General features: G+C 25.6%; 2 protein-coding genes across 5 annotated transcripts; both read left to right on the top strand.

Annotated features, from left to right (window-relative positions):
• The first annotated feature begins 33,859 nt into the window (after nucleotides 1-33,859).
• LOC145836084 (band 3 anion transport protein-like) lies at nucleotides 33,860-87,869 on the top strand. 4 transcript variants are annotated; one of them, XM_082943885.1, is made up of 34 exons: nucleotides 41,715-41,800; nucleotides 45,871-45,988; nucleotides 50,406-50,570; nucleotides 55,280-55,443; nucleotides 55,968-56,079; nucleotides 56,417-56,560; nucleotides 56,876-57,004; nucleotides 59,654-59,721; nucleotides 60,434-60,519; nucleotides 60,742-60,756; nucleotides 61,802-61,853; nucleotides 62,839-62,883; nucleotides 63,690-63,750; nucleotides 64,117-64,251; nucleotides 64,772-64,882; nucleotides 65,245-65,363; nucleotides 65,789-65,957; nucleotides 66,514-66,652; nucleotides 67,214-67,570; nucleotides 68,337-68,509; nucleotides 69,034-69,218; nucleotides 73,883-74,066; nucleotides 74,560-74,704; nucleotides 74,968-75,083; nucleotides 75,983-76,131; nucleotides 76,548-76,742; nucleotides 77,169-77,350; nucleotides 77,942-78,056; nucleotides 78,270-78,427; nucleotides 78,540-78,634; nucleotides 78,896-79,048; nucleotides 79,659-79,828; nucleotides 86,503-86,676; nucleotides 87,362-87,869. In XM_082943885.1, exons 2-34 carry the CDS (start codon nucleotides 45,964-45,966, stop codon nucleotides 87,368-87,370), a joined length of 4,299 nt encoding a protein of 1,432 aa, XP_082800011.1. In that variant the 5' UTR covers nucleotides 41,715-41,800; nucleotides 45,871-45,963; the 3' UTR covers nucleotides 87,371-87,869. The 4 variants fall into 4 exon arrangements, with proteins under 4 accessions (XP_082800010.1, XP_082800011.1, XP_082800009.1 ...); XM_082943884.1 differs by lacking the exons at nucleotides 41,715-41,800; nucleotides 60,742-60,756 and adding an exon at nucleotides 33,860-34,017 and having other exon boundaries at nucleotides 60,434-60,534; XM_082943883.1 differs by lacking the exon at nucleotides 60,742-60,756 and having other exon boundaries at nucleotides 60,434-60,534.
• A 20,153-nt stretch (nucleotides 87,870-108,022) lies between these two features.
• On the top strand, nucleotides 108,023-112,960 carry LOC145835512 (uncharacterized). The gene is made up of 3 exons (XM_082943154.1): nucleotides 108,023-108,286; nucleotides 110,708-110,845; nucleotides 112,283-112,960. Exons 1-3 carry the CDS (start codon nucleotides 108,095-108,097, stop codon nucleotides 112,907-112,909), a joined length of 957 nt encoding a protein of 318 aa, XP_082799280.1. The 5' UTR covers nucleotides 108,023-108,094; the 3' UTR covers nucleotides 112,910-112,960.
• The last annotated feature ends 24,546 nt before the right edge of the window (nucleotides 112,961-137,506 follow it).

Raw genomic sequence — 137,506 nt, 5'->3', positions numbered from 1 at the left:
CAAAAGGACAAATTGAGTATTAAAGAAGAAAATAAAATAAAGAACAATAACCACAAATTTAGAGAAATATCCAATTAGCTAAAGTTTTACAAAAATTTAAAATAAGCCTAGTAAATCAGAGTTTTTGAAAAAGAAGTCAATCCAGCCTGAGTTTAACTAGCTTAAGTTATCCTGGGTGTGTACTGTAAAAAATAAATAACCAAACCATTAAAAAAATATATATGACAATACTAATATCTGCAAAATTATTTTCAGCAAGAAACTTTGTATTTATTTTTGTAATATACAATACTAGATCATAATTCTATTTGAATAAGGCAGGTGTTATTTATAAGTGAAATAGAATTATTAAATGAATTTGGGTTAGAGAATTACTTTGTTATATTTAAAAAAATGATTAAGAATTTGACTTGAGTGCAGAAAGAGTCTATGATAAATTTTAAAAAATGATTGACTCCTTGCAGCATTCATTAGACTTTTTGTATTCAAAATTTGTTGATACGCAAACAGAGAATAAAAAAAATCAAAGAGGATGTTAAAACTGTGAAATTGGAAAGTGAGAGGTTGACTAAAAAGATGTTTGATATAGAGGAAAATGCTGAGCAAGCAAACATTTAGCTGAATTAAATGAAAACTTGATGAAAGGCAACAATATTGAAATGCAAGGTGTACCTGCTTGTGAAAATGTTGAGATTGTTTCAATAAAGGTTTTAAAGAAAGTAGATCCAAGATGAGAGAGGCAACAGGTAGGAATATTTGGCGCTTAAGAATCATAGATGTTGGAAGAACCAAGAGAAGAAGGAATGTAAGATAATGTATAATCCTATATTAGTTAAGTTCAAATCTTGAGACCAAAAAATTAAAGTAATGAAAGAGAAAAAGAAGTTACTTAATTGAATGACGTAAAGGCAGAGAGGGTTGTCTAAATCAAAATTTGTCAAAAACCATCTTTATCTTGCTAGAAGGTTTCAAAAAGATAAATGTAGGAAATATGCATGTTCCTCAAGTGGCACAATTTTGTAAAGAAAGGATGAAAAGTCAAATTTGAATATCATCATTACACATCAAAAAACTGCAAAATCAACAATAATTTACTTGTTTATGTTTTAAATATTAAAAAAAAAATCTCTTGCTTGACCTTCAGAAAACGCTTATTGTTGCAGAGGGGAGAGTGAGTTTTGATGTTTATTTACCTTAAAAAAATGAACGCAGTGGTTGGCACATATACAAAAATAAACAATCAAAGTTTAAATTTTCTTTCTTGGGTCATAGCACATAATCTATTATAACAAACAGTTATTTAAAATTATGCATAATGAAAACACTATCATAGAAACTTAGGAATGCTTTATAACTAATAAAATAAAAACTATATTAGACAAAATCTTTTAATCAATTATATTGATTGCTTAATATTTTAAATGAATAATCTGAAACAATGCCTTCATTACTTAAATGGTGAATTCAACTTAATTTAATTGTCACAGTTTATCAATGTTTTTTCTTTATATTGTCAACATTTGATCATTTTAAAATACAATTTTACTTTTTTTTTTAATCTAATTCTCATTGCAATTTCACAACAAATTGAAAACTTAAGCAGTAACATTTGATATTTTAATTTTGCACATGACAAGCCAAAAGCATAAAGTGTTTTTTCATAAAATAAAAATTATCAGGGACTAGTTTCTTCAGATCATTTAGAAAGAAAGAAAGAAAAAAGTGAACGCTCACAACTATGGTCAATGGATTGGTGTGGAGAAAGATCTTTCGGTCATCGAGCCTCACACCATATATGTATAAATAACTTTGATAAGTTTTATTTAAAACTTTGATAAAATCTAATTTAAAGTTAAATATGATTTTTTTTTTAAACTTAAACTAATTAAAGAAATTAATTATTATAGGAATAAAAAAATGGTATGCACTCTTTTTTAAACCCATTACTGCCAATATTAACCATGAAAACCATAGTCTACCATGGGCACCACACCGTCTCCTCCCAAAGATTTCAATTTTTATGATCATGTACGTTCACATTTTTCTTGTTGCCCTCTCTACAAGAGCAACCCTGAAAAATGCAAAAAAAAGGTCAATAATAGAACAAAAGGGAGAAGTTGTGAAAATGCTATAACTAACATATTTTCTTTTTCTAAAACTAAATGTGTTTAAAAAAGAAAACAAAAATAAGAAAAAAGACTTAACAACTACTTAAGTAAAAAAAAAAAAAATTAATTTAAATCTCACTTAGAAATAAAAATAAACAAGGTAAGTTTCAACTATACCTGTTCAAAAACCCTGTTACTCTAAAACAAACTCAACAATTATTTTTAAAAATTTAAAACAATAATAATAACTAAATAAAAAAATAATAATTCTTAATTATAAACTCACATAAAAAAAAAATTAAGTTAGTAAATAAAAACTGCTTGTTCAAAAACTATACCCAAGACCAAATCAACTCTGCTCATACCCAGCCAACACAGCTGCCATTGATTTTTTTCAAAAAAAAATAAAAAATAAATAGAGAGTAAAACCTAATAACTAAGAAATCATTTTATGAGATACTATTTAAAACTGAAAATTAAGATTGACTTTTGTCTGATTGATTTCTGAGCAATACATTTTTCAGTCCAGATTGAAATGCTATAAGATAGTTTTGTTCTTTTAAGCTTTTTGGAATTTCCTCCCATATCTTACATCCAAGATATGACAAGGACTTAGAACCGTAAAGACTATTTACTCGAGGAAAAAAGTAATTTGTCTCTGAAAATCTCGTTGAATGGTTGTGAATCTTGTTTATACTTGTAAAGTAAGGATTGAAATTAACAGGCAACATACTTTTTCTACTAGAGCACAACTGTCAGACGTGTCAGACCTCTATGATATAATCGCCAAAAACTAAACAAAAACAATCAAAATTACATATCGTGTTTAGCTAAAGAAACAAAAAAAATTCTCTTTAGATTATTTGCTTAAATTGGCTTGTGTGATTATACTGGTATTCATTTAATTTTTATAAAACTAAGTAATTAAAAAAGTTACAAAATTTATTTGATTTTTTTTTTTGTTGGTAACTTGTTGAAAGATACTTAAAGATATTAAAAAACTGTTTTATAAGAACAAACTGTACAATAAAATTTTATAATAATACCATAAGAACTTTTTTTCATCGATAAAGACAGAAAAACAAGAATGTTTAAGTGCAACTTAGTTATCCTTTTTTTAATTAGTTTAATGAAAACTAGTCTTTGAATTTAAATCATGTAAACAGATTTATTTTAACATATTAAGAAAAAATATTGTCATATTTTATTTTTACACAAACTTTTTGGTAGTTAATATAAAAGTTCGAAAAATTTGTTTTTAAATAAACTTTTAAATAAGTATAAGGATAATAATTCTTTATTTTAATTAAAATATTATAAATACGTCTATGAATATTAACTTATAAAAGTTTTTTCATAACTGGTACAATAGCTAAATTATTTAAAAAAACTTTGCGATGCATTTTTACTTCATGCTTAAAACAATAACTTTAGAATTATAAAAACATTTTAATAATAACAACTTCAAAGAGTACTCCTTCTTAATTACACTAACACATGTTTCTGTGTGTTAACAAGATAAGACTTTTCAACGGAGCTTTGTAAGAAAAAAAATAGTAAGGAAAGAGTAAAAGCTTAAGTAGGTGTTTAAGTAAAGCATATGATAGTGTGGATAAAAATATTTTACTAAGAACATTGGAATAATATGGTGTCAGAGGAAATGAGCATCTACTAATCAGTTCATATCTAGATAGAAGGAAACAGTTCGTTAGCTTTGGAAAATATGAGTCAACCTGTGAAAAAAGTGAAGTTGGAGTACCACAAAGCTCAGTATAAGGATTTAGGACCGTTGTTATTCCTAATCCATAAAAGTGACTTGCAGAATAATACTAGTCATAACGTCCTCAACTTTGCAGGTGATACAATGTTATACAAATACCTAAATGACAGTAAAATTTTAACACGGAACTAAAAAAGGTAACAGATTGGCTTATCGGAAACAAACTTAAACTAAAACCAGAAGCATAATTCTAAATCAATTAAAAGATAGTTTTTGGAAAAATATAGATTTTAGTATAGAAATAGGTAAAACAGTTATAAAAACACAAAAAGTTATATATATTTCAGCATAATTATAGACTGAAGTATTAAATGGTCGGATCAGAACACATAGAAACTATAAAACAAAACTACAAAAAACATTGGGTGTATTATATAAAACCTGACACTTCTTAACTGAAAAAGCAATATATTTGATCTTTAATTCTTTGCTTATGAGCAATGTTAGAAACGGCTTGTTGTGCTGGGGAAAAGCAAATAAAGAATGTATAAATGTTATCATAAACTGAGAACTTAGATTCGTACATTATAAGAAACTGAATGATAGTGTAAGAGAACTAAAAACTCAGAAAAAATATTAGATGCCAAAATTCTGTATCTATATGAAATAGGTCTGTTTATTTTTAATAACAATTAATTACCAGCTAACTTTAAATTACTTTAAAAAAGTAAAAATTGTCAATAGTTGTTATATGAGGACTTCAGAAACAAATTTTTCAACAGCAAAATAGGTCATAAATCGGTATCTTACCAAAAAAGTAATTTATGGATTAAGCTACCATTATGTTTAGAAAATATAAGTCATTTTGGAAAGTTCCAGGATGAACTTTTAAATTATCTATTGAATAGTGATTATCAAGGTCAATAGTGATCATTTCTACTAGTCTATTTACTTTTGTTTAAGGAGTTATTAGTATTTGTAATTTAATACCCGAATTATTTTAGTTATTTTGTGCTTTTTTTTTGGTCAAAAGTTGATTTGTTTGGTTAAAATAACAGTGGTTTAGTCTAGATTGCAGCATTTTCTATCTGGTTATTCTTTAGATTATTTTTTAAGATTACTATTTTGAACTAAATTCAGAATACTTACAAACTTTTTTTTTTTCATTTTTAGCATGTCAATGTAAAAAAAATATATGTATATACTTATAAGAAAATTAGGTATTTAAATAGTAAGCTGAGATAACTGTTTCAAGTAAACATATGTTTGAAATCTCTTTTTCTGAGAATATCAAGGGAAAAAAAAACTTCATTAATATGAATATTGTTTGCTATCTATTATTACAATTTTAAACTTTGAAAAATATTTAAAAAAAATACCTTTGAAATAGAATGAGATTTTTTGTTGTTAACATTATTATTGTTTTTTTCTTTCCTTTTAAAAGCATACATTTTACACTACTTATCATTATATTTTCATTTATAAAAGTTAAGTTCAATTATGGTAGAACTTACTTCTTTAAAATAATTAAAAAAATATATAATAGTTTATGTGTGTGTTCAAATGTAAAATTGTTTTCACTGTTCAATTAAAATTATTAAATAAAATTCAAACTTTTAGCACAAAATACTGATAAAATTTAACGTAAAAATATTTCAGCCTATTACAATTTACTTTCTTCAATGAGGTTGTAATGTAACCTATTATTAAACTTTTCAAATGCTTGCTATTAGTATAGTTTATCACTTTTTATAAGATAATTTAAAGTTATATATATATATTATAGTTCTTATGTTACAAAAAAAAATCAAGTACATTTTATTTCGCTTTATTGATTGTTTTATTACTAAAAATGTAAAAATTTAAATGATAAAAAAAACTATGTGTAATACTTCGTAAGAAACTTTATAAGCATGTGGTGTACGACTCGATAACCAAAAGGTTCCTTTGTTCACCAGGTCCTTAGACCAAATTTTTTGAGCGCGCTTTTTTTATTGTTCAATAAACAATACTAATAAATAGCTGTATAAAGAACAAAATAAAAACACTTAGTATTTTTCCTTTTGACCGAATTTTAAATCAAACATTTCATTGACAAGCTATCACAGTTTTAAGTGTTAAAAAACAAACTAATAAACAAAACATCTTATACAAGTTGATTTTTTGATTTGTTTACTTTTTGCAGCAGCTATGAGACTACAAGAAAGTATAAACAAAACTTGTGGTGTACGACTCTATGACCGAAAGGTTCCTTTGAGCAATAAAGGAACCACCGGGGGCCATGATAGTTTTACTGAAGGGGGCCATAGCTTTATTAAAGGGGGTTATCTGAGAAAAAGTTTGGTAAACCCTAGTATATAATATTAAAAAATCCCTGGCAGTAGGGTCTAAACTATTATTTTAAATCCTGCTGACAGGACTTTTCAATTTTGTCTGATTCTTGCCAAGCATGTTTTGAAGTTAGCTAAGATACAAAACAAACAGATGACGTTTTAGGTCTCTTTAATTGTTTAGTTTAATTGTTTGGTTATTAGCCGTTCTGTAGTTTAGTTAAAAAGTTGTTATTTATAATATAAAACTTCAATTTTGGTAAGGTACAAAGTCTGAACTGAACTAACCAATTTTTAAAATTCAGTTTTTGGTTGTTCACAATTAGTATACCATCTCGGAACTTTTTAAACTTTGAAATATTTAAATAAAAACAGGAACCGCTCAGTCTTAACCTGAGCACAACTCCCACCCAATAAAATCCGAGAACCGCCAAAGAGTAAGGGGTATTAGTGGTAGTAAAAATAAATTAATAAAAACAAAAAGAAATAAAAAAGAAAACTGGTGGGAATTTACCCTAAAAATAGTATGTATAGAAGATTAATTTATTTTTGTAAGGGTAACTTTTTAAAATTGAGCTTTCTGGAGATTTACTAGTAAAAAATAATATAATTCTCACAATCTAACTGGGTAAAATGTTTTTGAAAATGTATTAAGACAGACCTTGTAAAATAATATATCAAACTCTTTTAAATTTATTAGAATTATTATGTTACGGATGAGAAATTTAAAACTTCGTAGAACTGTGGTGCTAGAATAAGTTTTAAATGATAAACAATTCAAAACTTCGTAGAACTGTGTTGTTAGAACAAGTTCAAATGATCAGCAATTTAAAACTTCGTAGAACTGTGTTGTCAGAGTAAGTTCAAATGATAAGAAATTTAAAACTCCGTAGAACTGTGTTGTCAGAATAAGTTCAAATGATAAGCAATTTAAAACTCCGTAGAACTGTGTTGTCAGAATAAGTTCAAATTATAAGCAATTTAAAACTCCGTAGAACTGTGTTGTTAGAATAAGTTCAAATGATAAGCAATTTAAAACTCCGTAGAACTGTGTTGTCAGAATAAGTTCAAATGATAAGAAATTCAAAACTCCGTAGAACTGTGTTGTTAGAACAAGTTCAAATGATAAGAAATTTAAAACTCCGTAGAACTGTGTTGTTAGAACAAGTTCAAATGATAAGCAATTTAAAACTCCGTAGAACTGTGTTGTTAGAATAAGTTCAAATGATAAGAAATTTAAAACTCCGTAGAACTGTGTTGTTAGAATAAGTTCAAATGATAAGAAATTTAAAACTCCGTAGAACTGTGTTGTTAGAATAAGTTCAAATGATAAGAAATTTAAAACTCCGTAGAACTGTGTTGTTAGAATAAGTTCAAATGATAAGAAATTTAAAACTCCGTAGAACTGTGTTGTTAGAATAAGTTCAAATGATAAGAAATTTAAAACTCCGTAGAACTGTGTTGTCAGAATAAGTTCAAATGATAAGCAAATCAAAACTTCGTAGAACTGTGTTGTCAGAATAAATTCAAGTGATAAGCAATTTAAAACTCCGTAGAACTGTGTTGTTACAATAAGTTCAAATGATAAGAAATTTAAAACTCCGTAGAACTGTGTTGTTAGAATAAGTTCAAATGATAAGAAATTAAAAACTCCGTAGAACTGTGTTGTTAGAATAAGTTCAAATGATAAGAAATTAAAAACTCCGTAGAACTGTGTTGTTAGAATAAGTTCAAATGACAAGAAATTTAAAACTCCGTGGAACTGTGTTGTCAGAATAAGTTCAAATGATCAGAAATTTAAAACTCCGTAGAACTGTGTTGTTAAAATAAGTTCAAATGATAAGAAATTTAAAACTCCGTAGAACTGTGTTGTTAGAACAAGTTCAAATGATAAGCAATTCAAAACTCCGTAGAACTGTGTTGTCAGAATAAATTCAAGTGATAAGCAATTTAAAACTCCGTAGAACTGTGTTGTTACAATAAGTTCAAATGATAAGAAATTTAAAACTCCGTAGAACTGTGTTGTTAGAATAAGTTCAAATGATAGAAATTTAAAACTCCGTAGAACTGTGTTGTTAGAATAAGTTCAAATGATAAGAAATTTAAAACTCCGTAGAACTGTGTTGTTAGAATAAGTTCAAATGATAAGAAATTTAAAACTCCGTGGAACTGTGTTGTCAGAATAAGTTCAAATGATCGACATTTAAAACTCCGTAGAACTGTGTTGTTAGAATAAGTTCAAATGATAAGAAATTTAAAACTCCGTAGAACTGTGTTGTCAGAATAAGTTCAAATGATCAGAAATTTAAAACTCCGTAGAACTGTGTTGTTAGTATAAGTTCAAATGATAAGAAATTTAAAACTCCGTAGAACTGTGTTGTTATAATAAGTTCAAATAATAAGCAATCCAAAACTCCGTAGAACTGTGTTGTTAGAATAAGTTCAAATGATAAGAAATTTAAAACTCCGTAGAACTGTGTTGTTAGAATAAGTTCAAATGATAAGAAATTTAAAACTCCGTAGAACTGTGTTGTTATAGTAAGTTCAAATGATAAGAAATTTAAAACTCCGTGGAACTGTGTTGTTAGAATAAGTTCAAATGATAAGAAATTTAAAACTCCGTAGAACTGTGTTGTTAGAATAAGTTCAAATGATAAGCAATTTAAAACTCCGTAGAACTGCGTTGTCAGAATAAGTTCAAATAATAAGAAATTTAAAACTCCGTAGAACTGTGTTGTTAGAATAAGTTCAAATGATAAGAAATTTAAAACTCCGTAGAACTGTGTTGTCAGAATAAGTTCAAATGATAAGCAAATCAAAACTTCGTAGAACTGTGTTGTTAGAATAAGTTCAAATGATAAGAAATTTAAAACTCCGTAGAACTGTGTTGTTAGAATAAGTTCAAATGATAAGAAATTTAAAACTCCGTAGAACTGTGTTGTTAGAACAAGTTCAAATGATCAGCAATTTAAAACTCCGTAGAACTGTGTTGTTAGAATAAGTTCAAATGGTAAGCAATTTAAAACTCCGTAGAACTGTGTTGTTATTAAAGCACAAACTTTTCCTTGAAAGAAAAACTTTCTCTCATCCTAAAATTTTGAATTTTCTAGATTGTTTAAAGCACATGTTTTTCGATTGGACAAATTTCATCTTCCTTAAGTTCAAGCTTTTTACTTTAATTGACAAGTTAATAGTTTTCTATATAATTGACTTTTAATTGAAGTAAAAAAATCATTAAAAGAAAAAAATATTTAGGTATTTTCATAAAAGCCAGTGGAACTTAAACTAACCGAAAAAAAAGTTTCAGATTACTCTTTGCAGGTCCGAGCAAATTTTGGTTCGGACTTCAAAGCACACCGACTAGGTTTTGAAAGCAAGTTAACAATCTTTAATATTCTCAGTTATAAAACAAACTTCCCAGCCAGCTACCAAAGGAAAAAAAATTGAAACAAAATACTTTTGTTGTCCAATGAAAAATATGTTATTAGTCAATTCCAGCTGACAACAATAAATTTAAGCAAAGGTTCAACTAATAAATCAAAAAACTCTGGTTGAAGGAAACTTTATAAAAAGATTGTTAGAAGTGAAAGCAGATATTGGCAAAATTTTTAAATTATATGGACATAATCTTCTAGATGTGGCTGTTAGTTGTCAATGTATAAAAGGTAAAATCTTTCAGGATAAAACCAAGCTTCAACTAAAAAGAGTCCTCAATTAGTCTTTTCAAAGGAGAAATTAATAATAATTTAAATGAATCTGAGTCATTATCAAAGTATATTAAAATCGAGAATAAACCCTAGAAATGAAAAAACGCCGCTTGACTAATTAACAGAGGAAGTAAATATTGCTGTAAGCAGAGGAAAACTTAAAAGAGAGATAATGACTCCAAAAAAACTCGCTCGATTCTAAACAGAAGACAACATCTAACTATGATGTGCTAAATAAAAAGCTGCAACTTCCAAAAAAACTATGACACCATACATCATGTTAACAAATCTACTCAGCTTCCACGCATTTTTCTATCGAACAAAATCTTTCTAAGAAGATACAAATCAAAATAAAAATCAGATTGTAGTAAAGGCAAGATATCAGTTTACCTACTACCATAGTGATAAATTTGTGTTGTATCGTTACAACGACTAGTGTATGCCTTCGGAACACAATAAGACAAACTTTGCAAAAGTGAATTAAATGTGGAAAATGAAAAAGCCTGAGAGTGTAGTAGATAGCAATGATGAAATGTGTGAGGATTTCCAAACACAAGTGAACAGATTCATTGTTTGAAAATACTTAACGACCAACTAAAAAAAGGAAACGATAATATTTTTTTTGCTGAGTTGCAAGTACAGCTGAAAAAAATCCAACGAAACTCTCTCTCCTCAAGGAGACATATGAACTGTCGCAGTGATAAACTTTTGTCGTATCGTAAGAACGACGGGTATACGCTTTCAGTACACAATAAAACAAACATTGCAAAAAAAATGAATGAGAGTGTGCTTGATAGTGATGATGAGTGGTGAAATAAGTGAGGATTTCCAAGTGAACAGATTAAATGTTTTGAAAGTGTGGTGTGCGACTCGATAACCGAAAGGTTCCTTTGTACACCTTGGACCAAACTTTTTTTATCGTTCAATAAACAAAATACCTGTAACTTATAAGTATCAATCAACTTATAAGAAAATTGTTGCTGAGCCGCAAATGCTGAAAAAAAAATTCCAACGAAGTTCTCTTTTCAAAGAGACATCTGAAAATGATAGAATTGGAAATTTTCATTTACCTGGCTGATATGGAAGCTCATGCTTCAAAGGTTAAATTTTAAAAGAAGGAATATAAATATCCTCTTTTGTACCCGAAAAAAGTTATTCAGCTTATAAGGAAGAAAATGAAAGTATGGACGTTTTAATGAAGGAGATGAAAAAATCATAAACGAAAATAATGACTTCTTTAAAATATAATGACAGAGTGCTTTTGCTGAATGGTAAGCTTTTAACTTGGACCTTCTGATTTTAAACAAATATGAAATTTTTTTCAGCGTTGTACCCAGTGAGACGTTGAAGACTTACGAAATGGTCAAACAGATAGAAACAATTCAATCTGTCAAAAGCTTATGCAGGAATAATTTCCCCAAACAAATAGTTACATTTGCTGTAAAAGTTATAAAAAAGTATAATAAACCTGAGAAAAAATAGAATGGTTGACGTGAAAAAGCTAAGATGATCTTCCACCATAGAAGAACATTTAAAGCTACATAAAAAACAAGAAGAAGGGGGTAACGAAATTGTTGCTTTTTTATTTTATTTCAGACAATTAGAATAAGTAAAATTTAATTTTCTATCATATTCGATCAACAAACTAATAGGTAGCTCTGAGGCAAAAAAACTTTCAATGTGACGGAATATTAAGACGAACTCAAAATGAATATTTTATAATTCCTATGCAAGTACAAGATTGTTGCTAGTACAGTGTACTGCATAAAATTATGAAAAAAATATCAACTTGGTTGATACTCAATCGTAAGTATAGCCACGGAGATGCTTTTTAGTTGAAGATTCCATTCAAAACTTTATTATAATCAAGAACTTAATTGTTAGACTTGTTTTCTGTCAAATTAAAGTCTTTTTGAGAAGTTTCAATACTTTAAGAAAAGGTTGAAATACTTGCTAGTATTTTGTTATAAAGTTTGATTTAGAACAAACATTTGAACACAGCTTCATATAAAACAAACTTTTCAAGATAGAGAAAGTAAACTGTTTCAAGAAGCATGATTTGAACTAGCAATGTTTGTAACTGCATGAAAGAAAAATGAGAAATATAGTTTAAACCTACAAGAAAATATATAAAACTTTAAAAACTAAATTAATAAAAAGTGTGCAGATTTATTCCAAACAAAAAAATTTTTGTATAAGTATTTTTATAAAAAAGCAAGCAGTTTATAAATACAGTTCAAGTTAACAGACTGTTTATTGTGCCTAAGAAAAAAACTTCCAAAATAAGGTAAGGAGACATCAATAAAATACTTACTTTTTTGCGTTTTCTTCGGACGATTTGAATAAGTAAGATAAAGTTTATGCTCACACATGGTTAACTCCAAACTTTAAAAAAATGTCTGGTCTAAAGACATAAGAATGATAACACTGAGATGAAAAAGAAGTATCTAAGATCGGAAACTAAAAGTGATCTGATATTAATATGTTGATAAAAAAGAAAGTTTTTGTAGACAGTAATTAAGTCAGAACATTCATAAAAGCAGAGTTTCAAAAATGTAGCTATTAATTGCAAACAACACTGTCAACAGTGTAAATTCACAAAATATAAACTATACTTTATTCAACCATATATTAAAAGTTTTACGGCAAAAAGTAAAAATTTTCACAAGAGAACAACTAAATTCTAAGTAAATCTATTTATTCTCTTCTTCATTTACTCAGACAATCAGAATAAGTAAACTTAAAAGAGACTAAAATTATTGGAAACAAAAAAATATGTTCTTCAAATAAAAATCTTTGTATCAGAAAACTCAGAAAAAGACATACCTTAATTTAGATTGGTTATAAATGAAAGTATAAAAGATTATTGCTAGAAAAGTGTTCTGCATAAAAGTTATACAGAATATATTTTTATTTGACACATAAAGAAAACAACTTAAAATTGGGTTTACTTAAATAGAAAATAATAATGAACAACTTTACAAACAAAGCTTTCAAATTAAACTGATATGTAAAAATTGTGAAGACCAAAACAACTTTACCTTTATTACGTCACTATATTTTTCAGCAAAAATAAAATTTTCAACGTTTGTATTGTACTTTGTATACAATAACTTGGTCGTTTTTATCCTAGGCTTTGGTTTAACATTTTAAAAACTAGAATCTACTGTAGCTTTAAATTGAAACTAAATCTTTTTTTTTTGAAACGTGTAATCAAGTGAAACATTGTACTTCAGTTAAACTTTAAGAAAGGAATTCACTATATCAAATATTTTCACTTTTTGTACTAACTTAAAAATGCTCTGTTCTTAACATTAATATTTACTTGAAAATGATTAATTATAATCGAAACTAGTCGTAGAAGTAAGCAAATAAAAGTATTGCAGATTTAATTTGTAATTTTTGAAGTGTAATTTAACAAAATAATTTAATACGACGAAGTAAAAAAAATCCAATACAAAAAGGAATAGATTTAAGGTAATTTACATCATTTTGTATTCTGTAAATTGAAACTAAATGTTTTGCAAAACAAAAGAGTCCATGATTGTAAAATAGTTTTACATTCATCATAAATCTATGTTTTACGAATATAAACTCGCAAAATTTATCTGAAGCATGGAAATTATGATAAAAAAAAAACAGTTTCAAAAGTTTGTTTGTTTACAAATTTTACAAGCCTATAAATTGTAAATTTTATTATTCAACTGAGGATCTTGTTTGAAATATTTTAAACGAGTGAAATATTGTTTTGACAATAAAACTTAATAACTGATTTGATTTTTTTCCTTAATATTAAGTCGAGAACTTTGATTGTGATCATTAAAGTAAAAAGTACACGAATAAAACATCGACAATTAAAGATCAAGAAATTCTGTTGTAGTTTTTTTATAACATTTTTGAATATATTCATAAGTTTCAGTACAATAATTTTTTTTATAAGTAAAGTTGCTTGATAATCTCAGGGCGCGGCCACAATAAAAATTTCTAGCTTGCGTTTTAGAAAACATAAAAAAGCAAGTTGAAGCTTTTTATAATAAATAAGAACATTTTATTTTGCGCTATTTTATGCTGTTGCATATTTTACGTTTATACTTCATTGCAAATTTAATCTTGCAAGTAAAATATTTTATGAACAACTTATTGAAAATTGTATTCTGCAATTTTTTAATAGCCAAATTTTATAGTCAAAAACTTATTTACGCTTTGATGTAGAACGATCAATCATAAAGCATTTAAATAAATTTACTAACAACAAAAAGAAAAACCTAAAGCCCCAAGCAGATAAAAAATAGACTGGCAAGATGAATAATCATTTAAGGTATTGAAACAAGACTGATCATTAATGATCAATAGAGGAAAGGCGCTGCTTTATATATTGAGTTATGGACTAAGTTGAATCTCAAAATTAAATCAACTTTAAACATATAAAACATTGACAAAAATTACTTTTTAAAATCACTAACAAACTTTTATCTAAATCAAACTTTTTCAACTTAAATCGAAATCCTCACATTTTTTGCAAGAAACTAATTCATTTGGAAGTTTGGTCCATATTTGAACTGACCGAAAAAAAATAATGCCAAGCCTCATTATTGAAATGATATTTGCATGTAAACTTTTTGCTATTTCCTCTTAATAAGTAATTAGTTCTATAAGGTTCATAAACTGATCGTATATTAGTTGTAGTTTCACCGTTAACTAGTTTAAATAAATTAATGAGGTCAAATTCAAGTCTCCTGTATTCTAAAGATTTAATTTTAAGTTATGTCAGTCTATTAAGGTAAGACGTATAAGAAATATTGCAGCGGTTGAAGATTAATCTGGTATATTTTCAATGTGCAGATTATATATAATTAGTAAATTTTTTAAGTATGGAGTCCAGATAGTATTATAATTATTAAAAACGGAAAGCAATATAAAAGTTAATAGAATTGTGTTATTACTTGGTTAGAATTTTTTGAAAAAGTCAAATGCCTTCTTTTAGAAACTTAGTTGGCATTTTATTTTAACTTTTTCATTTAATTGGTTTACTGATAATCGTAACAGTTTTCTATCTTTACAAGTTTAGTTAATTAAAAAAACAACTAATCATTAAAAGAAACAACTTTTAAGCTGTGTTCTACTTGTTGAGTTACTGTTGTTTAAAAATAGTTGGTTTTAGAAAGTTTTTATACTGACTAGGTTTAACTGAAAGTACTTAAAATAACCTGTTTTTAAGCTTTTTTAAAAATAATTTACACGGAAAAATTGTTTATCTTTTAACTGATGCGTTGATAAAATTTCTTGAAAAAGGTTTTTAATTGATAATCTGAAATCTTGTTTCATATATATAATGCAAAAATAATGAGCGTAACAACCATTTTAACATAAAGTTGTAGATAGGAAGTTTACAAAAATATCTAGTTGCTAAAACATTATTTCCTCCTATCTCATTAAAATTAATTGGTATAAAAAGTTAAAATATGAAGAGACCAAAAAAAAAAGACTGAAAATTTTCCAGGAAAATAAGAATATTTATGTCTATATTCAGTTCAAAAAGCTTTATCGTTATTAAAAGCATAAATAAGTGAATAAAGAAGATATATTGTGTTACTAATTTACACAGTTAGCTTATTAAATAAACGAAATTGAAAGTCTAGTCTAAATCAAATATTCTTAGCTTAGATGTTGCTTTCAGTTAGCATTAAAAAAAAGTAAATTTTCAAGAAAGGTTCATCATATTTGATAAAAAATTAGCCTTACTCAAATAATTTTGCACAAAAAGAAAGGCCATAAACCCACATTAAAATGAAACTGATTCATTATAAAAAAGTAGAATAGATCCACAATTAAATTGCATAAGTTTGTCGGTCGAAAAACTTTAAAGTTAGTTATACTTAAAAAACATTTAAAAACTCTTAAATTAAACTGTAAAAGGAAGTATTAAAAAAATACTTAACTTTATAAGGTTAAGTAACAAAGAAAATTTTGTAATGTTAAGTGTAGCAAAGAAACTTTCTAAAAGTTTATAATACTTTGTTCTTTCCAAGTAGTAAAGGCGAGAATAGGTTTTCTCAATTATTTTAAAGAAGTTAGCCATCCTTTTGGGTAAACTGTTTCAATTTTTTTTTAACCAACAATTTTATATAATCATATACTAGGCAGTCTTGCTTAGTTGTCAGAATAGCTTCAAATGATAAGAAATTTAAAACGCCGTAGAATTGTGTTGTTAGAATAAGTTAACATGATAAGCAATTCAAAACTCCGTAGAACTGTGTTGTTAATCAAAGCACAATCTGTTCGTTTAAAAAGCAAACATTCTCTCATCCAATCATTAGGTTGTTCATTATCTTCCTGACGTTCAAGTACGAGCTTTTTACTTTAATTGAAAAGCTAATAGTTTTCTATAGAATTGACTTTTAGTTGAAGTAAAAAAATCATAAAAAAACACACTTATCTAGGTATTTTCATAAAAGGCAGTAAAAGTTAAAAAAATCAAGAAAAATATTTCAGATTACCGTTTGCAGGTCTGAGCAGTTTTTGCTTCGGACTTAAAAGCACACCCACTAGGTTTTGAAAGCAAGTTAGCAATCTTTAATATTCTCAGTTTAAAAAAAACTTGCCAACCAGACACCAAAAGAAAAAATTCAAGCAAAATACTTTTGTTGTCCAAATAAAAAATATGTTATTGGTCACTTCCAACAAAAAAATTTAAGCAAAGATTCAACAAACAAATCAAAAAACTCTGGTTTGAAGGAAGCTTTATAAAAAGAATGAAAGCAGGTATTGGCCAAATTTAGAAATATATGGACATAATCTTTTAGATGTGGCTGTTAGTTGCCAATTTAAAAAACATTTCAGGATAAAAACAAGCATTAATTTAAAAAGAGTCCTGAATTAGTCATTTTAAAGAAAAAAAAATCAAATGAATCTGAGTCATCATCAAAGTATATTAAAATCGAGAATAAACCTTAAAAATAAATAAACTCGTCGCTTGACATATTAAAAGAGGAAAACTTAAAAGAGAGTAACGAATCAAAAAAGAAATGAGTAAGTTATCTAACTATGATGTACTAAATAAAAAGCAACAGCTTCCAAAAAAACTATGACACCATAGAATTATGGTAACTAAACAACTCAGCTTCTATCAGAATTTTTGAAAAACAAAATCTTTTTGAGAAGATACAAATCAAAAGTATTATAAGATTGCATTAAAGGCAAGACATCAGTTTACCTACTACCATAGTGATAAATTTGTGTCGTATCGTTACAACGACGTGTGTATGCCTTCGGAACACAATAAGACAAACTTTGCAAAAATTAATGAGAGTGTAGTAGATAGCAATGATGAAATGTGTGAGGATTTCAAACACAAGTGAACAGATTTGTTGTTTGAAAATAGTTAACGACCAACTAAAAAAAGGAAAAGATAATATTTTTGTTGCTGAGTCGCAAGTACAGCTGAAAAAAATCCAACGAAACTCTCTCTCTTCAAGGAGACATATGAATTGTGGCAGTGATAAATTTGTGTTGTATCGTTACAATGACGAGTGTACACTTCCGGGACACAATAAAACAAACTTTACAAAAATGAATGAGAGTGTGCTTGATAGCGATGATGAGTGGTAAAGTGTGTGAGGATTTCCAAGTGAACAGATTAAGTGTTTCGAAAGTACGGTGTGCGACTCGATAACCTAAAGGTTCCTCTGTACATCAGGTCCTTGGACCAAACTTTTTGAGCGCTTTTTTTATCGCACAATAAACAGTATACATGTTTGAAAACAGATAACGACCAACTTAAAAGAAAATTGTTGCTCAGCCGCAAATACAATTGAAAAAAATTCCAACGAGACTCTGGCTTTAAGGAGATATCTGAAAATGATCAGAAAACGAAAAATAAAGCAAAAAATGAAAACGCCTTAGAGTGTGGTGAATAGCGATGATGAGTGGTGAAGTTACAATACTTGCTAATAAAAAAGATAAATAAAATTTTCACCACTACGGAAAGTTCGATCTTCTGACCATTGACTGCAAGCTTTAAAGAAACAACAATAAGGTTTTCAATTTAATAGTAGATGATATACGTGTACCAATAAACTTTCTTCTTCAATAAAAATGCAAAGATTTTGTCGATACTTTTTATCTGAATTTTGTACCCCAAAAATGTTATTTAGCTCATAAGGAAGAAAATGAAAGTATGGACGTTTCAATGAAGGAGATGAAAAAATCATAAGTATCAAAAGTTGAATGAAAATTTCTTTAAAAGATAATGACAGAGTGCTTTTGCTGAATGGTAAGCTTTTAATTTGGACGTTCTGATTTTAAACAAATATGAAATTTTTTTCAGCGTTGTACCCAGTGAGACGTTGAAAGTTTACGAAATGGTCAAACAGATAGAAACAATTCAATCTGTCAAAAGAAAAGCTTGTGCAATAACAGTTTTCCCGGATAAATACTTATTTCCGCTGTGGGAGTTATAAAAAAGAAGTGTTGTAAACCTGAGAAAAAACATAATGGTTGACGTGATACAGCTAATATGATCTTCCACCGTAGAAGAACATTTAAAGCTACATTAAAAAACGAGAAGAAGGGGGTAACGAAATTGTTGCTTTTTTCTTTATTTCAGACAACTAGAATAAGTAAAATTTTATTTTCTATCATGTTTGATCAACAAATTAGTAGGTAGCTCTGAGTCAAAAAATCTTTCAATGTTAAATTTACTCTAATTGATCATCAACCTTTTACAAATCCTATGCAAGTACAAGATTGTTGCTAGTACATAAAATTATGAAAAAAATATCAACTTGGTTGATACTAAATCGTAAGTATAGCAACGGAGATGCTTTTTAGTTGAAGATTTTATTGAACCTCTATTATAATCAAGAACTTAATTGTTAGACTTGTTGTCTGTCAAATTAAAACCTTTTTGAGAAGGTTTAATATTTAAAGAAAAGGGTTGAAATACTTGCTAGTATTTTATCAAAACGTTTGATTCAAAACATTTGAACACAACTTTGTATAAAACAAACTTTTCAAGATAGTTAGAGTATACTATTTTGAAAAGCATGATTTAAACTTGAAACGTTTATAACTGCATGAAAGAATATTCTAGTATAAACCTACTAGAAACGATATAAAAGTTATGAAGTTATCAGATGGTTTAAGTAAACGATTATGAAGTTTTTAAAACTAAATTAATAAAAAGTGTGCAGATTTATTCTAAACACAAGAAATAAATCGTATAAGGATAGAGTGTATTTTTACAAGAAGAAATAAAAATATAGTCCAAGTCTAAGCAGACTGTTCATGGTGCCTAAGAAAAAAACTTCCAAAATAAGGTAGGGAGGCATATTAAAAGTTTTACTTTTTTATACATTTTCTTCAGACGATTTGAATAAGTAAGAGAAAGTTTATGCCTTCACTTGGTAAACTCTGAATATAAATAAAAGTCTGGTCCAAAGACATTATATTAATAACACTGAAATAGAAGTATCTAATATCGGAAACTAAAAGTTATCTGATAGAAATATGTCTGTAGAAAAAGTTTTTGATAAAAAGGAAAAAAAAACAAGAAAGTTATAGACTCAAAACTTTTAAGAAAGCAGAGTTTCACAAATGTAACTATTAATTGGTTAACTGCAAAATAGCTTAACTATCGGAAAAATTACGACTTGAAAGAGAAAAAATGCAAACAGATTAAAAGGTTACTGCTTAGTAATCTCTTAAGTTTTTTTCTTATTTACTATTTCTTTTATAAATGCTACTTCAACTTGTTTATTCAGTAAAAAATAACTCTCCAAAATATTTTTTTAAAAATGATAGAAAGTCTTTTTTAACCCTCCAAAAAATATTTTTCAAAAGTGATAGAAAGTCTAATTTTTATTTCCAAAAATGACATAAAGTCTTTTTCAACTCTCCAAATGAAGCAGAAAGTTAAAAATTCTTGCAAGAGAACAACTAAATGCTAATCGGAAGTTTTACTATCTTTTTTATTTACTTCAGACAATCAGAATAAGTAAATTTTAAAGAGTCTTTGACTAATTGGAGTAAAAAGTATTGATCTACAATGAAAAATCTCTGTATCATAAAGCTGAGAATAAGGCAAGCTTTAGCGTAAAGTGGTTATAAATGATATGCAAGTATAAAATATTTTTGCTAGACAAGGTTTATATACTGAATATAATGCTTATATGTTGTGCATTAAAAGTTTGTAGATTTTTCAAAGCAACCATTCAATTTTTTTCAAGATGTTTGCTAGAAAAACGTTCTGCATAAAAGTTATAAATGATTTTTTTTGTCCCAAATAAAGAAACTGACTTTAAATTGGGTCTACTTAATAAGAAAACAACGATAAACAACTTTACAAACAAAGCTATCAAAATAAACTAATGTGTAAAAATTGTGAAGACCAAAACATCTTTACAATTATTACGTCACTATGTTTTTCAGCAAAAATATAACCTTCAATGTTTGTATTGTACTTTGTATACAATAACTTAACCGTTTTTATCCAAAGCTTTGTTTTAACGTTTTAAATACTAGAATCTACTGTAGCATTAAATTGAAACTAAATCATTTTTTTTTGAAACGTGTAATTAAGAGAAACATTTTATGTACTTCAATCAAACTTCAAGAAAGGAATTAACTATATCAAATGTTTTCATTTTTTGTACTAACTTAAAAGTGCTCTGTTCTTAACAATAATAACTACTTGAATATGATTAACTATAATCGAAACTAGTCGTAGAAGTAATCAAATAAAAGTATTGCAGACTTCAATTGTTATTTTTGAAATGTAACTTCACAAAAAATTTAATACGACGAAGTAAAAGAAATCTTATACAAAAAGGAATAGATTTAAAAAAACTTTCACATCATTTTGTATTCTGTAAATTGAAACTAAATGTTTTGCAATACAAAAGAGTCAATCAATGTAATAAAGTAAACCATCTTAAATCTATGTATTACTAATAGAAACTCGCAAAATTTATCTAAGGCATGGAAATGATTATCGAAAGAAAATAGTTTCAAAAGTTTTGTTTGTTTACAAATTTTACAAGCCTTCAAATTTTATTATTCAACTGAGGATCTCGTTTGAACTGTTTCAAACGAGTGAATTATTGTTTTGACAAAAAACTTAATAACTAGATTTGATTATTTTCATTATTATTAAGTCGAAAACTTTCATTGTGATTACTAAAGTAAAAAGTACACGAATAAAACATCGACCTTTAAAGATCAAGAAATGCTGTTGAAGTTGTTTTATAACGTTTTTGAGAATTATTCATAACTTCATTACAATAAAATATTTTGACAAGATCTTGTCTAGATGATCCAGACTATAAATCTCCAGAATAAACACATGTCAAAAGAAATTGCATTTTACATTAAACTTAAAGAGCTTAATACATTTTTGCAACCAACTGCTTAGTTGCATGAAGGTGTTTTAGTTCTGTTAGTTTAAAGTTCACTGAAGAAGGTCTGTTGTCCGAAATCGATTTGTATGCAATAAACTTGTAGATTTTTTAAACCATCGTTTGATTTTTTGCAATTAAAATTTTTTATAAGTAAAGTTGCTTGATGATCTCAAAAAGTCGCAGAACTTAAACTAAAGAATCAATTTCTTTACAAATTTCTTGAAAATCAAGCTTTGTCCATAATTTTTGTTGGGTAAATAACAAATAAAAAAACTTAAAAGGCAGCTAAGTAGTATAAAAAACTTTTATTATAAAATAAGTTAGCAGATGCCAATTACAGTAAAACTTTTGTCACATGATCCAGATCAGTAGATAGTTCTGTTATATTAAAAAAAAATGTTTTAATCATGACAAAACAAATGAGAAGCATGAAAAGAATACTAACTTTTAATTACAAGTAGATTAGGTAAATTAACTGCCAAAACTCAAGTTCATAATCTTTCTAGCTGCACCCCAAGTGAAGATAAAAACTTTTTTTTAACAGGGTTTGATATTTTGTGTTTATTAGTAACTAATTAACAAAAAATATTTTTGCTAGCAGAAAGAAAAATCAAGAACACGAAAGAAAGAGAAACTGAAGAGGCTGACAAGAGGAAGCAAACAAACTGTTGAACTCTGGAAAAAATTATTTGACCAGTGTTTGGCAGATGTTGAATCCTACTGGAAAGCGGTTTTCCAAATACTTACTTTTTGTTCCATAGTTTTTGATGCTAAAGAACTTAAAACAGCATTATTATCATATGGACAGAAAAAATTAAATGAGAAATAAAAGTTTTCACATAGTAAAAAGTATACTTTACTCAACCGCCAATTAAAGGAGGTAATAGTAAGACAATGCTTTTTTTGTTTACATTTTGTATTTACGTCAGACAATCAGAACAAGTTGATTATTTTAACGAACTAAACTTTTGTTAAGATCATAAATGAATATGGCAGAAAGCTGAGATTAAGAAAAACCTTTGTTTAGACTGGTTTTAAACAATATGCAAGTATAAAAGGTTTTTGCTAGAAAAGTTTTCTGCATAAGAGTTATAAATAACATCTTTTTTTTGGTCCAGATAAAGAAAAACACTTATAACAGAGTTAACTTTACAAAAGGTAAAAACAAAGAACTTTAGAAACTAAGTTTTCAAAATAAACTGGTGAGTAAAAATTTCGAAGACAAAAACAGCTTTACTATTATTACGTCACTATATTTTTCAGCAAAAATAAAACTTGAAATCATCTAATGAAATTAAGCTATTACATTAAATCTTATTGTACATACTTGAGCTGTTTTTAATGGGTTTTAGTAACTTTTGATTTTAAAACACAGCATTCTTTTAGCAAACTTAAAATGAATAGCATCAATTTGAAATAAAAGCTACATTTATATCGACTTTTAGTTTTTTGCGCAAATAATATAAATAGATCATTTTGGAATTAGCTCATATAAAATTTTAGACAACGTTCTAAGGATTTTGACTATAATGAACAAAAATTTAATTCAATTTCTACTTAATAGGAGACCTGATTAGAAAATTAGCAATTAAGATCAAAGATGCGAATTAAAATATATTGTTACAGTAACAGGTTTGTGAGAACTGTTATATTTTTATTACTTTTGTACTATAGATAAAATAACGTTAGTTAAGAAAGACTTTTAAAATTTATAGTAAGTAGGTTGAAAAATTCAGCGGTCTTAACATTTAATTACCTGGGGACACTTCTGATTGCAATAATGATGTTTATAAAATAAATGTATATTGTAGGAATTACTACTTGATTAACAGTCATATATAATTAAGGCACATTTAATAAAGCATTTAATTAAAGCAGTTGAAGTTTAATGAAAACTTTCGTAGATTTTAAACAGTTCAAGTTTCTATTCATGGTTTTTTTAATCTATTTCATAAATACTGCTTATTTCATATATTCAATCAAATTAAATCGGATAAAATATTTCTGATATACTTAATAAAGATGTGCGAATTTAAAATGATATACTTACTGCCAAACATAAATTGGAGAATTCCTAGTGCGAACTTTAACGAATCTCATGAGTTTTGTCTTGATTTCTGCTCAGTAATTTTTTAACTCAAGTAGTCGAAAAACCAACTCACAAAAATGGAAACATACCTACTATTATTTTACAACCATTCTGGTTCAGATAAAATAACATCTCTATTAAATAATTTTCCATTAACAACCACGTGTGACCACAACTTGATCTCATTTAACATTGAAACTGAAAGTCAAAAAATTCCTAATTCTAAAGTAGTTTCATATAATTTTAAAAAGGCTGGTTTTAAAAATGTTAACAAACACTTGTCAAACATAGATTGGACTTCATAATTTAATAAATCAAAAAATCTCCAACACTTTTATGACCAATTTATCGACTTAAATCAAACTTCAATTAAAATCTTTATTCCAACTTATGCTAAAAATAACAAATGCAACAAATATCCATCTAACATTAAAAAATTATTAGAAGAAAAACTAATCCTTTACAAAAATTGTAAGAAAAATAAATCATTCTTAAAAGATAAAACTAAATCAAAAGAATATGAATTAGCTGTTAAAAAAAAATTTAAAATATGAAAAATACTTCTGCACTAACCCAAATTTTAAAAAGTTTTATAGCTACGTTAAATCTAAAATTAAATTATTCATTGCCTCCCTTATTTGATCACCATAAAGACAAAACAGTAATTTCAGATTTTGAAAGAGCCACACTTTATAATAAAATTTTTTTAAATTTATTTAAAGAAGATCAAAATCATCAAAGTTTTAATCAACCCCAAAAAATGCAATAAAATGAAAAGTTTTTTTTGTAAATTATAAAGATATTAACACATCGACTAAGCACCTTAAAGATAAAATCATCAGAACGCCAGAAAAAACTCAACCTTATCTTATTAGGCATGCTATTTCATCATTAGTTTTTCCTTTGTTATTAATTTTTAATTGCTTCCTAGCATTATCAGCAGTACCAAAACAATGGAAAACATCTTATGTAATTCCAGTATATAATAAAGGTAAAAAACACGACCCATTAAGTTATAGGCCAATATCCCTAACTAGTACGTTTTCCCGAATTTTTGAACACATTATTTCTCAAAAAATATTTAATCACCTTTTCGAGTTCAATTTATTAACACCAAAACAATTTGACTTTGTTCCCCACCTATCATCAGAAATTTACTATTGACATGTTTACATACTTGGTTAATAACTTACTTAAACAATGAATCAGTCACATTGGTCTATACTGACATCAAAAAAGCTTTTAACATTATGTCACACAAAAGATTATTAAAAATGTTGACTCATAATGGTTTTGATGATAACTTAATGAATTAGTTAAACAAGTTTTTAAAAAATAGGTGACAAAGTGTACTTAATAATAACACATTATCAGATCATATGAAAATTCACAGTAGAGTTCCACAAGGTGGAGTCATTGGTCCTATTCTTTTTTTTAATTTACATCAACGATATTACTTTAAATGCTCACATTCAAAGCGAAATAAGTCTCTTCGCATATGACGCAAAAGTATTTATTAAGTCAGAAACTTCTTTACGATTAACATTAGATAATACTCACGAATGGCTAAAAACAAGAAAATTTGATCTAAATCCAAAAAAATGCCAAGTTCTAACCATCAATAAAAATAAACCCTTCCCTATTAATCTGTTAATTTATAAAACTGAAATATCAGCAGTAAAATTTTTTAAAGACTTAGGAATATATATCTGAAAATCTAAAATGGAACGAACATGTAAATTATTTTTACAAAGTTTCTCAAAATTAATCTTATCAAATACTTAAACGTTAAAGGACCAGTTCTGCTAGTATTCTTACTAAATTATTTAAAATCTACGTTCGCCATAAACTCGAATACAATACCCTAATATGGTCCCCCTATTAAAAAAGACATTATTAAGATTGAGTCTGTGCAGAGAAATTTTACCCGTTTTGTTTGCAACATATCAAATATCTCATACAAAGGTAGATTGGTGAGGCTCGGATTGGAGTCTCTAGAATATAGAAGATGGCAGTTTAATTTGATAACATTTTTTAAAATTATTAAAGGTAATATAATAAATTTTTCAAAAAGTTTTTTGCTTTTTCTCAGACCAATTATAACTTGAGAGGAAATGATAAGAAAATAAAATGTAAATATACTTTTAATAACAGTCAGTGGCAAATTTTTTTTTTCTGCAGAACAATAAATATGTGGGATAAGTTACCGCAGGATGTAGTTTCGTGTGGGAGGGTGGAAAATTTTTGATTAAGACAAAAAAAAAAAGATTTAAATAATATAAACACCAGTAAAATACAGTGATTATCGATTAAAAATTCATTATAATGATGGTTTGAAGTAATGTTTATTTACTTATTTTAGATCATTAGAATCACTAAGAATAATTTTTCTTCCCTACGCCTTCCCCCTACAGATTATAAATTGTTAATGTAGTTTTTGTAAACGTGTTATCTTTTATAGTCAATACATAAGTTTATATATGGAAATTTAATTTGTTTTGTTTTTTGTGCATACTAAGTTATATTTGATCATACAGAACTATTTGTTTGTAATTCTTTTTTTTTACAATGTTATGTTTAGTTTTTTAATTCTCATTGAATGTAATTTATTTGTTTCTTTTTTTGTGCGTATTGTATAAGCGGCTCAGGTTTTAATGCCCGAGTCCATCTTCGCACAATAAACTCCAATAATAATAATAATAATAATAGTGATAATAATATAAACTTTCAACAACTCCTGCCTTTAATTTACCTCGATAGAAGCTAAACTTATCATACCTTTTTTTTAATGTCTTAGTTTAATTTTTATTTTTATACTTGGTACTGAATATAAAATGTTTTTAAAAACAAAATTTGTGATCAAATATGAATTTTTATAGTCATTTGTGAAAAACATGTGTATGAAATGAAGTAAATCAATTTAAAATAACACGTATATCAAACAAGCTAGCAAAAGATTTTAATACTATTTTAAAATTAGTAACAATACTTTTAATATTGTAATTGAAAAAATAAAGGAAAACTTAACAACGACATTTATCAAAAAATTTGCATGTATGGTAACTTATGTAAAGAAAAAACTTAAAACTTAATTAGTTACTACCTTCAAATAAGTTTTTTGAGTACAAATTGATATATTTATTAATAAAATTTTTTTACTGTAAATTTATTAATCAAGTAACTGTTTTAGATTGATAACTGACAAGTTGAAATGGTTAGAAGGTAGAAAACTCCGGGTCCGACAAACTGTCGTTTATCACCAAAACTGATGAGCTAAAGTGTCAATCCTGGACAAGACGTTAAAAGGTATCCGTGGTGTGAGACTCGATAACCGAAAGGTTCTTTGTGCACCAGGTCCTAGGACCAAATATTTTGAGCGTTTTTTTTTTTGTCGTTCAATAAACTCTAATAATCCCTCATACGATTAAAAACAAAACCAACGTGAATATCGAATTGAAGCTGGCGAAGATTTTCCAATGAACGAATTTAACTAGTGATTTAAATTTACAGGTACGAGAAACTATCTGATTGAGTAAATAATGTATTTTTTAGTGGAATGAAACGATTCTTTTGTTTTGACTAACAATACAAAGATGATACGTTCGTTTCTAATTTACTCTAGGCTAATTTTGTTCATGCAGATTGCTCAAACATGAGTCCCTTTGAGTCAAACAGCCAGTTTGGAATTCCCTTGAAAAAATTCAATAAAGTCTTCGATGAAATGACAAATGACTAAAGTGCCTCGATTAGACTTTAAATTACCAGGGACCAGCGGTTTTGTCTGTATCGTAGGAAGCAAAAATATCTCGTAGATTACAATCACTACTGCCGACAATTAAGTCTCTTTCCGTGACCGATGAGTCATCGGCGATGACCTCTTTTTTTAGGTCAAATTGTATTTATGCTTAAAGCAGAGCCATTGTAAATGAGGCTTTTGCAATTCTAAACTTAATTTTTCTAAACTTAGTTCACAAATATTAGAAGCATGACAGTTTAAGATTAAGAAACCAGAGCATCTAAAACTGCGAAAATAAAAAAAGTCAAATTATGGAATCTCTGCCTACCTTTAACTGTCCGATAATGAAGTTGATGTTCATTTTAAAGTTTTCAACTACTAAGCCGGCACATTTCAGAAAGAAGGTTAAGATAAGTACAAATAAAATTTGAGTGGCGAAATACAAAGTTGTAAATCTTGAATACTTGGATATCACGTGAGTCCTCAAAGAAGATTTAAAAATATTTGCAGCTTTTTTTGAATGTAGTTTGATATCTATTACTGAATACTAGTCTTTCACCGTTTAAGTTATCTGAATGTGCTTACTTTTTCTATAAAGTAGTTGTAATAGTTGTTTTAAAACACGTGATAAGAATTTACTTTCGAGTTGTATGAACCGGTAGAAATTTTTTGTTTCTTAAATTAGTTAGTTTAGTTAATTTTTTTTGAGAGCTTTTATAAAATTGAGTTGCATTGTATAACAAAATATATTTTAACATTAAGCAACAGATTGTTATTTTAAATTGAGTTCAAGCTTTAAATTGATTTAAAATAATGTAAATTTATTTAAATTCAAAAGAAGACAGTTTCTCTTTTAAAAGAAACCAAGAAAAAACTTATTTGTTTTGAAAATATTTTTAGTTAATGTTTTTAAAATTGAGGCAAGAATATTAAAAAAACTAAAACTAATTTAAATCAGCTAAAAACAAAAGACTGTTTGATAAGTAACAAAAAACAAATTCACTAATGATGTCACATTTTGAAATCGGATTTGGTTCATTCATTTTTTAAAACTTCAACATCCTGGGAAGTTTATTTTTTGTAGATTTTAAAAGCGATGTAAAGTTCACAATAAAAGCTTCGAGAGAATCTTGGAAATCTTTGTGAAATAAAGGTGTCAATAAATAATAAATCTTAAGCTGTCTGTAGAATCAAGCTGTATGAAATCAAATCATTACTAAAAAGTAGGTGCAAATGCTTTAGAATTTCTTTCTACCAAAATATTTTCATAAATAATTTTTCTAACTAGCTAGATTTTCACATTGGCTTAAGATGCAAAGATTCAGTAGACTCCTGCCAAAACCTGAAGGTTTTGCATTAAATTTGTTATTTTCGAAAAATTAAGTAATAAAATCAAAAGCAATGTTTTACTATTTAAAACCTAACTATCTTGTTATTTGAAATAAAAAAAATAGTCAAGCTGTAAGTCGCAAAATCAGAAATAAATCTTTACTATGGTTGGATTTATTTAACTAACTAAATTTAAAACTTTGATAAAATCTCAAACAAACCTCCGCTTTTTGAAGAAGTTATAGAGAACCGTTAATTAATCTTACTCGAAACAGCTTTTATCACGATTTTACGGCGTAAAGCTTTTTTTTTTTGCAATAAAGTTAATTCTTAATAAAAAATATTTTATTTATTCGGTTTGCATAGAATTAAAAAAAAATTGTTAATAATCTGAACTCGTTTATACGTTATATAATATAAAAATAAAACAAACTTTTTTTTAGAACAGCTGTAGTGTAAGTTTATACTGTAATTTTTTTATTTATTTAAATTTTTTTATTTTTGCTACGTTACTTTAGCTTTTCAGAGTATTAAAAAAAATAAATAGAGATATCCCTTCAAACGTTTTGGGATTAAGGTTGATTTGTTGACTAAAAATATAAAGACAAGGGTCAGTCAAGGGTAGTGCTATTTTCATAAATAAATACCGTGTCAAAACAAAAAAATCTAAATTTGAACAAGAGCTCTAAAAACATTTAGTCTTAGGACCTGGTGCACAAAAAAGTCTTTATAGGTTACTCGTACACTACTTGGATAAAGTTAAACATCTTGTCCAGGAGGACAATACAAACTTCAAGATCCTAAGAAAAGTGGTTAAGGTAAAGTTTATAGCTAAGAATCAATGGTAATCTATAAAGAAAAAAAATATATTAAAAGCACAAGTAGCCCAAAACAGAAAAATATATTTTTTGATATTTTATTAACTTATTTTTTTTTAACTATAGTTTGCTTTTTATAACCTTGTGTAGTTACTGCATAACCTATTTGAATTTCAAAAATCTTTAAATTAAATTAATACTTTGTATAAAGTTTGAGAAAAAAATTATCTAAATTAGAATGATTATAAGCATTAAAATCTTCTTTCTTAATGAATAGTATAGTATTTTAAAGTTCCAAACTGTTGTGATTGTGAATTTCAATTCAAACTGCAATCACTGTTTGGTTTAATAGTGAATGTTAACCATCTCTAAAGTTTGCAAGCTAAAAAGTTTGCAAAAGAAAAAAGAAAAGAAAAACAAACAATAATTTACTTGAAAGTGAGAGTGTAATAACATTTACCTACATTATTAAGACCACAACTATATGGGTATGACCTTTTCTTTGAAAATGTTTCGATGTTTAATTTATAGTATGTAATATTCACTAAAACTTGAATATACTTAATTTTATACTAAGATGATACCTTTGTTTGACTTAAAATAAATAAAAATTTAAAAGTGAAATTAGACTGGTCATTTATTACAAATAAATTAAATTTCTTAAATAGTTTGTTGGTAAATAACATTTGCATAAATTTACATACAAGATTGGACATTATTTGCATATTACTAACTTAACTACATATTAAACATTGTGGGTTTTTTATTAATATTACTTTTTAAACAATGTTGATAATTTTATAGTTTTAAAATAAAGGAAATAGGTAATTGTTTTTCTATATTTGAGCAGTGATGAATATCATCTGTTATAAATTCAATTAAGAGCAAATTTCAATTAAAAGCTTAACTGGTTTCAAAATCTAAAGAGTTTTAAATACCAGTTTACTGTAAAGTCATAATATTACGCAACTCTTTTGACAACTTACAGGTTTAGCTATCATTAAGGCTAAATTCAAGGTTTAAATTAGAGAATTAGTTTTATTATGAAAGTAGTAGTTAAAACCTATACTTTATTTGGAAAATTTATAGTTAAATTATTATGTTAAAACAAGGTTGCCACACATTCATGCTCCTTTCATTTATGTTTTATATCCTGTTTGTGCTTTGAGATTGTTTTTATAAGTTAAACATTTTAAGTATAGGGTGACAATTAGTTTTTTTCTAAGCTACACTGGGGTCTCAAAAACCTAACTAATGGTAGATTAAAGCTTTTAAAAAACTCAGGCTTGTTAGATTTTTTTGGAAAATCTTAGGTATGTTTGTTGACTTTTAATCTTTTTTAAAATTGTGTTTTTCTTAAGTCTATTTGATATTACTATGGAAATATTTGGAATTAGAGTTTGATAGTTTTAATTTTAGTTTTTGACTCCTAATTAGATTTTTTTTGCATAAACTCAGGTCAACTCAGGCTAGTTTTTGTCTTATTTGCCTCAAAGGCAAATATTAGTTTTATAATTAGTTAATAGAGGTTTTAAATCCTGTTTAAAAATAAATTTGCAGAAACTTAAATTGTTATTTTTAACTTTCTTTATCATATCAAAGCAAAAATTTTTACAATTCATGCACATACTTTAATATGCATTTATTTACATAATCTAAGCAAATGTTAACAAACTTAGTCTTTTGAAGAAACTGATTTTCATTGCTAGAAAAAAAAATAGTAGTTTTCAAATGTAAACTACTAGTAATTAAGTGCTGTGCTTTATCTGTTATTAAAAATAAGTTATTCTAAAATTCCAAAAGAAAAATATTTTAAGCTAAAAAAGCACTTGGTAGGACATTTTTAGTTTATACTAAAAGTTACTTATGATATTAGTTTAAAGTATTATAACTTTTTAAGCTTGAGAAGGTTAAGAGTATTGTGAATCTTCAAACCTAGAAAGGGATGGTTAACATAATTTTAAGACGCTTTGAAACAAACAGCTTGAAACCAGTTTTCTGTTGCTTATTTTCAATGCAACCTTCTAAAATCTTTCAAAATAGTTTCCTAAACTGAGTACTCTTGTTCAAAATATAGTTTTCAAAAACATTATTTTCTAAATGTTGTTTCAAACTTTATTATTAGTTAAAACAATTATTTTAATAAAAATTTGGGTTCAGGGTATTGTTTTACAGCATAGTTAATGCCTTGGAGATAGGTTGATAAGCACTTAAATTTTATTTATGTTGATAAGTAAGCTACTTGATAATGATTTTTACTGATTTTGTAACTTTTGAAGACAAGCAGTCAAAGTTTGTATATAGGATTATAACAACAAACAACTAAAACAACTAAAAAGCATATCATACTTGAAATTTATTTTCTTATGCAATTTTTCAGCAGTTTGTTTTAAACTTTCTCAGTCTAACATTTGGAAAATAAAGTTAAAATATACTGTAAGGGATTTTTAATTTTTAACTAAAATTAGTTACTTTAAAAATACAAAAACAAAAAAAATCTTATTACTTTTTAGTCATAAGTCAAAAGTTTAAGAACAAAAATCACTAAATAACCTGGAAAAAACTGTAATTTTAAACAGTTTTTACATGTTAATTAGTTAAAATCTTAATTTGACACAAAAATTCTATCAAAATAGATAAAAGTTTTGTTGTCATCAAAATTTTTTTAAATTAAAAAACACATTTAAAGTAGCTTTACATTATCTTTTCAATGTTGTTACTTAACACCGTTTTTAACCTTAAGCTTAACTTTTAACTTAAAATAGACCTAAAAACATGTACTTTTAAAAACCTAGAAGAGATTTAGAAAATATGGAAAAAATTTCTCAAAATCCAGTGACCACCCTGTATTTTAAAACAAGAATTGGAATATTAAATTAAAGAAAGGTATAAAGTATGATAACAATTTATATAGTTACATTAAAGTGATACATTTTTAGTAATGATTATATATTTGATTGAATAGTATACTTACCAAAGTTTAAAATATTGATTTCACCAGAAGTTTATAAAAGTATTTTTTGCATTCAGCATTTCAAGTTTTGCTGATTTCATTACAGATTTGCTATTTACAACAAGGTTTTGTTGAACCCAATTTATTGAAATGATAATATAATTAATAATAGTAGTTTAATAAGCACAAAATATGAGGGCTTGTAAACATAGTCAATATATGTGATGTGTGGAAAAAGACCTTTTGGTCATCACGCTACACATAAGTGGTACACACTATTCAGTAATACAATATGTATTTCATAAAAGAACATCTTGCAATTGTGTTCAAACATTTACCATTAAAAAATTTACAGTTAAACCTGGTAATACTTCAACAATTTTTTGCTTAATTTTTGAATTGAAATAAGTTTATAGGTATTTACTAAGATTTTTTGTTTATGGGACATATATATTGTTATGATACATGAAAACTTTGTATCCACCATGACTTTAGTAAACCTTAAGTTTATTCAGATATAATTTTGAATATCATCAGTATGATATTTCATCGAAACTGATATTTGTTTCTTTGTTTTTTCAATAACTACAACAATAACTTACTGAGTAAATATTTAATTTAAATACTTGCACACTGTAATGTCATCACAGAGAGTTAAATAAATATTTTGTGGTATATTTTATGTTCTGTAAAACTTTTTATTAAATTTTTGTTGTTATTACAGAGAATTAAATAAATGTTTCATGGTATATATGATATATATATATATATTTTTCAAACACTATAACAGTAAGTATGTTTAGTTTTAAATACTCACACACATAATAACAGAAAATTAATTAAACATTTCATGGTACGGAAATATACCAAGTAGAACTCATAAAGTTTATAAAGGTTTTTATATAAGCTATTAGTATGAACACAGAGAATTAGATAATAGATTAATACTAAGTAGAACTCATTAAGTTTGTGTAGTTTTTTCTACAAGTTACTAATATAATGACAGAGAATTAAATAAATATTTCATGGTATGTGTTATGTTTCGTAAAACTTTTCATTAAATTTATATTATTATCACAGAGAATTAAATAAATATTTTTTGGTATGGTATTTTATGTTAGCTATGATGTGTTTTTTTTTCAAAAACTATAACAGTAAGCATATTTAATTTTAAGTACTTAGACAATTTGATATAATCACAGAGAATTAAATAAATATTTCATGGTATGTTTTATGCTTCATAAAACTTTTTATTAAAATTTTATTATTATCACAGAGAATTAAATAAATGTTTCATGGTATCTATGATATATGTATTTATTTTTTCAAACACTATAACAGTAAGTATGTTTAGTTTTAAATACTCACACAGATAATTACAGAGAATTAAATAAATATTTCATGGTATGGAAATATACCAAGTAGAACTCATAAAGTTTATGAAAATTTTTATATAAGCTATTAGTATAATGACAAAGAATTGAATTAATATATCTTGGTATAGATTATTACTAAGTAGAACTCATTAAGTTTGTGTAGTTTTTTTATACAAGTCACTAATATAATAAACTTTTAATTAAATTTTAATATAATGACAGAATTAAATAAATATTTCATGATATGTGTTATGTTTTGTAAAACTTTTTATTAAATTTTAATATAATGACAGAGAATTAAATAAATATTTCATGGTATGGAAACTGTTTGTCAGTTTTAACGCCACTCAAACATTTGCTCTCACCTAATTTCAATAAAATAGATTTATCGTTGATGCATCTGAAAGAAGACTATATTGTGCATCACTTCAAGTACTTACTTTATCTAACTCAAGGTTGGTTTATAATTATTTATCAAAAAACTGAGTATTAACAAGTTAATAGTTTTTTGTTTTGCATCACTTCAAGCACTTACTTTATCTTACTCAAGGTTGGTTTTATTATCAAGTTAATTAGTATAAAACGTAAGTGTATGGTCTATACTAGTGTTAATGTAAGTGAAGTGTTTTGTGCATAACGTAAAGTATTTATTTAATCTTACTTAGAATAAGTTTTGTTATAAAACTGTAGAAAAAAGTGAATATAATGCTATGTGTTAGTTTTTATACATTTTTCATAACTAAAAGTTTTTAACACCAAGTCATAAATTTTCTTTAATTAAGGCCATAGGGGGGGGTAAACCATGTTTTTTACAAGTTGATCTTATTTTATAGAGTTTATTTTAAGCTTCAAGATGGTTTTTATCGTTTTAAAAAGTTTGAATTATATTTTGAGATATGACCAGTCAAAGTTGGGCCGCATAATAGGTTCCCTATGGGAAGGAAAAACTGAAACAGCATAAAAAGACTATTTCATTAAAAATCTATCTCCTCCTACACTTTTCTAGCAATCTTCTTCAAACTTTCACTGTCTAATCTTTATACAATAACAAAAAAAAAAATATTACTTTGGAATTAAAAAAAAAAATAGTAAAAATATATTTTTTTTGTAAAAAAACACTTTTTTTTTAATTTTTGTGATAAAATTTTTATTTTTTTAAATTACTAAAATTCCAAAGTTAAGTTTTTCCTTTTAACAATATAAGGTATTATAAGGAACATTTCCTGAAAGTATGAAATAGATTGCTTGAAAAATGAAGTAGGAGATAGATTTTTAGTAAATTTTAAAATTTCCAAGAAAATTGACCCCAAAAATTTGTGGTCCATACGTTAATATCAGAAAATTTTTACAAAAAATTAAATATCTCAAAAGTTAAATTATATTTTTGAATTCTATAAAAACTGGCTTGTAGTTTGTACTTAAAGCTTTCATAGAAAAGCTAAAGTTTGTTTTTGTAAAAAAATGTTGAACCCCCCTATGGCCTTAATTTATTATATAAATGAAGAAAATTATCGATATTTAGTTAGTTTTTAGTTATTATATGTTGTGCAGAACATTTGTTACACTTTTAACAGATATAATAGTTTTTTTATTAATACTTGTAATAATTTTATATTTATTTTAGTTGTACTTTGGAACTTATTTTGAGTTGATTTTTTTTTGGGAAAATCATTTTATAAACTCATCATCTAACTCTAGGTTTGTGTATGTCTTTAATACGTTTATTTATCATAAAATATTAATTTGTAGTTATTGAAATAGATAACAACACACAATCCACAAAATAGAATACTTATATGCTTCTACTGTGCATGATAAGCATTTACTTTGTTAAGGTTTATTTATGTTGCTATAAAGATTGTGTTTTTATTCATGGTGTATTTTAGTAACTTTTTTAAAATATTTATAGATTAATTTCTAAACATAACTTTCAACATCAACTTATCTAAATTAGTATTATTGTTATTAAAAGGATAATAAGTACTGGAACTCTTTAAGATATGTTTTTGAATTTCAAAGTTGTAAAACAAATGTTTCTTGTTTCATTATAACAAACATCATTTTAAGTATTGATATCATATAACTCAAATGTAAATATAACTTTAGAAAACTATTTAACCATTATTTAAATTAAAGTAAGACAAATACTGAGTAAGTGTTTTTGAGAACATAAATGGGTCCAAAATTTTGAAATAACGGTTTTCAAACAATTTTTCACTATATATATATTTTTTGTACATTAGGGTACTAGTTTACTTTTTTACATAAAGATTAAATTGGTGTATACGTTTAATTTTTCAGTTTTAAAAATAATTGTAGGCTAATTTTTAATGCAAAGTTTGAAGAAAACTTATGTAATCATTTTGACTACGTTGATAACTATTTTAATTGAATAAACAATTTGTTACATGATTCATCAGTAATTAAATTATCAACACAAACATTTTGTTTAATAGTTATATAACAGTTATGTACAACAGCTATGAATCATTGCACTATTTTTAATGCTTGATTAAATATTTATAAGTTAAACTAGTTGTAATTCTCTTCCAAGTTTTTTATATATCTGTAAATGAAATTTAAATTTAAACTAGAAGTATCAAATGTATGATGTGTATAAAAAATTTAATTTTTTTTTCATTGAAAAGCTAAACATAACAACATAACTTTAAAATATTTACCCTTGAAAAGTAGAAGATAAATAATGGAACTTATGGCAATTAATTGTAGGCTTTCCTTTATTACATTTTATCACAAAACACGTGAGTCTTTGTCAATTGGAATTTGTGTTTTTTTAAACAGGAAGCAATTATTTAAATAAACATCATTAAAATTCTTTCAAAAGGTAATTTAGTACATCAGCCACAAAAAATAAAAGCATAAGGTTGGTGTTCTAAAAAGCAAAAGAGTAATTTATTTTATTGCAATTTAGTTAAAAGGAGTGTTTTTTCGGGAAGTCATTAAACTGTAAAGATTTTTCACACACCACAAACTCTTAATTTTCATTGGCCATCAGATTTTGTAAGCGCTTTCTGATTGGCTTAAAAGTTTTGAGGTGTGTCAATTGTGCGGCCCCTTTTGTTTTCCTTTCGACTTTTCGAGTTTGTTTCACTTGAGAACTGTTTTGTTTTTAATTTAAACCACATTCTTTCACAGTTGGTTTATTTTTTGCTCACACAGCTTAATTATAAAATGCTTTCCACAAAAAAAAGTTGGTTTATTTTAAGTTGTTAATTGCATAAGATAATTTTGCCATGCAGTTCAAATTTTTACAAACTGTTATGGTTGAAGTTAAATTTGTAATAAAAGTTTGAAATATAAAAAATATTCCAATTTAAAAAAATCTGGTTTTAAAATATTACAGCAAAGTTAATTTTTAAATTAAGTAAATAATATGACATTGTGATAATTGTTTACAACACATTAGTTCTTTTAAAAGTCAACTTGCTTCAAAATACTTACAAATTTTTTTACATACTTATATAATTAAATTAAATGGTTGAATGTTACTCTAACAAATACACAAGTTTAATCAATTAAACAAAAGCTCACCATGATTGACATAAATGTATTTTTTTGATGATAAAAAATGGAAAATAACCAAATAGGGTTAGAAACAAATACTTGATTTTGAAAAAAGTATTGGTCCTATAATCAGTTTAAAAAATAAAATTTTTAGGATCTTATATATTCAATATGTCAAACAACTTCATCTAGACAGTGATCTTTTTAAACTACATTTACCGTTTATGAAAAAAAGCTTTGATTTTGTATTTCTCTAACAACAACACAAAATTAAGAATGTTTATTTTACATCTCATATATTCAAAATGTCAACTATTCATACCACAAAGTGGTCCTTTCAACTAAAATTTATATTCAAAAGTGTATTGATTGCATACACTTTTAACAAAGGCATATATGTTTATAAAGAAATTATTTCAACATACGCCTATCTAAACATAGCTAATCCTCATGAATTTACAAACAATTTCTACAAACAATGCCGTATGGATTTACTTGTTTGTTTAGGGATGAACACTTAACCACAGCTTAATATACTATTTTCAATGACTACCCTTTTTATTTTTCATCATCAATTTTACAGTGTTTGATAATTTTTCTATCAAACTTACTTATATTTTCATTTTTTGAAGACATTTCTGAGTTTGATAAAAATATTGTGTTACAACAATAACATATCAAATAGCTGTAATGTAAACTTATCTTTGCATACAAAACACTATTGTATTTATGATACAAAACAAGAACTAGTTAAATCTGTTTCTCATAATGGGTATGTAATTTGGCACAGCTTTAGTATATATATTTATAAAGTAATATGATATAAACATATTTAAATTAAGCTTTATAATGCACTGTACATTTCAAAACTTGTGTTTCTTTAAAACAACACAGCTTAGATAAGTATTCTTAGTTGAGTATATGTTTACAACTATACTTTTATGTTATAACTATATTTATTTCAAAAATAATCTAATCATCTAGTCATCAAAATGTCTCCATCACTAATTTGAAATGCCAAAATAAAGTTTTCATTGTAAAAATTAATCGTCATAAATAAAAGAAAATTGTAGTCAATTAAATATAAAATAAAGTTTTATACCATGGTGAAGTATACATTTTTTGAATAACTCTTTCTAAAAGAGCTTTATAATTATAATGCTACCATTATTCGCCAATGTCTTATTTAAACAAACATTTAAAAATACAAACAAACACGGGGATTTGTGTATATGTATTGAGATTAAATGTCAACCGCAAAACACACTTCGTATAGGCGGCCAAGGTCTAAAAATAAATGTAGTTAAATTTATTTTTTATTAGCTTAAAGTTTTGTAAGTTCTAGTAATAGCTTTTGACTTAATGATGTTTTCGATTTCAATTCCAAATTTTCGTAGCTTATGTATTATACAGATTCCTACCTTTATTTTGTGGCCTTAAATAGTATTTCCCAGCCAAAAATGTTGTAATGCTTATTCTTGTCATACACCCTGATATAAAACGGTTATCAATATATGATGATATATCAAACAAAAACTTTAAAGTAGCTTGTAAGTTTTTTAGCCTTAAACTTTAAACAAGTCAAGTATTGCCAGGAAAACAAGTTCAATAACATTTTTGTTGAGTTTCTGCACCTTTCAATAGTTTTCAAAAAAGCAACTCTATCTAACGAATGCATTGCATCTTTATAATTTTGTATGTTTTTAGTTAAAAGCATACTTTTGGAAGTTGGACTCTGTAGAGCTGTTTATTTTTTATGAGCAGCAAAACGTCGGAAGTATTTTTGTACAAAAACAGTTGTTTTGATTTTCTAGTTAGTTCTGCTTGTTTGGATCACTAGGATTTAAAGCCTTACTTTATATTTTGTATATGTTTGTACAATATATATAAGCTTAATTCAAAAACAAATTTTTAAGTTAAGCTAAGCTGATGTAAAAAAATAGTTGTTTCATTTAAGTACTATGCTTTTTTGTTATAATTTCTTAAACAGACCATGTTGTCTATTAAAGCTACTAATTATAAAACATGCTATAGTGTGTTAAGTACATATTTTATTGCTTACAATAATATTAAACAGAACCATATTAATAAGCTTATATACAAGTCCAATTATCAATAGCTGCAATATCTAGCTAGTTAAAAGTTAATTCTTGTAAATACTTTAAGTATATCATAAAACTAATTATTTAAATACACATTTCATTGTTTGAAATTACCATAAGATACAGTTTTTTGTAAAGTTTGAAATAGCAAATTCAGAATGTACGTATTGACATTAAATGCAATAAATTAATTTACTAACTCCTACTTACTATAAAGTTTATTGTTGTAAATATTGCCGTGTACCGCTAATTAATCTACCGCCATTGTAGTATGTCATTATATTATGAAAATTTCTTATGGTTTTATTGTTTGCAATTGTTTAATTAAAAAGTTTAAATACAAAGTTTAAAATGCGCAAACTAACATTAACTGCAGTTAATTTAAAGTTTATTCTTGTAAATAGTGTTAAGTACATATTTCATTGTTTTCAAATACCATCGAATAGAACTACACTGAGTTTCAAATATCAAGTTCAGAATGTACATATTAACTGCAATCGAATTGGCAATTAATATAAAGTTTATTCTTGTAAATAACTGCCGTGCACCGCTAATTAATCTGTGGTTTACTACATGATTAACTGAAACGAAAAATTCCCAGCGGGGTGATTAGGTTTAGGTAATTTGCTATTTAAAAAAGTGAGCCTTGCATATTTAGTTTTGTTGTCTGAAACTGTCATTAGATTAGCCAGTTTCAATACAGCTTAGATAATTTATCAATTGTTGAAACTTTTTTTTGTATTTAGTTTTTAGCTGCAAGCATTTTAAATGAGATAGAGCTTAGTTGCTGAATTAGCTAGCCCTGGTTTGAGTTCAATTTAAGTTGTTGTTTTCATAGACTTTTTATTCTTAATATTTTAATCTTACTGATAAATTGAAGCATCATTAAAAACTTAATTTTTACATTAGCTAGCCCTTATTAAAATATAAGTTATTTACTTTAAAGATTATATAGATTATTATTTTTTGACATATGCCTATTTTAAATAAGTATAAGGCGTAAATTAGGGCTTAGTTGTAAGTTTATCTAGCCGGTATTTGAATTTGCGTTTTTGATTCGACTATTCCTATTTAAAAGATTATAAAGTTGGTTAGTTTTATTTACAACTTCTAATACATGTATGTAATTGGTTAGTACAAAGTTTAGCTGGAGCGAGATACATAGTTTAGTTATGTGTGAAATTAATCTTGTTTTGAGTTGTTTAGTGTTTACTCATTGTTAATTGTTATATTGTGCTAATAATATTCTTTAAACACTATTTTTAATTATAAGAATTATTGATATTGTAGTAAATGTTCTGCTAATTTCGTTTGGTAGAAAAGTATGTGCGAGTTTTCTAAGACTAAATTATATGGATATAAATCGTTTTCAAAATCAAAGTGTGTTTAGTTAATCATGTCTACTACATTTTTTTACTACTGATGCTGTGTAAAACAACTTTAATTCAGTTATAGTATATATAAGACAAAGTTATGTAGGTATAGATCGTTTTTTAAATCAAAGTGTATATATATAGTCATGTCTACAGCTGCTTATTACCACTGAAGCTGTATTAACAACTTTAATTAGTTAGAGCATGTGTCGAAACACATTCAAACTAATTTATACACTCAGTTTTATGCACTAAGTTTGATAACATTTTGTATAAAGTTCCATTTAGATTAGCCTTACAAAAGTTTAGGAAAGTGCAAAACAACAGCTTGTATTTTAAATTTATATTTAGCAAGTTTGTTACACAACAATCAATTTTGACTGTTGGTTAAGTGGCTGCATCAAAAGTTTTTGCTTACTCTATTAATTTGATAAAACACATTACTTCACTTATTTAAAAAATGCTGAAATTATGTTTTACTTGCTGCATTAGTCACTTCTCCGTCTGACATTTAAAATTCATTTTATTCCGGTTTATAAAATTAAGCTAAAGAAAAAGTTGTTACATTTTTAAATACAACTTTTTACTAGATGTTAATTTAGATAGTTTTAGTTTGTGTTGTGTGTCAAGATAGGGTTATTTAATATAGTGGAGTATTATTATTTATCAATTAATTAGCTAAAAAGCAAGGAGGTTCATATTTTCAAATAAGTTTGTAAAATTTATTTTATTCAAGTCGGTTTTGATCTGAACAAAACTGCCTTGAAACAATTAAAAAAAATTTCAATTACTTTTTTTTCACTTGAAGATACAGAGAATTTAGTTAATGAGCTTTGGGTTCACTCGAACTAAAAAGTTTTTGCCTCCTTTTCAATTTCTAAAACACCAAGAAAGTTTGTTGTATTAGAGACAATTAAAATTGTTGCTTTTTTTTATTTATAGTGATTTTTTTGTCAATGAGCTTTGGGTTCACACAAACTAAAAAAAAATTACCTCCTTAATTTCACAAGAAAGCTTGTTGTGTTTGTAAATTTTTACGATCACTTTCAAATTTCATTAATTTAACGACCTAGGCATATCCCGTGGTGTTTTTTAGTAAATATTTAACTGAAATTTTACTAGAAAAGATAACAAATGTTGCAACAACTTTTCAGTGTGGTAATGCTTTAAACACTTTATTATTTATGATTCACCGTAGATGCTAACGGACTCTTTGGTACAGTTTTACGTTTTACAAGGTAATACTTTATTGTGATAAGAAACTGTAAAAATTCACTTCTTCTCACACTTTTTAAGTTATCTCATTTTTAACAATTTCGAAGTTTTTATTTTAAAAAATATGTAAGTTAAGCTTTGTGTTAATTAAATTGAAAAGTTTGAATTAATTTAGATATACTTAACTAAGTTTTTTAATAGTTAACTTCTAAAACATTGTATATTTGTCAAGTAGCAGTTTGTTTTTTAATATTATTTATTATGCTAATGGTTATAGTTGTAAAAGAGTAGTTGTTTATAAATATTAGTAAAACAAAATAAAGTAAGATAAATATATTTTTTGTCAATAATTATTATAAATAACTTTTTATATTGATTAATTTTATTTATAAATTGAACGATAACTAAAATAGTTATTGTTTTATTTTACGAAACAGTAGTATTTGTTTTAAAAATTCAGTTGTATTCTATTCCTCATAAAACATGTATGTGTTTTTCAAACTTTAAGAATAAATCTTTAAATGGTTTTCTGTTAATTTTTGCTGCAGTTTTAAGCTTTATTAAGTAGAATATATTCTTAAACCTTCTCCTCATAAATAAAATATTTTTATAAAAGGTGAATTATAAGAGTAGATTAAAACAGTAGCAACAGTATATAATAAAAGTTAAAAAACTAGCAGTAAATTAGTAGATATCAATAAATAAAAGATTGTTAATGTGAAGTCTGTGAAGTTTTGTTGTTTAAATTTTAATTGTTGTTTGTAGTTTTGATGAATTTAAAGTTTTTGTCAGTGAATATCAAACAATGTGTACGTGACTAAAAATACCAAGTGTTTGAAAAAAAAAAGTTTAATCACACAGAGGCAAAGTTTAAGCAATTAAAACTGACCCACAATCAATATTGATTATTAGTTTTTGAAGCAACTGAAAAGTTTTAGACTAAAAACGAAATTTGTTGCAAGTATCAATAAATGTAATATATATAAGTTATACGAAACAGAATTTGTAACATATATTAGTTATTATTTGATATACTGGTGAAAAAGTTTTAATAACTTTCTTAATAACTAATTAAAATAATTTAATTTAAATAAGTATTAAGCTACTATTAAAAGTGTTTTTAAATATTTAAAAATAAATTGTGAAGTACAACTATTAAACTAAAGTTAAGTATTTTTTTACATAATCATATGTTTACAAGTAATAAGGTTTTAATAACTTAATTTATAAGCAATCAAACTGTTTTCCTAAAATTAATTTTGTGTCAATATTATAACTTTTTTTAAATGTAGCAAAGTATGTTGTAAAATGCTACTATAAAATAGGTTGTTTAAATATTTATTTATCAATATATCATTAAATATATTGGTAATAAATTTTAATTAAGTTTACCAGCTATTGAAATGATTTCAAGTGTGTTGCAAAATATATTGTGAAATACAAACTAGCTTAGAAAGAAATAAACAGATAGTTTTGGTATTTATACAAATCATATGCAATGTCTGTAATTAAGTTTTATAAACATGTTTTACAAGCAATTAAACTTATTTACTTTAAATTAACATCAAGTCGATATTAAGAATATTGTTAAATATTGCAAAATATGTTTTAAAATATAAATTAGCTTAAGCACACAGCATTAAACGGAAAGTTTAAATATTTATTCAATATCATATGATATACCGGCATTTTACAAATAACAATAGTTTTCTCTCTTATTTGTTTACTATAGACCGCGTGATCTATTTTTAATATCGATTTAATGAGATAGTAGCTAGCTTAATTAAAATAAATTCAAATTGACATTATATAGTGTATGATGAATCATTTTGATCAAAAGAATATCTAAAAAAAAAACAAATGAACTTATTTTAATTCGCTATTCGTATTAAAATTAATTTGTTTAGAATCTTTCTTTCATTTACTATTTTAAGCGTACTGAAAATATTGATTTGATAAAAGAATGGTTAAATATAATTTTATAAGATAATTTAAGTTCAAAATTTACTTCGATTTAAGATAAAACAAGACCAGAACCATGTAAAACCAAGAAATTTTAAATCAAAATTTGAAAAGTTTATCTTTAAATTATTAGCTATAGCTAAAAAACTTTGTTAGTTTTAACTGCGTTGTTTCTGTAGTAATATGTTTATAGTTAAAATTAGCGCCTATCAATTAATTAGTTTATTTTATTTTTTAACAGCTTATCAAAATTTTTTGTTCATTTCTCTTTAACTTGTTTATTTTTCGCTTTTCATGTGATGTATTGAAAATATTGATTTAGTAGTTTATTCTTAACTAAGTTCAACTTGAATATTGATTTAATGATATATTCTCAACCAAATTTAACTAACAATAATATTGATTTAATGATTTATCATTAACTAGGTCAGCCTATGTTTAATAACTTTCACTATATTGTTATGAAGTTTTTTTAACTGAAAAACATGTTTTTAAGTCAAAAACAAAAATTTTTAAACATATTTTGAATTCACTATGCATTAAAATAACCACTAAATAAAATATACTTGCGATAAGTGTATTTAAACCTTATAAAATGCAGTATGTCACATTGGAATTTGCAAGTGCCTATACTATTATGGTTTTTAAAGAAAACATATTTATTTGAGTTGTTTGTACTACTTAACACATGTTTTTAGTACACATATGATAATAAAGCTTTCTGTAGTATTTTGAAAATCTGGGAAAAATAGTGCTTCCATTTGAAAAGTTTTCAGTACTTCATGACATTGTTTTAACAAAATTGATTTATCAATCAAGTTTGTAAACTTGTTATTCACTGATCAAAAGTTTGGTTTTACCACGAAAATAGATTATGTTTAACTGTTCACTCTTGAGAATTTTTTGTTGTTCAAGATTCAAGTGCTTTTCCTTTAACTGCTACTTTAACAACACGTGCTGGCATTTGATTAAACAATATTATTGATTCAACTTAATTAAGTTGCCTTCAAGTTTATGTAGTAATTTAAGTTGTTTTCTTATTGCTTAAGACTCAAGTTGTTTTTCTTGAAATTGGCAATTCAAAATAATTTGTGTTTTTCTCATATGTTGTATGTTTATTGAATAATTTATATTAATGAACTTAATCTTTCTTAAATATTTTTGACAATTTTACAGTCCTTTTATTCAACTTTAGTTGTTTTGTTGTTGCTTAAGACTCAAGTAGTTTTCTTAAAATTAGCACTTTAAAATGATGTGTTTTTCACATGTTTTGAGCTTAATGTTTATTGAATAATTCCACTTAATGAACTTGGTCTTTCTAAATGTATATGAAAAATTCACACTCGTTTTCTGAAAATTTAATTGATTTATTGTTGCTCAAGACTCAAGTAGTTTTTCTTAAAATTAACTCAACCATACTTATTATCATTTTATATCGCAGTATTTTCCTAATTTTATAGGTTCAATCGATTAAATTTATAGAAATGATCAAATTATTTCACTTAAGTTAGTTGTGTCTTGTTGAAATCTTTATGACAAATTAGTTGTTGTTTCAAATTATTTTAAGCGAAAATTATTTCGCCAAATAATGTATGCCTGTTTAAAAAAATTACATTTCTTAGTTGTTATATAGCTCAAATAAAACTGTACAAGTTAAAATTTATTTAAACCAACCTCTATGGCCTGGCCCTAAATATACAATTTAATAAAAATTATAAAATATTATTGTACAAACTTTCGTTATTTGTTACTTACGTTCAAGATCAATTTAAACTAAATTGAGTGGCCATAAATATGCAATTTATTAATGAGTTTTTAGAATATTATATAAAAAACTTTTGTTGATTCGTTTTAAAATGCAAATTTCCCAAGCTACATCCAACTGCATTAAAAAAAATATTTTTTTATAAACTATAGATAAATAATAGTTTTTATTTTTCAGTTAAACTGCACTTCGCATCAATCATATTTAACTGCAACTAAATAAACCTACTAGTATATAATATAACAAACAATATTCGTATATTCATATATTTATATTATTTTTTTTTCAGTTAAATTGCAGTTCGCATCTACTATTTTCAACTGCAACTAAATGATATAATATATTTATATTAATTATTTTTTACAGTTAAATTGCAGTTCGCATCGAGTATTTTCAACTGCAACTACCTATCAAGCATTCAAGGAGGACTATATTCACATTATTTCATTAAAATAGAGAATGGCTAACTCAAGTGGTATTGACGGTTTGTTTATTTTATGTATTTATAAATATATAAAATATTTTAAGAATATTTGATTTGACTTTTTTAGAGTATATGTATATAAATAAGCAATAGTTAAGTTCTTTCAAATAAGCTAAGTTAAAATTGGTTTATAATTTGTACTAAAGCATTTGATATAACTTTTTTAGGGTTACTGGAGCTAGTAAGCAATAGTTAAGTATTTTTTAAGTTAATAAGTTATGTTAATAAGGTAATTTATACTAAACTCAAAGGTTAAAAAATTAGTTAATACTTAAAAAACCGTTTTTAGTAACCGTTTTAATTTATAAATATTAGTGAGGCTATATTTTGCCATATATAGTTTAATATTATACCTTAAATATTTCTGGACACTTCAGAATATTTTCTCAAACTTTACAAACTCTCAAACAAAACTTAAAAAAAAATCAAGTTTGAAACCATGTTAGCTTCATTTAAGTTATCCTTTGTAAAATTATTGCACAATGATTGGGAAATATATTTAAAAGCAAGTCAATTAGCAGGTATTGATTGATTGCTATAATTTCTGTAGAAATCTCTTTTAAAGTGTATTAGCTTTACATAAAAAATCTTGGTACAAACTAAATGAAATGATTAGGCATTACATAGAAAAAACAAGTCAATTAGTAAGTATTGATTGATTGGTTTAATTTATGTTTAAATACCTTTTTAAAAAGAGTTTGCTTTACATATAATGTTTTTTGTTCTGATTATGCAACTTCACGAAGCTAATTACGTTAACAATCCATCAAAAAATAAATGCTAAATTAAAGCAAATAAATAGAATAAAAAGTTCTTTGTTGAAAGTTTGATTTCTGATTATACACTTCGAAAATAACAAGCTAATTTTACAATCCATCATTTAAAAATGCTAACTAACTGCAAAATCATTGTTTGCTTTAGAATTACCCAGAAGCCACTCTAATTATATTTTTCTTTTAAAACACATGTTATTCGTATAAAAACAATTAAACAACACCTTTACAATGCCTTTACAACTTAAGTAATTAAGCAAACACCTTTGAAATGTTGTTAATGCTTAAGTAATTAGGCAAACACCTTGAAAAACAAAGTACTGGAAAAAACAACTCAAAAACGCCTCAAAAAAATCTTGAAAGAAAAATAATCGAATGCAAGGCGTTTGAACTGGTAAAAGAAAAACAATTCAAGAAAACTCCTTCAAACAATGCTAGCAAATAAGAAAATTTAAACATTACTGTTGTCCACACCCTATATAACAAACGTAATAATATTATTTGTTTTAAAAGTTCAAAGCAAAACAATTAAAAGGCAAATAACACATTTTCTTTGTTCAACCGCCTTTTCAACAATTAATTTCTACTACGTCATAATTGAAACTTTATTGTTACGTCACACAACACGCATTGTCCGTAACAAGCGCTTTCTTACAACTCTTGTTTGCATGTTACTTAATTCTTTTCAAGTTCAACAATAGAGCAGGGTTTTGTGAATATCAAATACGGTAGCTGATGTTTGATTTCTTAGAAATTTCTGTTCAATGTGTTTGAAGGTTAACAGGTCAAAAAATAGTATAATGTTTGTTTATGCCAAATTGTACAACTGTTTTCCCCAGATTTAAAATATCATTCTACAAAATGAAAACATTATGTATAGGTACAATGTTTGAAATATTTATAAGAGACACTTGTATCAAGTACAACAGTTGTTAAAGTTTTAATTCTCACAAGATTTTCATTCAGTGTGTTACCAAGGTTGATAGGTGAAATCGAAATCAGGGATTACGCAATTAATTGAACGGATTTCGAAAGTCTTTCAAGTTTTAACACCTTTATACGAAAGGTTTTGACCTAAGTGTATGAAACTGTATGAACTATAGGTTATATATACCTGTGTGATAATATTTAGACTATATGAGCCGCTTTTGTTTAAGCTAAATGAGTTTGTTAACCTGAAATTAGAGCAGTTAAACCTTTATCATTTGTGACTATCTAAAGGTAATCTTTTATAAGTAAACTCTGTAGTAATGTAATATATAAAATATTTTGTTTCATATTAAATGATTTTCAAACAATAACTATGTTTACCAATAACTCAACTTTAACTTTATGAAACTGTATGAATTATATGCTACTTGTGTGATAATATTTAGACTGTGCGAGTTGCTTTTATTTAAGTTAAATGGGTTTTTAACTTTTCCTGTTATGAAATAATAACTTAATTTATCTAAATAGTTTAACTTTAAAAACAGCTGTGAGGTATTCAGTTTTGTTTATTTAAACGGCTTTTGAACTGTACTGTATGAAACTGTTTGAACTGTAGGCTATAGATACCTGTGTAATAATAAATGCTATTAAATGTAAATACGATTTAAGTTTAGTGTTTATTTTTATGAAACACAAATTAATTTTTTTAGTTAATAGTAGTAACTTGTTTAAGAATAGCGAGAACATAAAGTATATATTTTTATTTAAGTTAAGGCCATAGGGGGGGGGTCCACTTTGTTTTTTACAACTTGATCTTATTTTGTAGAATTTAATCTGAGCTATCAGACACTTTTAACCGCTTAAAAAAACTCAAAATAACTTTTGAGATATAAGCGATCAAAGAAAGGGCATTCAATAGGTTCCTTATGGAAGGCAAAAACTAAAAATGCGAAAAAAGACTATTTCACTAAAAATCTATCTCCTCCTTCAATTTTTGAGTAATCTTTCTCAAATTTTTACAGAATGTGTATCATTAAACTTTAAAGAGATCTATTGTAGGAATTTTTTTAATTTTGAGTAAAAAAAAAATTATTGTCAAAAAACTACCCTTTTTTTTAGTTTTTTGTGGATAAAATTTTTATTTTTCAAAATTTCAAAAATTCCAACATTCAGATTCTTCAAAATATTAAAAGGAAAATTTCCTGAAAATTTGAAGTCTCTTGGTCAAAAAATGAAGGAGGAGATAGGTTTTTAGTGCGTTTTAAAATTTCCGAGAAAAGTGACCCCGGAAAATTTGCGGTCCATACGTTTATATTGAAAAATTTTTACAAAAAATTAAATATCTCAAAAGTTAAATGATATTTTTGAATTCTATAAAAACTGGTTGGTAGTTTGTACTTAAAGCTTTCATATAAAAGCCTAAGTTAATTTTCGTAAAAAAAAATGTTGGACCCCCCCTATGGCCTTAATTGCTCTCAAACGTTAATTTCACATGAAATAGGTACTAAATTTATTAATAGTTTATTAAATTCACGGTATATATGCTAATGATTGTCTTCATTAATTAAAAAACATCCATTCAAAGCCTTGTAAAACAAACAAGAAAATAGAATTCTCATCAAAGGTAGTTCTCATAAATGCTGAACATATAGAAATCGTTCAATATTAGTACAATAACTATTTACAAGTTATTTAATTAAACTTATAACTTGTGTCCAAACCTTGACATAATTATTTGGAAACAGTTCATCAGTTATTAAAAAGCTGGAGTTTTTCAATTATTTTATAATCTTCTTGAAATTCTCACCTAATTCAATAAATTATTTTTTAACCAATGTTACTAAACCTGCAATTTAAATTGGAATACTCCTTACAGACAGAGTTGTTTAAGTGTTTTCACTTAATGAAATTTTATTAGAAGCTTTGGAGGTGTTGCCAAATTTCACTTTAAAATTAGTTTAATTTTGGTGATATAACAAATTTGTTAACCATAAATTTGTTAATGAACTTGAAAATAAAAGTTTTGCCAATTTTAATTTCGGTAGTATAGACTTTGTCAATACATTAGCTCGTTGAAATTGAGTGCTGACTATTTGTATTCTGAATATTGAAATTTTATTAATTTTAAGTTTTTGTTAATTTTATTTTAATGTCAACATAATTTATTTCATAGTTATTAATCTATAACTAATAAAAAGCCTGGAATAACTTAAACTAAAATCAATTACTACTAGTCTAAAAGTTCTTATACTTTATAAGTGCTTACGTTTAAAATACCAGTATCAGTAAAATGTTCACAAGTTGAATGCATTCACATATAAACATGTTTTGTTGTATGTGAATTACTTATCTGTGAAATATGTAAATGTCAGTTACTACATTAAACAAGACTATAAGATTTATTATATTATAAATTATAAATTAGTTTATGTTTTGTATTAGACGTAAATTTTCTTATAATCTCTCGTTTGAATTTAACTTCACTAAAATTCTTACATTTTAATTATTGTTGTTGTTAAAAAACAATACTTGAAAATTTAAGTCAACTTTATTTGTTGTTAAAAACATGAAATTACAAGTTGACTACATTCACGTATATATATATATATATATATATATATATTTTGATATTTACATGAAATAAAACATATTACTAAAATAGTTTATGTTTTGTATTAGATATAAATTTTTATTATCTGGTTTGTTTTCTTTAGGGCCAGGAGGTACGGACAACTCTGCAGTTCGATCCGGATTGGTCACACATGACGAATTAAAACTCAACCTTGACGTAACAAGTAATGATTATGACGTAACAACGGTAAACAGTGAGGTGCCGAAGTTTTACATCACTCCTCCGCAAGACACCGACTTGCACCATGGTTTGTTTGAATTAAAAAAAAGTGATATTTAAAAAGTATGTAATAATTCTTAACTTTAGAAGATAATATAATTTTCTATCTTATATCCAATTGTAATTTTTTGAGATGTTTTAATTATTTAGTCATTAATAGTGTTTAATAGCAAGTGTTATTTAAAAAGCATGTAATAAACAAGCTTTTTAACTTTTATATATGATTTAGTTTTCTATTTTATATCTAATTGTAATTTTGTTGAGATATTTTAAGTGTTTAATCATTAATAGTGTTAGATAGAAAGTTTTATTAGTTGTTGTAATTGCTTATAATTAAATTTATTTGGATTGTTATAAAGTTGGTATTAAATTATCTAAATATAAGTAGTTCTTCAATTATTTACTTGTTTATATATATTTAACTTGTTGAGCAAATACTTTTTTTTATTGATACATGTGTGATAAGTTGGCCATTTATGTTTTTTTTTATTGAGAAAGGTGTAAAAAATAGCATTAAGTACACTGAAGGTCAAAGTTAACTATTTTGATAGATTGAGTAGAACATTTAGATTTTAGTTCATTAAGGTGTGAACCAACCGACATTCAATCAATATACAAGACTTTTATTTTAAATCAAGTCATTGTTTTAGTAAATGAAGTTATAAATAGTTTAAATTGATTAGGGTGTGAGAAAATTGACATTTAATACACAAAAGTTTTGAATTAAGACAATCATTTTAATTGATTAGGTAATCGTTTAAATCTATTAAGGTGTAAATTGTCTTTTTATTTTTATTAAGTTAATTTCTATTGTGTAATTTTTTCAAATATACATTATTAAACATAAAGTATAAGTGTAAAAAAGTCACTATAGTTTTCATGTGAGTTTTCAATTGACATTAGAAGTAAAAATAGACATTTTGTACAGTAAAGTTCCAAGTTAAGTATATAGAGTAATGAGTTCTAATTCATTAAGGTGTGAAAGAACCGACATTCAATCTATGTAAAAAACTTCAAAATCAAGTCATTGTTTTAGTAGATGAACTTATAATATTTAATTGATTAGGGTGTGAGAATATTGACATTTAACGCACAATATATTTTAATTAAAACAATTGTTGTAATTGACTAGGTGAAGCATTTAAATTGATTAGGGTGTGAATAGTCTCAAATTTAAATAATTTTTTTATCTGACGTTGTGTAACTTTTCCAAATATAATTTATTATGTATAGCTCAAAGTATACAAAGGTAATCAGGTTTTAGGGCAACAACTTTTTGGTTTCATTCCAATAATAAAGTGCAGTGGAATATTTTTAAAACTAATTGATTGCAACAAACGGGTGTCTTTCTAAACATGAACTGTTAATTAACCAAACTAGTATGCACTGTGCCTATATGAATATAATTGATAAGTTTATGCGCCTCTTTCGGGACAACAGTTTTATTTTGTAAAAGACAGATATTGAAAAGTGCAGCCTTAATTCAGATATTATTCGGATACTCTATTAAATACTTAATTAAAAAATTACTATGATTTCATCCTATAAAAATTATAATTGACAACTGGTGTATAACCTGACATAAGCACACAAAAGTTCCAAGTTAACTAATTATTTTGGTAAGGATTAGTAAGTTATAATTCACTAAGGTGTGAACCAACCAACATCCAATCAATATAAAAAACTTAAAAATTTAAAGTATTTTCTGTGTTGTTTTAATAGATGAAGTTATAATATTATATGATTAGTGTGTGTAAGTAATGTCATTTAACTCACAAAAGTTTTGAAATAAGACAATTGTTTTAATTGACGTTAAAATTTATTAAGGTGTGAAATTAGTCTCAAGTTAAAATAGTTTGTATAACCTAATTGCCATTGTGTAATATTTAATTTATTATGTGGAACTTACGGTATGCAAAAGTCAAAAGGTTTTTTTGCAACAATTTTTAATTCGTGCCAATAATAAAGTGCAGTGAAATATCTTCAAAACTCGATTCAATTAATGATAGCAATTAGTGTGTTTTTGTAAGTATGAACTTTTTAATTATTCGAACTTAAATAAACTATGCTTTTATTATAAGGCAATTTAATAAGTACATTAAACTAGTTTTAAATGATAGTATTGTTACAGTGGCTTTAGTTTAACAAATAAAAGTAATTTTCTAGGATTTTATTTTTAAGTTTTTAAAGAATAGTTGATATAACAAAAATTATGTTTGGTATTTAGCTTAACTTCTAAACTAATGTTGAAATTAAAATGTTTTACAAAGGTTATTTTTTATAATCTTATCAATTTGCATATGTATAAATTAAATCAGTAGTTTTATTTAGCAATATGTTATGCAATATTTCTAATAATTTAGTTGATCAAAATAAGGCAAGACTTAAATTTTTATATGAAGTAATAACATCAGTTTTAGAATGTTATCTTATCTTTGATGATGAAATAAAGTACTTGAACTTATTTAAAGGACAAAAGTTTATGTATATTTGTAACATTAATTATCATCAAGATTAAATTTTTCAAAACATAATAACTAAACTTTTATATAATATGAATAAACTTTCTGTTTTTTTAACCGTTAAGAAAATTAAGGCCTTAATTTTTTAATGTCAAGTAAAACAAAAAATTTTAAAATAAATTAAAAATAAAGATTAAAATAAATATATTTGTGCTTAAGTGTAGTAAAGTCGTTTTGAATATCGTAGAAAACAAAACTAGTATTATTGTCTCTGCTCCGATTAAAAATCTTGTATTTTCAGTTTTAATGAGAAACTACAAAAAAATATTTCTAAAAATAAGTATGTTTATGCATCTATTAAATTTTAATTTCCCATAAATTTTGGAGAAAATAAAGTGTATTGCCATGGTAAATGAACTGTGAAAATTTCAATAAATGAAAAAAAAAACATATTATGCTTCATTTGATGTGTCAATCTTATGTTTGATCTAATTTTAATTTAGTATTAGTATATTAATAGTTCTTTGATGTATTAATAGTATGTAAAAAATGTTTACAATAGATTTAACGTATTTCTGTATATTTTGTTCCTTAAATTGCTTTTAACGAGTTTTAAATTGTTTAAAACTTCAAAAAAAAAATTTAAGATGTTTTAAAGTTACAAAGTAAAATGAATTAATTAACACACCACAATGGGTCAAGTTACTGTATTTATATTAAAATTTACTTATAATAAAGTATAATTCACTACTGACAACTTGGCTTTTAATTTTAATTAAAGGAAATATTATACTGTTTCAGTAAAGAGTAAAGTTTTAATTAATATTTAGTTACATCTTCAAAGGCTTTAGTATATATTAAGATATTTTTATATTGGGTTTGATTACTAATAATCCACCATTAAATTCTTTACTATTTTATTTATATTTAAAATTATAAGCTATAGTTTCTAATAATTATCAATAATTTATCAATTACTGGTTGTGCTCTCAAATATGAAAAATAATATATTGCAAACAAATGTTTGAGTTATACTAATTAGTTATTACTAATTAAAACTTAATTTATTTAAGTGATAATTGATCTGTACTTTATACATTTACGACTCAACATTTATAGATAGTTTAACAACAAAAAGTTTGTAAAAAAATTATTATCGAATTTTTTACTCACAGCACCTGCACTGTATAGTGACGTAAGATATAAATCAACAATAATTTTATTACTTTATTTTTTGCTGATAATAAGTTGTTGCTGTTATAAAAATACACGCTTTAAATGTTCCTGACATTGTTTATAGTCATTACAATAGTGATATACCATAAAAATAAATTTTAAACTAATAATGTTAACTTGACATAAAGCTCGTAATTGTAAATATTTAAATTATAAAAGTATGAATATCACTTTATGTATAGACTTACAGTTAATTTTTTTTTACAGTTCGCTAACATGATCTGTAATTAAGAAACATTTTTTAAGTGTTTGTTAAAATTTTTTTTACTATTAATTTGTTTTTAAAACACTCCCTAATACAGAATAATCAACGGCCTGGAGTTAATATATTGTTTTACAATTTTTTTAATCATTACAACTAAGCTGTTATAAGATGTTAGTTGGTTTACCAGTAAACAAGATATAAAAGTTTGTATTCTAATTTTTAAAAATAGTTAAATTTATGAAATGCTGAGATACCATTATTAGACTACTGGTAAGGTTACTATTTTGTTAACATAAAAAACTCCATTGAGAAAAGTAAACAAATTATAACTTAAATAAAAATGAAAAGCATTTATTTTTTTTCCAATAAAAAAGTAGTGCATAAGGGTGTTAGAATAAAGCTCCCCAGTAGTAGTCGAAAAAGTATACACTTAGCATGACTAGTGTAAATTTAACTTAATTATCTTGAATATCCTTTTTTTGACTAATAATAAATAACAAAAACATATTAAAAATAACTAGTAAATACAGTAAGGTTCTCCTTTTTTCTTTGGTAGCTAAGAAAAAAATCTATTATTGTAGAATCATAAAATAGTTTATATAAATCTAGATTACTCTAAAAATACCCTTTTTTACCAACAAAGTTTAATAATGAGAAGTAAATTGATTTAAAATAAACTTTTCTATTGTAGAACCATCAAATTACAGTTTCTTCATCAACATTAATAAAAACGAAAAAATTTTTTTTATCTAAACTACTCATGTTTTTGAAAAAATATTTAAACTGTATATTTTAATAGAATTCTCTCATTATAACAAAAATCCTTTATTACAGAACCATCAAACGCATCAACGGTTGCCAGCAGCGACTCAGGGGCGTCTTCAAGCGGAAATTCTCCGCGGAAACAAAAACTTAAGTCGGGGGGGATCCACCTGGATTTCAACAAATTACTCACGCGTGACGCGAAAGGAGAATGTAAACCCGCGTCCGATATCCGGGTTTGATTATTCGAAACTTATTATATTAAAAATAACATTACACTCATCGCTCTGTATACTTTTGTTTTCAGCTTTTTTAGCGTCTGATGAACTGCTCTGCAGGAAAACGGCGTAACGCAATAAAAGTTTAACAATAAATTTATATAAAAATAACATTAAACATAAAACTGATATATTATTGAAAGTATTTACAGAGAACTTTTTTTTTACAAAAGTTTTTAAATCTACGCTTATCTGTAATACTGGTTACAAAGTAAGTAAATTTGCAGTAGATGCTTTTGATTTAGTACTTTTAAATGCTATAAAAACTTTGATGATTGAGTGTGAGTTACTTAAGACTGATAGTTAACTTTATGTACACTTGTTAGTAAAAGAAATATTGAACTTTGCTTTAAAGCTTTCTTGAGCAGCCAATAGTTTTTTAAGTATATAGTAATTAAAAAACATATTAAGAATATTCAGTATTAATTAATATCAAATACAATTAAAACATTGGTACTTATTTTAAACAATACTAACCCCAGGAAATGCCGGGGTCAGCTTCCATGGTAAATATGTCGTCACAGTTCCCAACTTCGCCAAGTTTTCATGCTTCAGTGGACACCAGCGATATTTTTACTGAAGACCTGCAACAAAGTTTTTAGTTATTCCATATAAAATTATTATTTAGAATGATTAGATAATTGTAATTAAAATATAATTCTTTAACCTTAAAAATTAAATGGTTCGTATAGCATGGGGCTACAAATTATTTTCATAAAATAGCTTTCGCTGTTGTATAAGTTATTTAAACAATAAGAAGACACTTAAATAAATTAATGTGTACTATTATTAAATTCTTAAAATAAATATTTCGAAACAGACGATCACCATTTAAACTTCAGTCAATTGTACAACAACATTAATTTTAAATATAAAATTGTAGTGTATGATTTTTAACTTCAACCTTACCAAACTATTACTTTTAATACAGATGACCATCACTTAAATTTCAGTCAGTTGTACAACAACAGCCAGCCAGAAGTTGCAGTTATTTCAAATGCTTCAAAATCTCCAGAAATATCAAATAAATTTCAGCCGTATGCAGCCCAGCAGTATGACGATTTCGATTATCAGTGTTTGTTTTTCATAGTTAATTTGTTTTTATATATATAACAATTTAAATTATATATTTAGTTTTAAAAATAATCGAATTCTAACTTAAACATTGCCAATCAAGTTTAAAAAGTAGTGTGCTCAAATGAATGATTTCAAAGAGTCAAATGATATTATAATACAGAATATCTAAATAACTGTAGTTTGGTTTAAAACTAATGATTTGTTTTTTAAATTTTACAGCTAAAACTTTTTTATTAAGCATCATTCAATCCTTTACTAATTAAATTTTCTATATCAATTGATATCTGCCTAACAAATACTTCCCTAACAACAGCGCACAGACAGGACCACGTTCACATGGCAACCCCCATGACAACCAGGATTTCCAACAACGATTTCAAAACCATCCAATCAGCTTCAAACTTCAAAATGATGCATCAACAAGCTTTCAGTAGCAGTATTGGTTAGTTGCTAATTTATTGATTTTAGCTTACTAATTGTTAGTTTGGATTATTTAACGGGTAGTAGTTGTAGTAGTACACATGCTTTTACAATATAAAAAAATTATGGTAACCAGTAATGATTTAATACTATCCTTTTAATTTTTTTTTCATCAGTGAGCTTCGGTTAGGTACTGAGTATTACTATCAATTTTATGTTGATTTTGACCACATTTGCTTGGCAATTTAGACCAAATTTATTAGTTAATGTACTACACATTTATGTATATTTAAATTAAAAATATTGTTTAGTTAGTTCACAGTGCATCTAAAACTACGTATCATTTAATATTGTTAAAAAAATTAAAACATCATTTTTATTGAAATAACATGAAAATAAAACCGAAGTAAAAAGCATTGCAAAGTCTAGCTTTAATTTATTTTACTAAATGTTTGTAATAATTAGTTTGATTAACATTGAAATGTTGTTTCCAAGTTATGTGGTAAGAAGTTATAACATTTGTAAGTAAAGCATAGGCATTAATACGTTTTTAAATATAAATATATTTACACCCTTGTAAATTGTTCATCTCTATTAGTTTTATGCTGTTTATTTGAAAAAAAAAGTAGGTTGTATATTTACAATAAATCTGTTTTGTAATATGTATATAGCAGTTGTATGTAAATAATCTGGGTTTGTAACTTTTTAGGTAATTATATATCGAATTGAATGTTATAAGGATCAGTTTAAATGTTTAACAATAGTTAAAGACCGAGTTAGTATATTGTAATCATGACTGTAAGGTATTTAGTTATAAAAAAACTAGTATATTAAAACTATTATTGTTAAATTAAATATAAAACACTTTCTTAAAAAAATAGTATATCATAACCATGATTGTTATATTAAATATAAAATACTTTGTTATAAAAAAAAAACTAATATATTAAAACCATGATTGTTATATTAAATATAAAATACTTTGTTATAAAAAAAAACTAATATATTAAAACTATGATTGTTATATTAAATTTAAAATACTTTGTTATAAAAAAAAAACTAATATATTAAAACCATAATTGTTATATTAAATGTAAAATACTTTGTTATAAAAAAACTAATATATTAAAACCATGATTGTTTAATTAAATATGAAACTTGTTACAAAATAACTGCTGTAAACAAGAAGCCGCTTAAAATCACAATTTATCGATTGTGACGCAACTCAGCTTATTTGTGGTGTTAATAAAACATAGTAAAAATAAAATTATGCATGTAAAGCTGTAAATCAAATCACGGTTTTAATTTTATTTACACAACAAAATAAATTTGTTGTGTTTAAAATTGTCATTTGATTTACAATTCTTACATGGAAATTTTAAAGTAAACCTACAAAGTTATTTTGATTTTATATTTGCTAACCTTATATGAAATAAAAATCGAGCTAATAAAATGTAATAAAAAACAAATCAGTTGCCACCTTAGCTGGAAAAACCTGGAGTTTTAAAAAATTTTTACATGTAAGTAGAAAATTTTTGATTTGACACAAAAATTTACCATATAGATTAAAAAATTTTGTCATCATCAACAATTTTTTTCGTTAAAAAACACATTTGAAGCAGCTTTACAGTGTCTTTTCAATTTTTTTATGCTATTTAACACAGTTTCTTACCTTAAACTTTAAACTAAAAATAGACCCAAAAACATTCACTATCAAAAACCTGGAAGAATTTCTTAAAAACCAGTGGCAACCCTGTTTACTGTTTTAATTTAATTAGCATCACAAAAAGAATTTGAGTTCTATTTAATTTTATAGCTTGATTTACAACTCCCACAACTTATTGATTGTGACACAACTTAGCTTTTTGTGCTAAATTAAATAAACTTAGCTAATAAAAAGTAACAAAAAGTTGCAGTTTTAAATTGATTTACAACACAAAAAATAACTGAGTTAAGTTTAAAATTGTAATTTGATTTATAACCTTACACGCTTATACTTTTTTTTACACTTTAAAATAATTTTAACGGTTTTTTCTGCTAGCCGTTATAAAAATCAAAAACAGAATATTTTTATATGTTGACCTTTTTATTATGTTGTTTTTAATTGTTAATTGATTTATGACTTTTACGAGCATTTTAACATATTTATAACTTGTTTTGTGTTTTTATTTCGTAAAAGGTAAATATTTTAAATACAGTTTTAACAGTTTTTTATCTCAGATCTAAAAGCTTTAAAAAACTTAACTGAATCAATTTTTTATTATATTTTTATAAACTAAAACCTTTTTATTTCTTACTTTTTTATTGTATTGTTTTCAAATTAAAGATGAAAATATTTTTTTTCTAATAATAAATATATACAGAAGTACAAAAATTACTTGAAAATGGTAAGTTTCACTGAGAGAAAGTTTAAAGATTATGCTAATGATTATATATCAAAAAATTTAAAATGTTACGTTATCTGCTTCTTAAAAGCTGTAAAACAATTATGTAGTTCTTTTAACAATCTTTGATTTATTACAATAAATCTATAAAAATGACAAGTTGTAATGTGTTGACCTTTTTGTTATGTTGTTTACTGTTTAATTAATTTTTTTAATGACTTTTTACGATGTACTTTTACATGTATATTGCTCGTTATTTATTATTTTAAATATTTTAACTAATTTAGATGAAAATAAAGAAAAGAAAAAACGAAGAAAGAAAAAAAGTCATGAAGAAAAGAAAAAGAAAGATAAGGTTTTTAGTCAATTATTTAATATTGCAAATATAGTTACAAGAATTAAATAACTATAGGATGGAATTAATTTGTGTAAAGAAGTTAAACGCTAAAAGAAATTTTTAAGAAAAATAAGCTTATTAACTTAAAAGTAGATAAAGATAATTTTAAATTCGAAGTTTGCAATAAAGGTTTTGTGAATAAACTTTATAGTCCTGCTTGGTTTCACTAAACTTTTTGTAATTATCTATCTTTCATCACATTACTTGGAATAGTCTCATGCGTTGCTCTTTGATCTTGATAAAAATATTTCCTTACTGTTATATTACAACATTTTTACCTTCAAAAACATGATTATATGTAATCAATGTAACTAACATACAGCAGTTTGACATGTTAAAATTTTAAACTTTTACTTTAACGTTATGATAAAAAGTTTAATATAACAATATCCTTTATTAAAGCTAATTAGTTTGATAAGTAAGAAATATTTTCCAAACTTATTTAAAGTCAATAAAACCAATACGCAAAACTTACCAAAGCAAGAATTCAACTTGAGTCTATACAGTTAATACATACTTGGTAATCGAAAGTACTAGACGGGGCAAAAAACAATAGCTACAAATAGATACACTTAGCTAAAATGTTTACTATCTGGAGTAGCTAAAAATTTTGTTTAAGTAGTTTGCTATAAAAAAGTAAATATAAAGTAATATATTTTGTACATTACAGACAATCAAAAAACGTAGAAAACAATCACTCACTGGGGAAGTTCAGAGCAGAACAATTTCAATTCCAGAAGAAGATGAAAGCGAAGACTTACATGACTATACGTTAGTTTTTAAAATAAAATAAAATAAATAAATAGTAAACATGATGAAAATAAAAATTAATAATATAATAAATAAAAAAAGTAATTAATTTGATACCTGAAGATGATGAGAGTGAAGATCTTCATGATTATACGTTAGTTTTTAAAATAAAATAAAATAAATAAAAAAAGTAATTATTTTGATACCTGAAGAAGGTGAGAGTGAAGATCTTCATGATTATACGTTAGTTTTAAGTATATTAGAATAATAAACAAATAATGAAAAAAAGGAAAACATATATAGCTCTATTTAAACAAAAAATTAAAACTATTTTCACGCCAAATTATTTTTTTAAGTTTTTTGTATAAGTATAGCCATATGTAATGATTTTACAAGTTTAATGTAACTGACGACCAATGATAGTATTACTATTGTGAAAATATAGTTTGCAATAAACTTAAAATCACCAAATCGTTTATAATAAAGTTTTAAATAAAAATAAATAAAATGAAGTCGTTTATTTTTTGCAACTGATTGGTTAGTAAATATGCCTAATTTATTTATTTTTGAATTATAAAATTCCATATATTTTGAATGTTAATTTTCAGTTGATGCATTTGATATAACACATGCTAATGGTGGTATTATAATTTGAAGATTTAATATTACACAAAATATATTAACAAAGCAAAGTTTGAACGTTTTTAAATTTGAAATCGACTAAAAACTATTATTGAGTTTAGTTCACTTTTATTTCACAGTTTCTTAACTTAAAGCAATATATTTTTTTATCGATTCGTTCAAAAGCACTGAATAAATTATAATTTGAAAAGAAAATCTCATTAGCTTAAAATATTTACACGTCTGTTGACTAAAGTAAGACCTTTATTACGCGGTTGAATTATTTATGAAATAATTTTGTATATTGAAATTGAAAATTAATAATTTAACTTATCTATTTAGATTCAGAAAAAATTTTACTATAGCAATTTGGTATCAAAACAATATTTTCAAACTTAATATTATTTTAAAGCATACATATAAACTTATATGAAAACATTAAAATGAAATGTTTTAAAGAGTTTCATGTTGAATTACTGCTTAATATTTAAGTGACAAATTATAGCTATTCTAGATACTTTATTTGTACGCTAAAATTTTTTCTACATGTAACATTAAGTAAAGTTATTATAATTCAAGTTAGAAAGTTGTATCTTTAGCAAGATAGTTATTTTATTAATAGTTAGATTGTTATTATTTATACTTAGAAAACAATTGTGTTTTTTAGAATATCAGCAGATGAAAAAAGTGATGCAATTCAAGTGTTTCTGGAAGATGAGGTTTTTTTATTTTGTATTAAATGTTAAATAAGTAAATTTTAAAGACTTTTGAAGTAGTGTAAAAATTTTAGACGTACTTAAAATTAAAATAATTTTATATGTTAAGCATAGAGTTCAAAGAATAATTCACAAAAAATTAATTACAATCTCAAAAGTTTAAAAATAAAATTTAAGTTAATTTTATATTTTTTACTAAATAAGAAAAATTTTTGAGTCTTGAAGTGTTATAAACAACTTAAATATACATATATACATATTACACTTGGATAACATAATAATATTTTTAAGTGTTAAATAAGTAAAATGTCAGGAATGTTAGTATACAAAAAACTGTTTACAATTTTAAATGTTCACTGATTAAAGTATATATTATAATAAATTAAAGAAAAAAATTTGCAAATATTGATTAAAAGTTTTAGAGGTTATTGCTTCAAGTCGACATTTTGTAATGATTAAATGTGTTACTTAAGTTATAATTAAAAAGGATTCAGTAATTTAACATTGGAATGATTTAGTTAACCAAGCGGATAATAAAGAAGTACAAACATTAAATTAGATCTGTAATTAAAAACGAAGTTTTAGTTTGTAATTTAATCATGGTGCCCTTTATGTAAAAGCGTTTGTTTATATATGTATATATATATACGCACCCATTTGTTTATAAAAATAGAAAAACTTTGTTTTACAATTTCTTAGATTTGAAGAAAATAAAAAGTAAAATCACGTATTTTTATTTGTATTCTATACAGTATTTACGTCTCCGATTTAAATTTTATAATATATCATGACTGCGTAAGTATATTTTATAAATATATGTTTTATACGCACTTTGCACATTTCTCCCTAAGTATTTTTGACAAAATATTTTTTATTATTTGTTGAATTCACAAACTATTGCACAACTGAAATGATGTTAAATTATTTATTACGCAACAAAGATTAGCATAAAACAAGATTTTTCTAATTTATTTTTCATTTTTGTTAGACTGCAACAGAAAATGCACCCTTGATAGTGGAAGACTCGAAAATGGTTTGTTTTTTTAAACTTACAAAACTTATTATGAGAAGTAATTTCATAAACTAAATCTTTGTTTAATTATTTTTGAGTTTTCTTAAAGAAGTATGTAAAACTTTTGTATCTAGTTATTTTAGTTTAAATAAATTAAGTTTTTTCAATTTTATGATTACAACTTATTCATATCACTAGTTCAAAAATAGTTTGAATTTTATTACTTTGTGTTTTGCTTCATGTTTAAGCAATCATTTCATTTTAGAAGTCTTATGAATAAGCTATTAGGCAAAACCTTATTAATAATTTCTAACTTTTAAGTGATTTAGTTTGATTTTAAAATTAGTTTTGAAGTAAATTTAAACAGTAATTACGATAAGTAGCTATGCATTATTAATTAAAAAAGGCATTTAAAACGTAAAACTTCATCAAATACTGCTAAAATCTGTTTAGGTTTTCATTAGTTCTAATGTATTTTGTTAAAATTTTTTCTATGAAACTCACAAAGTTTTCTATATAAAACTATTAGCTTCTGTTAACTATAATATAAATGTTAATTACTTTCCACTAGTAGTAAAGTTTTTATATACAAATAAAATGATAATAAATAGTTATAATAGTAGAAATAAATCATACTAAAAATTATTTAGGTTTTCATTAGTTCTTAGGTATTTTGTTATGAAACTCACAAAATTTTCCATATACAACTATTAGTTTTTGATAACTATAGTATAAATGTTAGTTGCTTTTTACTAACAGTAAACTTTTTTACCTATGAATGAAATCAAATTGTAATTAAAATAAATAATAAAAAAAAAATATAACAGGTAACTTTCAATGTTGGCGATTGTGGAGATAATGAAAATTTAGTTATGCAAAAGTCACCAAGTTTGTTTTTTTTTTATCATTTTAATTTTGTTTTTTATTAAATTGTTACAACATTTAACAATTTAATAAATAGTTTAGTTCCGTGTAAAAGTAACTTTGAAAATAAAATTTTGTCTTACAAATAAAATTATAGTTTTTTTAAATAAAAAGTTTCTTAAAAAATTAAATTTATCATAGTTTTGATAGACAATAAGCTAAATTCAAATTTAATTTCAGATATTTTTTATTATATGCAAAATAAATCAAAAATTATAAGTTTAAGCAGCTGGCGGTTTACTAAAATTAAAAAATATATGTTTATTTTTACTAACCATAACCGAAGATTATATTAAAACTAGCTGTTAAAAAGAACTGCAATTTAAACAGCAGATGATTCAATTAAAATGCAAGGCGAGGGAATCAAGTATGAAAAGAAGAAAAAACACCACAAACACCATCATGATAAGAAACATCATAGTAGGTACAAGAAACATGAAGACGTTCTTCAGAGAAAAATGTCTGGTATGAAAAATTATTAATACATTGTTATAGTTATTAAGTATGTTAATAAATTAACTTTTTAATTCAACACAATTTTTGTGAAATTTTTTAATTTTGTCAACGAAAAATATTTGGTTGGTAATGTTATATAAACTATTAATAGAGCGTTGTATACAAACTGTGTGATAAATGAAATGTGGTTCAAATAAGTTTATTTATTTATATAAGATTAATATTTATAATATATTTATATGAAGGATCACATTTACAAATAGCTTTAAATTTGAAGAAGTTAAAAAATTCTATTTTTATAAGTTTAAAGATTATTTAGAGCAAATAAAACTTTGACTATGTAAGGTCACGAATCTATCAAAATTAATATAAAATAAAACAATCTTATCATAAATTCCCAAAGTTAATGTTATTATAAAGCGTGTGTTATGAAATTGTAAAGCTAGTTTAATAAATTTTAAAGTTGATTAATTGAACAAATAATAACTTTGCAGTTTAATAAAATGTCTTTATATAAACAATTTTTTAGGTAAACTAAAGAAAGAATTGGAAGCAACTAGCCCTGGAAGTCCAACTGATATCAATAGTTTTAATGATGAAAACGAATTATTGGATGAAAACTACATCAACGAGATTAAAAGTATGTTTTGAATTATACTTGTAAATCTATTAAATTATATAATGTGTAATTAAAGTCAAAAGTTGAAAGAAATTAAATATACACTTATAATAAGATATGTATTATAAAATTTATGTAATTATTTAAAATACTTATCAAAATACTTTAAACAAAATTTTTTGCTGTAATATTAAACAGAAAGTCCATTTTAAAATCTCGATTGTAATTATTATATTTGTTATGTTTACTAAAAAGCTAGTAAAGTAAGTGTATTAAATTTATATATTGAAATAATCAAGATATGAAGACCTGGTTGGTATCAGAAACAAACTTTAATACTAACAAAATTAATACTAATAAATAAAATTGGATTTAATTTTCAGGTCACAGATATGAAGACAGGGTTGGAATTAGAAATCATCTTTTACACAGACCTGTAAGACACAAAAAGAAACAAAGACATATTATAAAAAAAGAAATCATTGATCGAAATCCGCATGAGGTTTGTGTAGTGTTTTTAATTGTAGTGTTTAAAATACTTAGTTGTAGTGTTTTTAATTGTTATTATTTTGCTATTTAATCTAATTGCTTTAAAGTAATTAAAATAGAATATGTTTTTTTCATTAGCTTTATTTCTTAATATTTCAACATATAAAATTTTGAAACATTAGATTGGATAATGTTTTTTTTTCAAGTTTGGTGTGTTTTACACGTTTTTTAACGATCAAACAAAACAGTGATTATGACGTCACAACATATGTTTTTAGCGGCGTAAACGTTGTTTAAAATCAAAACAAATTTGTTGACTTACAATTTGAAATTTTATTAATTTCAGCTCGCAGAATTATGACGTCACTTACTTATAAATAAGATCTATGTCTGCTCCTATAACAAATATGATAACAAACATCAATTGTTACGTCACAGATGTACGTTGAGTTGGACGAACTTCGCGGTGAAGATTTATGTTGGACGGAAGTTGCCAGGTGGATAAAGTTCGAAGAAGACGTCGAAGAAAACTTGGTTTGGGGTAAACCCCATGCTGCTTCGTTGAGTTTTCACTCTCTACACGATCTCAGAAAGCTGCTTCAAAACGGTAAGATGTACTTTATGTTGTTTATTTAGCTCATACACAAATGATTTATTCGTTTTGGGTAAACCACATGTCTGTCATTTTATTCTTTGCACGATTTGAGGAAACTGTTTCAAAATGGCAAGATGTAGTTTATGTTACTATATATATATGTTAATATATATATGTTAATTATACACTTGGTTCGGGGTAAAGCTCTCAGTCTGTCATTTCATACACTCCATGATCCAGGAAAATTATTGCAGAATGGTGAATAAAGACACAATTATGTTGTTATATATTTTATAATGTGTTAAGTACTACAATATTTTTTCTACCAACTAACACTCTTGTCCCCAAATTAAGTTATACTAAAGATATTTAATACTACGCTACCTTTTTTGTAAACTTACATTCTTGTTTTTGACTTATTATACATTTTATAAGCTTGTCTTTAAAACTGCCATGATAAAGCCAGTTAGGTTTGTTTTTTTACATTTTGATTTTTTACGTATAACCAACTATACTGTAACTAGTAAGGAATTACATGTTAAAACTCTAAAATAAAATATTTCTATAGGATCAATAATACTGGATATGAAAGCGGACAGTTTGGAGGAGATAGCGCGCCATGTAGTGGATAATTTAAAATTAAATAAAAAAATAGATGGTGAAAATGAAGAGTTGATTGTTTACCAGATGATTATGAGAAAACACAAGTTTGTTTTTGATAGATAAGTTGATTAATTTTGAATTAAATTGAGATATTTTATACTAATATTGATATGTACGAGTAAAAACTTGTTAGTTAAAGACTGATAGTTAGTAATATTTTCTTAAAAAATATATTTACTTTGAAACATCCATACTTAGCTTATATTTCAAACCATGTTTTTAGTTCCTTAACTAATTAATAGTTTTAACTCAATATATCGAGTTATAGTATTTATATGATTGACTTAAAGATTTTATTTATCATATTCGCTAATTAAAGTCTCCTTTTTTTATACATCTTATTTCGAAAACTAATCAAAAATCTGTTACTTATTTTAAATTTTCAAAATTTTTAAAGCTCTTAAATTTTTTTTTAAATTCTAATAGCTCTTTTTTTTCTCCCTACTTTCTTCTTGTTAAATCTCCCTTATATCATATTTTATATTAATTGAATATTTATATCAATATGTTTAACTTTTCTCTTTAACTAATTATTTTTTTTCTCTTTAACTTATAAACTATCTACTCTAAATAATTCTTTTTTTTCTATTTTTTCTTCCCAACAGCCACATCAGTCACGTACCTCCAACACCACTGACATCACCTAAGTCCTTTCTGTCTCCGTTTTCTCCCATGCTGTCGCCAAGATCCCCGTTTTCTTCCAAGCCATCGCAAAACCACTTCAAATTTCCATCTTCACCAAATTTCAATCTCAAACAATCTTCACCCAACCTATCCCAACAAAAATCCCCTAACATGCAACAAACTCCTTTTTCTCCCAAATTAAATTTGTCCTCTCCCAAACTGACCCCAAGCTCCCCCGACTTCAACCTCCCAAACCCGTGGTCGTCAAGGCAACCTGAAATGACGTCGGTGACAATTGAACCTCCCACACCCACTGATGACGTGACAGAAGAACAGAGGTTTTATGACGTCACAAGCTCGTTTTGTGCTTCTGCTTACTTCAAAGTATATTTTTGTTTCCACAAGTTTTATACAGTTGCTGCTATTTTTATCACACGTATTATACATACATATATATGCTATATTGCTAACTTTTGTTTTTGCTTTTTTTATATGCTTACTAAAAATAAGTATTTTGTTGCTTTTATGTGTTATATATATTAACCTCGGATTATTTTACTCAATTCAGTTTATGCATGAAAACCTTTATCTTTGTTTATTACAAAAAACTTTATAATAAATTTAAGAAACTTTTTTTTTAAAGCTGTATAAATTTTATTTTATGTTTTGCTTTTATTTACACTTCTATTTTATTTTGCTATTCACAGGTTTAGTTTATGCTTTTTGATATCGCTGCACATTTTGTTTTGCTTAAGTTTTTTGTTTGTGTATATAACTTTTTTTCTTGATATTCAGAACAGTGTTGATAGTTTTTCATTGAAAAATATGTCCTCAATGTTTTAGAATGTTTTACAACTTGTTTAACTTTTTGATAAACTTATTTCTTTTCTTTCAACAGTTTTAGTTTGTAGCTGCTGTTTTTTAATTTAAAAAATAATTATTGTGATTTAACATAATTTTGAGCTAAATTCTTGCTATTTGAAACTTATTATTATCTCAAACTACAGTCTTGTTAAAACAGAATCTTATGGGATTATGACACAAAAAAATAATTGAATCCATATGACCATTTTAGTTTTAGTATACTTTTATTGTTTATTTCAGACACATCCCGGGTAGAACGACCCTCATTTCCAAGATCTCGCAGCCGATATTGCGTCACAAGAGCAGCGATGACGTCACAGTCAAGGAAGAGAGCCACCACGTGGTGAACGTCGAAAACATGAAGCTGATGAGAAAGATACCCGAGGGGTGCGAAAGTGCCGGTGTTTTTGTCGGTAAGGAAATATTTTTATTGTTTGTATTTTTAATAATAAATTTATTCTTTTAAGAATTTATTTTACAAACCAAGTTTCGGACACAAGTTTCGGTAGTTGAGATCTCTTTATTTGTTTTCGTAAAACCAAAACATATAGTATTTTTGATAAATATTAAATTAAAAATACCTGAAGGGTGTGAAAATGCAGAAGTTTTTGTTGGTTAATTTTTTTCCTTGCAAATTTAAACTAACATACTTTGTAGAAGTTATTTTGCTGGGGTTTTTGTTGCCAGGTAAATGTAGTAAAGTTAAAAATCTGATAAAAACACATTGAAGAAGGGTTTTGATCTTTATAATAACAAAACGTCTAAAATAAAAACGAGAATATGAAAAGTTACTTATTCGATCTCTAGTCGTAACAATAAGTCTATTTTGGATTGTTAAAAAAGTATTAGCACTATGACACTTATAAATATTTTCACAGACTAAACAAGTAGTTTACTTAAATAAACATTTATTGCCAACTTGTTGTATATATTCCAGGTGTCACTGAAGAATTGTCCCAACAAGTGTCGGTGTTGGTCAGGTTGAGCGAGGGACGGCTGATTGACGACCTGGTTTCTTTGCCCATAGCAACAAGGTTCGTCTACCTGCTTCTGGGGCCCAAGCAACCCGATTTTGACCATCACGAGATTGGTAGGGCCATGTCCACGTTGCTTAGCGACGAGGTTTGTCAATTTGATATTTTTTTATTAATGAAGGTGTATCTTATTAGTGTAAAAAATTTTACAATTTTCATGAAAACCTTCTACTTTAGTAACATTAAAAAACCACAAACGTTCAATTACAACAGTTTGAATATATAAATCTGGATAAAATAATCTTGTATTAAAATCTTCTTTGAAATTCCAATTTGAAAACCCGGTAATAACCTGGGTATTTTAATTTCCATCAACTACCCGTTTTCCAAAGTATGTTTTCACAAACTGCTTTTTGACATAAATTTAAAATAAAATTCTGCTTTTATATAAACTATTTAATTTTTAGCACCACTTTATTCCGATTCAAATTTTACAAAAGTGTACAATATTGAAAATACACCATTTAATTTTCGCAACCTTTTATTCTGATTCAAATTTTATTACGTAATGAAATACCGAAAAGCAAGTTAAAATCAGACAATAGTTAGCAAAAAATTAAAATTTTCATGACTGCTTTAAGATTAAAAATCGCTTTTACCTTCTAATAGGGGTGATATTTCTAGTTTATACCCCCGAACTTACTAAAATAGCCCTAATAGGGGTGATATCGCTCATAAAAAACTTTTCTAATAACTATATAAAATTACTAATAGTTTTTTGAAACGCTATGTCTACGTTGCTTATTTGTTTATCAATTAGTTAATATTAAAATACCTTGGTGTATGCAACTAGATAGAATGTAGTTGTCGAAAAATTTAATTTAAACAGTAATAAGTTGAGTATTTGGTGCTGTTAGTTAGCTCCGGATAAAATTCAGGCGTTATAAAAGTAAAATGGTTAAAAATTAGTATTTAAATTTAAATTAAAAATGTACATTTTCTGCACTTTTCTAGTGTTGAAACCATCAGTTTACTATTTTTGAAAATTTGCACGAAAACCTTCTACTTGAGTAACATTAAAAAAACCACAAACATACGATTACAACAATTTGATTTTAAACAGACTCACAGTTCAGAAGTTACCATTTAAACTATCATTTGTAATTTGAAAACCCAGCACAAGCTTGGGTAGCCTTTAATCAGACACCTTAAAACATTTGCTTGTTGCCAGAAATTTAAAACGATTTCTGTTTTTTAGTGGGTAAACAACAATTTACTGTTTCAAAACGCCTTTTTGACAGAAGTTTTTAATTTCAGCCTTAGTTAGTATTACACCATTTACTTTTCAAAACCTTTTATTCTGATTTAATTTTTATTACATAATAAAATACCGAAAAAAAGTTAAAATTTGACGACAGTAAGCAAAAAATTAAAATTTTCATGACTGCTTCAAGATTAAAAATCGCTTATTTCTAGTTTATACCCCCTGACTTGCTTTAATTGCCCAAATAGGGGTTTTATGGCTTATAAAAAACTTTTCTTATAAGTACTACAAAACTTCTAATAACTTTTGGGAAACTCCATGTCTACGTTGTTTAGTTATTTATTATTTAATTAATATTAAAATACTTTGATGTATGCAATAAAATAAAATGAGTTGTAGAAAAACTTACTTTAGACAATGTAAGAGTATTTGGTGCTATTAGTTACTTCAAGATAAAATTCTGCTTTTGTAAATTCAAAATGATTTAAAGTTAATACTTAAATTCAAAATAATGATGAATGTTTTCTGCATTTTTCCAGTTTTTAAAATCATCAGTGCAATACTTGATGCATGCAATTAAAAAAAGGCATTGTAAAAAAACTTACTTCAAACAATAAAAAGTTGAGTATTTAGTGGTATTAACTCCGGATAAAAATTAAGCTTCAAAAATAAAAAAAACCACAAACATTCGAATACAACAATTTGGATTTATAAAACTCACATTGTCACGAATTGTTTTTAATCTCTTCTTACAATTGTAATTTTTAAACCCAGTATAACCCTGGGTACTTTAATTTCCATCAACAATTTTCCCAAGTATGTTTTCACAAACGCCATTTTAACAGTTAATAATTTCCTACTCTATTAGTATTATACACCATTTACTTTTCGATTTATTCTGATTAAAGTTTTTTAACATAATAAAAAGTTAAAAAGCAAGTTAAAATCAGACAATAATAAGCAAAAACTAAAATTTTCATGACTGCTTCAAGATTAAAAATCGCTTTACCCCCGGAAATATTAAAATAGCCCTAATAGGGGTGATATGGCATGTAAAAAAAAATTCTAATAAGTATTACAAAATTCTAACAATTTTTGAAATGCCATGTCTACGTTGCTTAGTTGTTTATCAATTAGTTAATATCTAAATATTTTGATGTATGCAAATAGATAAAATGTAGTTGTAAAAAACCTTGCTCCGAACAATAATAAATAAAGTATGTAGTGCTATTAGTCAACTCCGGATAAAATTCAGGCTTCATAAAAATAAAATGATGTAAACTTAATACTTGAATATAAAATAGTGATGTATATTTTCTGCATTTTTCTAGTGTTTAAATTTATCAAATTAATACCTTTGTAATTTTGCACGAAAACCTTTTACTTGAATAGCATTAAATAAACCACAAACATACGAATACAACAATTTGAATTTATAAAACTCTCATTATCCTGAACGCGTACAATCTGTAGTTACAATTAGAATTTGAAACCCAGTTTAATTCTGGGTACTTTGATTTCCATCAACAATTTTTCCAAGTATATTTTCACAAACGCCATTTTAACAGATTATAATTTCCTACTCTATTAGTATTATACACCATTTACTTTTCGATTTAATCTGATTAAATTTTTTAACATAATAAAAAGTTGAAAAGCAAGTTAAAATCAGACAATAATAAGCAAAAACTAAAATTTTCATGACTGCTTCAAGATTAAAAATCGCTTTACCCCCGGAAATATTAAAATAGCCCTAATAGGGGTGATACGGCTTGTAAAAAACTTTTCTAATAAGTATTACAAAATTCTAATAGTTTTTTGAAATGCCATGTCTACGTTGCTTAATTGTTTATCAACTAGTTAATATTAAAATACCTTGATGTATGCAATTTAATAAATTAAGTTGTAGAAAAACTTAATTCAAACAGTAATAAGTTGAGTATTTGGTGCTGTTAGTTACCTCAGGATAAAATCCTAGTTTTATAAATTCAAAATGATATGAAGTTAATATTTAAGTTCAAAATGATGATGTATGTTTTCTGCATCTTTCTTAAGTTTATAATAATCAATTTGATGTTTTTGTAAATTTGCACAAAAGCCTTCTACTTAAGTAAAATTGAGAAAGCCACAAACATTCAATTACAAAAATTGTATTAATTCAAACTCATTTCATTTAATTTATAACGTTAAATTCTTTTTGCAAAATATGCAATTTGAAAACCTATTTCAAACCTGGGTAACACAAATTATCGGGGAAACTCAGAGAATTTTGATTTTTTTTCTTTTTTTTAACTCAGGGCAATTTTGTTTTTTTTCTTTAAGTTTCAGGGAAATTTTAAGATTTTTTAAAAAATCTCAGGGAAAATTATTTTTAGATCTAGGATGAGATTTAATCCAGTTTCAATATTATGTTCAAAAAAATTAATTTTATTTATTTTTAAGTGCTTGTTTAGAAATTTTATAGCTTTGCAGCTAGTTCTTCAATACTCTTAGAACTAACATTGTAATTTTTTAATAAATAATAAAATTTTCAAGGATTTGAAAAAAACTCAGGGAAACTTAGGAAATTTTCTTGGCACTCACGGAAGACTTTTCAACTCAAAGAGTGGCGACTATGTATTAATAAAATCCGGATAACAGTTAGCCTTCATAAAAGTAAAATGATGTGAACTTTATATTTGAATGTAAAATAGTAACGTTTATTTTCTGCATCTTTCTAGTGTTTAAAATCATCAATTTAATATTTTTGTAAATTCGTACGAAAATCTTCTACTTGAGTAACATTAAGAAAGCCACAAACGTTCGATTACAACAACGATATTGATTCAAACTCATTTTCTTGAAAATGTGTTACTTAAAACTTTTCTTGCAAAATTACATTTTGAAAACCTAGTTCAAACCTGGGTAACACAATTATTATTTAGGCCTTTAATTAATTATCTCAATGTTTTTAGTTAAAAAAAAACTAAAGCATGTTTTCAGATTGAAATAATCATTTTAGTTTAAAAATGTGATTAATGTTAGACGTAGGTATGACTAAATTTAAAGTTGTCATAAATTAAAAAAAATTGAACGAAAACCTTCTTCTGGAGCGACATTAAAAAACCACAAACATTCGATTACAATTAACTTAGATTAATCAGGCTCGTAACATATTTTGATTGGTGCTTTAAGAATATCATATTGAAAATCCAGTACAAACCTGGATAGTTTAAGCCGTTTACTTTATTACCACGTATTATCACGGTTTCACAAAAGCCTGGAATTTGACAATTTAGACAAACAAAAGAACTGAATTTGAAATCCTTAAAAAAACAATTAAGAATTTTTAAGAAAAATCACTAAAAAACCGGGAATTTTTGACTAATTCAAAAATTACCCAAATCTAGTCATTACCCCCTGACTTGCCTTAATCGCCCAAATAGGAGTTGCTACCCTATTGGAACCCTGATCTACAGCCATTAAGCTTTTATATCACATTATAATCATTTTTAGAATAATATAAATTATCAATATATTTTAAACACTATTGTTTTTGATTTATTCAGGAGTTCAGAGTGCAAGCCTACAGAGCGGAACACAAACAAGACATGATTCACGCGGTTGATGAATTTTTAGATGATTCTGTGGTATTAGCACCCAATGTTATGCAAAACACAGATATGCTGAAACATTTGATCGATTATCAGAAGAACTTAGTTAAAAGAAACAAAATGAAACAGCATCCTAATGGTTTGTTGGAATTCTATATTTTTTTATATTGTCTGATGTTAATATCTTTAAATATTAAACGACTTGTAAATCTAACTTGTTACGTTTGTAGTAATTAAAAATTATTATTAATGTACAAAAACATCATGCTTTTATAAACTAGTATTTAAAGTTTTGAGAATTAAGTACCTGTAAGTTAAACTTAATATTTTGTTAGTTTGTTAGTTATTCTAAGATTTCTTTTAAATAATTTGTTTTGTAACAACTTTTGACCTGAACTCATTAGAATTTAAATTCTTATAACAAATAATATATAAAACAACAAGGAGAGAAAAAGAATAAACTTATATTTCTTATAACACAAAGCACACCAAAGTATTTGAATATCTGAATTCTTTAATATATATATAACAAAAAACTATTTGAAATATCAGTTTATACCAGTTTTATATTTTTCTGTAGAGTCGCTCTTTTGACTAAGTATTTTCACAAAATTTTTATTATCACCACACAGAGTCGAATGAGAAGGAGAAATTGCTCGATGATGACGACAAACAATCGCTTGTTACGTCACAAAATAAAAACAACGACGGGGGATTCCCTGAACTGAGAAGAACTGGAAAGTATTTTGGAGGTCTTTTCAAAGATGTAAAAAGAAGGTTAACTATTAATTTGTTAATAACTATTTTATTTATGTTTGTTATGTGTTTTTCTTCAATACAATGAAAAGTGTTTTATACTTAACTACCATGTAGAGTCATTTTCGCACTTACAAACAGTTTTTGATAAAAATACAAATTAGATGTTTTGCTATATAGTTTTTACGTTTATGTTGTAGATACAAACAGTATTGGAGTGATATAAAAGACGGATTGAATGTACAATGTTTATTTAATTGTTAATTTATTAAATATTCTAACAGATACAAACAGTACTGGAGTGATATAAAAGACGGATTGAATGTGCAATGTTTGGCTGCAATTATTTTTATTTACTTCGCTGCTTTATCTCCAGCTATTACTTTCGGTGGATTGCTAGGTTAGTGAAAACATCTTAAAATAAATTAGTTTATTATATTTTTTGGTGTGAAAACTATTATCGCTTAAAAAAGGTTTATTTAAATTGAAATCTTTCTCAAATTAAAATGTAAAGTTTTAATAAAAGTTTATTACAGAAAATACTTCAAAAAATAATATAAATAACATCAAACAAAATTGTTAAAATTTAATTTTCCAAGAGTTTATCATTTGTAGAAGCTTTACAATTTATGTTTAGATAAACTTAAAACTTTTTTTAATAAGTTCCGTTGTTGAATTTTTTAATAGGTACTTAAAACACTAAATATGCAATAAAAGAGCTTTGAATTAATTTTTGCAAACAATTGTGAAATAATTGAAAGAAAAATGTAAAGTTTTAATATTAAAATGAATGTATAAAGTTAAAACTGTTTATGTGAACTTTCAAAGTTGTTATGAAAAGTTGATATTAAAAATATTGATAAAAAGGATTTCTATAAAATGATTTTCTATAAGTATTCTGCCTAAAATTCTATGAAATTTATTCTATATATTGTTTATTATACTATTAAGTAATAACCTTGTGTTGTCTCTTATGATTCTAGGAAAAAAATTATTAAACGAGTGATATAATTTCGTTTTTAAATAACAGTATACTTTAGTACTGCTGTATTAAATATACTATATCTAATGAATATGATGAATGAAATACTTAATAGATTTTATGAAATGTTTTCTTCACTGGAGTAAAAGTTGTAAATTTTACTAAATAGCAACCGGTTTTATGATAGGAGCTAATTAGAGCATTCTAATCAATTTTTTAGTAAAGTATTTTTAATACCTGGTGAGGAAATAAATAACATGATATGAGCTAATTACTAAATTCTTATGAACTTTTGAATAATTTTTTATTTTTTCCAGGTGAGAAAACAAACAATATGATTGGTGCTTCCGAGATGTTGCTTGGTTGCTGCATATCTGGTGTTTTGTATGGTCTATTTGCCGGTCAACCAATGCTCATAATTGGTTCGACAGGACCATTACTCGTATTTGAAGAAGCTGTCTATGAGGTACATTTAATAGTTTTTTTAATAATTGGTTGCTTTTAATGGTTTTTAGCTGGGTACTAAAAGAAGAAGTTTTCAAATTTTTCTGACAAAAAGTTAGCTTTACGTATACATAAAAGCTATCAAAGTGTGCGGTATAACTTTTTTAACCTAATTGCTTTGGTTTATGCGCAGATATTTAAATATTGATCTTTAGTTTAATAGATTTATTCTGTTATTTTGTGTGTTTTATTCTTCAGTGTGTTTGTGATGAGTTTGTATAAAAAATAATTTTAAGACTAAATTTATTATGTTGACTATGTATGATAAGCTTTTTTATATTATTTATTTTTATTAGTTTTGTAGTGAATTAATTTTTAAACAAAGATTGTTAAAATTAAAATGGACACAGTTAAAATTACTAATATTTTTCTACACAGTTCTGTACAGCAAACGGTTGGAGCTTTCTAGCGTTCCGTGTTTGGGTTGGTTTGTGGATTTCAATAATTTCTATATTGATGGTCATGTTCGAAGGAAGTTTCATAATTTCTTACATCACAAAATTCACTGAGGAGATATTTTCGACTCTGATATCACTGATATTCATATTTGAAACTTTCAGCAAACTTTCTAAAGTGAGTTTTGATTAGTTTTTTAATTATTGATTTAGATTCTACCTTAATATTAATTTAGATAAATAATTTAGGATCATTATTTTTTTCAAGTTCATCAGATCCGAGGCCAATTTTTATTCGGTCTTGTAAAATTTTGAATTTTTTGAAAACATATTTATTTTAATAAGCACATTAATTAAATAGAAATTTACAAGTATTATTTTGAAACTAAATTAACACCAAAATCCAATAGACTTACTAAGAACAAGAAATAAAAAAAAATTGAAAATAAGTCTTTTGAATATTTTTAATTTATCTTATTTCAAAGTTCCCTCAAACAAAAAAATAATATGATCTAAACACAACGAAACAGATAGAGTGTTTTAAATTTTATACAAGTATTTAAAAAAAATCCGAATTGTTTTATAAATATTTTTTATCATGCAGACATACCAAGAGCACCCACTCAAATCGGACTACTCGACACCTTCAGTAAACCTAACTGATAATATGACGTCACAATCAAATATGACGTCACCAGACGAGTTGGGTCAACCAAACACCGCACTGTTGACCACAATTCTCATGTTCGGGACTTTTACCATCGCCTGTTTCCTCAGAATGTTCAAGTTTGTTGAAAATGTTTACTAATTTAAATTTTATGTTAATGTAAATGTTAGATTATTTTGTTATTCGTTTGAAAAGACGTTCTAAATGTTTTATTTTGAAAGTTACCAGGTATTTTTTTGCTAAAAGTTTGAAGATCAGTAGTTCTTAAACTTCTTTTTTTGTTTTTCACCCCTTTTTGGACAAATTTACTCCCAATATACAAAATAGTATTTAATTTGAGGAAAAATTTTAGATTTTTTTCTAAAAATACTAAAGTTTAAAGAGTTTATTTAACTTTAAAAAGATAAAGTTAAATATTAATTTATAAACTAAAATAACAATGAAAAATATTGATTTACACAACTTGTAATAAAAAAAATTACCCCTTAAAACAAGGTAATTTACCCCAGGGGTAAATTTACCCCAGTTTAAGTATCGCTGTTTTAGATGGTAACAATTTTATAAAATATTCAAATAGTTTTATGAGTATTAATTTTAAATATAAAATAATGAGTGTGTTATTTTGATATTAAGTTATATATATTTTCAAGTTTTATATAATATTCTAAATATAAGACATTTTATAAACTAATTTTTCAATTTTCTTACAGAGAAAGCAAGTTCTTCAGTTCGAGTGTTCGTAGAATGATTGGAGATTTTGGTGTTCCGATCGCTATTATCATAATGGTTTTGATGGATTATCTGATAAAAGATACTTATACACAGGTTAATTTATAAAATACTTAGATATAATAGCAATTATTTTAATTGATATTTTAATGAAGTATAGTTATTCTCAACTAAATACATTATTATTTGTGAAAAATTACAACTATATCAAAGAATTTAAATGAATATTACACTGGTAGAATCACTGCTTTACATCTAGTAAATTTGGTTTGAAATTAAAAAAATTCAAATAAAAAATCCCCACAACAGAAACTGAACGTACCTGACGGATTGGAACCGACGGACCCCACAAGAAGTTGGCTTGTCAATCCCTTGGATGGGGGATTTCCCGTTTACATGACATTTCTAGCCGTTGTTCCCGCTTTATTGGTGTATATACTGATTTTCATGGAATCTCAAATTACTGAGTTAGTATTGCTTTATATAAAAATAAAAATTAATAGTTTTATTAATCGTTTTTTATGCTGGTATTTAAAAAAAAAGAAAGCTAAAAACTGATAAATAATACTTAATAAACAGAATGATAATATCAAAGAAGCAAATAAAGAAAGGAACTGGTTTTCATTTGGACACTTTAGTAATTGGAATGTTGAATTTCATATTACCATTATTAGGTTTGTTTTATATTATGCAATTTTTAGTAGTATTGGTTTAATACCAGTGTTTTAAAAGTTAAATTAAAACAATACTAATAAAAAGTATATTACTTTAGTTAATGAGTTGTTACAACTTAACTTTTTAAAATGATTTGTTTCTTAATTTCTTTATTTTAAAACAAGTATCATGTTTCAAAATTTTAATTTATTTCATTTTTATAAAGGTGTTTAAGCTTGCAAAGATTGTTTACAACATATACAAATTTATTCTTACAACAGGCCTGCCACTAGTGTGCGCTGCAACATTAAGATCATTAACCCATTGCAACGCATTGTTGGTGTTCGACAACCGGATTGCTCCAGGTGAATCCCCTAAACTGATTGGGGTGCGGGAACAGAGAGTCACCACCGTCGTCGTAAACGCGTTGCTAGGTGAGTTGTGTTGTTGGTTGTTAGAGAGATTGTTTTAAATTATATTATGGTTAGTCTGCAATTTGGGTGAAAAACAACTGTTTCATTGAAAGTTGTTATATTTAGTTGATTTCTTTTGATCGGTTTAAAGCAGGGATTTCCCAAAATAAGCCATATGGCCCCTTAAGGGCCATTACAGAAATTTTGAGTAGTACAGGAGACTTGCCATGATTTGAAACTTACACTCAATATTCTGAATTGATGGTGCACAGTAAGAAATAAAAAAAGTCTTAGGTGTTTTTAAAAGAAGTTTTTTAAGAAATTTTGTTGGAGGGAGCTACAGCGTTTTTATTACTTCAAAGGGGGCCTCATAAAAAAATTTGGGAAAACCTGGTTTAAATTTTTTTATCTAAAGTTTATAAAAATTTTGATACAATCTTAGCGTCATTAATTTGCCTCTATATTACTTGCTTAAAAAAGGAATTTATTTTATTTATTTGTTTCGATTAAAAAAAAAAGTGTTACCAGTTGATTTAAATTTCATACAGTTTTTGTATTGAAAGATACTATTTGATCAATTTATTGTCAATTAGAAAAAAAAATTGATGATTAAAAGCAACTAAATAAACAGGAGTATCAATCTTACTGCAACCTATACTGAAAGAAATCCCATTGGCAGTATTGTTCGGAATATTTTTATATATGGGAGTAATGAGTTTGAATGGAGTTGAACTAGTTGAAAGAATTCACATGCTTTTTATGCCTGCTAAAAATTATCCAGATTTCAACTTTGTTAATATCGTAAGTTTTGTTTATTTGATTATTTATTATATTTAATTTTATTACATGCTGTTCATGCCCGCTAAAAATTATCCAGATTTCAACTTTGTTAATATCGTAAGTTTTGTTGTTTGTTTTTAAGCTTTTATCTATTTTTTGTTTGCTATTAATGCCTGCTAAAAATTACCCGGATTAAAATTTCGTTAATATCGTAAGTTTTGTTTATTTAAAAATTAAAGTAACTTCAACTGAGTTGAAAATTAAAAAATCTAATTTGAAAACTCACCAAATTCAAATAATTAAAATTTATAAAAACTTACACGAAAATGTCCTTTTTTAGTAACATTTCAAAAACCGTTTAATTTAATTAATTATTATAGTTAGTTTTATAGCTTGTTATTTATGTCTGCTAAGAATTACCTGGTTTCAATTTTGTTAATACTGTTAGTTTCTAATAATAAAAAATAACTTTAATTAAGTTGTGAACTTTAGTTTAGAATTAAACCAGGTACTTTGAAAATAATTAAAACTTTCAAAAACTTGCACGAAAACCTTTTACTTTAGTAACATTAAAAAAACCACCAACATTCAATTACAAAAACTGACATATATTGATACCTAACTATTACAATTAGATTATTTGTAATAAAGTCCAATTTGAACACCTGGTACAAACCTGGGTTACTATCGTTACCTCTTATTCACACTGATATCAACGAATTATCAGTGTTGGAATCAATTTGAACACCCAGCGTAAAACTGGATAGTAAATATTTTATTGAAAATTTTGGTTCAAAGTTAAATTTTTACTTAAAAAATTCAACAAATAAAACATATTCAAACATATAAGAATTTCAACAGAAACCTTCTACTTCAGTAACATTCAAAAACCCCCAAACATGCGATTACAAAAAATTAAGTTTTTTGACATTTAAACTTAACAGTTTAAGTTCTTAGGGATGAAATAAATTGCATGAAACTTAACTGAATACCTAGTGTAAACCTGGGTTACTAATATCAAAACCTTTTCACATTTAATTTTCAACAAAACTATTCTCCAATGTTTAAAGCGATTTGATTAGTTTTGTTACCCAGCGCAAATCTTAATACTTTGTTAAAGTTGAGAGAAGAAATTAAAAAAAAAAAATTAGATGAACAGTGAATTTTCAAAGATATTCTGTAAGTCCTTTTTAAAATTTCATTTAGAAAATCTTTAAACGTTGCTTTCTTATAAATACAACAAAAACTAAAATAATTATAACAATAGTATTAATATATATTTGTTTTCAGTTTCGTAAATATTGTTAGTTTGTGGTATTGTGAAATTAATTTACACTACGACTTTAATGGTATTGTAAGTTTAAGAAAATAAAGCAATTTCAATTTATTTAAAAATTTTGAAACAAGTTTTGTCACCTCCAAATTATTTTTTTTATAAACTCGCAAAAAACCTTTCACTTGTGTAGCGTTGATAAAAACACAAACGTTAGATTACAAGAATGTGTACTTATTTAGAATCATTTCAAGACTCTGCCATCTGCTGAAAATTTTTCAAATTTCAAAACCCAGTACAAACCTGGGATGCAATAGTTTCATTTTAAACAACAGTATTTGCAACTGCATGTTCCCTCAAAGGTAACTTTGGGCATCAGTTGGCGGTACGCATCAAGGGTAATTAACTGGTGAAAGAGGGGCGATTAGTTTTAAAATTTCTGCAAGTTGGCGATCAAGAAATAAGTCTGGAAAACTCTGAATTAAACTGAGGTTGGGAAAAAGGCCCTAGACATAAAACTTAATTAAGTGGTAAACTTTTAAAATTGTTCTGTCTAATCTCAACCAATTTTAAAAGGTGCTAAGAGTCATAATGTATTGTTTACTCAAATATTTAAAAAAATTTAAATTGAGATTTCAATTCGATTAATATTGTTAGTTTTTAATACTAAAAAATAACCTTTTCTTTGTTGAAAACATTAGTTTAAAATTAAACCATTTACTTTGATAATAACTAAAAATTTAAAAAATTTTCACGAAAACCTCCTACTTTAGCAACATTAAAATAACCACAAACATTCAAATACAAAAACTGATACTTATTGATACCTAATTACAACATACATGTAAAAATGATTCTAAAATATCAATTTAAAACCTAGTACATACCTGGGTTATTATCGTTTATTCTTAATCACACATAATATCAACAAAGCAAATTACTAGTGTTGGAATCAATTTGAACACTCAGCGTAATACTGAATAGTAAATATTTTAGTTGAAAATTTTGGTTCAAACTTGAATTTTTCTTTTAAAATTCATTGAATTAAACTTATAACAATTTGAACGTAAACCTTCTACTTCAGTAACATTCAAAAACCCCCAAACATACGATTACAAAAGAGTAAAGTTTTTTGACATTTAAACTTAACATTTTAAGTTCTTAGGGATGAAATAAATTGCATAATAGTCAACTGAATTTATAATGTAAACCTGGGTTACTAAAATCAAAACCTTTTCACATTTAATTTTCAACAAAACTATTCTCCAATGTCTAAAGCGATTTGATTAGTTTTGTTACCCAGCGCAAATCTTAATACTTTGTTAAAGTTGAGAGAAGAAAGTTGCTAAAAAGTTTAGATGAACAGTGGATTTTCAAAATTAATCTATTGTTTTTAATAATTCATTAAGAAAATTCTAAACAAGTTGTGAAACATTGCTTTCTTATAAATACAACAAAAACAAAAATAATTATAAAGATAGTATTAATATATGTTTGTTTCTAGTTTCGTAAATATTGTTAGTTTGTGATATTTTAAAAATAATTTACACTACAACTATGATGATATTGTAAGTTTAAGAGATTAAAGCAATTTTAATTTTTTTTAAAAGTTTGAAACAAGTTTTCTTCCCTCCAAATTCAATTTTTTTTTGTAAACTTTCCGAAAACTTTTCACTTGAGTAACGTTGAAAAAAACACAAACACTAGACTACAAGAATGTGTACTTATTTAGAATCATTTCAAGTTACTGCCTTCTGCTCTAAAATTTTTAGAATTTCAAAACCCAGTACAAACCTGGGATGCAAAAGTTTCATTATAAACAACAGTATGTAAAACTGCATGTTTCCCTTAGGGCAGTGGTTCCCAACCTTTTTGATGCCCCGCACCCCTAAAGTCTGTTAATTTGATCTCGCACCCCTAACACTATATGCTATAATAATTTTTTAAATAAATATCATTCCACTTCCTTATCTTTGACATGATTGACTACTAATTAAATAAACTATATTCTAAGAAAAATAAAAAAGTTAATTACTAAGATTTTTTTTTTCGTAAAGTTTATACAAAAACAATGCTTCAGCCTATGACTTCATCATACAGTTTTTTAAGATTTGAAAAAGTATTAGAAGTGAGGAAAAAGCACTAGAAAAGTAATAAATATTAGGCTTAAACTTAAAACTAAACTTTTTATACATTTTGTTATGAATATATATACTTAAAAATAAAAATCAGCTGTTCTAAGTTAAGCTTATGTAATCTTTTATTTTCAAAACTATTAGCAGCTAGGAGGTTTCAAAATAATAAAGGTTTGAGTTAAGATTTTAAAAAATTAAAAGATGTTTAGTCTTAAGTTGTCAAAAGATATGTATAAAAGCAAATACAAAAAAAGTTTGTATGCTTACAACATAAATAGAAAAAAGTAGATTGAAAAAGGTAAACGGTTTAAGTTTAAAAAAGAAATGAATAGAAATAAAGTTGATGTATTGAAAACTTTTGCTGATTTATAAAAGTTGGTTTCACTAAAGCTAAAAACAAGTTTTATTAAATGGTTTAACACACAGAAATTGCTGAGAATTTTACAATTTACTGATGTTAAATTTTTAAGCACCACTTTCTGCACAACTAAGCTTAAAAAAAGATTACATTATAAATGTAATAGACTTAACAGCTAATAAAAAACCTGTTGAAGATACTAATTTTTATCTAAATATTTCAATTAAAATAGATGCTAGCTCATAAACTATTTTAAACAATTAATGGCCAGTTAAGAAAATAAAGTATTTAAAGAATAAATGATTAAAATTAAAGGTGTAAAACTCTAAGAAAGCTTTACTGAAATTTTAATTATAAACTAACAGCTATTAATAAAAATAGTAAAATGAATTTACTTCTAGAAAAGCGCTCTTGCTCTATGACGTATTAATAAAATTCATTCATTCAGAAAATTAGCGCTAACTCCTTTTTATAACAAATTGTACTTTTTTAACTTTATAAACTTTATCAGAGAGTGAAAATCTCCTTCTTTATCATACAAAAATTAAAAGCCATCTCGCACCCCCTGGAATGCTGACTCACACCCCCAAGGGGTGCGAGCACCCCTGGTTGGGAACCCCTGCCTTAGGGGCAACTTTGGTCATCAGGGGGTAGTATGTAGCGAGGCGGGAAAAAAAGGATAATAAAGTGGTTATGTCTAATTAGAGTGGCGATTAGTTTTAAAATTTCTGCGAAATTGGCGATTGTGTAAACAAGTCTGGAAAACTCTGACTTAAATTAAGGTTGGAAAAAAGGCCCTGGGCATAAAACTTAATAAAGTGGTAAATTTTAAAATAATTTTATTTAATCTTTTTCAGTTTTAAAGGTGCTAAGAGTCGTAATGTATTGTTTAATAATGAGTATGATTAGACCTCGAGTATTTAAATAAATCTATCCCAATTTCAATTACGGTAATACTTTCAGTTTTTAATTGTAAAAGTTTCTAGGTTATGTTAAATTTGTAAGTTTGGTAGTAGATTAATGACATTAAATTATTTTAATTCATTTATTATTGTTTATTTTCATGTTAAAAAGTAGTATAGCATAAGTTCTAATAACATAAGTTAAATTAATGATTTTTGTTAATACTGTTAAGTGTTAATATAGAAAGTTACTAGGTTTTTAAAGTGTATATACGTAAAATATGATAGTTTTTAAAATTTTTGTAATGCTGTTAGTATTAACAAATTTTTAAATACATGTAGTTATAAATTTGTAACTATTGTAGACGATTTAAAACTATAGTTTATATTAATCATTTTGTTTTTATTTCAAAAATTTAAGTATCTTTAACTTCTTTGTTCAGGTTTTAAATTAAGTTTTTGTTGAAATAAAAGTTGAAAAGTTGTCAAAATTTTTCCAAGTTTGCTCGAAAACTTTCTACTTGAATAACATGAAAATAACCACAAACATTCAATTACATCAGTTTATTTTTATTTAGACTCATTTGATTCAAAATAATTGCTATCTAGTTTATTAACGAAAATACTTTGAAAACCCAGATCAAACCTGGGAAGTTGGTACTTGTTTTAAATAAGTTTAAAGAATCTCCCTGCAAAATTTATGTTCGATTTTGAGTTTTTAAAATTATTAAATTTAAGTTGAGGTTTACTGAATCTATTTTCATAAAAACCCACCTGACGAAAATTTGAGCACCTTCTAGATATTGCCCCTTTACTAATTAGTTACCCATTTACTATTTCGTTGCCTTACTAATTAAAGCCCCCGAAAGAGATAATATTGACCACTTTGAAAAAAACTGGTTTTAGTATAATTTTTGACAAGATTTACATACTGAATATAAATAAGTCTTTAATCAGTCCATAACAAAATCAATTTTCGTTTGTGATTTTTATACAAAATTAATAATAAAAAATCATTTTACTGAAGTTTATTGAAGAAGGGTTTTGAACTTATATGTTGTGCAGTAAAAATTTGTAGATTTTTCTAACAATCATTAGATTTTTTCAATCTTTTTAGCAAATATTCATTAAAAAAAAGCTTAGAAAGTTATAATGAAGGTCTTATAAATGCAATCAAATCTTAATTACTTATACAAATAGTAGTTTTTGACATTTTATTTATACATGTGCTATGATTTAAAATATTTGTGTTAGTTTAATTAGTTTCTGCTATAACAAATTCATGTTTACATATTTAAACAATTTAATTATTTTATTAGATATTCTTATTAATATTTGTTACACAATTAGGTCCAACCATGAGTTATACACGTTTACACATTTTTTGATTTTTGAAAATAGAAGTAATATTTTTATTTTTAGATTTTCACCTGATTTAATTTGTCAATACTTAAGTATTAAATTAAGGTTTTGTTGAAACAAAATATTAAGTTATCAGAAATTTTATGCTTTGCATGAAAACCTTTTACTTAAGTAACGTCGGAAAAACCACAAACATTCGATTACAATATTTTATACTTATGCAGACTCATATTACAAAAATCAATCACCCCAAAATCTTTCGACTAGTTTGTGAATTTGAAAACCCAGTTAAAACCTGGGTTATAAAAAATCTCATTAAAATATAATTCTTAAATTTCTCAGAGTTAAAATAGAAAGTGAGTGTTTAAACAAAATAACTATTTATTTTTTAAAGGTTGTAAAATAGTGCTAATAATAACAATTAAAAATATTTAAACATAAGTAGCTTATTGGTATTTTGTTTGTATGGATGTTATGATTGATAATATTACTTTCATTTAATTATGAGGACCGTATTTTATTTTGTTTATCTAGTGCAACCATGGATGATTCATATTTAACCATATATTCAAACTTTGTGGCTTAGAATGTGATTGATAGTATAGTTAATAATATTTTTTACAATTGTTATTCTTGGTAAGACTCACTTTATTTTTTTTATTTAGGTTCAACCATGGAGAATTCACGTGTACACTTTCATTCAAATATTATGTTTGATTGTACTGTGGTTCGTCAAAAGCACAATACTGAAAATTGCTTTTCCCTTCTTCTTAGTATTGACCGTTCCTCTCAGAAGGAAAATAATAACCAGGTTCTACACCAAGCGTGAATTGCAAGCTGTGAGTTTTGTTTAACATTTTAAAAATAATTGAATAAGAAAATTACAGAAATACAACCCAAATATAGACATTAATTTAAAATAAACTCCTTAAATAGTTTTACTTGTGAGTTTTGTTTAATATTTTTGAAAAAATTGGAAAAAAAAAATTTAAGGAAAATTAAATTTGATCAACAGACTCCAAACATTTCTTTTTTTTATTTTCTTAATTTAAAAAAAAAAATTACAGAAGTACAATCCAAATCTAACCATAAAATTAAGATAAACTTCTTTGAATTACTGGCATAAGTATTTGTATTTTTTTATAGAATAAGTTATTTATGAGTTTTTTTTCAAAATTTAGGAAGTTAAGTTTTAAACTATTATAATTATATAAAGTTTGTTTAAAACAGTAAAATCATACATAAGTATTTAAAGAATTGACAAATAAAAAAGTTATTCTTTGAATTATTACTTTCTAAATAGTTCAAATAAATGATAAATACAGCAGTAAATTTACTTATGATAATTTGTAAGAGTTTCAATGTGCTTATGTGTATTTTTAATTGCAAAAAAAAAACAGTAATCATTATTAGAAAGTTTGTACATATTTATTGCTCAATAAAATTGGCAATAAAACTTTTATTAAACTTTTTTTTAGTCTAAATTGTAATAAATGTATTTTAAATTTTTTTTTTTTTTTGCAGCTGGATTAAGAGAAATGCAGTTGGAAATTTTATTTCGAAATCCATCCATATACTTAGTTATTTCAATTATAATAACTTTTTAAATTGTAATTAATTATTTTTATTGCTTCTACTTTCCAAAAAGTCCGACTTCGAAATTTTTCCTCAAAAATTTTCAATCAAAAACTTATGTTCTTCAATTAACTGTTTATTTTTATTTCATCAAAAAAGCCAAATTTAGGTTGTTTAAATAATTTTTAGACTCTGTATTAACTCTGTAGGCTTTAATAGCTAACTTGTGTAGTCAAAATAATCTTTAGTTTATATTTAAAGTACTTAGTTGCTTTTTACTAAGAAAATTGCTAGACTAACAAGTTTATTTTGTAGACCGTCGAATTTTTTTAATTTTCCCCAAAAAGACTTCATTTTGTGTTTTTTCTTCAATTTATGCATTTTTTGTCGAATCTTTTTTTATGTTGATATCAAATTTATTATTTGCAGTAGAATTTTATATGCTTATATAGGTATACACACTATTTAATTTTCATTGTTATCTTTCAAAACCTATTCTTCATTGTTTGAATTATTTTGGTATTAGATTACTTATTTAGTTAAGATTATAATAGCAGTATTACGATTTCTGAGTTTCGATTAAACTATGCTGAATAAAAAGTTTAGCCTAACTTATATTAAACATTTTAAATATTTTCTAAATTTTTGTTCTAACAAATAACGCCTTACTTCAATATTAAATTTGATAGCAAAATTTAAAGTTATAAATAAAATTACAAACTTTCCCAAAAAATAAAGTAGGTTTTTGTATTGAATTTTAACAAAAAAATATTAAAAAGAAAAAAAAAAAATTTCAAATGTAGATGATAAATAACTTTTGCCAAAATAACTTTTGATCTAGCACTTACTTAAAAGAATTCTATATAATGTTTATGAGGTTTACTGTTTAAGTGATACTTGTTCCGAAGTTTTTAATTTGCAATTTACAGGAATAATTGACATTTGTTCTGTTAGCTGATATAAATAAAGAATCCTTAATCCACAATTCTGGAATTTGTAAATTTCACACATATTTTTTAACGGTAGACTTTGAGCTAGGGGTAGGCAACGTTTTAAACAAGTTTGCTAAAGAAGACCTAATTTTTAGCAAAACAAATGAAAACAAAGTATCTTTTGGACAAACTAGTATGGTAGAGTTGCACTGAAGAAGTAAAATTATGACAATTTTTTTAACTTTTCAACAAAATTATGCTTGTATCACAAGTAATTTCGATTATTTAAAAAAAAATTCGTGTGTTAACTTTGCAAATTGTACAGTTAATGAGATACATTTATAACAACTAGTACTAAAGTTAAATACATTTTTTGAAATAAGCACTTTTTAAATTCAACCAGTTTTTGAAAAATTTTAGTTAATAACAAAGCTAATAACATTACATAAATACAAAATATCCATATACTTAAATTTAAACAAACTAACATAACTAAAAAAATGTAGACAAGCTAAAACATTAAACAAATAAGCAAAATAATTTCTGACAAAAAGCATAATTTTGTTCAAAAATTAAAGACAGTAAAATTAAGTTGTTATAAGTTTTTTCTTTAGTAAAAATTATTAATTCACTGTCTAAACAAATATTTCACATTTTTCTTTGACAGCGGTAAAAAATCGGTAACAACTATATGTAAAGATATGTACATTTATTTAAAAATCTAGTTAAATGGATATTTTGTTATCAGCCTGTAGGCCAAATAAAGATTAAGTTTTAACTGATAACCAACCATATACGATTTATTTTTTTTTACTAAATAAACTGTACCATTAAGTCTAAGTGTAACAAACTTTAAGGTTAACAAAAACTTGAAATATTGCAGCTATATAGCTTGGAATGAAGTAAAGTTATTAAAACATACTTTTTTAGGGATACATTAAACGAGATGGGATCAATTTAATGTTCAAAAATAAAAAAATACTTAACTCTTTGACAATTTTTTCTACTAGAAGCTAAAAGTTATTCAAGTGAAGTAGCACTTGTACAGGTTACTACCAAGTTAACTAGTTTAGTTAAATTATGTGAAGTTCAGATTTTTATATTTATTTTAACAAGGATTTAAACTTGCAACGCATCTTAGTAACTTTGTTAAATGAAAAATGAATGTTTGCTGTTTAATTTCGAAAATAGAGTTTAAATTAAAATTCGATTTTATGCTTCATAATCTAACACAAATAAAGCCATATTTGCGGGCTTTAAACAGATTTAAATTAAAGAAGAGCAAAAACTAAAAGGATTTTTCTTCGAATGTTTATGGCTAAGCTTTCGGTAAAAAAAACTTTTCTGTACTTTTAAAGTAGTTCATTTAATAACTTGTTTTTGAAGTGTACTAGTCTTGTTGATGAATGATTTCAATTTAAAGATGTTTTTTTGAACAACCATACAAAACGATTAGTGTTTGATAAAAAAACACTTAAATATTTTCAACAACAACAGTTTCAAAAAAAGCTTATACATTACCACTTAACATGACAAGTATGTCTAGATCTCTCCAAAAACTTTTACTTTAATTAGTTCTAGTAAAAAATAACACTCAAGTGTCAATAACTAAATTATAACTGTAGTTATCAAAAGTGTTTTTCATTATAGACATTTTTGTTTACATTTAATACAAAGGTTTTGTATTTAAAAAAGTTGTTTTTATATTTAAACTTGATAACTAGCAATATACCACAGTTACTAACTGTTTTCTTTACTTTTAAAACCAATAATAAGTAACAAAGTTAAACAAAAACGTTTTTGAAAATTAAAAAATTTCTTTTAAGTAAGTCTAATTTTGATTTTAACAACACTTAGTAAGCAGCATTAAGGGATATTTCTAGACTTTTATCGTTAGGTTCGCAAAGTTTATATGTTCAATAATAGAGTATTTTGTGTAGTTGCTTTTAATAACACACTTTAAAAAATACATTACTGTTTAAAATTTTTCAGGCACATAAGATTTTTTAAAAGACTTGTGGTATCGTGTAGGGTTGATCACAATAGAGTATTCAAGAATTTTGAGACTTATTATCATGTAATTTATCATAAGTCACAACTCAAGAAAACTTTTAAAATATACTAAATCAATTACAGTAGTCTTTTATGTTAAAACTATGATAAATGTTTCAAATATCTTTTTTGAAAAAAAGATTGATGAAAAATGTTTTAACTACTTAATTACAAAATTAACTTACAATACCTTTATTTGGAAAGAAGTTTATCAAAATAATCATCATTAAAATAGTAACTGAAACTCTTTTTGTCTACTTTTAGGCAGGTAAAGCATTTTACCACACAAAAGTTTACATGTTTTTAGTATTATACTATATACATAAAATGAGAAAAATGCTAAAAAAAGTTCTGCTTAGTAAAAGGGATGCCTGCAAGTCTTGTTACTTTGAAACAAAATTATCAGTGCGTATTTTGCACAACACATGGTCGCAATCAAGTCTTACCAACATTCTTCCAAATTGCAAATCGTCCATGCAACAAACAATTATTTTTCCATTGAAACTTTCATCGGCTTTGTTAGCCATTTGTAGCAGTCATTAGCAAGCTCCTTTTGTGTCAAGAACCGCGGATGCGTCTGCTTACAACCAACTCGCTGTACAACTGAAGACTTTATGATAAAACTGTCGCCCTTCTCAACAACATGACAAGCTTCGGTGATCTTGTTGCTGGTAAGAGTAACAACAGAGTTTTGGTAGGTTCAAGGTTTTGATTGGTACATCCCAAAATGTTTTACTACCGTGCAACAGAGTACTGTACAATAAACTTTTTGATAGACACTTGATTTTTGGTTGCTACAATCATTTTAGTCAGACAAGCTAACGTTTTTAAAGCTTTACCTTTATGTCTAATCAACCGTTTGACGCAACGCTATTAAATTTTTTTTTCACTTTTAAAAAATAAAAGGCAAAATATTTGTAAAAACTGAAGTTAAACTAGTATATATTTTTCCGTTAAAACGATTTGTTAAATACTAGCACTCCAAAAACTTAAATTTGAAGTTCGAAACTAGTTGACTGTAGTTATAATAGATAAAGCTAACTATATATGATAATAAAAATGAGATACCATCTTATACTACAACGAAAGAAATAACCGTAGTTTTTTGTTCCTCGAACATTAATAAAATATTGTAAAAGTTAAGTGTGAGAGTAGACTCACTAGTATGAGCAGAGTTGTCAAACACTCACATTAATTGAGGCTAGTTTAAACCTATTTGCAATTCTAAGATTTTTTTTTTGATTTTTCAAAATCTCCGTCTGATCTTACTCTTTTTTTCCTTTAAAACTGAGGATAGTTACTTTTGTTAATACTGTTAACACATTTGAATTGATTTAATTTTAAATTTTTGATCAACTATTGTTTCCAAAAAATTACTAGAACAGTAACAAACTTTTTAACCTTATAAACATTGTTAAACAGTTTAATAGAGAGTATATAAATACTTTGTAAACTTTCTTGATATTTAATGTTTTTAGAAAACATAACTGATCAGTTAATTTATTATACATACATGTAGTACTTATGAATCACAAGATTAACAAAGACTCTAGTTTCATACATATTTTCATAATTTTTTTTACATTAAACAAAAGTTAATTAAAGATTTTAAAATGAACAAGTTTTCTAAGAATCTAAGTTTAAAGTAAATTTCGAATGCATACTAAAATATTTTATTTTTTAAATTCTGTACATTGAAAAGAAAGTTTTTACAACTATTTTTATTAAGCACCAAGTCTATATGTCTAAATATTTTCTTATTTAATTATATCAGTAACTGATTTGAATTCAAAAAAGTCATTCGAGAAACTAAAACATTTTGTTTATTACTAGAATATTAAAATAAGTAATAATAAAATAAGTTAGAATTTTAAACTGAGACTAAAGTGTGCTACTTACTAGAAATACGTACGTTAATTAAAAGATAAGTTTTATTACACTAAATAATAGCTAGTATATGTTTTTTTCGATAAAAAATAGGCTTTAAGTAGACTTTTTGCAATAGTTTTAACAAGGATTTGTGCAAAGTTTGCATGTCCATATTAAGATCAATTTTTTTTGTTAATTTACTAACACGTTTAATAGTAACAACATTTTCTTTCTAATTAATTTTACTCATTTCAAAAAATATTTTCATACCTTACTAGGATGGTTATTTTATCTATGTCTTTCCCTATCCAATGTTATTTTGTATTTAAAATATTTGATTAGTTGTTTCACGCCATACACAGCAAAAAATAGTTTTATAAGTTTTTTCACATAAATATTTACTATCTAGTTTGAAAAATTTAATATTTTTAGTTTTTAATCAACCAAATTGTGCTAATACTTTATTAATGGGAAATACCATAGTTATAAAAGTTTAAAAATGCAACCAAATAAAATAACAAGTGAAGTAAACACTAAGTTAACTTTAAAGTAAAACAATTTATAGTTGTTATGATGTTGAATAAAAATTGAGCACAAATTTTAGTTGTTTTAATTACTCTGTCTGTGTAAGTATTTTTTTGCAACAAATAATGACACACTACTTTTTTTATTAAATAATTAAATCAAGATAAATATTTTATGACGATCAATGTACTACTTCTACCTGTAGTTATATAAATTTAACAAACAAACACCATTTTAATCAAATAAACTCGAAGAAACTTTAAATTAAAAACGAAGTCTGAGTAAGTTCATTGTAGTAAAATTGATAATGTATATAATTTTGCAAACCACACATAACTTAAAGTATGTTAAGTTAGATTAAATCTAAAGAATTAAAGACTATTAAAGGCCATTCTATAAAGCCACCAATTTAGGTTCAGTATGAAGATACGGTTTAATGGTCTATTTTAACTGAACAAAGATAAAGCCCTTTTTTCAGTCATCAAGTCTTTTAAGTTTTATGAAATTTCTACGAACGCAGTTTCTGATGTTTTATTTTTTATAACTAGTTACTTTCGTACTTAACTTATGTGAGCACTATAAAATACTTAAACAGCTCTAGAAAAGTAAATATTATTTAATTAATAATTCTTGTAGCTAACTACAAAAACACTATTAAATTTACATGCTGTATTTAGTATATACTATAGGTCTGCTTTTCTGTCTCTAGGTCTTATACAACTATTTCTCATAACAACGATAACTTTGCCTCAGATACTTGCGTTTTCGTTGATTAATTTGGTGACACTCAACATTCAAACAATTAAAGCTCAACATTCACACCATGGAACAGCACATGAAAGATGCATTTCATTACACTATAACTTGCTTTCATTAATGTTTTACAAACTTAGCGCTGCGTGCGAGATCTGAGTTCCTAGGAAATTTTGGTTAACATTTTTTTCGTTGTTAACTGTTTTTGTTAAAAACTCGTATAGATTTTATAAGTAAGCAAAGAATTTTAACACTTTGGTCTTTGCGAAGCTTGGACTACTTTATAAACTCGTAATTATTTTTTCATTAATCTTGTTATCGATTATATTTGTAGTTACTCAGTTGATAATTATCAGCTTTTTGTCGAAATCGGCTATGAGTTTTGTGTTTAAACAAAATTGTACTTATTATATCTAGAGTTAAAAATTTATTTAGGAGTTAATACAGGTACTATACTTAAATGATCTTTGGTTCGAAAAAAAATTCTTATGTTATTTCCTAAACTATTAATCTTTTCACCTCTGGACGTTTTAATTTTGAATTGACTTCTCAGATTTATCATTTTCGTCATAACTTAGTTTAAATTATAAATAAAAATTAAAGATAAGCTCAGTAACGTAAAAATAGCAATCAAAAACTGACAATTTTTTTTTATTTTTTAGTACATTTTCTCTCAAATCAATTAGTAGATCGATAAAAACTCTCATTTAGTGACGTCATTATGATAACATCACAGCTTTTTGTTTTCATTTTGTATAAATAAAGAAAAAAAATTTCAAACAAAGCACGTTAAATTTTTTCAAAGCATTGTAGAATATGTATATTTTGAACCGTATAACAAGCGGTGTATACTTTCATCCTTTTGCTTTTAAACAAATAAATAAAGATTTCTCGTAACTTTGCATGAAAGCAAAGAAAAGTGCCAGACTTTTAAAAAAATTTTTAATTTTTTAAATTGACTTTAAGTAATTTGAGACATCGTAAAAATTTTTTTCTAACATTTAAAAGTTAAAAGGGAAATAAATAGACTATTAATTTGAATATTTAAAGATAAAGTGCATCATTAGATTTAAGTATTTTTACAACATATTCTAATGATCTGAATATTAGAAGCTTATAAAACTTCCGAAATTAGTTGCTGGAAATAATCTTTACAAGTTTATTTTATAGAATTTAAAATAGTTTAAATAACGATAAAAGCTCTATGTAGCAACAAGTTATTCTTTAATAATTATAACAGCTTTTTTCTAGTTTTCAGGATGCATTTAAATAAAATATAAATTTAAAAAAAAGTCTGGAGTCAAGAATGTACTTAACTGAACTACATTCGGATATACAAAACGTTATCAGAATTAAAACTTTAACTGAAGTAAAACGAAAATATTAATATTTTTTGAAAACAAATACGAAGATCTCAATTTCTAGAGGAGATTTAATATAGTTTATTTCTTTTAAGACTTTAATTAGTAAACTAAACTTCGGTCAAAGACCTCGTCATTCTTATAATAAAATACAGAAAGGTATATTTAAAATCATGGAATATAGTATCAAATAACTTTGTAACCCAAAAACATTTAAATTTTATTAAACCATTTCTCTGACCATGTTTAAATAAAATTAATTGCTTATAACCAGCCCCGGTGTACCTTTGGGGTCTAAGAGAGACGTTAATATCCTCACCTCCGCAAATTTTTTGTTTCAAATTGATTTTCAGGTTTGTAATTTTTGTTATAACTGAGCTTAAATTAAAACTAAAAATTAAGTATAAGCTCAATAAGGTTAAAATAGCAATCAAAAACTGACAAAAAATTGTTCTTTTTAGTTCATTTTCTCTCAAATCAATTAGTACATCGATAAAAACTCTCATTTAGTGACGTCATTATGATAAAGTCACAACTTTTTCTTTATATTTTATTTAAATAAAAATATTTTTTCAAGCAGACCAAGTTAAATTTTTTCAAAACATATTAGAATATGTTGATTTGGAACCCTTTAACAAGCGGTTTATACTTTCATCCTTTTGCTTTTAAACATTTCAATAAACTTTTCTCGTAAATCTGCATGTAAAAAAAAGCAAAGAAAACTGTCAGACTTTTAAGTAGCATTTAAATTTTGATTGGTGATCTACTGGATCTAATTTTCAAACCAAGATCTAGTCTGATCCGGATGCAGTCTGTTAGATGTTTTGATAAGTTTTAATATTCTAATCACACTTCCAAATTATTTTTTAAATCGTTTTTACAATTGAGGTGCTAAAATTTTCTCTAGTCGATGTGCCAGATTTACCATAGACAATGTATGCAGACCGGATAAAAAAAAATCTTGGCTTTAGAAAATATTAAACTGGTTTTTCAAGTCTTTGAATACAATTTTTTAAGTACCACTGTGTACAGAAATTAAATCTATAGCATGTTGTAAGTGTAGGTGATTTTTTTTTTATTCGGGCGGTATGTAAAAATTTAGTTCTTGTCGAGCTGGACCATTTCTATTTCATTTGTTTCACGTAAATTACTCATTTATCCGTCTTATTTCGACAAAATCTATATGACCTGCTTCTTCAATATGTCAAGTGTAAGTTTAAAACCTCTCATTAATTTCTATCAAAGACCTTTTTGTTTATACCGGTCTTCATTTGAAATTGCAGAATATCTAGTAAAAATTTAAAAACTCGGTTTAGCAAGCCAATTTTACCCGCTTTTGGGTCAGTTTTACCTTTTGTAGGTCAGATCTCGCAAAACTATACAAAAATTTGTGGTCCTTTCATTTTTTACTCTGCTGGCCGCACTTTACCTACCCCTATTTTAGGCACACTTGATATATAAAAGCTCAATGTTAGTTGTTTTCGACAAAGTTTTTACGCAATAAAAAGTTCGTCGTCTAAAAAGCGCTGAAAGAATGCGTCCTCTAACAGTCTACATCAAAAAACAAAGTGTAACATGTTCTAACATGTTTAAAAAAATTTCAATTTAAAAATTCAAAACTCATTAAAGTTTTAAACACCTTAAAAAAGTTTTCAAAATCTAAGTCGTCAAAAATTAAGAAAAACTGTCAAGGCTTGTCACCGGACGCACGACAATTCAAATTCTTGGAAAAGATTTCGAAGAATTTGAATTGTCGCAGGTTGACTTGTCATGTGCCCCATTTAAATTAATTTTCTACACTTTGCGTGGCTTTTGCTTGTTTTTATTTTATTTTTCATTTTAATATTTATAAATACACAGTATTACTTGGCCGGGTTACAGACAAGCGGTTGAGTTTATTTCTTAGTTGTTGATTAAAAAAAATCAAAACGTATGCAAAAAGTGTAATAAATTAACTCGTTTTGTTTTACCAATTCCTCTTATACAAGTTTATGCATAAATGACTTGAAAAAATCTCATGACGTCATTTATCTCGTTTTGTGACATCACTATTTATCGCTACCACAAAATTATACCTTCAGCTTAATGTGTATAATCAAAATAAGCTTTTTTCAAACAAACAATTTAGTTTACATATACTTGTGAATTTAGAAGCCGTTGGACACGCGGTACACTTCCCCTAGTTGTCCTGGACAAGACATCTGACTGTATGGTGTACAACTTAATAATCAAAAGGTTGGTACACCAGTTCCTTATACCAATCGTTTTGAGCGTTATTTTTATCAAAAGACGATATGTATATATTGTACCTCTGATCGTTGATATCATAGCTTACTACATCATAGCATCAGTATCAAATCTGCAGCACTTTGATTTACTTAAAAAAAATCGTAGCTACCATCACTACATTTCATGCGTAAGTCGGTAAACAAGTAGATAAGTTTGTAAAACAGCAGTATTTTGTTTTAAAAAAACACATGGCATGGGTCATTTTAAAAGGTGCTCGCAAGCCCAATGTTCGGCTGAATACAGTAACTTAAAAATAAAACATTTATCAATAAAAAAGTGCTAATTAAATGAATATTTAAAAATAAAAGCTGTGGAAAATCAGTATCATTTAGTAATTATAAATGTAGAAACTAATTGTAAGTTTTTACAGCAGATTTTTATTGTATTTAAAAACATTTTCTAGCTAAAAACTACCTTCAGGGGGGGTAGAGTTTTGGTTTAGGATGGTTTTTACCAATAAGCCGCAGTTTGTTATGCATAGTAGATAATTTTGTAAAACTGTGGTGTATATCACATTTGCGACAGTAAAGGATTTTGTAAATGTAGCTGTTGTAAATGTTACAGTTTGTTAAATATAATTGGTATTTTGTTCGGTCTTGACAAAATACGGTTGAAGAAGTAAAAGCCTGAAAACTGGTTTTAGAAAACATAATGCTATATATATATACTGGATAACAAATTAATTTAATGAATGTTTAAGCTTATGTCAAGGATAACAGCAAGCTGATATTTTTTTAAACATTAAAAATGAACGTATGTGTTAATGAAATATCAATACACCAAAAGTTTTCTTTAACATTTGCACCATTTTAAAAGTCCAATAAATTAAAAAAAAATGCCTAAATGAGTTGTACAGTTTAAAAGGTATAATGCTAAAAAACTGTATGAAAATATATACTTGGTGGTTTGACTTAAATACCTTTACAGCAATTAAGCGTTTTAGAAAAATCCAGATACCAAAAAAAAATGCAATAAACCTTTCTAACACTTCATTTGTGTGAGTAAATGAAAACTGTAAAAAATGACAAGTTTAGATAGTAATAGTTTATTGAACGACAAAAAAAGACGCTCAAAATATTTGGCCCTAGGACGTGGTGCACAATTAACCTTTCGATTATCAAGTTACACATCACGGAAACATATAAACGTGTTGTTTAGAACAGATTTACAACCATTTATAAACATCTTTGTTAATATAACTTAGCCACTACCAGATACCTGCCGATATTTTTAAGAATACTATTTTGAACCCTTAGTTTTAATACAAATGGTAGACATCATAAATTTTTGCTAGAAATTAAAAAAAACAACTGTTTTAAATTATTAAAAAATTTTTTAAATTAGAATTTTTAGAATATTTTTTAACTAAATTTAGGAGTTATATAAAAATCAGAAGTATAATTTAATTGCGAGTTTTCAGTTTTATTAAAACTTATTTCTTTCTACTTATCTTTATATTTTAGATTAAAACTAAAGTTTACTCTAAGGTTATGTTATAATTTCAATTTATTTAAATATTGAAAAACAGTAAGTCTATTGTAAACAACTTATAAATTTAATAATAGTTTACCAATCGCATTATCATTTCAATATAGTAGCTACAGTTATAAAAACGTTTATACCCAAACTTATGTTGAGAATAAAAAACAACAAGCATTTTAAATTATCTTCAAGTGTGCACAAACTGCATAAACAACTAGCAAAGATCTTAAGTGTTTTCTTTGGGAACTAGATTTTTTTTAAAACATCACAAAATTTTACTTACTGCCAGAATAAAAATGTCTGTTTATAAAAACTGTGCAAACATAACTCTGTACAACAATATATGTAGCCATGTTTTAAATTGTTATTGACTTTATTATTTTAAAACTTTAAAAGTTTATAAAGTTTGTTAAAGTTTAAAATATGAGTAACCAAACTTTAAGTAATTTAAGACATTGTATAATTTTTTTATAACATTTAAAAAGTCAGAAGGGAGATAGATAGACTATTAATTTGAATATTTAAAATTAAAGTGCATCATTAGATTTAAGTAGATTTACAACATATTCTTATGACCTAATATTAGAAGCTTATAAAACTTCCGAAATTAGTTGCTGGAGTTATTCTTAATTAAGATATTTTATACAATTTATAAATAGTTTAAATACCGATGAAAACACTATACAGCAAAAAATTATTTTTTTTATAATTTTAATAATTATTTTTTACTTCTTAGGATGCATTTAAATAAACTGTAATTTAAAAAAAAAGTCTTAAGTCAAGAATGTATTTAAATGAACTACATTCGGATATACAAAACGTTATCAGAATTAAAACCTTAATTGAACTAAAACAAAATTATTAATGTTTTTTGAAAACAAATACAAAGATCTTAATTTCTAGAGGAAAGTTAATATAGGTTATTTCTTAAAAGACTTTAATTAGTAAACTAAATTTCGGTCAAAGACCTCGTCATTACTTATAATAAAGTAAAGAAAGAAATATTTAAAATCATGGAAGATAGTATTAAATAATTTTGTAATCTAAAAACATTTAAATTTTATAAAACTACTTATCTGATCATGTTTAAATAAAGTTAATTGCTTATAACCAGCCCCGGTGTACCTTTGGAGTCTAAAGGTGACGTTAATGTCCTCACTTCCGCAAAGTTTTTGTTACAAATTGATTTTTCAGGTTTGTAATTTTTGTCATTACTTAGGTGTATTATAAAAAAAAGATTAAATATAAGCTCAACAACGTAAAAAAAGCTATCATAAACTGATAAAAAGTTGTTCTGTTTAGTCATTTCTCTCAAATCAATTAGTACATCGATAAAAACTTTTATTTAGTGACGTCATTATGATAACATCACAAAATTTTCTTTTTTTTTTATTTAATAAACAGTATTTTTTCAAACAGACCAAGTTAAATTTTTTCAAAACATATTAGAATATGTTGATTTGGAACCCTATAACAAGCGGTTTATACTTTCATCCTTTTGCTTTTAAACATTTCAATAAACTTTTCTCGTAAATCTGCATGTAAAAAAAGCAAAGAAAACTGTCAGACTTTTAAGCAGCATTTAAATTTTGATTGGTGATCTACTGGATCTAATTTTCAAACCAAGATCCAGCCCGATCCGGATGCAGTCTATTATATGTTTTGATAAGTTTGAATATTCTAACCACACTTCCAAATTATTTTTTGAATCGTTTTTACTATTAAAGGTGCTGAAATTTTCTTTAGTCGATGTGCCAGACTTACCATAGACAATGTATGCAGACCGGATAAAAAAAAATCTTGGCTTTAGAAAATATTAAACTGGTTTTTCAAGTCTTTGAATACAATTTTTTAAGTACCACTGTGTACAGAAATTAAATCTATAGCATGTTGTAAGTGTAGGGGAGAAATTTATTTTTATTCGGGCGGCCAGGTATAGAAAAATTTAGCTCTTGCCGAGCTGGAGAATTTCTATTTCATTTATTTCACGTAAATTACTCAGTTACCCGTTAATTTCGACAAAATCAGATTTTATACTACCTGCTTATTTAATATGTCAAGTGTAAGTTTAAAATTTCCAATTTATCAGTATCAAAGACCTTTTTGTTTATTGTGCTCTTCATTTAATGTTCCAGATAACTTGTAAAAATTTCAAAAGACGGTTTAGGAACTCAATTTTACCCGTTCTTGGGCCGCGGTTTTACCTTTTGTGGGTCTGATCTCACAAAAATATACAAAAATTGGTGGTCCTGTCATTTTTTACTCTGCTGACCGTACTTTACCTACCCTTATTTTGGGCACACTTGATATATAAAAGTTCAATGTTAGTTGTTTTCCACAATTTTTTTACGCAATAAAAAGTACGTCGTCTAAAAAACGCTGAAGTAATGCATCCTCTAACAGTCTACATCAAAATAAGTGTAAAATAACGCAACATCTGTCCTAACGACTAGATAAGTTGCTCAACTTTACTGTACAACATTTAAGCAATGTTCAATTTAGACATTTAAAAATCATTTAAGTTTAAAACACCCTTAAAAAGTTTTAAAAATCTAAGTCATCAAAAATTAAGAAAAACGTACCACAAAATTCAAATTCTTGGAAAAGTTTTCAAGGAATTTGAATTGTCGGAGTTTATATTGTCATGCAACCCATTTCTACATTTTACGTGGCTTTTTCTCGTTTGCAAAACTGTCAAGGCTTGTCACCGGACGCACGACAATTCAAATTCTTAAAAAAGATTTTGAAGAATTTGAATTGTCGCAGTTTGAGTTGTCATGCGCCCCATTTAATTTAATTTTCTACATTCTGCGTGGCTTTTGCTTGTTTTTATTTTATTTTTCATTTAAATATTTATAAATACACATTATTACTTGGCCGGGTTAAAGACAAGCAGTTAAGTTTATTTCTTAGTTGTTGATTAAATAAATCAAAACGTATGCAAAAAAGTGTAATAAATTAACTTAAAACCAAAACTTTTTTGTTTTACTTATTTCTCTTTTACAAGTTTATGCATGAATGACTAAAAAAGTCTCATGACGTCGTTTATCTTGTTTTGTGACATCACTATTTATCGCTACCACAAACTTATACCTTCAGCTTAATGCTCTCAACTTAAAAATAAGTTTTTTTCAAACAAACAACTTTATTTACATACATTTGTGTATTTTGAAACCGTTGAAAACGCGGTACACTTCCCCTAGTTGTCCTGGACAAGAATTCGACTGTATGGTGTACAACTTAATAATCAAAAAGTTCGTACATCAGGTCCTTTTACTAAAAATTTCGAGCGCTTTTTCACTAAAAAATTTTTGTATATATTGTGCTTTTGAACGTTAATACCATAGCATATAAATGCATCAGTATCAAATCTGCAGCACTTTGATTTACTTAAAGCAAATTGTAGCTACCATCACTACATCTCATGCGTAAATTAAATCGGTTAACGAGTAGATAAGTTAGTAAAACAGCAGTATTTTGTTATTAAAAAAACATGACATGGGTTATTTTAAAAGGTGCTCGCAAGCCCACTATACAACAAATGTTAGGCTGAATACAATAACTTAAAAATAAAACATTAATCATTAAATGTGAACAAAAATGCTGTCTTAAATGTGAAATGAAAATAAAAGCAGTTGTAAAGCAGTATTAATTAGTAATTATTAAATATAAAAATTAACTGTAAGTTATTAAAGCAAAAAAGAATATTTCATTTCAAAAACATTTTATAGCTGAAAACTATCTCGCGAGCGGTGTATATTTGCTTTGACCAACAGTCCGCAGTTTGTCATGCAGAGCAGATGAGCTTGTAAAATTATGGTACATATCACAGTTGCGACAGTTAAAGTTTCTGTAAATATAGCTGTTGTAAATGGTACATTGTTAAATATAATTGGTCTTTTGTTCGGTCTTGACGAAATACGATTGAAGAAGTAAAAGTCTGAAAACTGGTTTTAAAAAACCTAATGCTATATGTTTATTGGATAAAAAAACTAAAATAATATTTGTGTCTAAGCTTGTTTCAAGGATAAAAAAAAGCTAACATTTTTATGATCTTCAAAATAGAACAAATGTGTTAATAAAATATCAATGCACCAAAAGTTTTCTTTAATATTCATTTCAGTTTAAAAAATCAATTAAATTACCAAAAACTACCTAAATAAAGCGTTCATATTAAAGATATAAGGCAAATAGATACCAAAAAAACTTGCAATAAACCTATTAAATACTTCTTATGTGTGAGTAAACGAAAACTGTAAAAAACTAAAACAATATTAGATTTAAATTCCTTTTTTTTTTTTAACAATACAATTTAGCCACTAACAAATGCTTGCCGATTCCTTTAAAAATACAATTTTGAACCCTTAGTTTTAATACAAAATTTATACATCATAAAGTTTGCTAAATATTAAAAAAAACACCCGTATTGACTTATTAAACATTGTTAATAAGCATTGTTAAACATTAAAGCTAAATTTTATGACGAATTTATAATATAACCAATACAGCAATGTATGTAGGTTATATAGAAAACAAGATTATAACACTTTACTACTTTAACTATAGTACTTTACAGTAAATTTACAAACAACTTTATCAACCACATTAAATAAATAGTAATAATAACCTAACCAATACTGATATTAAATAATATATAGGACTACTGTACATTTAACTGGGAATGACATGAATGAACAGATTGTATTAAAATACGATTTTAAATACTAACAAATATAAAGAACCATGTACAATATAAAAGCTTTATGTTTTAGAAGTTACTTTGAACTTTATCAAAACCTTATAATACTTTTAATTCTCAGAAAAAAAAAGACTGTATAAAACAACATAAAGTTTAACTACTTCGAATTTAAATAAAAAACTACTTGTAAAAAGTAACATTTTTTACAACTCTACATAAACAATAAGAAATACAAATGTCTACTTTAGTGATTCTTAACCTTTATTTTATTTTTTAACCCTTTTTGGAATGTTATTACCAAATTTACCCCTAATATACAAAATAAAGTTTAATTTTGATGAAAAAAATAAATTTATTGAACTTTAAGCTTTGTGTATATAAAAAATCGTGAAACTTAAATAGTCTATTTATCTAAAGTAATTACTGTTAAATAATAGTTTTTATTTTTAAAAGACAGTTCATAAAAATTAATTTACATAACTTGTAATTAAGAAAACTTACCACTTGAAAGAAGGAGGAAAATTACCCCCAGGTGTGAATTTACACCAGGTTAAAAATTGATGGTTAAACTACATGTTAGCAGTAGCAAAGTGGTCTAGAATAGTTTGCCCAAACTCTGTATATACATACAGCTGAATGGGAACGGGTCTAAATTGCACGAAGACAAAATTGCGTGAAGTTAATAAATTGCACGAGTTAAAATTTTGCACGGAGGCTCATTTTAAAAAGGATAAAAAAAACTTAAAAAAAAGAAAAGAAAAAAAAACAGAAAAAAAAAGATAGATTAATAAAAAGAAAAAGAAAAAAAGTAACTGACCGAGGAAAAGGTTTAGGGTAACAGTGATAGTAAAAATAAAAAATAAATTTCTATCATAAATAAACCATAAAAATAATAAATAATAAAAACCATCAAAAAAAAAATAAAGAATGAATAAAAACAAGTTAAATAAAAGGAAAAAAACTATAGACTGAGGGTAAGGCTTAGGGGTAACAGTGATAAGAAAAAGAATAAAAAAAACTAAATTTAAAAAGAAAAAAAAAAAAAAACTCAACACGTGCAAAAATGTCTCCGTGCAAAAGTGTCTTTAAGCAAAAGTGACCCTTCGTGCAAAATGTCTTCATGCACTTTTATCCCCTTGTGCAAATATATCTCAGTGCAATTTTGTGCCCATGTTCAATTTCGTCCCCTCGTGCAATTTTGTACGATCGTGCAAATTTGACAGCAACCCAGCTGAACAAAACATTTAATCAGACTCATTTTCACCTAACTGTGACTTTCTTCTAAATAATTCAATATTTAACTAAATAGAACAGCCAGTGATACTGGTATTCAATTACAATAACCTAATTTATTATTTATCTATTTTAACAAAACTTTCTACAAATATTAGTACCCATCTTTAAATTATCAAATACTTCATTAAAAAAGAATTCAGGAGACCTTATTGCTCCATAACAAGGTATAGTCATTTTATGTTTGTGTCAATTTGTTTAGGACTCCAAGCTACAAAAATTTAAAACCTGACAGTTAAAAATGTCTTAAAACATCACATCTCTACGCATAATTTATATTAAAAAAAGCTCATGTAGATTCGGTATTATTGATAGAAAAAATAATGGGTAATTTTTGTACTAAATGAAGTTAGAATGCTTCGGTCTGTAAAAACTTATTTTTTTCACATCTGGCCCGCTGACTTAAAGTTTTGCCTAAGTTTTTTGCTATCAAGTATACACAAAAGTACAGTTGATAGTTTTATTAGAGCTATATTAACATAACAGCTAACTTTTAGCGATGTTTTGTCGAGTTTGTTAAAGTTGAAATTTTAATTTATAAATTCATTACTTCTTATTTGTAAAACTGGAAACAGTTAAAATTTAAATAAAAAACAAAAGCATTTTGTTAGTGTATACAGCAACTTTTTTTTACGTGACTTTGATTGACATAATAAAAAACTATTAAAAGCTTGTTTATTTTTGAAATATGTCTACCACGACAATAAATAATTAAGTTTAAGAGTTATAAAAACTTTTGTTTAACCATTTTCTAAGTTTCAACTTTGCATTTGAACTTTAAACTAATTAAGCTGAGTTTGATATAAATAGTTTTAAATGCTGTTGATTGAAATCACACTTGGTTTGCAATAAACGATCACAAGTTTTTTGTTAACATACTTATTGTTTATAATAGTTTTAAACTACTTTTTAAAAGTTGTTTAGTTAGACTTAAATGATTTGTAATGGTATAAATTAAAAATTCAACTTGACTCAGCAAATTTGTTTTATAAATCTACAAACCAGCTTTTAAGAGTGTTTTTTTTATTGACACAACAGCGACTTAAACAAGACAATAATTTCAACTAAAATAGTTTAGAACTCAAAGGTTGAAACTTTGCATTTAAAAATTATTAAATGCATTTTTATGTCTATTGTAATTACGTTTGTTGATACTTGAACTATTCGATACTAAAAAGTACTGATTAGTTTAAAAAATGTTCAAATAATACGTGATTTAAGCAGTAATTTGAATAAGATTATTGTTTTAACCAATAGTTTTACTTAACATTGAAACAAAAATCGAAATACTACTTTAAAACGTACCAATACAAGTTTAAAAAAACTTTTATAGTGAAATATACTTTTTCTAATATATCTTGAAAAAAAGATTTAAGAATATATGAAAATTTAGTGAATGACAGATAATAAATCTGTAATTTTACAAAATAAATTGACGTGTTTTAGCTCATAGTTGCATCTAAACAGCTACTTCTATGACGTAACAATTACGTGTCACCTAAATAAATAGTATTCCCCTGAGAGTTTTATGTGTTTCCAATACATCACAACTACTTACAATATACCTGCTTTGTAGATAGCTGCATTCTTTATTTTTATGTGTGTTCTACGATTATTTATTATTTGTTTTATATAAAGATTTTTCTTCTTCTTTTCTACAATTGTTATGAGTGTAAAATTATGTCGTAGCGCTCATACTTTGTTTTTTGTTCTTCGTGATTTTATATATTAAAAGTATAGGTTTCATTGATATATTTACATAGTCATTTCGTAAACAGTTTTATTTTTGTAAACTAATTTTAGTTTAGAAAACTTAAATTGTTATAACTTTTAATACTCTATTCTGCAAAGTTAGTTTACCATTTAGTTTAAATACTTATCTGAATACTGTGTTAGTGAGAGTAAAGACAAAAACGATTGCATTTCAAATTATAAGCTATTAGTTTTCGAAATTGATTTTGTAAAGAACCTTATTCTAAAAATTTTACTCTTAAGTTATTCATAAACTACCATCAGTTATTAAAAAGGTTTAAAAAAACACTTAACAACATTATTTTTAATTACTTCAACACATTTTTAAATTTGTTAAAAACTAAAACAAGATTAAAGTTATCTTTAATTTTATAGAACTATTATACTTTTGTACAATCATTAAACAAATAATAATTAGGCGCAGAGTTAAAAAAAAATTATATTCATATTACGTGAGTTTTAGGCAGTGTACATTAAAACAGATTCTGTTTACAAGTTTAAACTAAGATAGTGTTTGAAGTTGTAATTTTTTTTCCCTATTGTAAATCAAGCTTACCGTTTTGTATGTACTTTAATAAACACTTGCTTTTAAACTAAAAGACTGTTAGTATTTTTTTCCAGGGTTTGGTATAAAAACAGTTTTGAAAAACTATACTTTATGAATAGAAAAAAACAAGATTAAAAAAAAAATTTTAAATAAAAGGTTTTATAAATAGATCAAGCATAATCTTATTGTAACCGCAGATTAGGAGAAAGTTTTATTAAATACAACAGCTGTAATGTTAACCTTTATAATGTGATCAGTAGCTGGTTAAATATTATGCAATACATCGTACACTTTTTCTTGGTACGTCTCCAACGCACAAAAAGATTTTTTTAAATTTTTACTAAGCTATTTTGTTTTTTATTTAAAATATAGATGTTTGTTTTACTTATTTGTGAAGACAAAACTATACTTTTTTTTTGTTCCTACAAAAGTTTTTTAAAATCTTATACATTGTTTTTATAACATTTTATTTATAATTTTAAAAGTATATTTTAGTCACTTATACTTTTAAAAGTACTTAAAAAACCTATTGTAATTTTTTTTAATTATTTTTACGCAAATATTTTACAGGAAGTTTTAAACTTTTAAACATAACAATAACCAAAACTAAGAAAAGTGAAATTTTCTATTTATAAATAGTTTAACTCTAAACTAATATTCTTTTTATACTTTAAACAGTAATTCAATCTGATTACTTAAATTTTTATTAGTTTTAAAAACATTTACATCACTATTATTAAAATTATATATTTTTAAATTAAGATTTGTTATCTTCATAATCACATCAATTAAAGGTGTTAATGAAAGTAAATATTATTGTATAATTCGTAAAAAGACAGATTATTAAAGCTAAAATAAGTATAAGAAGTAAATACTTCGTTTGTGATAAATGGATGTACTTGAACCTTATTTTGATTTATTAACTATTAATTTATTAATTTTTCGAGATTTGATTGATTATAAAGCCAGCTCAACATTCACTTATACTGTTTTGTTATTTAAGCTTTTATTATACATTAAAAGAGTTAATATTAAATAAATCAAAGATTAAATCAACAGATCTTGACTGTAAATACCCAACAGGGCTTCTCGGCCCTCGAATTAAAAAATTAAAAAAGTTTACTGAAAATGGTCATTGAGAGCTGGGGACGCCCCGCAAGTGTTCCACCCCAGGGCATGATACCGGGACAGAGGTACAACGGAAGCAGGGGTGTGGATTACAACCACACGCCTCAATTGCCCCCAAAACCCCCGGGCAGGACCCTGATGTACGTTTATGAGCAGCCAGATGGAACGACCACATATCACACTGTTAACCATGTTAGTTTGTTTATAGTCTTCTTGTTTGTAAGTATTTATTTGACTTTTAACTTTTTTAAAAGCAGCCATGACGTTTTATGATATCCAAAAACTTGGTAAAGAATTGTATAAATTTTTAAATATTGTATGGACGTTATAAAGTATTTTTCAAGCTAAGGCGTCTTTTAATTAACACCCTTTTTATAGATTTTTTTGATACTAGGTTTTTACAAAATAAAAAAACAGTGTGATCTGTTAGAAACATTATAAGAACTAATACTATGTGTTTTGATTTTTAGAAAGCAAATAAAGATATCTCAACTACTAGAACAAAAATGGTATATTTATTACTCAAGACTTTATTACACAAACGAAGTTTCGGTCAAAGACCTCGTCAATGCTAAAATAAAAAATCTTGTTCAAATAGAATTCTATAAAAAATGATTCTATAAAGATACATTCTATTTGAATAAGAATTTTCATTTTAGCACTGACGAGGTCTTTGACCGAAACTTAGTTCGTATAATAAAATCTTGAAAGAATAAATATATTATTAAAATTAATTTTAATATTAAATCAAGCAAAGCATGAACTTTTATTGTAACTTCAAATTTAAACTTTTCTTAACTTACCGAAAAAGTTTAAACACTTTGAAGTATCGTCTGCTAATATAATTAATGTTAACGTAACTAATATTCATATCTTTAACAATTTTATTTAATGTTTATATGCTTTATTCTTAGTTGGTTTTTAAAACTCCGAGTAGAATGTTGATTGCAGTGTTTTTATGACTTTGAAATATCTACAAAATTTTTTACACTATTTTTATCGCTGTATCAAATTACAACTTTTGCATTTAAAGTTTGATTGTTTTCTTCATAAATTTTTATTGTGACTAAATCCTGAAGACTTCTGACAATTTAAAGTGTAAGATCGTTCAAAAACTTTAACCACTTTGGCATTTAAAAAAGATAATCAAAGCAACACATTTTATAATATAAAATAAGTAGTCTCAACAAGAATTCGTTTTAATATAATTAACAACAGCGCTTAAACCAACATATTCTCAATTGGACTACATCAGTAGTATATATTTTGTAGCTCTTTTAAACATCAAATAGAATAAAGTGTTATGTGTTATATAGACAACCAAATGGTTCAGTTCTATCTTGAGTTGGAACCATTTTTATGCTTAGATGTGCAAAGTAGTTGTTTTTGAAGAAAAATTAAAAGGTTTTACTTTAAAAGGTAATACTGGCTATTTTGACAAAAAAATTTGTAAGTAGATTAAGTAAAGACAATGTAAACACATTTTTGATAGTTCTGTCATGTTATAAAAAACTTTAATCAAACAAAACTGAAAATAAACCTGAATTCAAAAATTGAAACCTGTTTTCGACAGATAAAATAACGTATAACCTGTAATAAAGCATCGATATCTTTAAGTTATTTTAGTTTAAATTTACTTATTTATTTTAGAATTTATGTAGATTCAATAACAGTTTATATATTTAATACAACTCAAGTAATTTTTATAACTTATAAAAAATATTTTTTTCTGTTTTGTACTAGTTAATTCTCCGAGTTCTTTTAATTTTTTTTTGTTATAACTTTTAAGATAAACACTTTAGCGGTTGGAAATTTATTTGCACACTTTAGTTAAGAAAAATACTAGGTATAACATAACATAACTTCTAAACTGTTTTATATACAGCTAAGAACGTTTTTCGATTCGTTAAAACTTTTAAGTAAAAATAAAAGTAGACATAATTTTATATTTTAAAGTAATTTTTTTAGCTTGTGTGTTTTCTATTAAAATTTTTGTAACTTTTTTAAATTGTGAATAAAAATATCTTTAAGAGCTCTTAGTACTAAAAGTTCTCAATCAATTAAAGGACATTTTGCATACTTATAGTTGGCAGCTTACTTAATTAAAAGTCTAGACATAATTAAAGTTAAATATTTAATTGTTATATTTAGCCTTCGCGTAAACTTTTACTATACTTTTTATCAATAGACAAATTAATAAAAAAAAATGAAATTTATAAAGAAAGTTTCTTACTTATATGAATTATTTGCACTATGTAAGTTAAAAAAATCAATACTATTTTTTTATCTATTGAAGTAAATTAAACAGATTTAGTCGTTATACAACTTATTAAAACCGCATGATGTAAGTAAGTAGTTTTATAAAATAGATATTATGACTATTATGTAGTTATTAGATTTTAAAACGTTGTAGAACAGTTAAACTGGATGTTTTTCAGAATTAATGCTTTAGCTTTATCATAAGTACTAATCAAATAGGTAAAAACACAGTTATAAGAAATAATAATTTTCAATTATATGATGAAAAAAACCACATGCGTTAAACTAAACAGAGCTAAATCTTATAAATAAAAAAAGTATTTATATAATAAACATTTTTAATTAAATTCTCAGGACACGCCGGAGCCGCCACAGTACGCAGCAGCAGGTTACGAGGTCGGACCGCCCCCCACCCCAGGTTATTCCCCCGAACAAAGAGATAATAGAAGCGCATCACAGCAGGGAAGAGGGTACAATCTACTTGCCGATGTTGTTAGTTTGTTTTTATTAGAAAAAACAAAATAATAAACTTTCTTAACTTGGGTAAAGGGGACAATTTGTTAGGTGATGCTGTTAGTTTGGTTAAGTTTGTCTTGTTTGAACAAATCTCTTGAAAACTTAAAAACTTTAAACCATACTACAATCTATTAGTTGAGATTTTTAGTGCTTAATCTTATCTATTTCTTGAAAAAAATTAATTAAGCAATATACGACTTAAAAGCTGGTGTTTTATAGTTTTGGTTACTTAAACAAAATCACTTAATGTTTTTATTATAAAAATACAACTTACTCTCTGATTTTGTAAGTCATTAGGTTATGTATCTTAAAATTAAAGCTTTAAAACTATGCAGCTTAGAATAATATTTAAATACAAATAAATCTAAGTAGTAGATGTTATTAAAATTTGCCACTTAAAAACAAATTGTTTTCTGATTTTATTAGGCATTATTACAACAATAAGTTTTACTAACTTTAAAATTTAACCATAAACTGAATGAACTTAGTACAAAATACATTAACTAGCTATATTAATGCATTAAAACTTTCAAAAATATTTGAAGAAACAAAATATAAATGATAGTTAATCAAATATTAAACTCATTTGACATAAATTTTAATTTAGGGTTAGTTTAACACCTAAACTTGATATTTATTCAGCATTCTTAGGGTTAATTGAACTCTAGCGCAAAGCTCATTGAATTAAATGTTATAGAATTTTCTCTTTTCTGAATTTTAAAAAATCGAAAATAATTATTTTTTGTACTTAATTGAACAGAACAAGCGCAGCAAATAATGCTTATTTATGGTTGGACATAAGAATTTTTAATACTTAAACTCTTATTACTAGAAATAACAAAAGTCAGCAAACCAGCTAACATTTAAAGGGGCAAAACGACTGCTGCACTAGCATAGGGTTTAGGGTCATACTGATAAATTTTATAAAACTCTTTCATTAAGTAAGTGAATCATTCACAGCGTAACGCTTTAAATGCGCGAAGAAAAAACTCGCAGAACGCTTAGATCAATATATTGGTAAAAATTAAAACTTGGATCTCACAATTTTTTAATTACAAGTACTTAAAACAAACCTTATTTACTATATAAAGTTTTGTATTATTAAGTAAACAAAATTTGACGGAAATACAAAACATATAAATAGCTATTCACAAGGTGGTTGGTTGTGTTCGCTAACTTATAGCTTTTGATACTAAGTCATTAAGTCAAAGTTTTTTTTTCTGACAAATTTTTTTTTCTGTGATAGCCGTGAAAAATATTTTTTTACGATTTAATAAAACGTTCGAGTGTTTAATAACCGAAATAAAAGTTTAAAGGCTTAGAGGTATAGTATTGTTATGAACATGCGTAAATAAGTAAGTAACTTGTTATTACAAGTATACAACACTTTCTAACTATTTTTTCAATAAACAGGGGGACAGCATCAGACCATCGTCGAGGGCCGGAAAACTTTTTGCCAAGCAACAAGAGAGGATGCCCAGGTACACCTCCGAGTCCCAGGCCCCTCCGATTCCCGCGCAACGATACTCCGCACAACCCCCCACCCCTCTCCCCAGGAGGGCCTCCACCTCATTGGACAATATTGGCAGGCCGCTTCCATGGCAACAAGGGGGAAAGAAGGGAGGGGTCAAGTGGGGAGTTCCCAAGCACCTGCAGAGCCAGAACGGTTACCATGACGACGACTACAAAGGAGGGGCGCTCGCCCCACTTCCCCAACCCCTCCCCGAGTGGAGGGCGAAGACGGAGGCGGGTTACAAGTTCGGGGATCCCCCGATAAGACCCTTCTCCACAGTGGGGTACGGCAACACGCAGTCGGGGGTGAACGGTCACCTTGGTAACCAGTGGTTGCCGGGCAGCAAAATCGGCATCCCGGTTGCCACGGTGAATTTCGACGCCAGGTTGTACCAGGTGGCTCCCCACAGGAAGCAGGTTGCCCAGGACGCCTTCACGCCTGAGTTGTTCCTGGTTAGGGACTTCAACGCGAAACCGGTCGGGTGGAACGAGCAGTTCGTCGATCAGTACTTTCACGGAAGGATTTGAGTTTTGGGTTGGGGGATTTTTGGAAGGGTTCGTGAGAAATAAGCAAAACGAGCTGAGTTTAAAGTGAGAAAAAATATAAAAATTTAAAAAGTACAAAAAAAAATCTTAGTATTTAAGCTTGCGTATTACTTGGATAAATCTTTAATTTCATTAAAAAAAGCTTGTTTTTTGAAAATTAATTAATTATCTCAGAATAATAAAAAAAAACTATAATCTGAGGTTTTATGCTTTCTTAGAGATATTCATTGAAAGAACGTTTATCTTAAAAAAAATAATATTTGGTCGTAAAGCATTTATTTTTTATTTATGTGTAAGTCTTTTTTTTTCTTTACCTGGTTTTATTGTGATTAGAACTTTCTTGTTTAACAAACTATGTCAAATTTTATGGTATTTAAAGTTAAATACTTTTTTGTTTACTGTTTTATATCCGTTTACTTTGTGATTTACCTTTTTTGTTTTTGTTAATTTAAAAACTAACAAAGTATGTAAGTCGTTAAATAAAAATAAAAAATTGTATTGGCTCTTTATATATAACTGTTGTTAAACATGTATAAACTTTGATGTATGTAGTATAAAAAGATTAAGCTTTAAAATTTTAGAATTAAGTAAGATTAACAGTAAAATAAACTACTAAAAGATTTACAATAGCCGATGCCAACCAGTATTAGTAACAATCATAAGTGTTTTGTTTGTGCGATTTGCTAAACTTTATTATTAGTTATGAATAGCAAAACGAGACAGTCATTTTAGTTCACAAACTGCATAGTTGTTTATCACTTAATCTAGGGTCTTCTAGTAACAGTTTTCAGCAATCAAAACTCTTAAAGCCTGTCGTTTCTACATATTTAAAACAAAAACTTTTTACAACTTTGTTTTGATAGGGTTTTAAGCTTTTAGATATAATCTTTATGGTGCTTAAGTGGTTAGTAAAATTGCAATTACACATATTAACGTTGTACTTTTAGTTTATAAACATGAAGTATTGTGTTACATAAATTATTACAAACTGTTGAGATGCTTTCAGCTAACTTTTCTGTGACATTTAGCTACGAACGCGAAAATACTACATTAAACTGTTCTTAATTCAGAGTGTTTTTATGAACTTATCTACCAGTACATATGTACTTACTGCATTTACATAAAACAATGTTGATTATAATAAGCATTAAAATGAGTGCAAATGTTATTAAACTAGGCTTTTGTGATTTAGCTTAAACTCTAGAAGTTTTTAGAAAATTTTAATCAATTTAATCCTTCAATTTCAGAATGAAAACTTATGTTATTACGTTATCCACCCATTCTTTTTCGAGTTTAGTGTAAATAATTAGCATTCCAAAAAACTTAACAAACGAATTTACACAAGCATATATATATGTATAATATAATAGTTTATTACAACCTAAAATCTTTTGTAATATGTAAAAAGTGTTACTGTTAAAATATTATTTACAAATTTTATTTACAAAAAATAAAAGTAGTAAACGAAGTTTATAAATCATGACGAAAACACAAATTAAGTCAAATTATCAAATACCATAAATAGATTATAAATGTATGAGTAGATATAATTAGAAGGAGTAGATGTTACTAGAACGGATAGATACGAGTAGATTCTCAAATAAAACTGTAAACTTTACAATTGGACGTCGTTTACTTAAATATTAAATTTTTTTGCCGTTACGTGAATTAATACATTTTACTGTCAGGTTCTTTAGACCAGGAACAGAAATTTTGATCTGAACAAAACTTGTATCCAGGTCTAGTATTCCAACATTCACAAACAAAACGAACTTTTTAGTATTTTAAAACACTTAAAAACGATTTATAAACAATTTGTAAACTTTACAAGTAACTGTCGTTTACCTACATTATCTTGACTTTGTAGCCGAATGTGTATGGTTAAAATATTTTATTTTCGCTTACGAAATTCGCACTATTCAGACCAGGAATGGACGTTTTGATCTGAATAAAACTCGTATCCGGTTTAAGTATTCCAACATGTCCGAACAAAACAAAAGTTTTAGTATTTCAGAACATTCAAAAACAATTAAGTATTTTAAGATTAAGACTTGCATTTACTTGTTAAACTAGTTCTTACGTTTAAACTATACACTGAAATTTTCAGAACTACTTTAGAAACAACTTTTAATAAAGACTATTGTTCAAAACATATAATAAATAAATGTGAACTTTCAGTGTTTTATTTATTTTTAACTTTTTGCGTAGTGTAAAAAGTAAAAGGTTTAGGTTAGTATAGTTAAATTCAATATCTTCAGCTACTTTTGAAATTTATGCATAGATTGCTTCATTTTCATATTTTGAAATTTTTCATATAATACTATCTTGTTTTGCTTTTTAACACATATGTATTGCCGAAAAAAAGTTTTATTAGGGTATAGATACATCAAAGTTTTATTTGAGTTATTCAAGTCATAATAGGACAAAAATTTAAAGGTATTATTTTTATTAATGTTAACTATAAATTTAATTACTTCATACCTATTAAAGTTATGTTTATAACAAAAATATCAGAGCAGAAACTAAATCGATATTAAACAGTGATCTACCGGATTTATAAAACTAGTATCCGGGCGGATCCAATTTATTTTTAAATTAGGATCGTGTCGGATCCGGATCTTATTTTTAACCAAGATCCGGACCAAAGAAGGCGTTATACGATCAAATCCAGGTACTGGATCCTGTGGATCATTTATCTAAAATGCTCCGGCAAAAGACCAAAATTTTGCGAATCCGGTGCGCCAACCAAAAATGTTTGTTACTCAAGAAACTTTAATATCATTAAATCAAACATCAAACAGAAACATATGTTAATTTAATGAATAAAAAGTACTGTGAAAATTATATTTGTTACATGTTCGAGTGAACTTGCTTGCTTGTATCTGTATTAAGGAACCATTATCTAGAAATTTGAATTTTATATTAAGATACGTAAATTTATTACTTAAGAAATCTAAAAACAGTTTATTTTCAAAAAGTTTATAAAGTCGTCAAAGAAGGACCAAAAAGAAAAGTTTAAAAGAATTTAAAGTTCAAAACAAACCTACTTTTTTAAATATATTTTATATATTTAGAAAAAGTTTTATATATATACTAGTTTTAGTATTAGGCATGAATAGCTAAAACGAGAGCAGCAAAAATAAAACTAAGAATATAAAACTGCAAAAAAAATTAGCTTAATTGAGCTAACATTTCTACTATAGTAAAACAGTTTCTGATGAATTAAAATTTTAACTTATATTATTTCTTTTACAATAGAAAAAAAAACTATTTATATAGTTTTGAGCATTTCTTTAAAAAATATAATACTACAAGTTTAGCTTACTGATAAAAACATTATAACTTTTCAGTAATTATTATTTCAGCAAACAAATAGTTCTTTAAATTTTGAATGAAATAAAACCTTTTAAGTTTCATGAATTAAAAAAATATATCACAAGAAAGATTTGATTTTTTCGTTTTTGCCTATTAAGTAGTTATTTTCCACAATCTATAAATAACATCGCCAAATATATATTAAAACATGGTTTTATTTTTAGGCTACACATTGGGCTAGGAACTAAATGTAGTGTAGAACACTAAAAAAAAAAGATTTGTAAATTAGTAGGCAGAAAGCCAACATTTTAGTGAATTTTAAGCTTGAAACCAAGTTTTTAAATTTCGTTCATAAATGAAGTTGTGCGACTTAGTGCGATAGACGATTTGCGAAGGTCAAGTTCTTGTGCCTTTAAAAATTGAAAATCATCACTCAAAGATGAAATTTTAAAAAAATGTTTCAATTTTTTTCATTACCTAAATATTGAGTTTTTAAAATTAGCTTGAAAATATTGATTGAAATTTCACTATCTTTTACTGTTATTGATGAGATTTTATTTTGTTTTTATGTTAATCAAGTAAAACTGATAAATAAGGTACTTTCTGATCAAGCTGTAGATGTTAACATTTATATTAAAAAAATATCGTAGACTAAGTATGTTTTAAAATGATTTTAAAAACATTTCCGAAAAACATTTTTTTAATTGTTTAAAGACAGTTTACCCTAGAGAATTTCTATTTTAAAGTTTAATTGATTAATTTTCAAGGTTTTTTTTATCATTAAAACTTGTTTAGCATTTGTAAACTGTTTCAACATAAAAGTCTTATAAATAAAGTTGTATTATCTTTATCTTAGATTTCAACATAAACATATTTTTGTTATAATAAGTCATACAGCCAAAAAAACAAAGAAATTAATGTTACATGTAAGATAACTTTAGTAAATTTTTGTTTTTATTGGTTTTTTAAACTCAATTAATATACAACTTTCAAAAACCAAAAAGTATTTATTAAAATTATTGTATCAATAAAGTATTATAATAAAATGATAATGATCAACACCTTGTTGAGAGAATCTTACAAAATTTTAAATTTTATTAAAAATGAAAAGTCAGCCGTAGCTTGACAAATACAATACATGAACCAGGTATGTTGGACTGACTATAAATTAGGGGTGGGCAACGTTTCTCAATCGGCGGGCCGGATCCGGAAAAATTTATCCTTTGGAGGGCCGGAGCATTTCGAATTAGTGATATTCTAGTATCCGGATCCAGACAGATTATGAATTTTTAGATTCGGATCTGACCGGATCCTAATCTGAAAATATTAAACGAATCCGACTGGAAACTAATTTTAAATCGAGGTCCGGATACGGTTGGATTATAACTTAAACGAAAGTTTTGAATACGGCCGGAATCTAATTTTAAGGATACAGTTGATGACTTTTTTGAATCCTTCTAATATACAAAACTTTCTCAAGCCTGACAACTTAAGATGTAGATTGAGACATGTCAGATGTTTATATAATGTCTATAAATAGAAATGACATGGTAATTGACAAAGGTAAGTATTTAAAATACCATACTTAAATAATAACTTTGCTTATGTTATTTTGACAGAAGGATTTTTCAAAATAGTTAAAACAATGCAAAATATCAGAACAAAATGGTTATTTATTAGTACACATTAAATTGAAAAGCTATTTTTGAACGTGTTTTCAATGTCATATTCCATCAGTATTATTTTTGTAAAAATATACTGTAACACTGACACTTCGCGGACTTGTCACTTCGCGCGCAGGCCGGATCCCATGAAAATTCAAAAAACGCTCGGGGGCCGTACGTTGCCCACCCCTACTATAAATGACTTAAACAATTATTTTTTTTAACTGTTCAAATTTACTACATCGTTTGCATATTTTTTTTAGAACTAAATTTTTATGAAAGACTAATTTGACAAGAGAAAGAAACATGTGAACGCTGTCAACAATGGTCAATAGATAAACACCAAATCATACGCCATTACCTTGTAATTTTTTATTATTAGATTAAATAATAATAAAAATAAATTCTTAAAGTTTAAACTAATATTTGTATTTTTAAATAAATAATGCAATGATTTATTTTAAAATGAGTAAGTGCTCCTTTTTAAGCCCATTTACTGCAATTAATGACCATGGAAGAAACTATAGTTTACCAATCACTGTGTCCTCTATTACTTTGTAAAACTTTATATTTATTTATTACCCTTCATGCTTTATTGCTGCCTAAAAGAGCAGCTACAAAGAAATACACAAGAAGTAAAGATAGTTATGTCAAAATAATTAAGATATTTAGTACAAACTTAGAACTCTAAGAGCACAATGTATTTACAAAAAAGTGCCAATAAGTATTTAGATATATGCGCTGTAAAACATAAATGAGTATAAAATACTTTGACATTTGGTGTTATAAATGCTTTATATAAAAAGTAAAGTTTATATAAACTAAATTTAAAGACATACTCAAACTTACATAAGTAATTACTATATAAAAATAAACTAATAAATCTAATACAAACTAGTTTATTATTTTGCGAATAAAATCAGCAAAAAAATACTGATAAGTTTATAGCTACTTGAGTGGCTAAAAATCAATCAAAATGAATTTCAAAGCAGCCATTGAAGCTTTGAAAAACACTTTGAAGCAAAACAGTAAAAATATACTAGTAGACATGCCAACCACTGTGTCGCAAAAAGATCTGACGTCAGTTAAATCTGCCACGACTCTACCTACGAGCATGCGAGCGAATTGGAGCAACATTTTCACCGAACGCGCAACTAGATTGAACGTCATCACTACAATTTTTATCAGGAAGGAAGCCAGTAATGACGTCATAATCGAAGCAACAAGGCCGAGCACAGGTAATAAAAGACTGTATTGAGGATTCAGGAACAATTCGGGGAGATTGCTTCCGCTGAGGAGACTCGTTGCAAAGGGTATTATTATGAACATGATCTGTAAACAATTTATAATATTAAGTTGTTTAATGTGCAATGTTGGATTCAGGCATTAAAACCTGAGTCACTCAAACAGGATTCATAATAAGAAAAAGAAAATTAAATACATTTGTTTTCAAAAAAAGTTAACATAAAAAGAATTAAAATTATAAAAATTATAAAAAATCATTAACAAGTTTAAAATATTTTGCATGATTTAAAAGGCGATAACTTAGTACATACAAACTTATTTGTATCAAATAAATAAAATGAACTAATAGCCTGTTAGGGGAGGCGTGGAAAAATAAAACTAACTGATTTTTTAATAAAAATAAAAAGCTCTATAATTTCAAAAAGTTATTAGAAACCCTAATGTGATAGTTACTCACTTTTACAACTAGAGTTGTAAAAATTAAATAAAATTGCCATTTATACTATTAAGTATACGTGCACTAGTGTACGACTAATCATGGCATTTAAATCTTTATAATCTTGAAACTTTGATAGTCAACCTATGAAATAAATATACATAAAAATAAAAACGTTTTACCATCACAACGATAATAATTAAACTTTGAAACATTTTTACTTATTTTAAAACTTAAGCTATCTTTAAGGTATTGGTAGAAAAAGTTTAGAAACTTACTAAACTATAGTATCTTAAGCTGTTATTCATTTTCTCTGTCAATGAGTATTTTGAAACTTTTGTATTTTTATAACTATATTAATTATAAAACCTTTTTAGGATTTTTTCATGGAATAAATTTAATTTTTGTATTTTAGCCCCTTATTTTTTTATATTATTTGTATGTAAAATATTTGCATGTTTTCTGTATGAGTCTATAAATTAATTTTAAAGTTTTGTCAAAAATATTTGCTTGATATTATATACCGGGTTGCCACTCATTTTATAAATTTTTTTTCCAGATTTTTTAAATGTCTTCCAGGTGTTAAAAAGTACACATTTGGGTCTATTTTTAGTTTAAAGTTAAGTTTAAAGTAAGAAACTGTGTTAAATAGTATAAAAACATTGAAAAGATACTGTAAAGCTACTTAAAATATGTTTTTAAATAAATAAAAATTTTGATGACACTAAAACTTATTATTTATATGATAGATTTTATGAATCAAATCGGAATTTTACAACTGAACATGTGAAAGTTGTTAAAATTTCAGCATTTTCTAGATTTTTTTAGTGACTTTTCTACGAAATCCAGGTTTTTCCAGTTTATTTTAAAATTTTCTTAAATTCTAGGTTTTTTTACCTAATCTGTCAAATTTCAGGTTTTCTTGCCTAATCTGTCTAATTCCAGGTTTTTCCACGGTTTTATAGGTTTCCAGGTAAAGTGGCAACCCTGTATATAAAGCAACATAGTTTATGTATATTAGTAAGTCAAATAAAAAACTGTTACCATAACCATATACTAGTATAAATTTCAACCTGTTTACTTTTTTAGATTTAATTTTAAGTTCTTATATTTATATACATTCTTGCACTTTAAGCTCCCCTTTTTAATTTGTGTATATTTACTTTTTTAATGTTTGTTGCGTTAGTCAAAAAGACATCTTTGAAGAAAATATTAAATATCACTATGATAAAGCTAAATGTTTTTAAAGAAATATTTAAATGTTTCAGTGGGATTAAAACAATCAATTTCTACTTATCATACTTAAAACTGTCAAAAAAAAAAAAAACGATAACGATATAGATTAAATATTTATGGGACTTTGCAATAACTGGAACCATTTTAGTAAAAAACATCTTTTAACCCCTTGTATAAGATTATTTAAAATAAATTAGCTTTTAATACTTATTAAGTAAGTAAACAAGAGAGCTTGGTATAATATATTGTTTTAGTTTTTATAAGAATGATACCAACATAGAACAGGAATAAACTTAGTTATAAGTAACTGTAAATTATCAAATACTTAATTTAATTTAAAATATTAAAATAAAAACTTATATTAAACCCTCATAAATAATTCATACACCTTAAATAATCATTAAAAACAATAAAATATGTAAAAAATATGAGTACAATTCCTTAAAAACTTTTTATGCTATGCTAAAAATTTTAAATTAAACTCAATTGAGTTTTGCATTTAAAAAACATTGTGTTACTAGGTATTTATTATTTAGAAAATTTAGAAATTTCAGCTGTTAAAAATTGTTTCACAGAAATTAATAACTTTTATTACAAAAGATTACATAAATATTTTCCTTACTTTAAGTTAATATCTTTTACATATTAATCTTGGATTTTATAATTTTTTTAAAATCTATATCAATACTTTTACAGTAATATTAAGTTAAAAAACTTTACATTTTTTTCTATAACATATCTTTAACAGGGTTGCCACTGACTTTTGGAAAATTTGTTCCAGGTTTTTAAAATTTCTTCCAGGTTTTTAAAAGTACTTGTTTTTAGGCCTATTTTTATTAAACTTAATTTTAAGGTTAAAAACTGTGTTAAATAGTTGAAAAACTTTGAAAAGATACTGTAAAGCTACTTCAATTGTGTTTTTCAATAAAAAAAATTTGATGGTGACAAATTCTTTTTATCTATATGATAGATTTTTTTCTGACATATCAAAATTTTTCTACTTAAATGTAAAAATTGTTTAAAGTTCTATGTTTTTAAGTTGTTTTTGTTCAAAATTCCAGGTTTTTAGAGTTTTTTTTTAATCAAATTTTCTCAAGTTTCAGGTCTTTCCAGATTTTTTACCTAAATTATCAAATTTTAGATTTATCCAGGTTTCCAGGTAAAGTGGAAACCCTGCTTCAAAGTTGTGGTCATTTTAAATATCTTTTATACTACAAATTTAAAAAACTTAAACCAAAAACTTCAATAAAGTTTTACATTAAATTCATGTTACCACAATTAACAAAAAACAAACTTAGGTAGGAAAATTAGGAAAACTATGAATCTATTTACTTATAAAAAAATTAAACAAAAAAAAGCGATCATCAAAATAAAATGTATTTTTGTCTCTGTACTTGTAAGTTTTATAAGTTTTTATTTTGTAAATTCTAAAACTTATTGCTTTAAAAAACTTATTTATTTTTAAGACTTAAACAATTTTTTTATGACAAAATGTAACTAACTCTTTTTTCAAAACTTGTTTTATATATAGAAAAAAAAATTAATACATTATTTTAAAACACGTACCTTATTTACTTCACATATATTTCAAATAAGTAGAAATATCCTTACATGTAGAAAACGAAAGTACAAAAATGGATTTTATTATACAGGTTTTTCAATTTAGGCAAAGACTAAAAAAACTTTTAATATCTGTAACCCAATAAAATAAAATTCAAAATTTTAGAACATTATAGCTCAAAATAACAAAATTTGTATATTTTTTATTTAGAATTTTTATTAACTAAAATAATCTATTCTATTTAAATAAATTTGTTTGGTTTAAATTATTAAAGCTTCAAGAAACACTTAACTAGACTGTAACTAAAATTTGTATGTAGTAAATCTTGCACAGAAGTTTAACTCTAGTAACAATAACTTTTATAATGATTTAATTAGATCAGAGTTACTAGAATTAAAAAAATAGAATTTTATAAAAGATACTGAATAAATGTATTTTTGTTTTAAATTAAAGTATAATGCTTAAGTAATTGTTTAGGAAAATGCTGATATAAACATGGCCAAAATTATTTAGACCAAAGGTAATTACCTTAAAAACATTATTTTACGCATTAGTTAAAAAAGGTGATATATTTTGCTGTAAAGTAGGGATTGGCAAGAATTTTATGATTTTGGATTGAAGCTTGAAAATAAACCAAATTAAGTTTATTACTAATAATACAATGTATGTAAAAAAGATTTTTTCTAATTGTTTGTTTCGAATAATTCAATGTAACATAATTAAAAATTTTATTAGAACTTGATTCTGGGCATGGTTTTTTTTTGCATTTTAGTCTGCAGAGATTTCGATTATCTCCAAGGCCATTGATCTCGACTATTCATTTATTTATTAATAAAGTTAGTTTCACATTAATTTTTAATCACAATAAGTTTTATTGTAAAAAGCAAAATAATGTGCTAGTTCATGCAAAGATTTAAAAAATTAAAAAGAAAAATGTTCATAAGTCAGAAACATTGTGAACAGGTGTGGAGAAATACCTTTCAAACAGTGACTTGGACTTATTTAACTTTTGCTAAGTAGCACAGTATATAGCCGTAAATTCTAAAAGATTGATTTTTTACTGGGCTGTAGATTCCCAAGTTATGATTTGATATTTGAAAGCTTTAATAAAACTGAGATTGATAACATGTGAGGTATTAAAATGTGGCTTATAACCTAACCTTGTCATTTGTATTACATACTGCTCTTTTTAGATAATACAAACTGTTGTGTTTGTTAAGTCTTTAAACATTCTTAAGCAAATGTAGTTTGGTTAATATTTGTGATAGTCAACTCATTTAATAATATAGGTAGTCAATAGATTTATAAAATATCTTAGTATTGGTTATAAGTTTAGGCTTTTATAACATTTTATAAAGTTAATTTTGAGTTATAGAACAATGTTTTTTTAAATGGGCGATGCCAATCCAAGCTATTTTTGGATATCATTTGGATTTTGGTTTAACATCAGTTTTGTTTGTCACAATTGTAAAATTACTGTCAAAAATTTTCATTAAATTACTGGTCACATAAGGAGTTGTAAAATTAAGAATATTACTTGAGATGTTTCTGCATTAGTTCTACTTGTAGCAGAAAGTGTAGAACTTGCACGAACTTTAGCAGAAGCTTTAGTTTTTGTAGTAGAAGTTGTGTAACTTTCAGGATTTGTAGCCGAACTTTTAGGATTTGCAGTACAGTTCTCAGGATTTGTTGAAGATGTAATATTACTAGTTTGAGCTCCAAATACATTCATCATCAGTAAGTAGAATGCAACAAGAAATAACAAGAACTTCATTTTGATACTTTTACAGCAACTGTACCTAAAATTAAAACTTATATTTTACAAAAAAATTCAATAAAAATTTAACCTATTAGAAAACCGCTAAGCAGACATTGCTTTTGGAGTTAGCTACAATATTATTATTTCGATTATTAAGTTAAATCGCATCGTAGTACATTATTTTTTAATTAAAAATTATGTCAGAGGAAACAGCTATAATGTGTATATTCATTAAATTTCATATATAATATTATGTAATTAAAGTTAAGTTATTAAACTACTGAGGTTTCAATCTTCTATAACAACTAACGTATATCCAAAAACTTTCACCCTATATATGTATATGTTCACTAAGTTAAAAATTGAAGGTTTTACACCAGTTAGAATTATTTTGCTAGTTTAGTTTTGATTACAACTAAATTATACTTTTACGTTGCATAATATTTTTTCGTAAACTAAGGTCTGTTTAGTAGAAAGTTTATGATAACTGCTATCAATTTAAAATAAAATTTTTGCGAAGAAATATGAGTTAAAATGCTTAAATGTTAGCCTTTGTTAGTTTATAGAAAAATAAAATGTATGTTTAGTGAAAACCAAACTATTATTAACATTTGTTGGTTTAAAATATAGAATACTTGTTTTATAAATTCTTCTTAAAACTAATTTTAACGTCTACTTCTAATTTTTTCTCTACTGTGTGAATTTTCGTCATGTTATGAAAAGTTTAAACTTTTAAATATTCTGATCTTCAAATAAAAAAAAACAACCTGTGTTGGCGCTTTATATATAGCTGTTTTAAAGCATTTATAAATGACACTATAGAAGTGTTAAAAACATGATATATGACTTTTTTATATGCTTGTAAACTACCATGTAAACAGTAATAAGAGATTAATAGTTCTATCTTCAAAATATTCGGATTAAGTGAAATAGTAGAAGTAAAAAAGAAAAAATAAAGTAACTACTAAACCAATGTCAAACAATATTAGTAACATAAGTATGTGTTTTGTTCAACATAGCAGTTATTAAATAAACAAATTAGTTATGAATTGCAGAACTAGACATTTAAGTTCACAAACTGCATAGTTGTTTAACACTCAAACTAATTTATTTTTCCTGTAATTCTTTTCTATATAAAAAAAATATTAAAGTCTTTCTTTTCTACATTTTCAAACTAAAATAACTTTACAACTATGTTTCAATAGATTTTTATCACCTATATGTAACTAAACTTAGCTGATTAATTTTATTGCAATTACACAAATAAAGGTTGTTCTTTATTTTAATTTTAAGTTCAAGTGAAGTGTAACACATTTTACCAAAAAATGTTGTGATGCTTAATGCTAATAATTGTTTTCCATTTAGTTACAAATGGGTTATAAAATACAAAGTTAAGCTACTTTTAATTTCAGGGACTTTTTATAAACTAATCTACCAGTGCAGCTGTACTTATTACATTCACGTATTTCGATGTTGATTATAATACTCATTGAAAAGAGGTTACACAGGTTTTTAGATCAGGCTTTTGTTGTTTTGATATAATTCTAGTAATTTTTAATTTTTTTAAATTATTTAAATCTTCGAATCTGCAACAATAAATTCAATATAATATGTTATCCACACAGATTGTTTTTGGATATATTATTTGTTCTCTTAAACAAAGGGTTGATTATACTAATTCGGTCTCGGACCACAAGCTTTCGGTAGACTGAGACCGGCTTCGTCCTTATTAGGACTCATTAGTCAGTCACAACCGAAAAACTTGCAGTCGTCAATCTACAAACAGTTTATCATTTTCACATGAATGCACTTTAACAACATTTTTTTCGAAAAACTTTAAAAATTTTAAGTAAAGTAGTTTAGAAAATTTATAGTTTACCTATATGTGAACGTAGTTTTATAATAAAACTTGGAAGTAGAATTATTCAAAACTTTATAACACAAATTTCAATTTAGTTGTAATAAGAAGTATAATTAATATTCTACAAGCTACTTTACCTTGATATCTTAACATTTTGTTGTTTATTTAGATTACCTATTTTGTTTTAAGCTTTAGAAAACTAGTTTTCATTTCAGTTCAGATCATATAAGTGTTTAACAATAAAAAAAAATCTACAACGATTTTACTGAGTAATTTTTAACTTTGCAATAAAAAAAATATAACAATATAAAATATTTTATCACAAAAAAAATAGAGCTTTCAAACATTTCTAAAATATCTATTCGAACCATTAAAAGCATATAAAATGCTAAAAATTCAAAAAAAGGATTTCTACAAAGTTTTTTATAATTTTATTTTATAATTTAAACCTAAAGTAAAAAACTATTTGCTTTAATATTTATCAGTTCAATGTTTTGTAAAAGCAATTTTTAAGTCTTAAGTTATAACAGTAATAAAGTAGTAAATGTGTTTTATTAGTTATAGTTTCGTAGTCTTAATGTTTCTTTCTGTATCGCGAAATTAAATAGACACAGCAGACTAAGGTTAAATTATTGTTTAACAATTTCTTTCTTGTTAATTTGTTTTATAATTTGCCAAAACCAAAACTTAACAACGTAATATTTAATTAAAATACATTAAATCTATGAAAATAAATTTATAATTTTGATAAATTTTAGGACTTAGAAACATAAATAATAATAACTTTAGTTAGTTTAAGGTTTAGGAAACACAAATAAAACTTTTTATTTTTACAACTAACCTACTAAACTTTGGCGTAAACACTTTTCATGTTTTCAATAAAAAACAGAAGTATTTAATTGTTAAAAGGATGAACTTTAAACGGAGAGTATAAGCTTAAAACTAATAAACAGTTATTGTTGTATACATGTAAAACTAAAGTTATTGTACACATATTATGTATAGTATATAAATAAAAAGAATATGTCTTTGATTAAATTGAAGCTTATAGTTTGAAAACATCAGATCATCTTTTTATTAAAATTTAAAAACTTAATGAAAAACTATGCTTTCTAGTTCATGTATGTTCGGAAATATTAAAGTTTTAGGTTTATCAGTTTTAACAAATGTTTGCTATGATAAGTTAAAAAAAATCAACAAATTACTACTCAAAAATACCAAAAGTAGATAAAAATTTTATAAATCGTATACGTGTTAAAAGTTTTTTTTTAATTCAATAAGCATCAAAACTTTTATTATTTATATTTACTAATTAACTTGGAAAAAGATCACGGTTTTTCAAACTAATTGACAAAACTGCCCACTCATTAGGTTAAAACTAAAAATTGCTTCTATAATTATGTTTGAAGCTAGTTATTAGAATAAACAACCATATAGTGGACTCAAAAAATACTTAGACTCTTTTAAAAACTTAAACCTACCATATTTCAAAACATACACAGTTTCAAATAGTTTTAAACTACTGTTTTGATACTTGTTTAAGTCGCTGTAATTTATTTGAATAGAACAGCGAAACATAGTTAAAATAAAATTTACTATTGAAAAGAAACCTGTACAATTTTTGTTAAATATTTTCTGTACATACTTGTATTAGACATAAACAGCTATTGTAAGGGACAATTTCAACAGCAAAAAACAATAACGAGTAAACGAACATTAGAACAAAAATTAAAACAATTTGATTAGCTTTTAGTTGTAATTATATATATCAAATATACCTACCTTAATTCAAAATATTAATCCTTATAAATTATCTAAAGAGGACCCAGATAAGAAACGCTGCAGTTTAAACTGATTCACCATTATTGAAAGCAATCAGATCAACTTTTTAATCAAATACTTTCTGTATAAGATATTATTTATTAATAAATCCTTAAACAAAAGTAAACAAACGAGTAGCAATAATGACTTATGACTTTATGATAAAGAAGCTTTAATCATATAAATAACAGTACAATAAAAATAGCTAAGTGCTAATAAAAGCTAGTTTATTATCTTGCAAATAGAATCATCAAACAAAATTATATTAACATGCAGCTTGTTAAATGGCAAAACATTAAAACAAATTTCAAAGCTGCTAATGATACTATAACAAAAATCTTAGCCCGAAACAGTAGAATTATTCTAGTTGTTACATTAATTGATCTGTTGACCATTATTCAAATGACACATAATTAGTTCTGCCAACTTTCTGTTTAAACTCCAGATGGATTTGCCAAAACTATAGGTGAATTTGAAAATAAATTTCACAAAGCACACGATAAGGTAGAATATCCCAAAAATAAAAGTCAAAAGAAGGCTTGCTGGATCATCTCGGATTAAAAACTCGAACTTGGGATGAAGCAACAAGAATTTGGACTGAGGATTTCTGAACAGTTCCAAAAGAAGTTCTTTTTTTCCGCTGACCGGCTTTAAAACGGGTTGTAAATTAAACATGATCTGTAAATAGTTTGTAATATTAAAATTTTATTTTTACAAAATAAACAAAATAATTTTATAACATTAGAGAACAGTTTCAACCTTCATATAGAGTTACAGAAAAATTATGTATAAATTATATTTTTAATATATTCCACCCGGGGTTGCATATCTGTTTTTCAAAATATTTTCAAGATATTTTAAATTTACTCCAGGTTTTGAAAAGTACTTATTCTCGAGTCTAGTTTTACTTTTAAAGTTAAGTTTAAAGTAAAAAACTGTTTTCAATAGTATAATAAAAAGTTAAAAAGATAATTCAAAGCTACTTCAAAACTGTTTTTAAAGAAAAAAAATTGAAAAAAAAGAAAAATGTTTTTGTCTATATGGTAGATTTTTAGAGTCCATCAAAATTTTCTTACTTAACATGTACAAATTGTTCAATTAAAAACATTTTCAAAGTAGCTATACAGTATATTTTCAATAGTTTTATACTATTTAACACAGTTTCTTACCTTAAACTTAACTTTAAACTAAAAGTAGACCTAAAAATGTGTACTAATAGAAATTTGAAAACTTTTAAATATTTTTGAAAAAACGAGTGGCAACCTAGAGTTATCACATCAATGTCAGGGTTGTAATAAAACTTGGTAATACAAAGAATTTGACAATTAAAGCAAAAAAATAACTTGAAATCAAAAAAATAAATGTAGTTAAATGAGACTTAAATTAAAAAAGAAAAATCTATCATAAACAACTTATATTTTTTCTTTAAATTAGATTTTAGTTTTTTTAAATACATTTCATATAACATCACAGTATCTTTTAAACAGTTTTGTACTATTTATAGTACATTCAAAATCCTGAAAAAAATTAGAAAACTTGGAAAAACCTGTGTCAACCCTATATAGTATTCAAATACAAAATTCATATACAGTTTTATGAGGGAATTATTTAAATAACATATTTAATTCTTCATATTATTGCAGATTTCCCCACACTTTTAGGCTCCGTATTTTGATTATTAATCATTTTTTAATTTATCATGCTTTTATCATAATATGCAGGGTTGCCACAAGGCCAGGAAAAGTCAGAGAAACTGAAAAATATAACAAATGTCAAGAAAAAATGGGGGTTTTTGAAAAAAAGTCAGGAAAAGCCAGGAAACTTTACAAAAAAAAAGAAAGATTTTGTTAGTTTAATTTTACAAAATTGTTGATTTCCCAAAGCCTACAAATGGTGAAAAACTAATTAAAAGTTATTTTAAGTCAGACAAAATTGCAAAATTTTCCCAGAAAATTACAAAATTATTTGATTTCCATTGCCTTCATTTGGTATGAATTAATAAAATATCTTTTATAAAACTGTAAAAATTTTCTATTAACATATTTAACAACTACCCTACTTGAACAAGCAGTTATTGTAGCTGTTTAATATTAGTGATCACCAATAGTTTGGAAATTAAATAATTTTTAAATTTAAACAAACAAAATCTGATTTTTTTAAAATTTAGTCAAATTTCCTGACTTTTTTTCAAAAACCCCCACTTTTTCCTGATTGTTACAATGAAAAAAGAAAAATTATTATTTGAAATTTTGAAAATTAACATAAGTCATAAAAGAAAAAGTTTAAGATAAACCAAAAAACTTTTAAAAATCCAAGCAATAAAAAGCTGCTTCTTATAATACTGCTAAATTTATTTAACCTACTGAATCACATTTTCTTACTAATTGTCAATACTTTGCACAATTTAGCCTTATTAGAGTTTTTTTATGAATTTTTTTACTTTATAGGTTTGAGTTCATAATTCATGAAACTCATAAAAAAGCCCAATTAAGGCAGAATTATAAAAATATTGGCAACTAGTAAAAAAAAATTATAGCCACACATACTGTTAGGAAAATTTAAAATAACAAAATTTTATTATAATTTTTTTAACTCAAGCTCATAAAATAAAAAAAAAAACTTAAAAAAAAATATTTTTTTCTAAGGGGCTCCATTAAAAAAACGAAACCCCAATCCAATGGATTTTTAGTTTTTAGACAAAGGACTGTTCTCAAGATTAAAAAAAAATTTAAGTAGCTACTAAGATAAGTAAATTAATCAAATCCAAAGTTTGGACATTTAAAAAAAAATGTTCTAGCTATCTTTACACTCGTAACTTATTGACATTTAAAAGTTTACATAAATGCTCAGTCAGGAAAAAGGGGAATTCCGGTAAAACAACAATGGAACCGTTTAAGACTTATAAAAAGTTAAGATTATTTTCTATGTATCAAGCAGCAAGCCATAAATTTAAACCTAGACACTGATAATATGATAAATAAAATTGTGATGATGTTTAGAAAGGCTAACTTTAAAGGTATAAGTTTTATCGTTAATTATACAACTATTATGGCTAAAATGAAACGTAAACTTTTATTTTTATGAATTTATATTGGAATTAACTATATATAAAAATGTTTATGTAAAAATATGTAAAGTAAAATGTAAAAATTGTAAATATGAAGTTCATTTTTAATATTTTAACGATTTTACAAACATTTTAAATAAATTAAACAAAATCTTTGAAAACGTTCTAAAAGTTTGTAGTTTTATGTTAGATTATTCGTTTTAATAAGTTAGCTTAGCTTGTATATTACATGCTTAAGTGGACTACTAGGCTATTTACTTCATAAACTATTCATAAATAGTTTTATTTATAGTAAATGTGCTAAGATAGACAAAAATATAATAAAAGTTTTTTTTTATAGTAAATTTAAACTGTAAATTAAATTTTAAGGCTTTCGCTATATTTACTACAGACTTAATTTAATTAGCTTTATAATAAATAAAAAATGTAAATCCTTAAATATTATTGAGGTAAGTCAATTTATAACGTAAATACTATTTATCTTTAAAATTTTTTGCTTTAAACGAAATTCAAATTTGTTAACGTCAATATCTTTTTTTGGTAAAAAAATTAAAATTAAATCATAAAGTTTGTCTATTAATTCAATCATAATATTAAAACTTAAGTTGTTTTGTTTTTAAGTAAAAATTTGTTTCTATTTAATTTTTTAAATTATATTTTCCATGATTGTTACATATTTTTTAGAATTTTTACTTAAGCACTTAATTTTTTCAAATTTTAACAAAAATAAAGTTATTAAACTTTAATATACTTAGTATTTTGAATTAAAGTGTTAGGTTTTATGCAAGCATGTTTCTCTAACAAAATTTACAAACAAATGTTTATAAGAAATAGTTTAATATTTTAGTTAAATGTTAAATAGTTGTAACAATTAGACTAGTTACTTAACTTAATTACTCTACGCTTTACGTTATTTATTTAGTTAATCTACTAATTTTAAGCTTATATTAATTAGTTCTTTTTTAAATTGAAACGATTCTAAAACCATAGCAGCAATTAATACATAAATAGGTAAATACAATAAAAACATGTAAACATGATTAACTTAAAAAAACAAAAAAACTGTTATAAAATATTTAGTATCGCCCATTTTTTGAAAACCATGTTATCGATTGTAGGTTTACATTTTAAGGCACAAGTTTAAAGAAGTAAATAAATAAATCGTTCGCTATAAAAACAAATTGATCAACGTTTTAAAAAGGCAAACCTTATACTTATCTTACAAAGGTCAATACAAACAGGGTGATTAGTATGAACACAAATTTTAGAAACATTTTTTATTCATATTCTTTAAGAGTATAATAAGTACTCATTGTATATGTTCTAAAACAGATAAGTAAAATTTTAGTATTTTTATACATACTTTAGTATTAAATAATTATACTAGTAGCTTTCAATATATACCAAAAATGTTTGAACAGTAGCAGCATAAAACTTAGTTTTATATCAGCGATAATAGTTTAAAGCAAACTTTATGAATTTATTCTTTCAATACTTATTCTACAAACTAAGTTTCAGTCAAAGACCTCGTCAGAGCTTAAGTAAAAATTCTAAAAAAATATGTAACATTCATGGAAAATAGCATTTAAACAATTATATACAAACAAATTTTTACTTAAAAACAAAGCAAGTTAAATTTTAATATTATGATTGAATTAATGGACAAACTTTATGATTTAATTCTTAATTTTTTACCAAAAAAAGATATTGACGTTAACAAACTTGAATTTCGTTTAAAGCAAAATATTTTAAAGATAAATATTTGTAAAATTGTTAAAATATTAAAAATATACTTAATATTTATACTTTTAATATTTTACTTTACATACTTTACATAAACAACTTTAAATAAAGTTAATTTCAATAAATTCTTAAAAATAAAAGTTTACGTTTCATTTTAGCCGTAATAATTGTATAATTAACGATAAATCTTATACCTTTTTAAACAATTGAATTTATATTAAAAAATATCTATTTGCATTTATTATATTATTAGCGTATAGGTTTAAATTCATAGCTTGCAGCTTGATACACAGAAAAGCATCTAAGTTTTTATAAGTCTTAACCGGTCCGATTGTTTGTTCACCGGAATTCCCCTTTTTGCTGACTCAGCAAGTATGTAAACTTTTAAATGTCAATAAGTTACGAGTGTAAAGTTAGCTTGAATAACTTTTTTTAAATGTCCAAACATTGGATCTAATTATTTTCCTAATCTTAATAGCTTATTTGATTTTTTTTTATATCTCGAGAGCGGTTCTTCGTCTAAAATTAAAAAAAAATCCATTGGATTGGGGTTTCGTTTATTTTTGTGGTGGGGCCCTTTTGAAAAAATTGGGTTTTTTATAAATTTTTCTATTTTATGAGTTTCAGTAAAAAAAAAACAATAAAATTTTATTTTAATAAATCTTCTTAATAATATGTGTAAAAACGGATAAAATTTTTCTTTTACTAACTGTCAATATTTTGTACAATTTGTCCTTAATTGGGTTTTTTATGAATTTTATGAACTATGAACTTAAACTCATAAAGTAAAAAAAATCATAAAAAAACTCTATTAAGGCCAAATTGTGCAAAATAATGACAGTTAGTAAAAGAAAATGTGATTCACTAGGTTAAATAAATCTAGCAGTATTATAAGAAGCAGCTTTTTATTACTCAAATTTTTAAATGTTCTTTAAGTTATCTTAAACTTTTTCTTTTATGATTTATGTTTATTTTCAACAGTTCAAATAATAGCAGTTTATTTTTTATGTTACAATATAAACTAAATGAATGTTTTCATCAAGTTAAGGGGTTGCCAATTTACTTGGAAAAATCTGGTAATTGACAGTTAAGGCAGTAAAAACCTGGAAAAACCTGGAATTTGATAAACTTTGAAAACAATCTGGAAATACCTAGAATTTTGAACAAAAAACACTAAAAAAATATGGAAAACCCAAAATTAATTGTGACATGTTCAGGTGTAAAATTTTAACTTGAATCAAAAAATCTGTCATATAAATAAAAAAAAATTTGTCATCATCAAAAATTTTTTGTACTAAAGTATTTTAAAAGTAGCTTTGCAGTATCTTATTAATAGTTTTATACTATAAAAGTTTTTTACCTTAAACTTAACTTTAAATTGAAAAGAGACCCAAAAATGTGTACTAATAGAAATTTGGAAAACCTTGAACATTTTTTGAAAAAACGAGTGGCAACTCTGAGTTATCACATCTATGTCAGGGTTGTAATAAAACTTGGTAATTCAGAAAATTTGACAATTAAAGCAAAAAAATAGCTTGAAATCAAAATAATAAATATAGTTAAATGAGACTTAGATTAAACAAGAAAAATCTATCATAAATAACTTATATTTTTTCTTCAAATTACAATTTATTTTTTTAAACAAATTTCATGTAAATTTACAATACCTTCAAAATCCTGAAATATATTAGAAAACCTAGAAAACCTGTGTCAACCCTATAAGCTATTCAAATATAAAGTTTTATGAGGGAATTCTTCTAATAACATTTTTAGTTGTTCACATTATATCAAATTTTTGCAGATTTTTAAGCATCATATTTTTATTAATAACTATTTTTAATTCATCATGTTTTCATCATAATATGCAGGGTTGCCAAAGGTCAGGAAAACTGAAAAATATAACAAATGTCAGGGAAAAATGAGGGTTTTTGAAAAAAAAGTCAGGAAACTTATCAAAACTAAAAAAAAAAAGATTTTGTTAGTTTAAATTTAAAAAATATTTTTTTTTTCCAAACTATTGGTGATCACCAATATTAAACAGCTTACAAAAACTGCTTGTTCAAGTAGGGTAATTGGTAAATATGTAAATAGAAAAATTTTTCAGTTTTATAAAGGATATTATATTAATTCATACCAGATGAAGGCATTGGAAATCATATAATTTTGTAATTTCCTGGGAAAGTTTTGCAATTTTAGTCTGACTAAAAGAATTTTTAGTTTACTTTTACCATTTGTAGGCTTTGGGAAACAAACACTTTTGTAAATTTAAACTAACAGAATCTGACTTTTTATTTTAGTTTTGTCAAATTTCCTGACTTTTCCTAATTTTTTTCAAAAAACTAATTTTTTCCTGACATTTTTTATAGTTTTCAGTTTTTTATGACTTTTCCTGACCTAGTGGCAACCCTGCATATTATGATTAAAACATGATAAATCAAAAAATAATTAATAAAAAAAATATTGAGCCTAAAAATGTGCGGATATCTTCTATAATGTGAACAATTGAATATGTTATTAAAAGAATTTCCTCATAAAACTTTGTATTTGAATACCTTATAGGGTTGACACAGGTTTTTCCAGATTTTCTAATATGTTTCAGGATTTTAATACAATTTATTTCAGGATAATGTTAATAGTACAACACTGTTTTGAAAATGCTGTGAGGTCACATGAAATGCATTTAAAAAAACTAAGTTCTAATTTAAAGAAAAATATAAGTTGTTTATAATATATTTTCATAGTTTAATCTAAGTTGCATTTAACTACATTTATTTTTTTGATATCAAGTTATTTTTTTTCTTTAATTATCAAATTTTTTGCACTACCAAGTTTTATTACAATCCTGACATTGATGCGATAACTCAGAGTTGCCACTCGTTTTTCAAAAAATGTTCAAGGTTTTCCAAATTTCTATTAGTACACATTTTTGGGTCTATTTTTAGTTTAAAGTTAAGTTTAAGGTAAGAAACTGTGTTAAATAGTATAAAACCTCCAAAAAGATACTGTAAAGCTACTTTAAAAATGTTTTTTTGATTAATCAATTTTTACATGTTAAGTAGAAAAACTTGATGGACTCTTAAAATCTACCATATAGCAGAAACTTTTTGTCATTGTCAATTTTTTTTAATAAAAGTAGCTTTACAGAATCTTTTCAATTTTTTTATACTATTAAAAACAGTTATTTACTTTAAACTTAACTTTAAAAGTAAAAGTAGACCAAAAAAAAAGTACTTTTTAAAACCTGGGGGAAATATAAAAAATCTGGAAAATATTTTGAAAAACCGTGTGGCAACCCTGGATGGAATATATTAATAATTTATTTTATATATACTTTTTCTGTAACTCTATATGAAGGTTTAAACTGTTCTCTAATCTTATAAAATTGTTTTATTTATTTTGTAAAAATAAAATATTAATATGGCAAATTATTTACAGATCATGTTTAGTTTTCAACCCGTTTTAAAGCCGGTCAATGGAAAAAAAGACCTTCTTTTGGAGCTCTACAGAAATCCTCAGAGCAAATTCTTGTTGCTTCATCCCAAGTTCGAGTTTTTATCCCGAGATGACCCAGCTAGCCTTCTTATGACTTTTATTTTTGGAGTATTCTACCTTATTGTGTTATTTGTTAAATTTATTTTCAAACTCACTTATAGTTTTGGCAAAATGTTGGTAGATGTAGAGAGTAATGCTAAACAGAATAATTAATGTAAGAACTAGAATATTTCTACAGTTTCGGGCTAAGAATTTTGTTATAGCATCATTAGCAGCTTTGAAATTTATTTTAGCTTTTGATATTTAACAAGCTACATGTTAACATAATTTTATTTAATGATTCTATTCGCAAAAAAATAAACTAGCTTTTATTAGCACTAAGCTATTTTTATTGTACTGTTATTTATAGGATTAAAGCTTCATTGTCATAAAGTCATAAGTAATTATTGCTACTCGCTTATTTACTTTTGTTTAAGGATTTATTAATAATTAATATCTTATACCTAAACTACTTGATTAAAAAGTTGGTCTGGTTGCTTTCAATAACAGTGATTCAGTTCATATTGCCTTATCTGGCTCCTTTTTAGATGATTTATAGAGATTTTTATTTTAAATTTATTTAGGAATTTAAAATATGTATAATTAAAACTAAAAGCTCAGCTAAATTATTAAATTATTGTTCTAATGTTTATTAAGTTATTGTTATTAGCTGTTGAAACTGTCCCTTACAATGGCTGTTTATGTCTAATACAACTAAGTATAAGAAAACATTCTTTGGTGCTGAAAACATTTAATAACAAATATATAGGTTTCTTTTCAACAGTAAATTTTAATTCAATTATGTTTCGCTGTTCTATCTTAATAAATTACAGCGACTTAAACAAGTATCAATATAGTAACTTAAAACTATTTGAAACTGTCTATGTTTTGAAATATGGTAGGTTTAAGTTTCTAAAAGAGTCGTATTCTTCTTTACTTATTAGATAATTAGCTTCATATACAATTAATTATAGAAGCAACTTTTAGTTTTTAACTTTATAAGTGGGTAGTTTTGTCAATTAGTTTGAAAAATCCTGATATTTTTCCGATTTAATTTGTAAATAATAATAAAAGTTTTGATGCTTACTGAATTGAAAAAAAAAACTTAAATATTTACGGTTTATAAATTATTTTCAACTTGTCATATTTTTAAGTAGTAATTTGTTGATTTTTTTTTAACCTATCATAGCAAACATTTGTTAAAACTGATAAACCTAAAACTTTAATATTTCCGAACATACATGAACTAGAAAGCATAGTTTTTCATTAAGTTTTTAAATTTTAATAAAAAGATGATCTGATGTTTTCAAATCGTAAACTTCAATTAGATCAAAGACATT

Source organism: Thalia democratica, chromosome 5, assembly GCF_965202585.1.
Source record: "Thalia democratica chromosome 5, ktThaDemo2.hap1.1, whole genome shotgun sequence".
Taxonomy (NCBI): domain Eukaryota; kingdom Metazoa; phylum Chordata; class Thaliacea; order Salpida; family Salpidae; genus Thalia; species Thalia democratica.
Note: the sequence above shows the minus strand (reverse complement) of the source record. Positions and strands in the feature narration are given on the sequence as shown.

Bases quoted from the DNA above. Each gene is read 5' to 3' on its own strand.
- LOC145836084 (XM_082943884.1), top strand. From the start codon at position 45,964: ATGGCTAACTCAAGTGGTATTGACG. The intron at 60,535-61,801 runs GTTAGTTTTTAA...TGTGTTTTTTAG, and splicing joins GAAGACTTACATGACTATAC to AATATCAGCAGATGAAAAAA. The intron at 65,958-66,513 runs GTAAGATGTACT...ATATTTCTATAG, and splicing joins CAGAAAGCTGCTTCAAAACG to GATCAATAATACTGGATATG.
- LOC145835512 (XM_082943154.1), top strand. From the start codon at position 108,095: ATGGTCATTGAGAGCTGGGGACGCCCCGCAAGTGTTCCACCCCAGGGC. The intron at 108,287-110,707 runs GTTAGTTTGTTT...TTAAATTCTCAG, and splicing joins CATATCACACTGTTAACCAT to GACACGCCGGAGCCGCCACA. The intron at 110,846-112,282 runs GTTAGTTTGTTT...TTCAATAAACAG, and splicing joins ACAATCTACTTGCCGATGTT to GGGGACAGCATCAGACCATC.